Source organism: Hemicordylus capensis, unplaced genomic scaffold (assembly GCF_027244095.1).
Source record: "Hemicordylus capensis ecotype Gifberg unplaced genomic scaffold, rHemCap1.1.pri scaffold_27, whole genome shotgun sequence".
In the NCBI taxonomy this organism is placed as follows: domain Eukaryota; kingdom Metazoa; phylum Chordata; class Lepidosauria; order Squamata; family Cordylidae; genus Hemicordylus; species Hemicordylus capensis.
This window is the reverse complement of record NW_026513637.1, coordinates 84,055-228,233: the sequence shown is the minus strand read 5'-3', so window position 1 is coordinate 228,233 and position 144,179 is coordinate 84,055. Positions and strand designations below refer to the sequence as shown.

Genomic DNA, 144,179 nt, shown 5'->3' with positions numbered 1-144,179 from the left:
AAATTGTCACTTTTCTCCAGTATTTCCCTTAAAGGCATCATCTCATACTGTGTGGGGAGGAGGCAATGGTAAACCCCTCTGCCCTCCTGTATTCTTCCATAGACAACCACAGGGCTCTGTGGTCTACCTTTACTTTACAAGCCTCCGATCTCTCCAGCAGCCACACTGTGGAGGTGATCGTGATTTCAGCTCCTATAATGGAGCCCATTAATGCTGAGCTGCCTGTTCCCATGCTGGAACCTCCTTCGAAGGTGACTTGAGCAGCGCGAAGCTGAGCAGAGAGCCTAAAGCGTCCAGAAGGCGCTTTAGAGGCTTGCGGCCTGCCTTCACTCAGGGGAGGGGCTGCGTCAAGAAAGGCCGGCTTGAAGGGAAGGGAATGTGGCAGCCCCCCCTCCACCCAAGCAATGAACTTTGCTTCCCAACTGTAGGTGGCCAAGGCATGTAAGCGGAGCGAAAAGGCATTTCCTCACCCACGCTGTTCTGCAAGTTGGGGTGTAAAAGCAGACATAGCAGCTTTGGAAGAGAAAAAGAAAGTCGTACGGCACTTCCTAACCAATCCAGGATAAAGGCAGGGATTTAAGCTTTGCAAATTCAGAGCACACCTCTGGCACGCCTTAATCTGGCACACCTCTGGCATGCATGTTTCAATATCGGGCCCTACCCACATGGCGGGACACACTCTGGATCTGGTTTTTGCCGACTGGGAAATAAATGATCTGGAGGTGGGGGAATTTGAGACCACTCCCTTGTCATGGACAGATCATTATCTGGTGGGGTTTAGTTTGACTGCTCCATCTGCCCTCTGCAGGGGTGGTGGGCCGATTAAGATGGTCCACCCCTGGAGGCTTATGGATCCGCTTGGATTCCGGACGGCCCTCCGGGAGTTTCCAGTGTCCAGAGCTGGTGACCCTGTCGAGGACCTGGTTGATCTCTGGAATGGAGAGATGTCCCGGGCTGTTGACATGGTTGCTCCTAAACGCCCTCTCCGAGCCCGAACTGCTCCTTGGTTTTCCTCTGAGCTTAGGGGATGAAGCAACTCGGGAGACAGCTGGAATGACGCTGGAGGAAGAGTCGTCATGAATCTGACCGAATACGGGCTAGAGCCCATTTTAGGGACTACTCCGTGGCGGTGGGGGTGGCGAAGAAATGCTTTTTCTCCGCCTCCATTGCATCTGCTCAGTGCAGACAAACAGAGCTGTTTCGTGTGGTAAAAACCTTGCTCCACACATCCCCCCAGACAATGGGGGAGGAGTAATCTACAGCCCATTGTGATCAGTTTGCTTATCACTTTGCAGATAAAGTCTCTCGCATCCATGCCGATTTGGACTCCAGAGTTTTGGCAGTTCTGGCAGACGTGCCTCTGGTACAATCTGTTCCCGTTGTGTTGGAATCTTTTCGGTTGGTGCGGCCTGAGGATGTGGACAAGATCCTGGGCAGTGTGTGGGCGACTTCGTGTGCTCTTGACCCTTGCCCTTCATGGCTAATAAAAGCTGCCAGGGAGGGGATGGGCAGATGGATGGAGGCGATCATTAATGCTTCATTAAGGGAGGGCAGGATGCCATCGTGCCTCAAGGAGGCAGTGGTAAGACCACTATTAAAAAAGCCCTCCCTTGATCACTCCAACCTGGATAACTATAGACCTGTGTCTAACCTTCCCTTTTTGGGCAAGGTGATGGAGCGTGTGGTGGCGTCCCAGCTGCAGAGGGTCTTGGATGATACGGATTATCTGGACCCTTTTCAATCTGGCTTCCGCCCCGGGTATGGGACTGAGACTGCCTTGGTCGCTCTAGTGGATGACCTACGCCGGGAACTAGACAGGGGGAGTGCGTCCCTGTTGGTTCTGCTGGACCTCTCGGCGGCGTTCAATACCATCAACCATGGTATCCTTCTGGGCCGCCTCTCGAGTATGGGAATCAGAGGCACTGCGTTGCAGTGGTTCCGGTCATTTCTTGAGGGGAGGGTCCAGAAGGTGGTGCTGGGGGACTACTGCTCGGCCCCGTGGCCGTTGGCCTGTGGTGTCCTGCAGGGATCTGTCTTGTCCCCCATGCTATTTAACATCTACATGAAGCCTCTGGGAGAGGTCATCCGGGGATTTGGACTGAGTTGTCAGCAATATGCGGATGACACTCAGCTCTATCGCTCCTTGTCATCTGATCCTAGGGAGGCGGTGGATGTCCTGAATCAGGGGCTGGAGGCCGTGATGGGTTGGATGTGGGCTAACAAACTGAAATTGAATCCGGATAAGATGGAGGTACTGTTGGTCAGTAGGAGAGCCAATCGGGATGAGGAGATTTTACCGGTTCTGGATGGGGTTGCACTCCCCTTGAAGGAGCAAGTACGCAGCTTTGGGGTATTGCTGGACCCGGCACTGCTTTTGAAAGCTCAAGTGGAGGTGGTGGCCAGGGGTGCCTTTGCATGGCTTCGGATAGTGTGCCAGCTGCCTCCCTTTCTTGAGAAGGCAGATCTGGCCACAGTTACCCATGCCTTAGTCACGTCGCGGCTGGATTACTGTAACGTGCTCTACGTGGGCCTGCCCTTGAAGAATATCCAGACACTGCAGCTAGTGCAAAACGTGGCAGCGAGGGTTTTATCTGGAGCTGCCCTTTGGGAACATATCACCCCCATTTTGAAAGAGTTGCACTGGCTGCCAGTTCGTTTCCGGGTCCAATTCAAGGTGCTGGTTTTGACCTTTAAAGCCCTAAATGGTTTGGGCCCGGGGTATTTGAGGGACCGCCTGCTCCCAAGGGTTGCTGCCTGCTTGACGAGGACATCTGAGGGGGCCCTGCTCCAGGTGCCGACAATGGAGAGGCCCGGCTGTCGTGTACTCGGGACAGGGCCTTCTCTGTCGCTGCTCCTAGACTCTGGAATGCTCTCCCAGTGGCCATTCATTCCTTGGACTCCATCACGGCTTTTAGAAAGCTTGTAAAGACTTGGCTTTTTACCCAGGCTTTTACATAATCGTTTTTACTGCTGCTTCTGTGTGTTTTTACCTGTTGTATTGTTTTTATGCCTGTTTTTATATGTGTTTATATTTTTTAGCTTGATGTTTTTATTGCCTTTATATTGTATGTTTTAATTTTTGTAAACCGCCTTGGGGTTGTCTTTTAACGAAAGCCAGTATATAAATGTAAAAATAAATAAATAAATAAATAAATAAAACCCCAGACATGCTTACTTGGGAGTAAACAACCCACAGGTCAGGGAGCACGGCTTGCGAGGAAATGGGCACAGCTGAGGGACTAGGTTTGCTATGCTGCATGTGAATGATGACATGGGAGTAAGCCCACCTCAGAGAGAGGGGGGCTCATTTTGGAGGAAAAGAGATCAGGGGAGTGGAAGAAGGAAAAAATAGGAAGAAAAGGAGGGGGACGAGGAGCCGAAAGGAACAGGCTACGCAGGGCGAAGGTGGAAACCGTGGCAGCTGAGAGCAATTTATGCTGAAGGAAATGCCACTAAAGTTCCATCAGGTTTACTCCCAAGTAACACGTGCATCGGAAACATTTTCCAGCCCAAGAGGCAGATACTTCTACAACACACACACACACACACACACACACACACACACACACGTTGTACGCACTGGAAGATGCAGCCTTTAATACCACTTTCCACAAGCGCTCAAATTGCCTCAATACATATGTATTTAAAGAGACAAAAATAGATAAAGAACTGAAGCTTGAACCCCCAAAGTTAGTGCTTTGCATGTGTTTTCTTTTTTAAAGAGGAGAGTCTAATTTTAAAGGCCAGATCCTAATATTGTTTATCAGTATTAATAAAGAATCAAGCTCCATTAAGTTCAAGGGTGCTACTCCCACACAGCTCTGCTTAGCAAATTCTAGCAATGCCCGCTTCCTGAGAGCAGTTCTCATTCAAATGCTATTACTACTTGTGGCCCGCTTTGGATGGTGCTGGGAGGGACCCCTGGAAAGTGGCCCCGGGCCCACGAGTTGGTGGAGGGATGATCTCCTGCACAATCCTGTGAGTTCACCCGAGTAACTGCTACTCAAGATTTCATGCTCCCATGTTCCCCAAGCCCCTTCCCAGCAATGTCTCAAGAGGCTCGAAAAAGAGCTCCTTAAATGGATTTAGAGGCTGCACCCGCTTGCATAGGGCAATGGAGAGAAGGAGAAATGAGACTCTTCTTTCCCCAAGTGCCTACTTGCCCCCTGCCCTACCCGAATGCGGTCCTGCAAGGGATCGCCCTCTGCTTGGCTGTGTAGACCATCCTCTTTCGGTGCTTGGCAAAAGAAAGGTCTAGTTTCTCCTTTGTTTTTTTCCTGGTTTTTCCCCCCTTCGGTTTTTTCAGGGGGTGCTGGCTTCACGGGCAACAGGGAGGTCATCAGGAGGCTTTGCAGTGTAGGCAGGGCCGCTGGAGATGCAGAAGACTGAGGAGGAGAAACTGAAGGGCAAGGCACTTAGCCTGCAGCGGAGGAGGAAATCAGAGTGGAGCAGGAAGGCTGAGGGAGGACATGATGATACTTTATGGGATCACAAGATAAGCGTGCAGTTGAAGCATGTTCTCACAGCGCAGGTCTTTCGCAATGTGGCTGTAACCAAGATGTAAACAAGGCCTCGTGCTTCAGCCATTAGAGGGTGAGGGGGCGCTCTCTGCCCGAGAACGAGGTCCGTCCAGCCATGGCTCAGCAGCGCAGGGCACCCAGAGGCACAGCAGTAAGCAGTGTGGTGCACTCGGCTGAGCCCCGGAGGCAGCAGTGGTAAGCAGCACGGGGCACCCGGAGGCAGCAGTGAGCAGCACCCACTGCCCATGGGCAGTGGTGACGGAACCGGCAGCACCAAAGCAGTGGCACTGGCATGGTGAGCCCCCCTCAAGTGGCACCCAGGGTACATGCCCTGGCTGCCGCACCCTCATTACGCCTCTGATTGGCACCCTATTGATTTAGTGAAGCTGTGGTCACAGAGACTGCAGTCATAGCTTGATTGGCAAGTGATGGTACAGGAATAGAAACTGCAGCCTGATAGTGTGGACGCTAACTGCCAATTTTGTGAAGATGCAACTGCCTAATAATTTCTGATACCTCACTGGTGGGAGCGTGTTGCTGCCATCTAGCAACACTTTGGTGAAACTACCTTTTCAGCCAGATAGAATAAAAAGGGCTCTGGCTACCCCGAGCTCCCTAAAGTGTGCCCTTCAATGAGAGAACCCCCTTTGTTTGTAAAATTAGGACTTCAACTAAATATTATGGGTGTGGGTGAGATCCACACATGTGAACTCTGCTAGGATGACTCCTAGTGGTAGCAAGGGTAGCAGGTGCTTCTCCAAGAATATTTCCCACTCCCCCATCCACCTAACTGGCACTTTATAGCAAAGGTCATATAATATGGTCATAGGATATTATGCTGTCTGTAGCTTGAATTTATTATTTTAAAAGGCCTCCATGGTTTAAAGAAGCCTCATTCACTCACTCTACCCCAGAACAAGCAACAGAAGCCAGTGCAGCCAGGTAGATAGATGGGAGCCTCCTCCAGCTACTCAGCAATCAGACCAAACCAATCCCTTAGCTGCCCTCCTGGCTAGGAAGTGAGCGAAGGTACAAATTGGAATCTGGGGAGGGAAACAGTGAGTACATTTTCCTCCCACAAAACTCCAGTTGCCTGCATTCGGACGTACCATTTCCAAAACCGGAGGTGAAGCGAAAGGTGATTTGTATTACATAGAAATGTAACAACTTCAGCTTGATAGAAACCTAGGCCTGTTGGATCCTTCATCACTCAGCTCTTGCATTCTGTTCCTTGCTTCCTTGCAGCTTTTATCCATGTGGCTTTACCTGGCCACCCTGGTGGGGCTTAACTTTCTTCGCCGATGGTACCAGGAGAGAGAGATGGTGGACAACCTGACAGAGAAATATGTCTTCATCACCGGCTGTGACTCTAGTTTTGGGAACCTGCTTGCCAGGCAGCAGGATGCCCAAGGCCTGAGAGTGTTGGCAGCCTGTTTTATTTTTATTTATTTATTAGAAACATTTACTATACCGCCCACTCCAAAGAATCTGGGCAGTGCACAAAAACATGCAAACAAGGCAACATTAAAAATTACATTGTAAATTAAAAACCAAAGTAACTAACAAAAAACAAACGAAGTAAACTACAGGGCAAAAGCCTGGCAAAAAAGAAGTCTTCAATAAAGATTTGAAGATCAGTAAGGAAGGGGAATCTGAAGGGGAAGAGAGTTCCAAAGAAGTGGGGCAGCAACCGAAAAGGCCCTTTCATGAGTCCTGGAGCCCCAAACCATTTGGAAATCAGGGACCGACAAAAGGGCCGTCTGAGATGATCTAACAGGATGGGATGAAACTGGGTGGGAGAGATGGGTCTGTAGGTAGACAGGCGCCAAGCCCCGCAAGGCTTTGACGGTCAGAACCAGGACCTTAAATTGAACTCGGAAATGAATGGGCAACCAGTGCAGCAACCGCAGGAGAGGTGTTAGCCTGTCATATTTTCTGGCACCCATGAGTAGGTGAGCCACTGCATTCTGGACCCATTGTAGCTTCCCAATTGTCTTCAAAGGTAACCCTAGACAGAACAATAATCTAAGCAAGAGATAACAAGGGCATGGGTCATTGTCATTAATGCCTGCTGATCAAGGTAAGGGCATAATTGGCGAACCAGATTAAGCCGGGCAAAAGCGCTTCTGGCAGCAGCCTCCACCTGCTGTTCAAGCAGGAGGTGAGAGTCCAAAAGGACCCGCAAATCACAAACAAGCTCTTTTGGGGGCAGCGCCACCCCATCTAAAAAAAGGTTCACATCCAACTGTTGGCCAGTACGAGGGCTGAATAAAAGTAGTTCAGTCTTAGTGGAATTTAGTCTGAGCTTGTTTTGAGTCATCCAGACCTTAACAGCTTCCAGGCATCGAGTAAGCACAGAAACAGCATCTCCAAAATGGTCTGGGATGGAAATATACAGCTGAGTATCATCAGTGTATTGATGAAATCTCACCCCAAACTGGGAAATGACCTGACCCAGCAGCTTTATATAGATGTTAAAAAGGACAAGGGCAAGAACTGAACCCTGGGGAACTCCATAAAGGAGTGGCCATAGGTCAGAGCACCTGCCCTCAATGCATACCGACTGGACATGCCCGCTAAGGTAAGAATGGAACCACTGTAAGACAGTGCCCCCGATACCCAACCCACGCAGGCGGTCGAGAAGGAAAGCATGATCAATAGTGCCAAAAGCCACTGAGAGATCTAAAAGGTCCAGGAGAGGGACACTACCCTCATCAAGGTCCCGAAGAAGGTCATCTACCAGAGTGACCAGTGCTGTCTCTGTGCTATGCAGAGGCCTGAAATCCAATTGATAAGAATTAAGGTAGCTAGTTTCTTCCAAGACCCTCTCGAGCTGGGCACATACAACCCTCTCTAACACCTTTGCTAAAAAAGAGAGGTTGGAGATCAGCCTATAGTTGTCAAGGACCTCAGGGTCCAGGGAGGGTTTCTTCAAGTGAGGGCAAACTATCGCCTCTTTAAGGGCTGCTGGCATGAAACCCTCACGGAACGAGGAGTTAACCAACTCCCGTAACCAAGAATTAACATTCCCACCCGCTGTTCTAACCAGCCAGGAGGAGCAAGGGTCCAAGCAACATGTTGCCACATCCATACACGAAAGAATTGTGTCCATAACCATGACAAACTCAAAGGTGTCCCATGCAACATCACAAGGTGGAATCTACTCAATCTGATTGGATCCTATAGAAGTAGAGTCCAACTCTATTCGAAAGCGGGTGACTTTATAAGCAAAGAATCAAGCAAATTGATCACATCTACCGGATCCACTCTCCTAAGAAAGGAAAAGATAATCCGGAATAAGGCTCCTGGATGAGAGTAAGCTGATGTGATAAGAGTGGAGAAATAGTGAGATTTTGCCGCTTTTATCATCCTAGAATATTCCCGAATATGAGAAAGTAATCACATTCGGTCATCTTTGGCACCAGTTTTCCTCCAACCTGCATTAATGGATTAAAATCCATTCCCAGGCTGGTAGCCACGCTAGTAGCCACTAGCCAGCAGGGGCAGACTGGCAGGCTGGGCTCAGGCTGACAAGGCAGAAGGCAGTAGGCAACATAGGGGCAATGGCATGGTGGCAAGCAAAGCAAAAGTTCTCTCTCTCTCTCTCTCTCTCTCTCTCTCTCTCTCTCTCTCTCTCCTAGAACAAGACAGAATGGTGGCTGGCAGGCTGCTGCCTCTTTAAATCTGAATGAATGGCAAAATGCATGAATGAATCCCTCAAACTATCCCACCCACCCACCCTTGCTCCTTCTTCTTCCCTTCCCCTGGCCATTGTGGGGTCACTCAGAAGTGGCAAGAGCCAAAGGAGCCAATGGTGAACAAGCAGGAAATCATCAGGAGATCAGCCCATGCTTTTGTTCACTGGCGGGAAATTCAAATAGATGACAAAGACAAAATGGAGACTGACTCAGAAATTATGACAAAATTGAGGTCTGAAACAGGGAAGATTTGTTTTGTTGCCAAAACCTTCGGATGTTGACATCGGGCGATTTGGTGATGCAGGCTGTGCTTAGTGATGGCTGTGATGGCTGTGCTTAGTGATGGTTTCGGCTGCAGCACGGTCGATCCACGCCTCTACTCTTCAGTTCTTTTCAGGATCTGCATGAGGAAGGAGCTCTTTACTTGGGCTCCTTCCACTTAGGCCTGGGGAGGGTTCGCCCAGGAGCGGGCGTGGCAGTTTTCCAGAAGGTTCCTTCAGGTCCCGCTGTGCAGGGCATTAGGTAGACAAGTCTCCTGGCTTTGCAGAATACCAGCGGGGCTCTGTGGCCTGTGGGCCCGATCGCAGCCTTCTCCAGCATCCCGTTCCGGCATCTGCATCACGACAGGGCTTTGGCCCTTTGGTTTGTTGCAGGCCCGGGAGGGCCGTGGGGTGGGGCATTTTGCAAGTTTTTCTACAGCTTTCTTTGCTCTCCTGATCTTTGGAAGGGGTTTCTGGCTGCTTTTGGGGGCAGGTGATGCAGGCGGGGAGAATCCCCATGGGATAGTGACCGGTGGTACCAGAAATTGCTGGAACTGGGCTAGAGATCACACCTGCAGGTGGGGCAACCAGAGTACCCGGGGGCACAGTGCCCGTCCATACCCGCTCAGCCGCCCCTTTAGTGGCCTCGTGGTCCTTAAAGGATTCCCCTTCTTTATGTTTTACTCCTGGCTCGCGAAAAAGGAGACTAAAAATGTCAATATACTCTCCCTTCAAAATCTTTTCCTTGGTAGCAGGCAGTAGGTGATCACCAAGCAGCCGGTCACTATCCCATGGGGATTCTCCCCGCCAGTTATCATGCCCCATACGGTGGCATGGGGCTGCTCCTTGGTGAGAATGACCCTTCCTTGGCAAACTGATGATGATGAGCACAGCCAGCCTATAGGAACTTTCACTGACACAAAACCCCAATTGTACTTCACTTTTACAGAGAGAGAGAGCCCACCCACGCACTCTGTCTGCCGCCCAAGGCAAGCAAGCAGGCATCAAACACTTGGCAGCATGAACATCATCATAGATATCTTCCAAACATAATGACCTGGGGACGGTGTGGTGGTGTGTTGGGTAACCTGTTAAAAAGCCACCTCACCTGCATGCAATGCAACAACACACAGCAGCAATATCTTCATCAAGCAAGTCACAACAGTACATCTCCAAGGGTCCCTCCCCCCACACAACCCAAATGCATTTCAAAATAGGGTGTCCCTATTTAAAACCGCCAACTAGGGAGAGAAAGGGGGCAACAAAAGGTGCCCAATTGCACACGCATTAACCCCTCTTCTTCCCGTCCTTCTCCTGCTGCTCACTGCTGGTCACAGATGCGCCGCCGCCAGCCATCCACCCCTGGGCTGGGACACAGATAGGGCAGCCGCATGAGGCACAGGCAACTGGGGTAGGTCAACGATGGAGGGGCAGAAGTAAGGAGACAACACTATTTGTGTCGCTCAACTCACCCCCAAGCAGAGTCAAATGAAATCAACAAAAAACTTTCAAAAGAAAAAAAACCGATGGCAGCCTCCAGGTGAGGTCGGAGGTAGGCTACTGTGTGGCTGCAGCTGTGGGAGGAAGTGGAAGAAGTGAAGGGGAGGAGACAGTGGGGGGAGAGACAAAGAGAAAGAGAGAAGAGAGAGAGAGAGAGAAGGAAGAGAGGAGGAGCGCAGCAGGGAGGGGGGATTCAGGTGTGGGGGGAGGACAGCGGCAGCAGCAGTCCCAAGAGGTGGGACCAGAGGGTGTGTTGGTTAGGGGGTGGAGTGTTTGGCAAGGGGTCTCTGGGGTATGTAGAGGGAGTCAGGGGCAAGAAGAGGTGGTGGGACCAGAGGGTGTGTGGCTTGGGTTAGGGTTAGTGTGTGGCGAGGGGTCTCTGGGGTATGTAGAGGGAGTCAGGGGCAAGAAGAGGTGGTGGGACCAGAGGGTGTGTGGGTTGGGTTAGGGTTAGTGTGTGGCGAGGGGTCTCTGGGGTATGTAGAGGGAGTCAGGGGCAAGAAGAGGTGGTGGGACCAGAGGATGTGTGGGTTGGGTTAGGGTTAGTGTGTTGTGAGGTGTCTCTGGGGTATGTAGAGGGAGTCAGGGGCAAAAAGAGGTGGTGGGACCAGAGGGTGTGTGGCTTGGGTTAGGGTTAGTGTGTGGCGAGGGGTCTCTGGGGTATGTAGAGGGAGTCAGGGGCAAAAAGAGGTGGTGGGACCAGAGGGTGTGTGGCTTGGGTTAGGGTTAGTGTGTTGAGAGGTGTCTCTGGGGTATGTAGAGGGAGTCAGGGGCAAAAAGAGGTGGTGGGACCAGAGGGTGTGTGGCTTGGGTTAGGGTTAGTGTGTGGCAAGGGGGTGTTGGGGGGAAGGGGAGGGGGCAACAAACAGCAAATGAGAAAGTAGAACAACTCGGGCAGGCAGCAGGAATGGGGAGAAGGCTGGATTGGGCTGGGTGTAGAGTCTGGGAGGGGAGAGGGTGGGGGGAGCAGGCAGGGAGGAGGAGGGGGCAAATCAATCAATATATCAATCAGGGGGGAGTAGGAACAAACACAAGCCAAAAAGTTTAAAACCGAATTCTAAACCAATGAATGATAATAAACCAGCAGAATCTCGGGGGGGGGGGGGCAAGCAAAAAGGCCTACTAAGAAGCAGCAAACAGAGACAATGTAATAATATGGACTGCAAAGCAAGTCTGCACAAACAAAACTGAACTCGGGCGGGCAGCAGCGATGGGGAAAAGTCTGGATGTGAGGGGGGAGAAACTGGGCTGGGTGTGAAGTCTGGGAGGGGGGAGGGTGGGGGAGCAGGCAGGGAGGAGGAGGGGGGCAAATCAATCAATATATCAATCAGGGGGGAGTAGGGACAAACACAAGCCAAAAAGTTTAAAACCCAATTCTAAACCAATGAATGATAAACAGCAGAATCTCAGGGGGGGAGGGGGAACCAAGCAAAAGGCCCACTAAGAAGCAGCAAACAGAGACAATGAAACAATTGCTGAAATAATAATATGGACTGCAAAGCAAGTCTGCACAAACAAAACTGAACTCGGGCGGGCAGCAGCGATGGGGAGAAGGCTGGATGGGAGGGGGGAGAAACTGGGCTGGGTGGGGTGGGGTGGGCTGGGTTTGGTTGGGTCTCTGGATGGGATGGGCAAGTTAGGAGCAGGAGGGCCACACAGAACAAGGAACAATAATAATTTCAATTCAAATCAATCAACAAATGCAAAACTTGTTAAACACAGAATGAAAACCAATCTGAAAGAATCAAGCAAAAGCAAATTAGGCAAGTCTCAGGGGGGGAAGAGCACACAACCAACCACCAAAAGAGAACCAAAAAAGACTATATGGGACTATCACAACAAAAATTGGCTATTATAACAACAGAATCCTCTCGGGGGGTGGGGGGGGGAGACCAACTCAGGCAGACAGCAGTAACAAAATGCAAAGTACAAGTTAACAATTAAAGCAAAGCAGCAGCAATATATAAATGAAACCAATGGAATGCAATGAAAATCAAAAAGTTGAACAAAAACAAGGCAGAAGGCACAAAGAGCAATAATAAATTGAACTTTTAAAACAATGAATGCAGTGGGTGGGAGTGGGGGAGGGTAGGCCCAAGGAGGAGGGATGAGAAGGGAAAGGGGGGGAGGGGGAGGAAAGCAGGACAGACAAAGAAAAACAACAGGAAAATTTGGGGAAACTTAAGAAAAAAATAAAGTAAGTATAGAGAAGAGACAGACACACACAGAGAGTCACAGAGGCCAGGTAGACAAAAGATTAAAGAAGGTGGCACACAACAACAACCCGCTTATGGCTGGTCACATGGCATGATCTGCTATTACAAGTCTAGTTCAAGTAGAAGAGGTTATTTAAAAAGAATGTACCAAATTTGGAAAGAGAAGCATCCAGATACAGAAATAACAGAACAAAGGCTAGCAGACCAGAGAAGATTCATAATAAGAAATACAGTATTCACAGGAGTTGAGCTGGAAGAACTGCAAAGAGCAACACAGGCTCAAGATATGGAAGAAGAATTACCACCAATTGAAGAAGTTGCTCAGGCGCAGGTGGAGGAGGTGTTGGAAACAGAGGATGCCACTGTTGCTGAACTATTTCAAAATCAAAACCAGGCAACAGCCCCTTTGCCTTCACCTCAAAATCCTGAATGCCATTTAACAGAAAAGCAACAAGAACTAAAGCAAAAAATAACTGAGCACATGAACCAAACAACCACCAGGGTTAGACTTCAAGCTCTAAAAACAGCTGCCAAGAAACAACTTGCTCAGGCATTAAAAGATGTCAATGCTGCACTTGCAGAAATAACAACCAATAATTTGCAAGAAACAAACCAACTAATGTACAGTGCAGCAACAATAACAACACAAGAGCTCGGATATAAGATCAGTGGACCTGTAAAAAAAGAAAGTAGTACATCACCTAAATGGAAGATTAGATTAGAAAATAAAATCTCCAGGCTTAGATAGGATGCTAGTAAATTGAAAGATATGAAAAACAAGAAGCTGAAGAATGGATACAGCAAACAGTATCTGACCCAAAAATACCACCTAGATTCAAGGAAAATTAGAGAAGTCCTGGAAATAATAAAGCAGCAAATAACAGCAGTGTCAAAGAAGATTAGCAGATATGAAGCTAGAATTACACAACACAGGCAGAATCTCCAATTCCAGTCGAATCAGAGACGTTTCTACCAAAGCATAGAAGGAGAAACTGCGAGAAACCTAGAAACACCAAATAAAGAAGAAACAGTGCAATTCTGGGGGGAAATTATGGGACAACCCAATAGATTATAATAAAAAGCAGGCTGGATGAAAGAGGTCAAAAAATGTAACCAACAAATGCAAGATCTAATAATAACACCAGAATTAATAAGTGAAAGAGCAAAGAAAATTAAAAATTGGACTGCACCAGGCGACGATGAACTGCATGGCTTTTGGCTTAAACACCTAACAAGCCTTCATAAACAACTATCAAAACAGTTCAATCACATTTTGCAAGGAGGTGATATTGAACAATGGCTAACAACTGGGAAAACTCATCTCATAATGAAAGACCCAGCAGAAAGTGCAGTTCCAAGTAATTATAGACCGATAACCTGCCTGCCAACCATGTTCAAATTATTAACTGTAATAATAGCAGATGAAGTAATGCAACACATATTAACTAACAACAAACAGCATCCAGTTGAACAGAAAGGAAATTGCTCGAACACCAGAGGCACAAAAGACCAGCTGCTGACTGACAAAATGATTTTAGAAAACTGCAAGAGAAGAAAAACAAATCTAAGTGTTGCATGGATTGACTACAAGAAAGCCTTCGATTCATTGCCTCACACATGGATACTAAAATGCTTAGAAACAACTGGTGTCAGCAAAAACATTCAGATATTTATTTTTAAAAAAAGCAATGAGCATGTGGAGTACACAGTTAACAATCAATGGCACTTGGACAACACAGAGAGAGACACAGGACACAGTCAGGGACTCACAGTCAGACACCAGCAGCAAAGGAGCAAGCAAGGGTCTCACAACTGCAGCCAAAGGATCCCACAACTGCAGCCAAAGAGAACTTTCTAGGCAAGAGGCTTGGGTTTATATAGGTTTGAAATTCCCTCCTTTGGGAGCCCCCACCTTTGCACTCCCCCCACGGCCAACAGGGTGCCAGCTCTCAACAGTACAACAACCAAGCAAACTACCAGAGCAAAGGACTCATTCTGGCCAATCAAAGGATCAATAGCGCAGCCAATGCAATGCCTGAAAATAGCCTCACAAAATGGATGCCAGGAGCAAAAGTTTCAGGAAGGAGCCACAAAATGGAGGACACACTTGAAACTTAAAAATAACACTAAAGACAATCAATTGAAGCCAATGGGACATCCGAACCGGTTTGGATTTTCCAAACCGGCCTGAATTCGGTTCGGACCGGGCCCGAAACGGGCCCGATTCGGTTCGGACCCGAACCTCCGAAACCGAACCAGTTCGGATCCAAACCGAACCGCACATCCCTAACTCCAACCCTTTTGCAGAGCACACATGCACAGTATATATGAACCCTTGCTAACTGTGCAAATAGGCACCTTTTACCATTGTGATTCTCTTTATTTAGCAGGTGGTGAGTAACTGACCCTATCGACCCCCCGCACAGTACTTCCAGTGACTGTTGCTGGTGTCTCTTCTAATGCTAACCTTTCCAAGTGTCTCGCCATTGATTGTTAACTCTGTACTCCACATGCTCATTGCTTTTTTTATGGTTATCTGGATGTTTTTGCTGACACCAGTTGTTTCTAAGCATTTTAGTATCCATGTGTGAGGCAATCAATCGAAGGCTTTCTTGTAGTGAATCCATGCAACACTTAGATTGGTTTTTCTTCTCTTTCAATTTTCTAAAATCATTTTGTCAATCAGCAGCTGGTCTTTTATTTATTTATTATTATTATTATTATTATTATTATTATTATTATTATTATTATTTCTTGTTTACACAGTCAGACAGGTGTTATTATGTCTGCTCACTTATGGCTGGTCACATGGCATGAAAAGAAAATCTGCACATTGCTGCAGATCAAACTGATAAAGAATAGCTAAAGTTCAGGAGTCTGAATCGTTTGCAGTGTGCACACCAATTCCCTGTTTTCCCTATGTCTCCATTGGGATTGAAGAAATTGCAATTGTTAGTACTAACAGGCTACATATTGGTTTTGAGAGTAAGTGGCAATGTTAAGAGATGAAGGACGTAGAGAGGGATACAAGACTGAGGCAGGTGGAAAGTGGGGCAAGTATTTTTATGATCACTAAGGGGCACAAATTGGTAACAAAAAGGAGGAACTGACCAATTCTAACTGACCGAGAGAGACATATCAACTCATCATGCTTCTAGTGGCCAAAAGGGGTTACTGCAGTGCAACAAGTCAATGCTGTTAAGTTCTCACTTCTTACATCAGAAGGTGAACTCTGTTTAAGATGAATAAGCCCAATATTTAGAATGTTTCGAACAGAGCAAACAGGTTGGCAAGTCTTGTGTTCTGCATAATATGTGAATACTTGCTCTTCTGATTTTAGAGGTGAAAATCTATAAAATCTATAAAAATGAATATTTGCAAGAGAATGGTGAACAGAATAAAAAGCTGAGCATCTAACTACATTTCCCTGTTAATTAGGATACCACCACCTCAGCTATATAGTCATCTTCAACATGCAAAAGATAAGGAAATTGTGAGTGCATGTGATTGATTGGTTAAGTGCCATCAAGTTGGTGTTGACTGTTAGTGACCACATAGATAGATTGTCTCCAGGATGATCTGTCTTCAATTTGGACTTTAATGTCTCTTAGTGGTAGGGTTGTGCGTTTTGTATTTTTTCTGTTTTGATTTGTACCAAATCCGAATCAACCCCATTTTGTATTTAGTCAAAAATTAAGCCTTCCACATCACCCCAGTTTTGTTTTTTATCCGAATTAATCTGAATCCAAATCCGAATTAATTTGGATTAAAAAATGGGTTACATGGCCAAAAGAATGGGTGAGGATTGTAGTGCCCAATGAGTGGAAGCTACCACAAAAATTTCAAAGGAATTGGGCAAACAGCTGATTTTTGGTGATTTTTTGCAGTTTGCGCATCTTTCAGGTTTTCCTCATTGGGTATAATGGAGATTTCAGGGAAAGTATAGCTTCACGCAGGTTGGGGGTGAGGGGTGGACCATAGTGGAGTGTGGTTGGTAGTAGTGCCCAGTTGGTGCAAGGAAGCTACCACAATTTTTTTCAGAGGAATTTGGCAAAGGGCTGATTTTTAAAGAATTAATGAAATTACATGTCTTTCAGATTTTCCTCATAGGGTATAATGGAGGTTTCAGCAGTCCTGTAACTCCACTTGGGGGGAACTGGGGTGGCCCAGAGCAAGGGGCTGTGTAGTGCACATAGGGTGCCAACCACCCACATGGGTTGCTAACCTATGAAGTACAGGGTTTTGTTGTTCTAGAGGTGTTCTGAGTGTAGATTCTCTGGTAGCATATGAGAGTGGATTCATGGTTTTTCATTTAAAAAATCTCATTTGCTACCAGAGAATCTAAACTCAACACCTCAGAAACAACAAAGCCCAGTACCCCAATTGGTTAGCAATCCAGCGGGGTGGTTGGCACTCTCTGTGCACTACACCAACACTCTCTCAGCACGACACCAGTGCCCCCCAAGTGCAGTTATGGGGCTGCTGAAACCATCATTATTCCCTCTGCGGGAAAAGCTTAAAGACACTCAAACTTCCCCAAATCACAAAAAATCAGCCCTTTGCCCTATTCCTTTGGAATCTGGGTTGTGGCAGGCACCCCTTGGGGCACTTCCACCCAACCCACTGTTCTGCCCCAGCAGACCCTTTTCTGCCCCAAAGACACTCCAACATTGACAATTCCTAAGAAAGTAGCCCTTAGGCCAATTCCATGGGAGTCTGGGTTGTGGCAGGCACCCATTGGGGCACTTCCACCCAACCCACTGTTCAGCCCCAGCAGACCCCTTTCTGCACCAAATCTGCCCCAAAGACACTCCAACATTGACAATTCCTAAGAAAGTAGCCCTTAGGCCAATTCCATGGGAGTCTGGGTTGTGGCAGGCACCCCTTGGGGCACTTCCACCCAACCCACTGGTCTGCCCCAGCAGACCCCTTTCTGCCCCAAAGGCACTCCAACTTTCACAATTCCTAAGAAAGCAGCCAATTCCATGGGAGTCTGGGTTGTGGCAGGCACTCCTTGGGGCACTTCCACCCAACCCACTGTTCTGCCCCAGCAGACCCTTTTCTGCCCCAAATCTGCAAAGGATGATGGAACAGGCAATGAATGGAGCTTTCTCTTCATCCACACATGCAGCAGTAAGGATAAAATGGTGCCCTACACCAGCATATATATCCTTGGAGCAAACCCAGTTCTCTCTTTCTGGAAACGGGAAATAGAGCCATCAATTCAATAAAGGCAGCTGTGTCTATACTCCAACTAGTTTCCTTTCCAATGCAAATCTGAAGTTTAAAAATCTGTCAGTCGGGATGTTTTCCTGTATCATGTTACCTCTCAAAGCCTCCCCCTCCCCATATTCCACTTATATACTTCCCAGTGTGTTAATAGCAAGTGTATGCTTTTTGCTTTAACCAAGCATAATAGCTTATGCCTCCCATATACCTTGAAAGAGACTTGCAGTGTCCTTGCTGGCATTTTGTTTTGTTTTCTGCAAGGGCTTAAATATTTTAAATGCAAACAGGACAGGGCATGTGGAATCTTAATCATTACACACAATATAATGAAGAGGGAGAAAAGGGGGGACAAAGCTGTCAGAAGTCTCTCCTCCAGGCGCTCCCAGCAGCCCCCCAGACAGAGTGGGAAGCTCTGGATATTGTTACTTAGAGTTGACAATGAATTGGCTGCTCTCAGCTTAATCATTTCATTCTCAGCACACAATTGCATCACAATACAGCTCATTTCTCTTAACTAAATGTCTTCAGAAGCTGTGTCCCTTTTTGCATATCTTATCTTCTGCTATGCTAATCCTTCTGACAAACACTCAGTCAGTTGCTGCTGGAGTCTGTGTGGAGAGACAAAAAGGACAATTTGCAATGCAATGCTGGTGGAGCACCAAAGCGTTTTCCGAAGTTAACAAAACTCGGAACCGAGAGGAGGTCATTTCAGTTTGTAAACGAAAATTATCGGAGGTCTAATTCTGGTTTCGATTTGTAGACAGATCATCCGAAACTGCCATTTTCGGGCACAAATCTATTTGTGCCCGAATCAAAATGCACAAGCCTACTTAGTGGTGCATTCATTGCTGAGTCCATCCACCTTGCTGCTGGTGGTCCTCTTCTTCTCTTTCCTTCAACTTTCTCCTGCATTGTGGAATTCACAAGGGAGCTGGGTTTTCACATAATGTGTCCAAAGTATAATAGTTTGAGCCTCGTCATTTGCACCTCGAGTGAAAATTCTGGACTGATTTGTTCTGTGGTCCATTTGTTTGTTTTCCATGGTATCATCAACAGTCCATGGTATCCTCAAAAGTCTTCTTCAGCACCAAAGTTCAGAAGTATCAATACTTTTTCTAGCTTGCCTCTCCGAAGTGCAGCATTCTTATCCATAGAGTGTCACAGGGAAAACCATTGTCCAAACGATTCTAATCTTTGTAAGTATAGACATGTCATAGCATCTAAATATCTTTTCCAAGGCCTTTTCCGAGGCTGGTTGCTGTACCCATTGTCATTAGTTTAGTCTTTTTTAGGTAGTCCCATTTTTTCACTGTGCTCCTTGCCTTTCATTACTAGAGCTTGCAGATCATCCATATTCTCAGCTATCAACGAAGTGTCATCAGCATAGCATGGGTTATTGATGTTTCTTCCTCCAACTTTAAAACCATGCTCATCTTCTTCTAGTCCAGCTTATCTCAGTATATTTTCAGCAAATAAATTGAATAAAGAAGGAGAAAGTATACAGCCTTGTCTTACTCCTTTGCCGATCCGGCATCTCCCTTTCTACGTAGGACTCTAATCTGTGTTGGATAATCCCGAGCATTATTTTGCTAGCATGTGAAGTTAAGGTAATTAAGGTAATTAAGAAGTGGGTGCATTAGGTGAGAACAATATATGAGAATGTGGAGGAACATGTTTACTGCTTACACAGTATACAGTAGATGTTAAGGTTGGGTGCCTTACAATCGCCATTATTTCTGGTACATCAGTGAATGTGTGACTCAACTTTGCACTAAATACAAAGCTTTTTATATTCTAGAAGATGTATCAACATTTTTATATAGTACAACAGCTACATAAAAGCTACAATAGATGTATATATTCCATTTTTTAAGATAGTTAAAGAGTTTGAATGATATGGATAGTTTTAAATGTGTACATTCTCTCCTCATACAGGGCTCTGGGGCTTGGTAAACAATGCAGGTATACTTGATCCATGGGCCCCCACTGAATGGTTGACTAAGGATGACTTTGCAAAGTAATAAATGTCGACCTGCTTGGGACGATCAATGTGACGCTGCACATGCTGGCCCTGGTGAGAAGAGCCAGAGGGAGGATAGTCAACATCATCAATGTGTTGGGAAGAGTTTCAGTCTTTGCTGGAGGTTATTCTCCATCCAAATATGGCATAGAATCCTTCTCAGACAGTCTGAGGTACAATAGCAGCTCTGCAGCTTTCCTCTTTTGCTCGATTAAGTGGCATGAGAGTGGTTCTCCAGCTAAAGACAGAGTAACCGGGCTGAATAACAGGTAGTGGAAAGGTGACTGCTGTCAAGGACAGAATTAGAAACTTACAGGACTGTTTTCTCGCCTTCATTATTTACAGGAGTAACTCCAATGGTTCTTTTTTTAGACTTCCTAGTATGCATCAATTCTGGTTTCCACAAACCAGATTCCAGAACCCATGAAATTAGAAGGGCACAAGAGTGCACCTTCAGTTAAGGCAAACAGCAAAAAAAAAAAAAAAAATGTTCTGCCATTATAAGCCTCAAAGTTTGTATTGCTTATAAATATAACAAAGTTGTTAGTAACGTGAAACTTGGCATGCCTGATCAACCAGATAAAGGTCTACACGTGATGATTTAAAAGTGATTCACTGACAATTGCCACAGGTACAGAAAGTTTTAAAGTGCTAAAAATTGACAAATTCATCTGTTTTTGCTCAAACTTTATCCAGTGTTTTTTGTTATCTCTTTCTCCCAATGTGGTGAAAATGACTGATGTACAAGGTTCAGGCTTGGATAACACAACATGCATGCAACACACACAAACACAGGGGTGTAACTACAATATGACAAGGGGAGATAGTTGTCTGGGGTCCCACTGCCTTGGGGGGACCCCAGAGGCAAGTCATATGACTGACTCCCCCAGCTGCATACCTGCCCGGGCTTCCTTCAGTTGTATTCATCCTCTGAAATTGATGTGAGTGTTAAGACCTGGAGCTACCAAAACAGCATGTCTTTCTCTAATATCATTAAATGACTTGCATCATCCACAATTTACAAAACCTTTAAAAAAATAATTTAGGATGATGTTCTATTTTGGCATATATCTATATCTATATCTATATCTATATCTATATCTATATCTATATCTATATCTATATCTATATCTATATCTATAGATATAGATATAGATATAGATATATAGATATATAGATATAAAAGCATATGTGTATACACACACACACACACACACACAGTATGCACGCACACACACACACACACACACCTATATGTGTGTGTGTGTGTATATCTCCATATGCAAAAAGCATGTGTGTGTGTGCTTTTTGTTACCACTATTCAGCCTCATTTAAGATTTATTTACTTCATGAGTTGAGCTTCGGGGGGGGCATTTTAAAATCTTGTCTCTGGGCCCACTCCAACCTTGCTACACCTCTGCACAATCAGAAACACAGATGAACCACAAACATCACAGAAACACGCACACACCAAGACACATATATAACACAACTGCATGAACAGACACATACCTGTACAATCTAGGGGAAAGAGTTGTGGTATGTAAGGACAAGACAGTGAAGTAGAATCAGGGATCTTAATGGTTTAATGAAACAGATACTATTTACTAGGGGTGTGTCCGAACAGGTCTGGAGGCCATTCTAAAGGCCTCCGAACTTCCAGACCGGTTCGGACTTGGCCGGTCCGGGTCCGGGTGGGGGGTCCCCCTTTAAGGGCGGGGAGGGCTTGCTTACCCCTGCCGCCTCTTTGCCTCCACCAGAGGCCATATTGTATCTAATAAATGGGGCACTGGAAACCAGTCGCCCCGCCCCCCCGCGAGCGGATTAGGGGCAAAAATTGGTAAGGTACTGCCGCTGTCCCTGCCTGGGGACAAAATTTGGAAATGTGCCACCACCACCCCACCCCACTCCTGCTCTGCCCTGCCTTCCTCTCCTTCTCCTCCCCTTCATGTCTTTGCTGCAAAACAGTCATGACATGTCCAAAGCCCATACAGCCACAAAACTTGCTGGGTGACTCTGGGGCAGTCATTTATCTCTCAGCCTAACCTACCTCACAGGCTTGTTGTGACAATAAATGTAACTAGGTACACTGCTTTGGGCTCCCTGGAGGAAGATATAAATGCAAAAATAAAATAAATGCCTTCCAAAGTTAGCATGGAAAAGAATAGGGATGTGCATAAGAACGGTTCACCCAGTTCGGTTCGGATCTGAACCGGGTCCGAACTGGGAGGGGGTGGTTTGGTTTTGGTTTTGTCCATACCACCCCATGGTCTGGTTCAGATCCGAACCGGTTCAGATCTGAACCGAACTGGTTCGGATCTCAAAAAGTAGCTGGCATCTTAGCTGACCTTCTGTTCCACCTACCACCCAAACCTCAAGTCGATTGGACCTTCCTCTGATGTTTTACAATTTTTAAAAAATAAAATAAAATTTTGCCCATAACTCCCTATCTAGAGCACTTAGGGGCAAGAATCTGGGGTGGGTGGTAGGCACCCATGGGTGTCCCCCACCCCAAGAATCCCAAGGCAATTGGTTGCTCCTAGTATTATTGGTGAATTTTTGAATATAAAAATTTTCCCATTGGCTAGAATGGGGATTTGGGGCAGCCCCAGACCTGCCTCTGTGGGGTGGCTGCACCCCCGAAAGTGGGTCCGGGGCCATGGCAAAAATGGCCGCAGTCCCTCCCGGCTATCCCCGGAGAGATAGGAGTAACGGGTTTTTTTATTAAGATTTTCTAAGGCATTAAATAATATCTAATTGTAAGAATAGAATGTGTGTCAGTGGGTGAAAGGTAAAGCCAGCATAGCTCTGAGAGAGACAGTTATTTAATGCCTTAGGAAATCCTAATAATTAAAAAAAAACCATCACTCCTATCTATCCGGGGATTGCCGCTGGGAGGGACTGAGGCCATTTTTGCCATGGCCCTGGACCCACTTTGGGGATACTGCCACCCCACAGAGGCGGTTACGGGGCTGCCCCAAATCCCCATTCTAGCCAATGGGATTTTTTTTTCTCTTCAAGAAACCCACCAACAATGCTAGGGGCACCCATCAATTGCCAGCCCAGCTTCTTTGCCCCCCTCTCTCTGGGCGTCCGATACATAACACCCAGTCAGTCCACCTTAATACCTACCTACCACCTACCCAAGCAACTAAGATGACATTCAGAAAAACAACACCATTCTCTGTAGGGGTGTGCATTCTGGAATTTTCTTGTTCCGATTTGTATCCGAATCAAAACACCCCCGTTTTGTTTTGTACCCAAATTTTCTGAATCCGAATCAGCCCTGTTTTGTTTTGTAGCCGAATTTTCCGAATCTGAATCCGAATCAATTTGGATTTTTAAAAAGGGTCTCAGGGCAAAAAGAGTGGGTGGTGGTGGTAATGTCCAATGGGTGGAAGCTACCACCCAAATTTCAAAGGAATTAGGCAAAGGGCTGATTTTTTGTGAATTTTTTAAGTTTACACATCTTTAAGAATTTTCCCATAGGGAATAATGGGGATTCCAGCAAATGTATCGCTTCAAATCAAGGGGAAAGGGATGACCCAGAGCGAAGTGTGGTGGGTGGTAGTGCCCAATGGGGGCAAGAAAACTTCCAGAATTATCTCAAAAGAATTAGGAACATAGGAAACTGCCATATACTGAGTCAGACCATTGGTCTATCTAGCTCAGTATTTTCTTCACAGACTGGCAGCGGCTTCTCCAAGGTTGCAGGCAGGAATCTCTCTCAGCCCTATCTTGGAGAAGCCAGAGAGGGAACTTGATACCTTCTGCTCTTTCCAGAGCGGCTTCATCCCCTGAGGGGAATATCTTGCAGTGCTCACACATCAAGTCTCCCATTCAAATGCAACCAAGGCAGATCCTGCTTAGCTATGGAGACAAGTCATGCTCAACCACAAGACCAGTTCTCCTCTCCATTGGGCAAAGGGCTGATCTTTTGTGAATTGTTGAAGTTTACGTGTCTTTTAAGATTTCTCCCATAGGGAATAATGGAGGTTTCAGCAGCCCCATAATTCCACTTGGGGGGCACTGGGGTTTCCCAGAGCAAGGGGTTGTGTAGTGCACATAGGGTGCCAACCACCTCCATACCCACAAGCCCTTGGGGTACTGGGTTTTGTGTTTCTGAGGTGTTCATTGTAGATTCTCTGGTAGCATATGAGATTTTCAGTGAAAAACAAGAATCCACTCTCATATGCTACCAGAGAATCTACACTCAGAACACCACAGAAACAACAGAACCCAGCACTCCATGGGTTAGCAACCCTTCCCCTGGCCAATGTGGGGTCAGTAAAGAGTGGCAAGAAGCAAAAGAGCCAATGGGGAATAAGGAGGGAATTGTCAGCCGGTCAGCCCATGATTTAGGTCACCGATCAGAAGGCTGGAAAGGTGGTAAATCCAAAGAGATGTCAAACACAAAATGGAGACTGACTCAGAGATCACCACAAAATGGAGGTCCGAAACAACAAAACGTTTTGTAGCCGAAACAGAGACGTTTTGTTTTGTATACAAAACTTTTGGATCTGGAAAATGGGTGTTTTGTTTTGTCTACAAAACACCCGAAGCAGGCTGTTTTGGGTACAAAACGTTTTGTATCAGAAACTTTTCGCACATCCCTAATTCTCTGATCTAACAAAAAGGCCACTGCTGCTGCTGCCTGACAGCAGCAGCAGTGGAGCAGCACAGCAGCACAAGAAGCAGGAGGCGGAGCTGCAGAGCAGCAGACCTGCTGCTCTGCATGATGGGTGATGTGATGCCCCAAAAAGCCACCAACTGAGCCTCACTCAGTGCCTGCCACTTGAGGCCACCACAGACAGACAGAAGCCAGCCAACCTGCTCTGCTCTTCTGCTTCTCCTCCTCCCCATGGATGATGCACACACACCCAACATCCGCATCCAGGCAGGCCAGGGGGACCGAGCCAAACCAGACCAAGTGCGCAGAGTCAGCACAGGCCAGCCCAGCCAGCAACAACAACAACTACTACTACTACTACTACCACCACCACCACAACCAGTGTTGCTATGCCAACATTGCCAGTCACATGCATGCACCACAGCCTGAGCATAGCACACAGCCAACAGCTGCTGCCAGCCAGTGCCTAGCAAGCCAACCAAGCCAACAAGAGGAGAGCTAGTAGACGGCGCCCGCACACCAACCCGTCACGACGCGCAACTGCAAGGGGAGAGGGCACAATTACAGGCAGGCAGGAGGAGGCGAGGCAATCCTAGCACAGATTTGAAAGTTAGAATCCACTCCAGGACATCTTCTACCACCAGCTGTAGTGTCTAGTAGTGAGTGCATTGAGTGCAGCTGAGCTGAGCTGAGCTGCTTGTGAGGATGATAGTTAGTTTAGTTTCAGCAGACTGAGCATGGAGCATGACAATGGCATTGGCAAGCAACAACACAACACAACACTCACCTGCTGCTGCTGGTTCTAGTAGTTGTCGTCTCACCTCTCCTTTGTGTGTGCGTGCGCAGTGAGAGTGCATGCCTTTTGCCTTACTTGAAAGAAATGGTTCTCTGGTCCACCACATATTTGCTCAAGGACACAGAGAGGCCCAAGGCACAGTGGTGGCACCAGTGTGAGTGCATGTGTGCTGGTGTTTGCCACCAGGTGTTGTGTGTGTGTGTGTGTGTGTGCTGCTATCTAGGAGGGGGGAGGGAGGGAGGGAGGGAGGGAATTGGGGAGGAAAGGGGGGAGTGGGAGGGGGAGAGGGATGTAGCAACAGAGGGGATTGAAGGGGGAGGAGGGTCCGGCTCAGAGTTGGTCAGCCACATATTCTACACACACGTGATCACGTGTGTGCTTCGGTGGGAGAGAATCAGACCACATTCTCATCATTGCCAGACCGGGGTGGGGGCAGGTGAGGTGGGCGTGGAAGGGAGGATGGAGGGTGATGAAAAGGAAGGGGGGAGGGTGAGGGGAGGGATGGAGGGAGGCATGGGGGGAGGGAGTCTTGGAGGGGGGGAAGGAAAAGAATGTAGACACTACAGACTACACACACAGCACAGACAAAAGACAGCGCACAAACTACACAGCAAGCATCATCCACACACACAGACAGTGCTAGGCATCCATTCACACAGACAGACAGACACACAACAGGAAGAGACAGAGCCTGCACCACACACACACACCCAATTCCCCCTGCATAGTTATCAATCAATATGTTGTGTTGGCAGCCAGTTCATTGCTATTATGATGGTTTTTGTTTTTTCGCCATCAGCCAACATCAACAATGACCACAATCAAGATGAACATAAGATGATAATTCATTCGTTTCATTAAAAAAAATCATTAAATTATTTTTTCCATGTAAACCAAGCCCCCCACACATGATTTTGGGTAACATTTTCAATAAAATCAATTCATTTAGCATTCATTTTGTTCTCCCTTTGTTACCAATTTTTTTCCTTTTGCATAATTTTGAGGGTTGATTTTGACAAGGGATTTTAAAGAAAAAATTATTTACATGTTTATTTACATACTGGTATTTACATATTTACACTATTAGAACGTATACCCGCCGCTGCGTCTAGTACTATTAGGGCCGCGTGCTACTTTGGGGTGTGTGCCGTGCCCACGCCAGGTCCCCAAATGCTGACAGGTGGAGAGATAAGGGCCTGTGCTGCTGCTGGTCAGCACTGGGTTTCTTTTTAGGTGGGCATGGGCGTTGTAAAAGTTTGGCCAGTCGCAGCACTACAACTACTACTACCAACCACTGCATCTCTGTGTGGGCACACTACACGCTGCGACTGGCTGGCACGGCTCAGCATCTGGCATGTCAGCTCAGCTAGAGGTGGAAGGGGGAAGGGTAGGGATAAGCACAGAGGTCGAGCCAGGCAGGTGACCAACCATGGGGCAACCCACGGTAATCACTCACCCGGCTCAAACTCTAGCTTGGGGTAGCCCAGCAGGGGGAGATTCACTTTAAGGAAGACCAGCTGCTCCACCAGCCCAGAGTCCAAGTGGGAGCAAGAGGGTGTCACCATGTCCCCGGCACGTGAGAACACCCGCTCGCTCTGGACACGGGTTGGGGGGCAGGAGAGGAGGTGCACAGCAACCACTTCCAGGTCCGGCCAGACTTGGTGGCGGGGCGCCCAGAACTGTGTGCAGTCCACGCCGTCTTCCTCTACAGGCTCCTCCAAGTACTGCACAATTCATTGCTCAGCACTGGAGGGGGCCTGGCAGGTTGAGCCTCCCGCATACCAGGCAAGGCGCCATAGCAGAACCTCTGAAACCACTGGGCGGATTTCGAGTTGGGAGCAAATGGCTGCTGCGATGGCGCTGCCAGGGATGCCATGCTGCTGGACTGGGAAGAGGGAGGGGAAGGGGAAGCTGATGCCGGCTGGCCGCCCACGCTGCTGCTGGGTGCGGGATGGGCGGTGGGGGCTGCTCCCGCACCACTACCAACATCCTGGTCTCTGCGGGCCCTAGCGGCCTCCTCCTCCCTGACCTTCTGTACCAGGATGTCCCTCCACCCGGGCAAGTCGCCGGCACTAACGGCATTGCCCTTGATGGCTGGGTTACAGAGACAAGCGAGGAGATACTCCTCCCTGTCTCCCAGCGCACCAACGAGCCGCTTGTCAACCCCAGACCTCAGCCTCCCAGCCAGAGCACGACCCTCTGGCATGGTCAGTGAAATCTGGAGTTCACCCATCAGCTTATCCAGACCCATAGCTGTGGGCAACGCCTGGCTCAAGGGAGTGGTGTCGCCACACAAGCCCTTCGTGGCAAACTGGAAGGGCTCGAGTGCCGACACCGCCTCGGACATCTGCTTCCACTCTGCGTTCGAGAAGTCGCAGACGTCCAAGGACCCGTGCCTCGCCAGGGCGACAAGGGCTCTCTCCTGCTCCAACAGGTGCTGGAACAGGAGGAAGGTGGTGTTCCACCGCGTCTCTACATCCGTAGGGATGAGATGGCGAGGAAGCCCAAGGTCATCCTGCTTCTGGCGAAGCAGTCTCCTGGACTTCTTGCTGAGGTGGAAGTGGGTGGCAGCTTGCGAGACTTCTCCACAAGCGTGGCCGTGGCAGCAAAAGCACCTGCGAGGGGGCGGCCCTTCTCCTGGGACTCCTTCAGCTCCTTAAGCCCAAGGGCGTCCCTGACTTTCAGATGGAGCGTATGTGCCATACAACGTATGTTCACACAGCCCATGACCGTCTCAACAGCAGCGGTAACGTTGTATCCATTGTCGGTGACAATGAATCCCCTAGAGAGGTGTGGACACCCGCCAATCCACTCCTCTATCTGGCAGTCGGGTACGGCCGCCACTTCCTCCCTGGTGTGCCTGGTGTCCATCGTCTCCACGTGCAGGATGGCCCACCTGTGCCGTAGTGTAGCGGGAGCCGTGCAGGACCCGGAAGCATCACCCAAGGAGGTCCCCACACTCTCCGGTCCACACCAGTGGGCAGTGAGGGCCAGGAAAGCAGCGTGCATCCCACTGACACTGGTCCAGAGGTCCGGTGTGAAATGCACGCTGGTGCCCGCCGGTGCTGCACGCAGCTCGGCCGACACGAGCTCCCTGCACTGGCGGTACAGGGAGGGGACCACGTTCCGGATGAACGTGGTCCTTGAGGGGATGACATATTCGGGCACCAGGTACTGGAGAATCCGGCGGAAGCCGGTGTTCTCGCCCACCTGAAAAGGCTGGTCATCGGTGGAAATAATCTCCCCTATGAGGCAGGTGAGGTGATGATGGTGCACGCGAACAATACGCTGGCTGCCCGACAACTGCGCCCACCGCTGGACTGGCAGTGCAGCCTGCCTTTTGGCTGGCACACTGCCACTGTCCGCCCTAGTGGCAGATGCACAAGGATCTGAACCGAACCACACATCCCTAGAAAAGAAGCTATCTGTGTTGCACAGCACATACTCAGAACACAGAAGACTGGACTTTACAAGTAGCCCTTAAAATGTAATGTGCAGGGGAAAAACCTCACCAGAACTATAAACTTCCATGCACGTACACATAGGACCAGGGACACCTTCTATTGACTAGCCACTTCAATGAAAGTGGGTCGTCGGCTCCACTGTGGCCACTGCCACAAGCTCCTCCATTTTGGATATCTGATTCGAAAAAGTCTGATATTGGCCATTTAGGAGAATATCAGAGATAATTCTGATCTAAAATATGGAATCCTATATCAGTTCAGAATTTTCTGATGTGGTTTTGGAGATTTCATGGAAATTTGGAGCAATTTTCTAGGAACATTTCAGGATTGTGGAGTGCAAATTGGTGGTGGGAATACAAAATGGAGTCCACTTTTTATTTCCCCGGGGCAAAAATGGCTGTGGCAGTGGGGAAGCCATCTTCTGCCATGTATCTGCTTGCCTGCCTGCATCCCTGTGCTTCTATTTCTTTATTTAGGTGATTACTTGCAAATTCAAAAATACTTTGGTAGCTTCTCGGATGTTACATCACTTCCCTTGTGATTCTCAGATGTTACATCACTTGTTGCCATTATTCGAGTACAGTTTCTGGTTTACTTAAAAAAATTAAAAATTAATGGATGGGCTGGCTGTTGACTTTATTAATCTCCCCGCAGCTTCTAGGATTGTATCCAGAGGGTGATAGCACATACCCAGTAGCACATTCCCTTTCAGGCCTTGTATTGTCACCCACAGGGTTTCTGAGGAGGACTCCAGTCCTCTTAGGTTTTCAACCTTGTTAGATTCTACTACCCCTTCTTTATACAGTGCTACTCCACCTCAAAGGCACCCCTCCCTGTCCTTTCTGTGGAGTTTATATCCAGGGATAACACTGTCCCACTGGTTCTCAATGTTCCATCATGTTTCTGTTATGCCCACTATATCTATTTCTGTGTTAGCAACCAAGCCCTTGAGCCTGCCAATCTTGGCTCGGAGGCTTCTGACATTGGCATATAAGCACCTATACGCTGAATCTCCTAGTGTATGCTGTCTTTCTTTGGGATCTTTGACCTGCTGACACAGCCTTCTGTCTGCTCTTTGTGTGATTCTGCTCTGCCCCCTTCTGTTTCATCTGAATCCTTTACACCCTCGCACTTTAAAGGATGGCATTTGCCGAACCAGATACTGCCCGGCTCCTGACAGCTATTCCGCAGGTGTCATTTTAAAAGCTGCTTTGCAACATTTATGATTTTAAGCACCAGCAGTCAGGTTCCATGTTAGTTCAAGTGCAGCCCGTTGTACTGGCCTTGCTTGCCCCAAAATGTATCCCAGTGCCTAACAAATCTAAACCCCTCCTCCCGGCACCAACATCTCATCCATGCATTGAAACCCCTAAGCTCTGTCTCTCACTGTACTTGTGTGTGGAACAGGTAGCATTTCTGAGAATGGTACCCTGGGGGTCCTGGACTTCAATAAGCTACCTATCCGTCTAAATTTGGCTTCCAGGACCTCCCAACTATATTTCCCCACATCATTGGTACCAATGTGCACCACAACAGCTGTCTCCTCCCCAGCACTGCCTAACAGTCTGTCTAGATGCTTAAGCCCAGCTACTTATTTGTTTATGATTACTCAATGTAATCATAGATGGGCTTTCTCCAGAGTGAGATTTAATGCCTTCCCATCAGCACTTTTATACGGGAAGTATAACAAACTGCCCTACGAAAAGCACATATGTCCTTGCGGCCGGGAGATTGAGTCAATGGCCCATATTCTATTAAAGTGCCCACTTTACCAGGATGTAAGACAGCACTTAATTAATCCCCTGCTAAATAATTTGAAGGGGAAAACTGGGGATTCCCTTGTAAAGTATTTATTAGCCGTTGAAGATTTAGTTATTTCCAGAATAGTTGCTAAGTACTGTTATGTGGTTTTTAAAATAAGAGTCTCAAACTTATGAGTGTATTTTAAAATTGCCATTTTTAGGTATATGTATATGTTTATTTTAAGGATTTTATGCTATTTTATGTCATTTACTACTGTATATCTCTCTTTTGGCCATTGACCATAAAGAAAGTAATAGTAATAATAATAGTCTGTCTAGATGATTTGTGATGTCTGCAACCTTCGCACCAGGCAGGCAAGTCACCATGCAGTCAACATGCAGGTCACAAACCCATCTCTCTATACCTCTAATGATCAAATCAGCCACTACAAGGAGGCCCTCGCCCTCCGGAGGACCATCCCCTATGCGAGAGGATATGGGCTCATCATCCAAGGAAGAGGTTCTTACAGTCCAGGCCTGGTTTATATACTATATATGCTCATTAGCTAGTATACAAAATTAGGTCTGGCTCATAGTGTCACCAAATGACCAAGTTCTTTTATATTAGTGACCATGTATGATCTGGGTGCATGGAAGAAAGGAGATCAAACCATTCCTCAAAGATTCAATGGGCTTTATTGAGTATAAAAGACTAACAACATAATCTAGCAAAGCAGAAAGCAGAATACTCTATCAATATCAGCAACAGTATTTCCTAGCCAGCACCAATATTCCACATGTTCCTAACTACCATATGTGTGTGCATTAAATCTTCCTAAAGCCTAATACAATTCAAATACAGATGGAAAAGGGGAAAAAGAAAGCTGAGGGCTGGCATGGTTTGGGGAGATTAGTAGAGGAAAAGGGGGGGGGGAGAAGGAGGCAGGAGAAGGGGAAGGGATGAGGGGATGAGGGGATTCCAGGCTTTTAGGAGCAGCATATTTACCAGGATCAGAGAGATTTGAGAGTGCAGAATCTTTCAGCTGAAGGAGGCCTCTGGCTGGAGACAGTAGTTGTTGCAGTGCTCAAATCACGGCTGAGAGTCAGAGCACCATGGCTGGGGGAAAGTCTTGACTTCTCACTGCGCAGTAGAAGTCACAGACAGCTCCTGTCCATGAACAGAGTTCCTGCTTTGCCCCGCGGCTTAGCAGAAAACTCTGGGATCCTCGTGAGCAGCTTTTGCTGTAGGCAAAAGATTGCTTGTAGGAGACAGTTCCTGTCCATGGACAGAGTTCCTGCTTAGCCCCGCGGCTTGGCAGCAAACTCTGGCATTGCTGTGAGCAAATCTTGCTGTAGGCACAAGATTGGCTAAACTGCCATGTCCAGAGACTCCTTCTTATAGTGGTTCCATCCTTTGATGTCCACTTGAGTCTTCTGGATCACAAAAGGCGTTTATTCCTGCTATCCTCTGAATATTGTCTTTTAATTACCAAAATTAGCTCAGGATATTTGGTCAGTTCAGAGAGATCTCAATCTCATCTTCTGTTAGCTGCTATCTTGAGGAGGGGACATAGCCCAAAGCAAATCTGCATCCCAGGTGTGCTAGCCTGGTCACAAAAGGTGTTAGGAGTTACTCTGAGACAGCAATTACATTATTTCTTGTGTACCTCTACCTAGTGTGTATTTCTAACAAAAGAATATTCAAAGTAACATCAAAAGGGGCACATGTGTGAGGCGAATTAATCAACACATTTGGACATGGCAGGAGCATCATGTTAGTGAAGTAAGGGGATTACTGGATAGCAGGTTAATTTCAGCAGTGTGAGACTGGTAATTAAGCCTGACCCATTGTCTCAGTGAGTTTCCACAGACGCTGATAACCAATGCTAGATTACCCCGCCTCTACAAATCATTTACCAGGCAGTCATGAGATCTGGGCATCATGTTCACCTCAAGTTCAGGCATTTAATTGAAAATATAAAATGAAATCAGACACAGGCCTATATTCCATATACTTCTGGCGTCCATAACAGGGTCCCTTCCACAGAAGGGGTCCCTCTTCCTCAGACTGATGTCCTCCTTTCCCGAGACCTTCATTCTCTCTGACAACAGAGGCGCTCTCAGCCTTGAAGTGGGATGCCTTTACTATGTCCCTGAAAGTTTCATCCGCATGCCTCTCTGACTATTTGAGCTTCTCCAGGTCTGCTACCTTGGTCGCAAGGGAACAAACTTGTTCCATGAGAGTGAGGAGCTCCTTGCACCGAGCACACACCCATGACTTCTGCCCATGGAGAAAATAGTCATAAATGTGACACTCTGATAGGGCTCAGCTGTATTGGTCAGCTATTTAATTGTCCAAACTGCCTTTCTCAAGAATATGAGGGAGGGATTAGTACTTACCTTCTCATCTCCACTGGGCTCCTTGTGATCACGGGGACAGATTTCAGGATCCCCCACACACTTCCTGCAAAACTCCTGCAAAACTCCAGTGCCCTCTTTGCTATCCCTGTTCGCTATTCTCCAGAGCCATCATCTCTTATGTAGAGAGTAGGCTTCAAACTGAGACACAGGAATGTGTCTCACAGAAATGTGGATCCTCCCACAGCCCTAGCTGACTCCACCCCCTCCAGGCAGCGAGAAGCAAGAACTGGATGTCACAGGACCCCCAATGCTAACCCTGGCAGATGCTAGCCCTAGCAAATAACAAACACACAGACTAGGATTTCTCCCTTAAAGAGAAACCAGCCCCTCAAGATCTTCCCTCCTCATCCTGTTAGTTAGTTTGAAGGGGGGAAATGCTTGATGATGTTCTGTTCAGAAAAGCTTGCTCACCTCCTGAATCTGCTTCTGCTCTTCCCAGATTAGGCTTCAAACTGAGACACAGGAATGTGGCTCACAGGAATGAGCATACTGTGTTTGTCTTATGTACTGGGGGGCATGGTAATTTGGAGTGCTTCCTTCCCATTGAGACAACCTTTGATCGAGGGTTATATTGTTCTGGGAGTAGGCAATGCCATATGTGTGTTGGCTATGTCAAAGTTATCACACTTCCCAGTCCTTTTTTCATCTAAGGCAGAGTTTCTCAACGTGTGGGTCCCCAGATGCTATTGGACTTCAACTCCCATAATCTCCAGCCCCAGTGGCCTTTGGTTAGGAATTATGGGAGTTGAAGTCCAATTACATCTGGGGACCCACACGTTGAGAATCCCTGATCTAAGGAGACCCAGTAGCAATCTTGGCAGTCCATTCTGTGGGGCTATTGAACTCCAGATAAAGAAATGTAAACATTATAGCTATTCAGGATGTCATGCCAGATGAGCATGCTGACTTGGCTTGAATTACGGAAACCTGGTTGGAAGAAGAAGGTGGTGTAAATCTCTCCAAATTATGACTGCCAGGTATTTGGATGCAGCATCAGCCAAGGCAGAGTAGGTAGGGATATGGAGCTGCCCTGGTCCATCGGGAGAGTCTTTTCCTCCACAGATGCACTATCCACTGTTCTGACCACTTTGAGTGTCTGCATGTGGTGGTGGGGCCCACACCACTGCCTAACAGTCTCCCTGCCTGAGCTGCTTGAGATGGTCTTCGATGTGGTGCTGAGAACCCCAAGGCTATTAATCTTGGGAAGTTTTAGCATTCCCATTGAGGTCAACTTCTCCAATTCAGCTCGGTATGTCATGTCCTCCACTGGGACCATGAGAATCTTAATTGATTTATGGATGCACATGTGCAGGTCTTCTACTCAATTTGTTCTGTTTGGTCATCAGTGGCAGGTAGAAGAAAGCCAGTATGAAGTGATTAATGTGCTTCGCTTAATATTTTTGGTAAATTTATTGCATAGATTTGGACACTTATTCTATCCAGCTTATGTTCTACTCTGATGGAATTATGAAAATTACATACCTGTTTTAGAGCTTTTACAAACAGCATTGAATTTATGAATTTCTCCATCTGCTACTTACAGCATTGCGATAGGTGTACGTGAATTTATAGCTTTTTACTGGAGAATTCTGTAACAGAAGCTTTTCAATATCCTTGTCCTTTCAGAATAAGGATTTCTAGTGATATTGAATATCTTTGGCTTTTTTCTAGACTTTCGAATTCTTTTTTGACTACTTAAGATTCTGTTCGTCCATCAGCCTAATGAACAACATAATTAAAGGAACTTATATTCACTGCATAAATCATTCATTACTCTGTATGGAACCTTTTTGTTTGCTGTTCAGAGAGAAGCTGGGACAAAAAAGATCTTTGACTTTTTAATATCTTTCTTTTTATTTAGAAAATTATTCGGTATAGTAAAACTTTTAAAATTTACCCTTTTATCATCAGATTCATTAGATTTAGGATTTTGAAAGTTTCTGGATAGCTTTTAGATTTTTTTTCCTTCCTCATCTTTTTTTCTTGTCTTTCCATTCACATAGGACTTAAATCAGATGAAGGACGAATTGGTAGTTGGGAAATGTATATTCTCTCTAAAGAATAAAGACTATAGTTTAATGTTTGGGAAGGGTATTTTTACTGCGGAATACAACGGGTGTTTGAATTACCTATGTGGAAGGGTTGGTTCTCCTCTCTTTGTCCAGCTGGTTCTTTGAGAGGTTCAAATTCTATATGGATGCCTAGATTTAGACTTTGTGTGACTAGTTAATTAAATATCTTTTACTCCTTATATGAACTATTACGACTTTTGTATCTTTCTTATGAATGGGTTTTTTTCTTGGATGGATAAGATCTTGTTTGTAAACATGTATTTTTGTTGGAATCTCAGAGATGTAACATTTTCTGTTTTTACTATAATAGGGATGTGTGAACCGGTTCGAGTTTAAATTGGTTCGGTTTGAAGGTTCGAACTCAGACCAAACAGGGCTATGGTTTTGCCCTTCTGGTCCGAGTTCGAACCGAATCTGGACCGGTTCAGTTTGAACCGGTTTGAACTAGTTCGGATGTGCTATGGAGTGCCTAGGGTCTGTTTTTGCTATTGTGTGTGTCTGTCCTCCATTTTGGGGATCATTGTTTACTTTTGCTCCTGGCCTCCATTTTGTGAGCCTATTTTTCAGACTTTGCATTGGCTGGGCTATTGATCGTTTGATTGGCCTGAATGAGTCTTGTGTTCTGGTAGGCTGTTGACTGTGCCACTGTTTGAGAGCTGGCACCCTGTTGGCTGGGGCGGGGGGGGGAGTACAAAGGTGGGGGCTCCCAAAGGTGGGAATTTCAAACCTATTTAAGCCAGGCCTCTGGCCTGGAAAATCCTCTTTGGCTCCAGTTGTGGGATTATCTGGACCGTGCTGTGCTCCTCCTTACTAGCTGGTGTCTGTGTGAGTCCTTGACTGTGTCTGTCTTCCTGCTCTTTCTTTTGTCCATTGCCTTATCTCTGCCCTGTGTCTGTGTTACTTTACAGCTTCTTTTCCCATCTATTATTGTTGTCTTGTCTCTCTCTCTCTCATTCATTCATTCCTTTATTATTTGGCCAGGCCCCTAGGCCTTGGCCCTTCCCCCACGCCCGTCACCCCATCCATCTGCATTGATTTCATTAATTTTACCCTGCCTCTCTTCATCTCTTTTCCTACTGATTTATTTTTGCTTTGATTTTGTTCTTTGTTTAGTGTGCTCTTTTTAAATACTTGTTGTTCCTGCCTCCCTCCCTGCCATCCCATACCCTGCCTGGATCCCATCCCAGTCCAGTCCCTGGCTGACCCAGGGCCTAGGCCCTGCAGCCCGGCCTCGTCTCCCCTGACCTCTTCCTGTGCCATCTGCCCCTCTAGAACCCGCTCCCTCTCTGTTTGTGCTTTGCATTTGATTGATTTCTCTTCTGCTGGGTTTATTTTTGTTGATTATTGTTGATTCCTGATTATTGCTTTATTGCTGTGTGGATGTAAATATTGATTTTTGTGTGTCCCTTCTGGGCCTGCTGCCCCCTTCCTCCTGCCATCCCACATCCCATCCAGATTTCCCCCCCCACTGCCCCCCCCCTCCTCTGTACCTGCCTGCCTGGGCTTGCTTTGGAATAATTTTGGTGTGTTGTTTTTTTTAAAAAAAAAATTCTGCTGTGTGTGCTCTGTTTTCTTATTAATATTATTGAAGAGTTTGTTTGCTCTGTTGATGTTCATTCCTGGTTTTTGCACTTTGCTGTTGTTCATTCCTGGTTTTTGTTGTTGTTGATTCTGTGCCTTTGGGGCATGGTGCCCCCCTCCTGCTCCTGCTCTGCCATCTCCCCCTCCCATCCAGATTATCCCCCACTCACCCCCCTCTGTGGCCCTTGGGCCTGCTGACCCCTTCCTCCCAGAACCCCCCTCCCAGGTACATTCTCCCCCACTCACTCCCCCTGCTAGATTCCCCCCACTCACCCCACCTCTCTCTGCCCCCTTGGGCCTGCTACCCCCTTCCTTCTGCCATTTCCCCTCCCATCCAGAGTCTCCCCCCCATCCAAATTTTTCCCCCACTGCCCCCTCCCTCCTCTGTGCCTGCCTGCCTGGGCTTGCTTTGGAATAATTTTGATTTTTAAAAAAATATTAATTTCTGCTGTGTGCATGCTCTGATTTGATATCTTATTAATATTATTGAAGAGTTTGTTTGCTCTGTTGTTCAGTTGTTCATTCCTGGGTTTTTGCACTTTGCTGTTGTTGTCCATTCCTGGGTTTTGTTGTTGGACTTTGTGCCCCTTGGGGCGTGGTTCCACCCCCCGTTCCTGCTCTGCCATCTCCCCCTCCCATCCAGATTCTCCCCCACCCACCCCCCTCCAAGCTAGATCCCCCCCACTCACCCCACCTCTCTCTGCCCTCTTGGGCCTGCTGCCTCTTTCCTCCTAACACCCCCTCCCAGCTACATTACCCCCACTCATCCCCCCTCTCTCTGTGCTGCTCTCCCTCTCTCTTACTCCTGCTATCTCCTCCTTCACTCTCTGACTCTGTCTGCTCTAGTCTCTCTCTTCCTGTCTCCTCTCCTTCTTTCATTCCCACAGCTGCAGCCCACAGCACCTGCCATCAGTTCTTATATATTTTTTTAAGTATTTCATTTTATTTGTTGCTGCTTGGGGGTGGGTGAGTCACAAGTAGTGGCTCCTCATTCTGCCCCTCATCCTTGACCACCCCGCCACCCCGGCTGCCTGTGCTGCCCTTTCTGTGTACCAGCCCAGGGGTGGCTGGTTTGTATTGGAAAGTTAAAGGACTTTGCGTTGTCTTTTTGCCTCAGACAGTGGAGGACAGACTAGTAAGTCAGAGGGCTAGAGGGTCAAGACATTTGACATCACTTCTCCACTGCTCTGATTCTATCCCTTTGAAATGTAGATTGCTAATCTTAGGGGATTCAACTTCCTTCCTCCTCTCTCTCTTGCTACCTGCCCGCCTACCTTGCAACATGGCAAGCCTCTCTCCCTGTACCATATGTGCAGAGAGGATGCAGAATCCATCTGCATCCAGCTAGATATATAGATTAGAGATCCTAAATCCTCACTTTCCTATCTAGAATGGAGTTCCTTAATAAATGCCTTTTATATTGATTTGAAACTATGAATTGGCTCCAAGTTACTTTACTCTCAGCACATACGCATGCCTAACTAAATCCGCTGTGTGTTGTCCCTCTGTGCACTCTGCTATAATGAGAAAGGGATTCTCTCACCACAGAGAATTTCCAACAGTTTGCACGTCTGACCAGCAGTGTGCAGTAGAAGAAGGACCGGGGAAAATGGGGTGAGTGTATGCATTTATATGTGTGCACCTTTTGTTGTCCCTTTCCCTAGTTGATGGTTTTAAATAGGGCCTCCTTTATTTTGCAATGCTTTTGGGTGTGGGGAGGGATATTTTGTGATGTATTGCTGTGTTGTTTGCTTGAAGAAATTGTTGCTTATTTTGCGGTTGTTTCTTTTATCACAGCCCCCCCCCCCCAAGGCTGTTGTTATTATTATGTTTGTTGATGATTGCTATTGTATGTGTTGCTTGCTTGCTTTGGGTGGAGTGGGTGGGTTTTGTTAAAGAGTTCTTTTAAAATAGGCTAGGTAGGCTTAGCAATTAAATTGTTGCTCCCAGAAATCTTATCTAGACTTTTCACTAAATAAGGGTTTTGTTTGATTTTCAGGTTCCCCAAGCTTTGACTCCATCCCTCCCCGGTAGGTGCTGTGTCCAAATCCTCCCCCCTTCTATTTTCCCCATAATAAAAAAAACTCCCCCCACACACACACACAACTACTCCACCTAACTGCCTGTGCCACCCACCCAGGGGTCCCCCTCTTTTTAAAATTTTAACACCCCCTCCCCAATTGGCTTTTTCAAGCCAAACCAAAAGGTTCCCCTCACCTCGCCTCACTTGGCCTTTCTGTCCCCCTGCTAAAAGTCTTCCCTTCTCCCCAATTGGCTTTTCCCCTAAAAATTCCCTCCCGCCTCCCAATTGAGGCAAGAACTACCGCAAGTAGAAAAGAAGTAACACAAGGTGATACTCCAGGAAGTAATGCACCAAAAAGGCCTAGGCTAGAAGAGGCTCTGCAATCGCATGTGACTTCAACTGAGAAAGAGCTGAGTGGCACTGTAGAACAGCTTGCGCGTGGGTCTCGAGAATCAAAGGTGGGGCCTTTAACAGAGAGTGAGATGGAGGTCTCGATAGCGACTGGAGGAGTGTTCTCTGGAATGACAGACAACTCTCCAGTAGACCTAGAGGAAGCTTTGTTCTTACAAGAATTAGAAGCTTATGCAAGAAAAGGAGCTAGGCCAAAGGCCTCTCAAGGACAAGTGACAAGGGTGCCCTCAGTGAAAGAACTGGCTAAGGGTTCAACGCCCACTGCTGCTTCTGTTACATCTGGATCTGAGGAGTTATCTTCAAGAAAGGAGAAATCAGCTTTAACATCAAGAACGGGAACAACTGAGAGAGCTGATCCACGTGGACTTTCAGACACCTCTAGGGGTATATCTCAGCTTCCTCGTACTTTTGCTTCGGTAGCAGACCCTGATAAGCGACAGAGGGGTGCTGCGAGGAAGCGGGGCAAGACAACAAATGATGGCAATACGGATCCTCAAGCTCAATTTGAGCTCGAAGATGAGTTGATAGCAGCACTTCTAGATTCTCTTAATGAAAATGAAGATCCGAAAAAGCGCTTTGTCATCAGGATGCGCTATGTGGGGACAGATGAACAGAAAGCCGTCAGGGAGTATGTGATTAAGTCGATCTTGATAGATGCCATGGATTTCACACTCCCATGGCTCCGTGCAGTCATCCAGCTTGAAGGCTCAAAGGAGATTGATGTCTGTCTCCAGCATCAAGTAGCGTATCATCAGTTCTGGTCGCAGTGTAGAATAGTGGATAAGCTTATGCCGCATTTGCAAGCAGGCTTTCAGCTAGTCCCTTTATTTAAAGCGGACACGAGAGTTCTGACCATAGCCTTCTGGACAACTACGGTACCGGCTGAAGATGTGGCAATCTGGCTGGAAAGACATGTAAAGGTGCTCATGGGTCCCTATGAACGTAAGGACTCTTATGGGATCTGGACAGGGGAATATCGTTGCATTATAGCACTCCGCACAGATTCGCAGATGGGTGCTCTACAGCATCTCCCGAAATATTTCTTTTTGGGGTCAGACAGGGCCAGCCTGCGTTATAGTGGTCAACCACCGGCCTGCTTTCATTGCTGTGCCTATAATCATATCAGGAGAGACTGTCACGTTTCGCTCTGTTCAAAGTGTGGAGTGCATGGGCACAGTACCATAAGTTGCCATAAAAGTATCAGGTGTAATCTGTGCCTTGGCATTGGACACACATATTTCTGGTGCCCGGAGGCACATTATAATAAGATGGACAGGGAGAGAGCGGAAAAAGTGGCCAAAGTGGCGGAGATGGGGAAAAAGGAAGCGCAACGACAGGAAAAGCGACAGCAACCGGAATCGGGGAGGCAAGAGGTGAATGGGACGGAGATGGATCCGGGTTCATCGACGGGTCCTGGTGAGCGGAGCGGTGGAGAGAGAGAGATGGAAGAACCCTTGCAATCTGTGTGGACGCAAGTTTCCTCACGGAAAGCGGGGGGAAGACACTCGGGGGGAGGGAAGGATTTTCCGCCTCTTTTGGGAAACAGTTTTGATACCTTTGAAGGCTCAGGAACGGTCTCCTTTGGCGCGAGTAGATTTGATGTGCTGAGTGTCGAAGAGGAGGACCTTCCTGGGGAGACTGGAGATGTACCGGAACCCCGCCGGTCTCCTCGTCACGAACGGGATGCCTCCCCTAAGGAACAATGAAAGCAGAAAAAGATGGTGAAGGACATGAATAAGGCAGGTTTTGGGGGTGCTGGGCCTTCCGGACGCCCTTTGGTGGTCCCTGGGAAAGGGAAAAAGAGTGAGCAGGAGCTAGTAAGAGATTTAGAACAACAACTGATAGTGGATAAAGATAGAAGGGAAGAGTTCTGGAGTCTCCGCCAGTACTCTAAGAATAGACTTAAGGATTTGGGAAAAGAAAAAGAGAAGTTGTGTGAGATGATACAAAAGGAAGAACCCTTAGAGAAGGGAGATGGGGACGAGGACGCAGAGGTAGGTCAACTGGATCAGGTTTTGAGTGATATTCAGAAGGAGAGCAAGAACTTTAGATCTCTAGACTCTAGATACTGTCATCATTTAAGTATGGTGACAAAACTGGTGGAGGATATCGGGAACCTGCAACAACAGATGTGGGGTGACTCCTCAGTCTCTAATATGAATGGGGTTGAAGTTGGAGAACGAAAAGTAGCTGGTCAAGCTATTATAATCGATGGACCAGAGGTATCGGATGACCCGTTACCACGGGAGGAAGTCCAAGAAGTGGTTCTTGGTAAAGATTGGGAAGATCAGGTAGACGGGTTTTCCCATTAGAAACTGTTTTGGAAGCTGAGAAAAATGTGTGGCATGGTGATAAACCCCTTTTGATCCCTCAACCCTTCACTGCTTCCCATACTATTGAAGTTTCCGATCCCAATCCCGATCCTGACCCCCCTATGACTCTTCCTTCCCGATTACCTCTCTCCCTTTCCTTTATCCAGGATGCACACATACCTAAAAGTAGGTCTACACTCTCATATGGAATGGATGTGGGAGGGGTAGAAGGTATCTCTCTGACCCGAGAGGGCATTGAGGATGTGGAATGATAGTGATTGGAATGGCTACTGTGTATTATGTCATTGTTTCAACCCTGAAATCGGTGTGTGCATATTTGTGTATATTTAGATTTATGCTGATCTCAAGGTGTTTGCTACTATGGATGGATCTTCCCCTTGACAGTGACCATATAATTTCACTGTTTTAATTTTGCTATATTATTTTCCCCTGGACTGCCATAAGATTTATGTTCCTTTACACTATTATCTTTACTTATGGCCATACCCTTTAATTTGTTAACCTGGAATGTCCGTGGCCTGAAGTCATTGGACAGAAGGTGGGACATTTTTCAATTTATAACATGCTTAAATTATCATATCTATATTCTCCAAGAAATGCATTTTGAACATGAAGGTCAGCGTTTCTCAGCACAGAAGCAGTGGATGTGGGGCCCCTCTTATTGGTCGTATGATGGGAGTGGCCATGCGGGGGTGGCAGTGCTTTTCAAGAATAGCCCCAATTTGAGAATCGATAGCGTGTTGGAGATTGAACAGGGGAGGCTCATGTATATTGATTTTACCATTTTGGGGGGTCAGGCTCCTGGAGCTCAACGGGGCACGTCTAATCGTATTTTCCGTTTATGTGTGGTTTATGCCCTGGTGAAGGTTTCTCTGAGGAAGAAAGTGTGGGCTAAACTAAAATATCACCAATACTAGACATCACCTTCTAGTGGTGGGCGATTTCAATAATAGGGCGCGCCCAGAGGATCGGAGGACCTTTATAGACGGATGTCCCATCTCATCCCCATGCTCCTCTTTAACAGTCGAGGAGAGTAGTTTACAATCTTACTTGTCAAGAACTCTGGGGTTAGAGGACAAGGCTTTGGATGTGCATAATTCTATTGAGTTCCTTCCCATTTCCCATAAATCGGCTTTTGCTCTTAAGTATAAGCAAACATGTGAGTCTGGGAGTAAATTTACCTATTTCCATCCGAGGGTAGCCAGCCGATTGGATAGACTATGGGCGCCTCCCTCCTTTCGGGTGTACGGTTGTAAATTAAGATTGACTCCATGGTCAGACCACGCCATGGTCAGATTTACATGTACCTATGGGGAGGTTTTGCCCAGAGGGAAGCCTTTATGGCGCTTACAACCAAAACATTTGAGTTCTGATTATTTTAAGTCACTTTTGTTATTAGAACTGAACCGACAGACGAGACTGATGTTAAATACCACTGAAGATGTCATGGTGAACTGGGAGATCTTGAAGAGAAGGATCTCTAAGTGTGTAAGATTAGCTGATAGTGAGGTCTATAGGAAGGATATCCAAGAGTACCAGAGAGCCATTTATCAATTGTTGAGAATCACGGATAGGATGAATAAAGGGGAGGCTTTCAAAGAGGAGAGACTTGGGGGATGCAGAGCTACTATCTGTCACTTTCAAAATCAACTCCGTCAGAATCGGCTGATGAGTAAAATGTACCGGACTAGGGGTGCGATAGTCGATAGAGATGAATGGGCCAAAAGGAACACGCCAAAACCGCACTTGGGCTTCCAAGGTCTGAGGACCAAGGAAGGAGTCCTGAAAGTTGACCCTCAAGACATGCTCTGCGTCATGTCTCAATATTACCAAAAGCTGTACGCGGAACAGATTGTCAAGGAAGAGGATGTGTATGTGTATCTGAAGAACTGTCGCACGACGGAGGATGCCAGAGAGGGTCGGTCTCTGACGAAGGAAGAATGCGACTCCATGGTCCGACCGGTGACACCCAAAGAAGTGAAGGGAGTCATTTCGGGAGGCAAGGGAACTTCGGCTCCGGGCCCGGACGGCCTGACGTGGGCTTTTTATAAAGAATTTGTGGACCTCTTGCTGCCAGTATTAGTCAAGCTATTTAACTCCTGCATGGAGGAGGGGGCTCTGGGCCGATCCTTCACGGACGGGCTTCTGATCTTCTTCCCGAAAAAGGGGGATACTTCGCTACCTAAGAACTGGAGACCCATCACACTGACCAATGTTGACTACAGGATCCTGGCGAAGATCTTGAACCAGAGATTGGCAGCGACGGTTGCGAAATTGATTCATAGTCTTCAGACGAGCGCCGTGACGGGCAGGAACATGGTGGATTCTCTGTGCTTAGTGAGGGAAGTCTTTTGATTCATCAAACAGGATCGTTGGAAGGGTCATCTGTTACTCCTCGATCAGATCAAGGCCTTCGACAAGGTCAATCACACCTATCTGTGGGCACTGCTCCGAAGCAAGGGAGTTCCGTCGCGATTCGCGGAGTGGGTACGGATGCTATACACCGATGCAGGAGTGGTCCCGCAAGTTAACAGCTGGAGAGGCGACCGTATCATATTGCATTCAGGGGTGTGCCAGGGCTGCCCCCTGAGTGCACTATTATACGTCTTTGCTCTGGATCCAGTTCTAAGGAGAATCCAATGTGAACCCTGCTTGCCGGGATTCGTTATCCCCCTACCTTCGCCGGGTGAGGTCTTCCTGGGATCTAGTGAGGAAGAGGAACCGGCGATTACGGCGATGGACTCGGAATCGTCACATGACATCAGGAAAGAGACCCCCGGCGATTTCAGAATGAAGTTTATAGTGCACGCCGATGATGTGACCTTGCTGTTAATGGGGGGGGGGGAGGTCCGGGTGGCGCTGGACCTTTTTGCCGAGTACGGAGCGATCTCGGGTTCCAAGGTGAACATGGAGAAAAGCTTTTTCGTCGAAGTGGATCGGGGGAAGGGCCAATTACGGTATCTGCCAGTGAGGGATCGAGCGGAAGGAGGCCCCAAGGAAGGGGGACCCTCGAGAGAATGGAAAGATGCGGTGTGCGTCTTGGGACTCGCTTTTGGAGTCAAAAGTCACGTCTGGAAGGAAGACTGGCTCGCGTGGGAAGAGAAGGTTACTGCTAAGATCACTCAGTGGAAGAACTGGAAGTTATCAATGTATCAGAGGGCGGTCTATGTCAAAACCTACCTAGTGCCCATTGCCCACAATCTGGCGACGGTGTACCCCCCTCTGGCCGATCTGCTGAGGAGGGTAGAGGGACGAGTGTTTGCTTTCGTGTGGAGGATGAGCACCTTCCCGCTGCCCAGGGCGGTGGCCTACCAGACCGTGAAACAGGGAGGCCTGGCTCTCCCGGCGTTGCAGTCTTTTTTCTTGGCCAAATTTGTGTCTTATAATTTTGGAATTTGGATCTTCTGCGTCATTTATGACAGAGGAAATCTGCTACAGAGACTCTGGTGACGTTATTCGCGACCAGCTAGCGAGACTCGCGGTGGGGAGTGGACTGGTGGGAGAAAGGCGCCTTTCTCGGGAACGTGATCCAGAAGGTGAAAGAGGCCATGCCGGTTGGATGAAACGGGGAAAACCAATCTCCTCGGTTGGATGAAACGGGGAAAGATCGTGCCCGCCGTATTGAGGACGCCTCGGACCATCCAACAGATGAACAAGAGCGTATATGACACGGCGCTGACGGAGGGACCCTTCTCGCGGGCACAGAAAAGTAGGTCGTCTTGAGGCAGGAGCTCACGGTCCTTCTATCAGATGGGAGAACCGGTCGCGTTCCTGAAAGAAAAGGAAATTCCCTTTCACCTTTGGGAATTCAGGTGGAGGATATATCATCGAGTGTTACCCCTGAATGGGAGTAAACGGTGGCTCCGGACCGATCAGCAGCTCTGCCCCAGGATAACTTGCCAACAGGAAGCCGCCGTCTCGGAAACGCCTCCGGTGGAGACTCACGCTCACTTCCTCAAAGAATGCATGACGGCGAGGGAAGTGTGGCGAAGGGCGGGGTCCCTTTTCCGATAGCCCGAATTGGGAGCGCAGTCCTGGGAGGCTCTGACCATGGGCACGGTCGGGGATCCTCTCCCGCCAGGTCCTAGTAAGAAAGTGGGTCGGAAGAGGGATAGGTCAGGGGGAGTTCTAGAGAGTAAATGGAAGGTTCCGATCTATGTTTTTTGGTTAACCAGTTTGTATATTATGCATGCTATGTTCCTCCATCGCAATGGGGAAGTGAAAAGAGACTATGAGATCAGAGCGGGGAAGACAGTGCAATTGGCCTGGAAGAGGTTATATGGTTTTGTCCAAAAAGAACGGGGCTCCTTATCAAGGGTGGAATGGGAAAGACACTGGAAATGGACGATCGATGTCCCTCCCCCGATTACGTGAGAGTCCGACGTGTTGTATTTCTTTGCTTGTAAGGACTATTCTGTATTTCTTGGGTTTTGCTTGATGTATCCTGGTCTATATTGCTAACCTGTGGATTTCTGATCTTGTGAATGTATCGTAATGTAAAATTCTAGTAGTTTGTTTATTTAATAAAGAAAACCTCCCTAGAAAACCTCCCAATTAATTGGCCTTTTTTGCCCCTTCCCCTTCTTCCAAACTATTTTTTTTGCCACTTCCTGGCCTTTCTCATACAGTCTCCCACCTTTACAATGTCTGAGCAACATGAGCACCATGTTCAGGCCAGGCCTCACCTAAGTTGCCAGGCAAAGGTGGGAGAGGACAGGGGCAGGCTGTGCCTGCAGCTGAGGGGCAGAGAGGGAGAGGATGTGGGGACGGGCCTGAGGATACCCCAGTCCTCCCCATTGCAGAATTCTTTGCCCCAGCTGAGGGGTTTGTGCTCAGGCGCAGGCTGGGCTTTCCCCAGCCTGCTGCCGGCACCGGCAGAGGCACTAGGGCTGTGGCGGGTCCCTCGGTGCCAGGTGCTGCTGGGGCACCACCAGTGGTGGTAGAGGAGACTGCTGGTGAGGGGAGCAGGCAGAGGGCAGGGAGGATGTTACAGCTGGCAGAAATGCAGCCAAGTTCTTCCTCCCTCTTCTTCCACCTATCATTTTGCTGCTCAGTGGGGCCTCTCCTCATGAAGCCCGGGCAGTCATGGTGGAGACCAGCGGTGGTGGGTCCTACCACTCTGGCTCCGATGAGGAAGGGTCTGCTGAGGTAGTGGAGAGGCCTGCCTCTCCTCTGCCAGTGGAGCTGGGCCCTTCTCTTTCATGCAGGGTGGAAGGAGGTTGGGTGGCAGCAGTGGGCAGGCAGTGGTGGCCTCCCCCCACCCCAGGACTGCAGACACCCAGAAGCAAGAAGCCTAAGACAGTGCCCAAGGCACAGGAGGCCAAGGGCAGTGGTGTCTGGTGGCATTTTGAGGTGCCTGAAAATGCCTCATACCATGCCCGCTGTGTCCACTGCAGGGAGCAGGTCAGTCGAGGCAAGGATCCCAAACAAATGGGTATGACGCCCATGTGGAAACACATGGATCATCATCACCCAACTCTCCTTGGCCCCACTGGCAGCGCTAGTGCACCTGGTGCTACTGCCACTAGGGTGGACAAGGGCAGTGTGCCTGCGCCAGCCAAAAAGCAGGCTACACTGCCTGTCAAACAGTGGGCCCAGGTGTCAGGCAGCAAGCGTAATCTTGGTGTGGACCATCATCACCTCACCCGCCTCATAGGGGAGATGATTTCCACCGATGACCAACTGTTTTAGGTGGTTGAGAAATCTGGCTTCCACCAGATTCCGCCGGAAAAGCATGCATTTCACGACTGACCTCTGGACCAGTGTCAGTGGGATGCACGCTGCTTTGCTGGCCCTCACTGCCCACTGGTGGGGCCCGGAGAGAGATGGGACCTCTATGGGGACTGCCTCTGGGTCCAGCACCTCTCCTGCTGCACTACGGTACAGGTGGGTCATTCTGCATGTGGAGACAATGGACACGAGGCACACCATGAAGGAGGTGGTGGCCGTACTTGGCTTCCAGATCGAGGAGTGGATTGGCGGGTGTCCACACCTCTCCTGCGGCTTCATTGTCACAGACAATGGGGCCAATGTTACCGCCACCATCGAGACAGTCCTGGGCCGTGTGAACATACGGTGTATGGCACACACACTCCATCTGGCTGTCAGGGATGCCCTCTGCCTTAGGGAGCTGAAGGCGTCCAAGCCGGACCCCCCTCCCACTCCACACACACACACAACCCGCAAGTGCTGCTGCTGCTGCCACAGCCATGCTTGTTGAGAAGGCTCACAAGCTGGCCAGCCATTTCCACCGCAGAGAGAAGTCCAGGCGCCTGCTTCGCAAGAAGCAGGCCGACCTCAGGCTTCCGCGCCATCTCATCCCAACGGATGTAGAGACATGGTGGAACTCCACCTTCTTCCTTTTCCTGCGCCTGCTGGAGCAGGAGAGAGCCCTTGGCACCCTGGTGAGGGATGAGTCCTTGGCTGTCTGCTACCTCTCGAATGCAGAGTGGAAGCAGATGTCCGAGGCGGTGTCGGCACTCGAGCCCTTCCAGCTTGCCATGAAGAGCTTGTGTGGCGACACCACTCCCTTGAGCCAGGCGCTGCCCACAGCTCTGGGTCTGGAGAACCTGATGTGTGAGCTCCAGACTTCTCTGCCCATGCCAGAGGGCCGTGCTCTGGCTGGAAGGCTGAAGTCTGGGTTGGCCAAGCAACTTGTTGGTGAGTTGGGTAGCAGGGAGGAGTATGTCCTCACTTGTCTCTGCAACCCGACCATCAAGGGCAATGTTGTGTGTGCCGACAACTTGCCTGGGTAAAGAGGCCTCCTGGTCCAGAAAGTTAGGGAGAAGGAGATCGCTAGGACCAGGAGAGACGAGGAGGGTGGCAGTGGTTCAGGAGCATCTCCCCCCCCCCCGAGCAACCTGCATCCAGAAGCAGTGTGGCTGCATCAGCTTCCCCTTCCCCTTCCTCTTCCCAGTCCAGCAGTGTGGCATCCCAGGCAGCAGTGCCAACACAGCAGGCACTTGCTCCCGCCGTGAAATCCAGCCAGTGGTTTCAGCGGGTGTTCCTTGGTGCCTTGCCTGGTGTGCAGGAGGCTCAACCTGTCAGGCCCTCCAGTGCTGAGCAATGTGTTGCCCAGTACTTGGAGGAGCCTGTGGAGGAAGACAGCTCGATGGACCATGCACAGGTCTGGGCAACCCACCACCAAGTCTGGCCGGACCTGGCAGTGGTTGCTGTGCACCTCCTCTCCTGCCCCCCAACCAGTGTCCAGAGCGAGCTGGTGTTTTCACATGCCGGGGACGTGGTGACACCCTCTCGCTCCCAGTTGGACACTGGTCTGGTGGAGCAGTTGGTCTTCCTTAAGGTCAACCTCCCCCTTCTGGGCTACCTCGAGCTGGAGGTTGAGCTGGGTGGGTGATTACTGTGGTTGCCCCATGGTTGGTCACCTGCCTGGCTCATCTTCTTCTCATCCCTACCTTCCCCCCTTCCACCTCTAGCTGAGCTGGCATGACAGATAATGAGCTGTGCCAGCCAAGTCGCAGCGTGCCTACTACTGGTGCTGCATCTGGCCAAATGTTTATACACACATGCCCACCCACGCCCATGTAAGAAATCCGATGCTGACCACAACAAGCCCTTATCTCCACCTGTCAGCATTTGGGGGCCTGGCATGGGCATGGCACACACACCTAAAAGTAGCACAGCCCCATAATAATACCACCAGACTAGCACAGCCGGCGGCTGGTACACATTCTGTAAATATGTAAATAATAATTTCAAAAAATGTTATGTTAATCAACCCTCCAAACATATTGAAAATCATAGTTGAAAACAAATGATGACTCAAAAAAGTATTGTTTTTAAAAAATATGTTATCAAAGAAATCATGTGTGGAGTTGGTTTTCATTAAAAATGTGTTTAATATATTTTTAATGCTAGCTGAATGAATTCTCATGTTGTTTATTATGGTTACTGTTGATGTTGACTAACAAATTATAATCATAGAACTTTACTTGTCAACACAACATATTGATTGATTGCTTGTCTGGGTTCTTTGTGGGGAGGGCTGGTCTTGTGGTAGGAGAGCTGGTCTCTTGTGGTAGGAGAGCTGGTTGTGGAGAGGAGAGCTGGTCTTGTGGTAGCAAGCATGACTTGTCCCCTTAGCTAAGCAGGGTCTGCCCTGGTTGCATATGAAAGGGAGACTAGAAGTGTGAGCACTGTGAGATATTCCCCTCAGGGGATGAAGCCGCTCTGGGAAGAGCAGAAGGTTTCAAGTTCCCTCCCTGGCTTCTCCAAGATAGGGCTGAGAGAGATTCCTGCCTGCAACCTTGGAGAAGTCTGTGAAGACAATACTGAGCTAGATAGACCAATGGTCTGACTCAGTATATGGCAGCTTCCTAAGTTCCTATGTTGAGGGGAGGGAATTGGGTCCGTTTCTGTGCTGCTTGTACTTGTATTGAGAGAAAGGTAGGGGTGTGTGTGTGTGTGTGTGTGTGTGTGTGTGTGTGTGTGTGTGAGAGAGAGAGAGAGAGAGAGAGAGAGAGAGAGAGAGAGAGAGAGAGAGAGAGAGAAGGCTGTTTATATTGTGTCTGTGTGGATGGATGTTAGTACTGTCTGTGTGTGTGGATGGATGGATGCTTGCTGTAGTGTGGTGTCTGCATGTCTTTCCCCTCCAATCCTCCCTTCCTCCCCTCATCCCTCCCTCCATCCTCTTCATCACCCTTCCATCCTCCCTTCCACACCCACCTGCCCCTGGTCTGGCAAGCTGATGAGAACTGGTCTCCCACCAAAACACACACATCACGAGTGTGCATATATGTGGCATACGACCTACTCTGAGCCGGACCTTCTCCCCCTTCAATCCCCTCTGGAACATCCCCCTCCCTTCTCCTAGCTAGCTAGTGGCACACGCACACACACACACAATACCTGGCCAAACAAACACAAACACGCATACACTCACACTGGTGCCACCACCTGCCTTTGGCCTCTGTGTCCTAGAGCAAAGATGTGGTGGACCAGACAGAGCCATTTCTTTCCCCAAACAAGGCAAATGGCATGCACTGGCAGAGATGAAGACACTGGACAAGAGAACTTGAGAGAACTACTGAACCAGCAGGTGAGTGTTGCAATGCTCAATGCTCTGCTCTGTCATCATCATCACACTCAGCTGCTCTCAGCTGTATTATGTAGACTCACTGGTGGTACTTCCCATAGTTAACTTTCTATCTGTGTTAGAATTGCCTGCCTGTAATTATGCCCTCCCCTGTTTTCCTTGCAGTTGCATCATCACATGGGTTGGCTACTACTGCCCTGCTCCGTCTAGTTAGGTCTTGTTGGCTTGTGTGGGCAGCAGCTGCTGGCTGTGTGCTAAGCTCATGCTGTGGTGTGTGATGTAGGCGTAGCACTTGTAGTAGTAGTAGTTGCAAGTAGTCTGTGCTTGGTTTGGTTTGGATTGGTCCCCTGGCCTGCCTGGACCCTTCTTGGCTTTTTCAGCTGTAGTGTGTGCAACTGTGCATCCATGATGGAGGAGAGCAGCAGAGCAGGTCAGCTTCTGTCTGTGGTGGCCTCAGTGGGCAGGCACTGGGGCTGTGGTTTTTGGGGGCATCATCCATCCTGCACCAGAAGCAGCAGAGCAGGTCTGCTGCTTCTCTGTGTGTGCTGTGCTGGCAGGCCATGGCTTTTTAGATCATTGTCATTGTCAACACTAGTTGGTGGTCTGTGTCATCTTAGTTGCTTGGGTAGGTAAGGTGGACTGACCTGGGTGGTGTTAGGGCACCCGGATAGGGGCAAAAATGCTGGGCTGGCAATTGATGGGTGCCCCTAGTATTAATCACCCTAGTATGGTGATTGGGGGGGAGGGGAAATTTCAATCACCATAGTATGGTGACTGGGGGGGAGGGGAAATTTCCCATAGGATATAATGAAGATTTGAGGCAGCCCCGAACCCCACCTCTGTGGGGTGGCAGCACCACAAAGTGGGTCTGGGGCCATGGCAAAAATGGCCTCAATCCTTCCCAGACATCCCCAGATTGATAGGAACGATTGTTTTTTTAAAAAAGATTTTCTAAGGCATTAAATAATATCTCATAGGGATTGATGGCTTAACCCTTTCCCAGTGACACACATTCCATTCTTTCCAATGAGATGTTATTTAATACCTTAATACCTGGCAATGTATCCATCTCCTCCCATGCAGGAAAGCCTCCTTGGGCAGTGTTGCATGTGGAGGTGATGGACACAGATTCCAAGTTGGATGAGTTTCCGGCGGTCATGGACCGACAGGTGGGGACTTGGTTACCAACCAACAATGCATCCAACATTAGTAGGCAGGCAAGTTCAATTTGTGCACATTGCTTGCATTGCACACACTTTGAAGCTGGTGGTGCAGGATGCGCTTGGACTTAAGGAGTCAATTCTAAGCTCCAGCAGAGGTTAACTTTAGCTCCCACCCCAGATCATGCTGCTTCCATGAACGCTCTTGTGGACCAGTGCTGCAAAATTGTTGGCCATTTCCACTGGAGTGAAAAGTCAAGTTGCCTGCTCAAGGTGAGGCAGGTTGAGCTGGGCCTGCCTGAACACCTGATCCCTCAGGATGTTCCTACCCGGTGGAACTCCATCTTTCTCTCGCTCCAGCACCTGTGGGAGCAAGAGGGAACCATCCACAGCCTGGCACGGCATAGTGGCTTGGATGTGTGCAACCTGTGTGGACTAGAAGTTCAATTCCCACGTGGTCCTAGTACTCGAGCCATTCTATGCTGCCATAAACAGCTTGTGTACTGAGGGAGCAACACTGAGCCGGGCTTTGCCCACCAATCTTCTTCTCGAGAAGACCATGGGTAATATCCAGGCCACTCTGACAACTGGGGACGCAGTCACCCTGGCAGGTCGGCAGAGGACATGGGTACTGGAACGGCTCACGACACCCTTGGGTGCATCTGCATGGCATCTCTCGGCATGCATCTGCAACCCAAGGATGAAGGGCAGAGCTGTCACCCCTGACAAGGTACCCAGATGGAGGGACCTCCTGGTCAAGCATGTTATGCATGCAGAGGAGCAGAGGCTAGGTACAGATGATGACCAGGAGGAGGGGAAGCTGTTGCACAGCCTAGCAGTGCGCTTTCCACCCCCAGTAGCACTGCCACCAGCAACACTTTTTTCAGTGCAGCAACATCATTTATCTGGCAGCAGCACCCACAGAGTGGCCAGTGCCACTTCCAGATTCCACCACGCGGTGGTTCACAGAGGGCTTCCTTGGTGCCTTGCCAGGGGGACAGGACGAGCCTACCCCTCCCTGCTGCCATACTAAGCAGTCTCTTCTGCTGTACTTGCAAGAGCCAGTGGAAGGCCAGGAGAATTAACCATGCCACTTTGGGGCAACGCGTTGCCATGTTTGGCTGGACTTGGCAACCATTGCTGGTCAGTTCCTCTCATGCCCGCCAAACAGTGTCTCGAGAGAGAGGTTGTTCTCCATGGCTAGGGACATGGTGACCCCTCTATGCTCACGTCTGGATGCTGAGCTGGTCGAGCAGCTGGTCTTTTTGAAGGCCAACCTCCCCCTGCTGGGCTACCCCGAGCTGGCCATGGATGGTGTGACTCATCTCACCCCCTATGCAGAGCCTCCCACACCACAGCAGCTCAGCCCAACCAAGATGTGTCACAGTCTCTGCCCCTTACTGCTGCTGACACATCCAGATATGCACACAGGCACTGCCTCACTGCCAGCCCGAGAATGGTGAGATGGGGAACTGCTGCTGTGCTGGCACTCAGGGCTAGGACAAGTGAGTGCTCCTTGCATCAGGGAGGTCTTTCCAGATGTTGCTGAGAGAGACTACAACTTCCATTCCCCGCTGTTGGAATCGCTAGCCACCATCGAGACTAGGAACAATGGGAGTTGTAGTCACTCTCAGCAGCATACATCTGTGGATCTCTCCCTTTTGTAGGAGAACCCGCATGCCCAGACCTGAGGACTGGAAGGTAGTGATGTGCGGTTCGGTCCGGATCCGGCGGTTCGGTCCCGGACCGAATCGGGCCCTTCTGGAACCGATCCGGACCGAATCCGAGCCGGTTCGGGAGTGCAATTGAGTGTCTGGAGTGTCCCTTTAAAGTTTCAAGTGTGTCCTCCATTTTGTGTGTCCTTCCTGAAACTTTTGCTCCTCCTTGCATCCATTTTGTGATGCTATTTCCAGGCATTGTATTGGCTGCGCTATTGATCCTTGATTGGCCAGAATGAGTCCTTTGGTCTGGTAGGCTGCTTGGCTGTTGCACTGTTGAGAGCTGGCACCCTGTTGGCCGTGGGGGGAGTGCAAAGGTGGGGGCTCCCAAAGGAGGGAATTTCAAACCTATATAAACCCAAGCCTCTTCTCTGGAAACTTCTCTTGGCTGCAGTTTTGGGATCATCTCTGAGACCTGCTTGCCCTTTGCTGGCTGCTCTGGTGTCTCTGTGAGTCCTCCCTGACTGTGTCCTGTGTCTCTCTGTGTGTGCTCTAATCCTTTGTCCACCTGCCCTTTGTGACTCTCTGTGTGTCTCCTCTCTCTGTCTGTCTCTTGTCTGTACTGTGTGTTACTTCACTTTACTTTCTTCTTAATTTCCCCCAATTTTCCCTGTTCCTTGTCTGTCTGCTTTTCTCCCCCCCTCCCCCCCTTTCCCTTCTCATCCTTTGGGCCTACCCTCCCCCACTCCCACCCACTGCATCCTCATTGCTTTAAAAGTTCTTCCATTTATCATTGCTCTTTGTCCTGCCTTGTTTTTGTTCAACTTTTTGATTTTCACATTGCATTCCATTGGTTTCATTTATATATTGCTTGCTGGTTTTGCTTAAATTGTACCATTTTGTTTGTTTCTGCTGCTGCCCTGCGAGTTGGTTCCCTGAATCCCTCCCCCCCACCCCCAGAGGATTCTGTTGTTGTTTCTTGTTGTCCCATATAATCAGTTTTGGTTCCCTGCTCCCAACTTGCCCCTCCAAGTCCAAACCACACCCCACCCCAACCCCACCCCATCCAGCCTTCTCCCAAATTTGCTGCTGCCAAACAGAGTCCAGTTTTCTTTGCTTGCAGTTCCACTTATTCATTTGCTATTATTAATTTGCAGCAATTGTGGTTTCATTGTCTCTGTTCACTTAGTGGCCCCCCTCAGAGTCTGTGTGTTTGGTTCCCCCTCCCACCCACGAGTTTCTTCTTCTTGGTGGTTTTTGGTTTAGAACAAAAGAGTCTTTCTTTTCTTTTCTTTTTTTAAACTTCTGGCTTGTGTTCTCTTGATATATATTTTGCTCCCCTCCTCCTCCTCCTCCCCCTGCCTGCCCCCCCACCCTCCCTCCTCCCAGACCCTAGCCCAGGCCCAGCTCCTCCCCCCACCACCCCATCCAGCCTTCGCTGCTGCTACCCAGAGTCCAGTTTTCTTTGCTTGCAGTCCCACTTATTTATTTGCTATTATTAATTTGCACCAATTGTGGTTTCATTGTCTCTGTTCACTTAGTAGCCCCCCTCAGAGTCTGTGTTTGGTTCCCCCTCCCCACACCCCCACCCCCGAGTTTTTTCTGCTGGTTAGAGTCTTTCTTTTCATTGTTTTTTTTTAAACTTCTGGCTTGTGTTCTCTTGATATATATTGCTTTATATATTTTGCTCCCCTCCTCCTCCTCCTCCCCCCTGCCTGCCCCCCCCACCCTCCCTCCCTCCTCCCAGACCCTAGCCCAGGCCCAGCTCCTCCCCAACCACCCCATCCAGCCTAATCGCTGCTGCTGCCCGAGTTGTTCCAGTTTCTCCTTTGCTGTTTGTTGTTGCCCCCTCCCCTTCCCCCCAACACCCCCCTGCCACACACTAGCCCCCAACCACACACACCCTCTCTGCTCCCCCCCACCCCAACCCTTTTTTCTCCTTGCCCCTGACTCTCTCCACTTACCCCAGGCCCCCTGCTACACACTAGCCCCCAACCACACACACCCTCTCTGCTCCCCCCACCCCACCTCTTTTTCTCCTTGCCCCTGACTCTCTCTCCACTTGCCCCAGGCCCCCTGCCACACACTAGCCCCCAACCACACGCACCCTCTCTGCTCCCCCCACCCCACCTTTTTTTCTCCTTGCCCCTGACTCTCTCTCCACTTACCCCAGGCCCCCTGCCACACACTAGCCCCCAACCACACACACCCTCTCTGCTCCCCCCACCCCACCTTTTTTTCTCCTTGCCCCTGACTCTCTCTCCACTTACCCCAGGCCCCCTGCCACACACTAGCCCCCAACCACACACACCCTCTCTGCTCCCCCCACCTCTTTCGACCGCTGCTACTGCTGTCCTCCCCCACACCTGAATCCCCCCTCCCTGCTGCGCTGCGCTCCTCCTCTCTCCTCTTTCTCTTTCTCTCTCTCATCTCTCTTTCTCCTCTCTCTCTCTTTCTTTTCTCTCTCTCTCTCCTCTCTTTCTCTTTGTCCCTGCCCCCCCTCTCTTTTCTCTCTCTCTTAGTCTTTTCTCTCTCTGCTGCCCTTCACTTCCCACCTCCTCTCCCACAGCTGCAGCCACACACAGTAGCCTACCCACCTGGCGGCTGCCATCGGTTTTTTTTTTTTTTCCTTTTGATAGTTTTTGGTTGATTTTGTCTCTGCTTGGGGGTGAGTTGAGCAACACAAATAGTGTTATCTCCTCACTTCTGCCCCTCCATCGTTGTTGAACTACCCCGGTTGCCTGTGTGCCTCGTGCGGCAGCCCTGCTGTGTCCCAGCCCAGGGTGGCTGGCTGGCGGCGGCGCATCTGTGACCAGCAGTGAGCGGCAGGAGAGGGACCGGAAGAAGAGGGGTTAGTGCGTGTGTGATTGTGCACCTTTTGTTGCCCCTTTCTCTCCCTAGCTGGCGGTTTTAAATAGGGACACCCCTATTTTGAAATGCATTTGGGTGTGGGGAGGAGGGAGGGAACCTTGGAGAGGAGATGTACTGTTGTAACTTGTGTCTTCATGCCCAATAAAGAAATTGCTGCTGTGTGTTGTGTTGCATTGCATTGCATGCGTCTTGCAGTTGGTTTTTGAACAGGTGCCTTCCAGAGTGCTTCCTTGCCTCTGGGGAAGTCTGAGTGGGGTCCTGGGTTCTGATGCTGCCACTACATGCTGGGCCCATGCCATGCCAGAGTGCTTCCTTGCCTCTGGGGCAGTCTGAGTGGGGTCCTGGGTTCTGATGCTGCCACTACATGCTGGGCCCATGCCATGCCAGAGTGCTTCCTTGCCTCTGGGGAAGTCTGAGTGGGGTCCTGGGCTCTGATGCTGCCACTACATGCTGGGCCCATGCTATGCCAGAGTGCTTCCTTGCCTCTGGGGCAGTCTGAGTGGGGTCCTGGGTTCTGATGCTGCCACTACATGCTGGGCCCATGCCATGCCAGAGTGCTTCCTTGCCTCTGGGGCAGTCTGAGAGGGGTCCTGGGTTCTGATGCTGCCACTGCATGCTGGGCCCATGCCATGCCAGAGTGCTTCCTTGCCTCTGGGGAAGTCTGAGTGGGGTCCTGGGCTCTGATGCTGCCACTACATGCTGGGCCCATGCCATGCCAGAGTGCTTCCTTGCCTCTGGGGCAGTCTGAGTGGGGTCCTGGGCTCTGATGCTGCCACTACATGCTGGGCCCATGCCATGCCAGAGTGCTTCCTTGCCTCTGGGGCAGTCTGAGTGGGGTCCTGGGCTCTGATGCTGCCACTACATGCTGGGCCAATACACACATATGATGATGATCATGATGTTCAATCCATGAGGCTGCCATCAAGTGTTTGCTGCTGCTTGCTTGCCATGGCATTGGGCGGGCAGAGTCACAGAGTGGGTGGGTTCAACCTCTGTGTAGGTGTGACTGGGTTCTGGTTTTGGTTGTGTGCAATTTAGAGTCACTAAATAGGCTGCATTGAGTTTGATGCTCCCCCCACAGGAGCATTACTTGAGAACCACCCACCAGAACCCACACTTTGTGTTCCAGTTCACTAAATTAGGGTTTCCTCCTTTGATCTGCAGGTTCCCAAGCGTTGACTGCGTCCCTCCCCCACCCCCGGTAGGTGCTGTGCCCTCCCCCCATCCACTCTCCCCCCCAAAAAAGTTAAAAACTTGCCACCCACACCACAACTACTCCACCCAACTGCCCGTGCCACCCTCCGACACCAGGGGTCCACCCTTTAACGCCCTATTTTTTTAAAAAACCCTCCCAGACCCATCTCCCCAATTGGCTTGGTGGTTGACTCCCAAATTCTAAAAGGACACCCTCCCCCTCACTTCAATTGGCTTTCCCCCCCCATATCAAAAAGTCTTCCTTTCCCCCCAATTGGCTTCCTTTTTTTAAAACAAACTTCCCCCCCCACCGTCTCCAAATCAGCTGCCTTTTTTTTGGCCCCTAAGTAAGCCCCTCCAAATTATTTTTTTGACCCTGTCTGGCCTTCCTCCTAAAGTCTCCCTCCTTCTGACCTAGCAGCATGTCTGAGCGCCGTGTGGCGGGCAGGGCTTGCTCAAGGCTGGCAGGCAGAGGTGGGAGAGGCCAGGTGCAGGGTGCGCCTGCGGCACGGGGAGGGAGAGGACGTGGGGAGCCTGAGGACATCCCAGTTCTCCCCATTGGAGAATTCTTCGCTCCGGCCCCATCTTTGGTGCGCAGGATTCAGTTCCCCACGCCTGCTGCCGCCAATCGCGGCAGAGGCAGAGGCACCGTTAGGGCTGTGGCGGGTCCCTCCTCGCCGGCGGCACCAGGTGCTGCTGAGGTACCGCCAGTTGTTGTGGTGGAGGAGACTGTGGAGTTGGAAGAGCAGGTAGAGGGCGGTGAGGACCGTGCGGCTGGCAGCAATGCAGCCAGGTTCTCCCTCCCTCTGGGGCCCCTTCCCCCTATCCTTTCGCCGCTCAGTGGCCCCCCCCCCCCTCGTGAAGCCCGACACTCTGGTGGGGAGCGGTCTGGCGAGGTGGTGGAGGAGAGGCCTGCCTCTCCAATGCCAGTTGAGCTGGGCCCTTTCTCCGCTGTGGAGGGCGGAAGGGGCGGGTTGGGTGGCAGCAGTGGGCAGGCAGCGGCGGCCGCCCCCCCCCCAGGACTGCAGCCACCCCGCGAGAAAGGGCCTAGGATGGCGCCCAGGGCGCAGGAGGCCAAGGGCAGTGGTGCATGGGTGCATTTTGAGGTCCCTCAAGATGCCCCATTCCACGCCCGCTGTGTCCACTGCAGGATGCTTGTCAGCCGTGGAAGGGACCCTGCGCACCTGGGTACGACGCCTATGTGGAGACACCTAGAGCGTCACCACCCAGGTCTCAGGGGACAGGCTGGCAGCGCTAGTGCGCCTTGTGCATCTGCCACTAGGGCGGGCAGCGGCAGTGTGCCAGCCAGCAGGCAGGCTACACTGCCCGTCCAGCGGTGGACGCAGTCCTCTGGCAGCCAGTGTATTGTTTGCGTGGACCATCATCACCTCACCCACCTCATAGGGGAGATGATTTCCACCGATGACCAGCCGTTTCAGGTGGTCGAGAACAACGGCTTCCGCCGGATTCTCCAGTACCTGGCTCCCAAATACGTCATCCCCTCAAGGACCACGTTCAGCTGGAACGTGGTCCCCTCCTTGTACCGCCGGTGCAGGGAGCTCGTGTCGGCCAAGCTGCGTGCAGCTCCGGCCGGGACAAGCGTGCATTTCACGACTGACCTCTGGACCAGTGTCAGTGGGATGCACGCTTCTTTCCTGGCCCTCACTGCCCACTGGTGGGGACCGGAGAGTGAGGGGACCTCCGCGGGCGATGCTTCCGGGTCCGGCGCGGCTCCCGCTGCACTACGGCACAGGTGGGCCGTCCTGCACGTGGAGACGATGGACATGAGGCACACCGCGGAGGAGGTGGGGGCCGTACTCGACCGCCAGATAGAGGAGTGGATTGGCGGGTGTCCACACCTCTCCTGCGGCTTCATTGTCACCGACAATGGAGCCAACGTTACCGCCGCTGTCGAGACAGTCATGGACTGTGTGAACATACGGTGTATGGCACACACGCTCCAGCTGACCGTCAGGGACGCCCTTGGCCTTAAGGAGCTGAAGGCGTCCCAGGAGAAGGGGGCCCGCCCCATCCCAGCTGCTGTTGCTGCCATGGCCACGCTTGTGGATAAGTCTCGCAAGCTGGCCGCCCACTTCCACCGCAGCGAGAAGTCCAGGAGACTGCTTCGCCAGAAGCAGGATGACCTTGGCCTTCCTCGACATCTCATCCCTACGGATGTGGAGACGCGGTGGAACTCCACCTTTCTCCTGTTCCAGCACCTGTTGGAGCAGGAGAGAGCCCTTGTCGCCCTGGCGAGGGATGAGTCCTTGGATGTCTGCGACTTCTCGAACGCAGAGTGGAAGCAGATGTCCGAGGCGGTGTCGGCACTCGAGCCCTTCCAGCTTGCCACGAAGGGCTTGTGTGGCGACACCACTCCCTTGAGCCAGGCGCTGCCCACAGCTGTTGGTCTCGAGAAGCTGATGGGTGGACTCCATATCTCTCTGACCATGCCAGAGGGTCGTGCTCTGGCTGGGAGGCTGAGGTCTGGGGTTGACAAGCGGCTCGTTGATGTGCTGGGAGACAGGGAGGAGTATGTCCTCGCTTGTCTCTGTCACCCAGCCCTCAAGGGCAATGCCGTGAGTGCCGACGAATTGCCCAGGTGGAGGGGCATCCTGGTCGAGAAGGTTAGGGAGGAGGAGGCCGCTAGGGCCCGCAGAGACCAGGGTGTTGGTAGTGGTGCGGGGGCAGCCCTCGCGGCCCAACCCGCACCCAGCAGCAGCATGGGCGGCCAGCCGGCATCAGCTTCCCCTTCCCCTTCCTCTTCCCAGTCCAGCAGCGCGGCATCCCAGGCGGCGCCATCGCAGCAGCCACTTGCTACCGACTCGAGATCCGCCCAGTGGTTTCAGCAGTTCTGCTATGGCGCCATGCCTGGTATGCGGGAGGCTCGACCTGCAAGGCCCCCCTCCAGTGCTGAGCAATGCGTTGCGCAGTACTTGGAGGAGCCTGTGGAGGGAGACGGCGTGGACTGCGCACAGTTCTGGGCGAGCCGCCGCCAAGTCTGGCCGGACCTGGCGGTGGTGGCTGTGCGCCTCCTCTCCTGCCCCCCAACCAGTGTCCAGAGCGAGCGGGTGTTTTCACGTGCCGGGGACGTGGTGACACCCTCTCGCTCCCACTTGGACCCTGGTCTGGTGGAGCAGCTGGTCTTCCTTAAGGTGAACCTCCCCCTGTTGGGCTACCCCAAGCTGGAGTTTGAGCCGGGCGAGTGATTACCGTGGGTTGCCCCATGGTTGGTCACCTGCCTGGCTCGACCTCTCTGCTTATCCCTACCCTCCCCCCTTCCACCTCTAGCTGAGCTGACCTGACAGATGCTGAGCCGTGCCAGCCAGTCGCAGCGTGTAGTGTGCCCACACAGTGATGCAGTTGTAGTAGTAGTTGTAGTGCTGCGAATGGCCAGATGTTTACAATGCCCACGCCCACCTAAAAAGAAACCCAATGCTGACCAGCACAGGCCCTTTATCTATCCACCTGTCAGCATTTGGGGACCTGGCGTGGGCACGGCACACACCCCCAAAGTAGCACAGCCCACAGAGTACTAGACTTAGCGGCAGCGGCAGGTATACGTTCTAAAATGCAGTGTAGATATGTAAATACTGTATGTAAATAAACATGTAAATAAATTTTTCTTTAAAAACCCCATGTTAAAATCAAGCCTCAAAATTATGCAAAAGAAAGAAAAAAAGGTGACAAAGGGAGAACAAAATGATGAATGCCAAATGAATTGATTTTATTGAAAATGTTGCCAGAAATCATGTGTGGGGGGCTTGGTTTACATGGAGAAAATGATTGGATGATTTTTTCTAATGAAACGAATGAATTATTATCATCTTATGTTCATCTTGATTGTGGTCACTGTTGATGTTGGCTGATGGCAAAAAACCCAAAACCATCAGAATAGCAATGAACTGGCTGCCAACACAACATATTGATTAATAACTGTGCAGGGGGGGAATTGGGTCTGTGTGTGTGTGTGTGGTGCAGGCTCAGTCTGTCTCTTCCTGTTGTGTGTCTGTCTGTCTGTCTGTCTGTGTGAATGGATGCCTAGCACTGTCTCTGTGTGTGGATGCTTTCTGTGTGTAGTGTGCTGTGTGTCTGTCTACATGTTTTTTTTCCTCCCCCCAAATCCCTCCCTTACTTAACCCGCTTATGGTCAGGTGCCACAGATGTAGCTGTGTCTGTTGCTTGTTGATGAAATGTTTGGGGGAGGGAGGGCATTTGATGTTGTTGTGCATGGGGCACTTCATTTAGTTTTTGCTTCACATTGTTGTGTAGATCAATTGCATTTCTGTTGAGGATTGTGGGGAAAAGTGGATGTGGTGGGTGACACAGCAGATGTGGTGTGTGTGACCTTTGGAAGCCTTGCTCTTTGCAAAGCTCTGTTGCTGTTGTTGATGAGTGCTGCATCCACCCTATGGGACAATGGGGACAGAGATCATCCATTTTGGCCTGTGGTGGGTGCCTCCTAGGATTGCCACAGTGGTTCGGGTGGTAGTGCCCCAATGGGTGGGAGCTACCAAAAAGATTTCAGAGTGATTAGGCAAAAGGGTGGTTTTTAGCAATTTTTTTTAGTTGGCATGTCTTTGGGGCAGATTCTGGGCAGAAGAGGGGTTCCGGGGGCAGAAGAGTTGGTCGAGTAGTGGTGCCCCAATGGGTGCCAGCTACCACCCAGATTTCAAATAAATTGGTGAAGGGTGAATTAATGTGGATTATTAGGGGATCTCTGCAGCCCAATAACTCCATGTGACTCCAGGGTGGCCCAGAGCAGGTTGTGATGTTGTGCACATAGGGTGCCAACCACCCCCCAAACAACAAGCCCATGGGGCACTGGGTTTTGTTGTTTCTGAGGTGTTCTTCTGGGAGTTGATTCTATGGTAGGAAATGAGAGTGGATTTTTTCAACTGTGTGCGGAATGAATTGTGTTCTGGGCAGCAGTATCAAGGCAGTGTGTGTGCACATACATTCAGAATGGGGCATTCCTGATTCAACCTGAGTGGGATCAAAAAACATGTGAGCGTGCGCATGTGCACACGCCTTAGAGGGAACACTGCTCCAAAGGCCTTTAGGTCCAGGCTCCAAAATTAACTAGTAAGTAGCACCTCTGGGTAAGGGTTGTAAGATTTTATTTTATATTGAATAAGTGCATAGATAGGTTAGCCATATTGGACTGGCTTGATGCTTGACATGAATCTGTTTGCGTGCTACGATTTAGGCCTTGATCTTAGCATGAACCCATGAATGCTTTCATAGAAGGTGGATTCTGAATCCCACACAATGCTCCAATTAAGATATCTTCCTTATGGGCCTGTGTCTAAGCCTCCCACGGTTGGACAGAAATGTGATCAGGCCAAATTCGCGGGCGCCTAGTTTCCTGCTGCTTGCCTTGCTTCGACCACGGTCCCGGAACTTCACCAATCGCCAGCCAGAAAGTCAGAAAGAGGCCCTCTAGTGGCTTGCCATGTCTCTAGTCAGGCACGCACGCACGCGCGACTTGGCTGGTGTGCCGAGTCGCGTTGCGCATGCATGAGTCCCGTCCATACTCCCAGCTCGGCTCGCCTTCTGCACGTGAGTTGCGGGGGCGGGCTGGGGCTGCAGGCGCGCACAGGCAGGAGGACACACGGACACCCAAGAAAGGATTCGGAATCGGCGGCGGCCGGGTGGAGGAACCAGACCTCGAGACTCATAATTAAAGCCGGCGTGGTGTGGTCACAACAAGGTGTGTGTTCTTCTCTGTCGTGTCGTGTCTTCACTTGACTTGCCATGCCTCATCTTATTCATATCAACAATCCAATCCCCGATTCCCCGCCCGCCCGCCCTGCCACTTCTCCTTCCTTCCTGCCTGCATCTCTCAGCCTTGTCTACATGACTACGAGTACAAGCATCAACCCAACCCCTTCGTGCCGCCCCCACCCCATTCCAATCCCGCTGCTTTCCCCCTCCATTTGAAACCTTTTCTGGTGTATAGCGCGTGGTTTTGGAAAAGGGGAGTCTTTCTTTAACAACGGGAGAATAAGGAGTCTTTAGCACTATCACCCTAGTCCCTTCTCCTCAAATTACTCTGGATTCCTTGGGTTTTGTTTTTTTAAAATACATACAGTCACTCACAGGGTTGTTGTGAGGAAAAACCTAAGTGTAATAATGTAGGATGTATCATCATTCATTGCATCATAATTCTGATGTTAGATACAAGCCAACTTCACAGGGTTGTTGTGAGGAAAAACCTAAGTGTAATGTAGGATGTATCATCATTCATTGCATCATAATTCTGATGTTTGAGATACAAGCCAACTTCACAGGGTTGTTGTGAGGAAAAAAGACATGTGTCAGTCAGATGTATGTTGGGGGGGCGGGGGGCGCAATTTCAGTGCTTGCCACGGGCGCAGTTTTCCCTAGTTATGCCTCTGCAGGAAGCTGACTGTCATCTGTACCCCAGGCAAAGTCTGCTAAATCAAAAAGCAACTGTGGAAAGTAAGGGCCAGGCTGGTAGAGTCCTTTGTTTCCAGCCTTCAATTGCCCTGCTGCTACACCCTGGGCCTTAGGCAACATCCCTTCTGGAACATGGTTGCTGATCTTCACAGCAACCAGCACGAGGTGTCTTAGTTCCCCAGAGGCAAGACTCACCAGTCTGTCAGCTGTTCTTCAAACAACATCTCTTTTGCCTCTCAAGCAGCTTTGGAGAGTAGGGAGGAGGCTGCGATAAAGGTCCTGTTACCTTGACTTCATCTGCTACTGTTCTTAGTCATTGGATCCTGCTCTGCTCAGCTTACAAGAAACGGGGACTTGAGGAAATCATAACCACTCCAGATATTCCACTTGGTTCCTTCCTTCTTTGAAGCTTTTAGCCATGTGGCTGTACCTGGCTGCCCTGATGGGGATTTACGTCCTTCACCGATGGTACCGGCAGAGACAGACTGTGGACACCCTGACAGAGAAACACATTTTCATCACTGGTTGTGACTCTGGCTTTGGAAACCTGCTTGCCAGGCAGCTGGATGCGAAGGGCATGAGGGTATTGGCAGCTTGTTTTACTGAGAAGGGAGCAGAGCAGCTGCAGAAGGCCACCTCGGAGCGCCTGAGAACCACCATCCTGGATATCACCAGCACGGAGAGTGTGGCTGCAGCAACCGAGTGGGTGAAAGGATGCGTGGGGAACAAAGGTGACTGACTCTCTCTTCTTCTCTCATCAGGTATCTATGTTGTACCTGGATGAGGCAAGACATGCAGCTTCCAATGTTCTGGGGAGCAGTCAGGATTACCAGCTGACCAGATGATATTACCCTGGTTCTTCTGGTGACCTGAACAACTGCTTGACAGAAGAAACTGGAAACTGGAGCTTCACATGGCATGAAAAGAAAATCTGCATATCGCTGCAGATCAAACTGATAAAGAATAGCTAAAGTGCAGGAGTCTGAATCGTTTGCAGTGTGCACACCAATTCCCTGTTTTCCCTATGTCTCCATTGGGATTGAAGAAATTGCATTTGTTAGTACTAACAGGCTACATATTGGTTTTGAGAGTAAGTGGCAATGTTAAGAGATGACGGATGTAGAGAGGGATACAAGACTGAGGCAGGTGGAAAGGGGGGCAAGTATTTCTATGATCACTATGGGGCACAAATTGGTAACAAAAAGGAGGAAGCAAGCTCCTTACTTATGTTGAGGGGTGTGAAGAGAAACATTTAAGTCCTCACATAGCAGTGTTTAGCCCAAGAGATTATACGAAGACAGTAGTGTTCAAAGGGGGGCGGGGGGTGTGTGCATTATTAAGAAACTAAAACTTCACATACTGAGAGAGAGAGAGAGAGAGAGAGATTGAACAACATAATCAAACAGGCACAAGCCTTCAACAACTGACCAATTCTAACTGACCGAGAGAGACCTATCAAATCATCATGCTTCTAGTGGCCAAAAGGGGTTACTGCGGTGCAACAAGTCAATGCTGTTCAGTTCTCACTTCTTACATCAGGAGGTGAACTCTATTTAAGATGAATAAGCCAAATATTTAGAATGTTTCGAACAGAGCAAACAGGTTGGCAAGTCTTGTGTTCTGCATAATGTGTGAATACTTGCTTTTCTGATTTTAGAGGTAAAAATCTATAAAATCTATAAAAATGAATATTTGCAAGAGAATGGTGAACAGAATAAAAAGCTGAGCATCTAACTATATTTCCCTGTTAATTAGGATACCACCACCTCAGCTATATAGTCATCTGCAACATGCAAAAGATAAGGAAATTGTGAGTGCATGTGATTGATTGGTTAAGTGCCATCAAGTTGGTGTTGACTGTTAGTGACCACATAGATAGATTATCTCCAGGATGATCTGTCTTCAATTTGGCCTTTAATGTCTCTTAGTGGTAGGGTTGTGCATTTTGTATTTTTTCTGTTTTGATTTGTACCAAATCTGAATCAACCCCATTTTGTATTTAGTCCAAAATTAAGCCTTCCAAATCACCCGAGTTTTGTATTTTATCCGAATTAATCCGAATTCAAATCCGAATTAATTTGGATTAAAAATGGGTTATATGGCCAAAAGAATGGGTGGGGATTGTAGTGCCCAATGAGTGGAAGCTACCACAAAAATTTCAAAGGAATTGGGCAAACAGCTGATTTTTGGTGATTTTTTGCAGTTTGCGCATCTTTCAGGTTTTCCTCATTGGGTATAATGGAGATTTCAGGAAAAGTATAGCTTCACATGGGGGTGGGGGTGACCATAGTGGAGTGTGGTTGGTAGTAGTGCCCAGTTGGTGCAAGGAAGCTACCACAATTTTTTCAGAGGAATTTGGCAAAGGGCTGATTTTTAAAGAATTAATGGAATTACACGTCTTTCAGATTTTCCTCATAGGGTATAATGGAGGTTTCAGCAGTCCTGTAACTCCACTTGGGGGGAACTGGGGTGGCCCAGAGCAAGGGGCTGTGTAGTGCACATAGGGTGCCAACCACCCACATGGGTTGCTAACCCATGAAGTACAGGGTTTTGTTGTTCTAGAGGTGTTCTGAGTGTAGATTCTCTGGTAGCATATGAGAGTGGATTCATGGTTTTTCATTTTAAAAATCTCATTTGCTACCAGAGAATCTAAACTCAACACCTCAGAAACAACAAAGCCCAGTACCCCAATTGGTTAGCAATCCAGCGGGGTGATTGACACTCTCTGTGCACTACACCAACACTCACTCAGCATGACACCAGTGCCGCTCAAGTGCAGTTATGGGGCTGCTGAAACCATCATTATTCCCTCTGCGGGAAAAGCTTAAAGACACTCAAACTTCCCCAAATCACAAAAAATCAGCCCTTTGCCCTATTCCTTTGGAATCTGGGTTGTGGCAGGCACCCCTTGGGGCACTTCCACCCAACCCACTGTTCTGCCCCAGCAGACCCTTTTCTGCCCCAAAGACACTCCAACATTGACAATTCCTAAGAAAGTAGCCCTTAGGCCAATTCCATGGGAGTCTGGGTTGTGGCAGGCACCCCTTGGGGCACTTCCACCCAACCCACTGGTCTGCCCCAGCAGACCCCTTTCTGCCCCAAAGGCACTCCAACTTTTACAATTCCTAAGAAAGCAGCCAATTCCATGGGAGTCTGGGTTGTGGCAGGCACTCCTTGGGGCACTTCCACCCAACCCACTGTTCTGCCCCAGCAGACCCTTTTCTGCCCCAAATCTGCAAAGGATGATGGAACAGGCAATGAATGGAGCTCTCTCTTCACCCACACATGCAGCAGTAAGGATAAAATGGTGCCCTACACCAGCATATATATCCCTGGTGCAAACTCAGTTCTCTCTTTCTGGAAATGGGAAATAGAGCCATCAATTCAATAAAGGCAGCTGTGTCTATACTCCAACTAGTTTCCTTTCCAATACAAATCTGAAGTTTAAAAATCTGTCAGTCGGGATGTTTTCCTGTATCATATTACCTCTCAAAGCCTCCCCCTCCCCATATTCCACTTATATACTTCCCAGTGTGTTAATAGCAAGTGTATGCTTTTTGCTTTAACCAAGCATAATAGCTTATGCCTCCCATATACCTTGAAAGAGACTTGCAGTGTCCTTGCTGGCATTTTGTTTTGTTTTCTGCAAGGGCTTAAATATTTTAAATGCAAACAGGACAGGGCATGTGGAATCTTAATCATTACACACAAAATAATGAAGAGGAAGAAAAGGGGGGACAAAGCTGTCAGAAGTCTCTCCTCCAGGTGCTCCCAGCAGCCCCCGAAACAGAGTGGGAAGCTCCGGATATTGTTAGAGTTGACAATGAATTGGCTGCTCTCAGCTTAATCATTTCATTCTCAGCACACAATTGCATCACAATACAGCTCATTTCTCTTAACTAAATGTCTTCAGAAGCTGTGTCCCTTTTTGCATATCTTATCTTCTGCTATGCTAATCCTTCTGACAAACACTCAGTCAGTTGCTGCTGGAGTCTGTGTGGAGAGACAAAAAGGACAATTTGCAACGCAGTGCTGATGGAGCACCAAAGCATTTTCCGAAGTTAACAAAACTCGGATCCGAGAGGAGGTCATTTCAGTTTTTAAACGAAAATTATCGGAGGTCTAATTCTGGTTTCGATTTGTAGATAAATCATCCAAAATTGCCATCAAAATGCACAAGCCTACTTAGTGGTGCATTCATTCACCACTAAGTCCATCCACCTTGCTGCTGGTGGTCCTCTTCTTCTCTTTCCTTCAACTTTCTCCTGCATCATGGAATTCACAAGGTAGCTGGTTTTCACATAATCTGTCCAAAGTATGATAGTTTGAGCCTGATCATTTGCACCTCGAGTGAAAATTCTGGACTGATTTGTTCTATGGTCCATTTGTTTGTTTTCCATGGTATCATTAAAAGTCCATGGTATCCTCAAAAGTCTTCTCCAGCACCAAAGTTCAAAAGTGTCAATACTTTTTCTAGCTTGCCTCTTCAAAGTGCAGCATTCTCATCCATAGAGTGTCACAGAGAAAACCATTGTCCAAACGATTCTAATCTTTGTAAGTATAGACATGTCACAGCATCTAAATATCTTTTCCAAGGCCTTCATTGCAACCCTACCAAGTGCAAGTCTGTGGCATATTTCTTGACTGCTAGATCCTTTACTGTTGATGGTCAATCCTAAAATGCAGAAGCTATCCACCACTTCAGTGACTTCATTGCCAATTCTGAGGCAGGTTGCTGTACCCATTGTCATTAGTTTAGTCTTTTTTAGGTAGTCCCATTTTTTCACTGTGCTCCTTGACTTTCACTACTAGAGCTTGCAGATCATCCATATTCTCAGCTATCAATGAGGTGTCATTGGCGTAGCGCAGGTTATTGATGTTTCTTCCTCCAACTTTAAAACCATGTTCATCTTCTTCCAGTCCAGCTTATCTCAGTATATCTTCAGCAAATAAATTGAATAAAGAAGGAGAAAGTATACAGCCTTATCTTACTCCTTTGCCGATCCGGCATCTCCCTTTCCACGTAGGGCTCTAATCTGTGTTGGATAATCCCGAGCATTATTTTGCTAGCATGTGAAGTTAAGGTAATTAAGGAAATTAAGAAGTGGGTGCATTAGGTGAGAACAATATATGAGAATGTGGAGGAACATGTTTACTGCTTACACAGTATACAGTAGATGTTAAGGTTGGGTGCCTTACAATTGCCATTCTTTCTGGTACATCAGTGAATGTGTGACTCAACTTTGCACTTAATACAGAGTTTTTTATATTCTAGAAGATGTATCAACATTTATATAAAGTACAACAGCTACATAAAAGCTACAATAGATGTATATATTCCATTTTTAAGATAGTTAAAGAGTTGGAATGATAGGGATAGTTTTTAATATGTATATTCTCTCCTCATACAGGGCTCTGGGGCTTGGTAAACAATGCAGGTATACTTGATCTATTGGCTCCCACTGAATGGCTGACGAAGGATGACTTTGCAAAGGTAATAAATGTCAACCTGCTTGGGACGATCGATGTGATGCTGCACATGATGGCCCTGGTGAGAAGAGCCAGAGGGAGGATAGTCAACATCAGCAGTATGGCGGGAAGAGTTTCAATCTACGCTGGAGGTTATTGTCCATCCAAATATGGCATAGAATCCTTCTCAGACAGTCTGAGGTACAATAGCAGCTCTGCAGCTTTCCTCTTTTGCTTGATTAAGTGGCATGAGAGTGGTTCTCCAGCTAAAGACAGAGTAACCGGGCTGAATAACAGGTAGTGGAAAGGTGACTGCTGTCAAGGACAGAATTAGAACTTACAGGACTGTTTTCTCACCTTCATTACTTACAGCACTAACTCCTATGCCTCTTTTCTTAGACTTCCTAGTATGCATCAATTCTGGTTTCCACAAACCAGATTCCAGAACCCATGAAATTAGAAGGGCACAAGAGTGCCCCTTTGGTTAAGGCAAACAGCAAAAAAAAAAAAAAAAAAGGTTCTGCCATTATAAGCCTCAAAGTTTGTATTGCTTATAAATATAACAAAGTTGTTAGTAACTTGAAACTTGCCATGCCTGATCGACTAGATAAGGTCTACACATGTGGTGATTTAAAAGTGATTCACTGAAAATTGCCACAGGTACAGAAAGTTTTAAAGTGCTAAAAATTGACAAGTTCATCTGTTTTTGCTCAAACTTTATCCAGTGTTTTTTGTTATCTCTTTCTCCAAATGTGGTGAAAATGACTGATGTACAAGGTTCAGGCTTGGATAACACAACATGCATGCAGCACACACAAATCTGCGTGCAAACACACACAAACACAGGGGTGTAACTACAATATGACAAGGGGAGACAGTTGTCTGGGGACTCACTGCCTTGGGGGGCCCCCAGAGGCAAGTCACATGACTGACTCCCCCAGCTGCACACCTGCCCGGGCTTCCTTCAGTTGTCTTCATCCTCTGAAATTGATGTGGGTGTTAAGACCTGGAGCTACCAGAACAGCATGTCTTTCTCTAGTATCATTAAATGACTTGCATCATCCACAATTTACAAAACCTTTTAAAACATAATTTAGGATGATGTTCTATTGTGGCACATATGCATATATATACACCTATAAAAGCATATTATACACGCACACGCACACACACACACACACACACACACACACACCCCTATATATACTATATGTATGTATGTATGTATGTATGTATATGTGTGTGTGTGTGTGTATACATATGCAAAAACATATATATATATATATATATATATATATATATATATATATATATATATGCTTTTTGTTACCACTATTCAGCCTCATTTAAGATTTATTTAATTCAAGAATTGAGCTTCAGTGGGGGGGTGCATTTTAAAATCTTGTCTCTGGGCCCACTCCAACCTTGCTACACCTCTGCACAAACAGAAACACAGATGAACCACAAACATCACAGAAACACGCACACACCAAGACACATATATAACACAACTGCATGAACACACACATACCTGTACAATCTAGGGGAAAGAGTTGTGGTATGTAAGGACAAGACAGTGAAGTAGAATCAGGGATCTTAATGGTTTAATGAAACAGATACTATTTACAAAGAGGCAAATGCAATCTGCTTTCAGTCCTCCTGCTGCTGGCTGTTTGTTAGCCCTTCCTTTACTCCAGGACTGGAATAGATAGATAAACCTTACTGCAGTCTTTGACCAGTACAGAAGCAAGCAGAAAAACATAATATCACACACATAGAGCATAGCAACAATATAGCTTTACGAATATACAGTGGCATGATAAATTATTCCACTACAGTGGTCATTAGTTGCTGACGTATATTCATTGCTATTAAACAAAATTTAGCCATGTTGTGAGTAACATGGGTTTGGTGATCTGATAAAAGAAATAAAACATATGCTTCATCTCCTCTGCCCTGTAAATCCTTAATCAGAGGTAAAATTAATGATTTACATGAATCCCTGTAAAAATTACAATATAATAAAACATGACCCACATCCTCTATGGCCTGTGTACTACAAGGGCAGTATCATGCAGAGTTGGGAGTCCCACTATATCTGCCATACAGCACTGCTGAGGGCAACACATCAAAGTGGGCCAGCTCAAATACTCTACGATATTTAGAGACTATTAGGGCATGACGGTTATCAGCTGGCTTAGTGCTAAAGGCATGTCTCCATAATTTAAGTCATGTCTAGGTTAATTTAAGGCATAATTTAAGGCACGTCTCCATAATTTAAGGTGCCTTGCTTACCTCCTGATGCCATTCCATGTCCAAGAGACTTTGTTTAACATCCTGTTTCGCTTGCTCATGGCCCATTGATTGCAGCACTTCAGGAGAAAAGCCACAAGCGACAAGCTTTTCTTTAACAGCTGACTTCCACTGCGTCTGAAAACTGTCTTCGAGCATCAGTGGGGCCAGAACCATTGGTGAGAATACCACCTTCAGCCAATAGTTAAGGGTGGTTATCCACACTGGAGGTTTCCACTTGCGTGACTCCCAATTCCAATCATAATGCTCTATTGGAGATGCATTTTGGGACTTGCATAGTTGATCTTTGAAACTTAGATTGTATCATCTCTATCTGGGCAAGGTTGGAATAAGGGCCCAATTGCGCACCATATAGCACCATATATAGTTTTGCGCCACTACCAAAACCCATGCACATGTACACAACCCAAACATGTGCACCCATGCACAAGCACACTGTACAGGCACACAAACCCAATGTACTCACAAGCAAACACATGAGCTAATATGCAATCCCAAGTGCATACACACAGACACACACACGTGCATATATGCAAATGCTCAAGAGCATGTGTGCATACAAATGCACATGTGCACACAAGCAAATGAACATGCATATGTATGAACTCACAAATGCAGATACTCATGTGTACATAGAAACAACCACATACACACAAATGGAAAACGCACACACCCCCAACTACATATGTACATACACGCAACCCAGACACAAGCATACACACACATAAGCAAACACACACTTGCACAACACAGACAGACATATACTCACATGTGCACACACACACAAATATACAAACCAGAAGCATGCACAATACAAAGACACACACACACACGTCCATCTCTGTTCACAAGGGCTCATTTCTGAGTAAGCCTGCACAGGACTGCAACACCCTTTTCTTCCCCTCCGTGACCCATCCTCTCTCTTCTGTCAGGCAGCGGGTAACAACCTCAGCTCTCAAAATTACCTCAGTGTCCTCTTGCCCATCCCCCATTCTCAGAATGCTGACAGGAAAACTTCACTTGACTTCTGTGATAAGAAGATCCCGTTGACTAAAACTAGCAGGGCCACTTTTCAACTAATTTATATTTTAAAAAACATCCTTAACTAAATTTAGTCTATTTATTCACAAAACCCTATTCAGCCATGAAGTTCACACCACAGTTGTCTGGCAAAATATAGCACATAAATTTAAGGTTGCATTTGGGGAGTTATATAGGACTGTGTTGGTCCATAAGAACCACCCTGCTGAATCAGGCTCAAGACCTATCTAGTCCAGCATCCTTTTTCACACAGTGGCCCAACAGATGCTTCCAAAAAGCCCACAGGCAGGGGGTGAGGGCTTGCCCTCTTTCCTGCTGTTACTCCCCTGCAACTGGTATTTAGCGCCATATTGCCTCTGAGCCTAGAGGTGGTCTAAAGCCACCAGACTAGTGGCCAGTGATAGACCTGTCCTCCATCACTTTGTCTAAGCCCCTTTTGAAGCCATCCAAGCTAGTGGCCATCACCATATCTTGTGGCAGGGAATTCCATAGGTTAATTATGTGCTATGTGAAAAAGTACTTCATGTGGTCTCTCCTAAATTTCCCGACATTCAGTTTCATGGCATGATCCCTAGTTCTAGTGTTGTGAAAGAGGGAGAGATGTTGTCTGTCCTAACTCCTAGTTTAGGCTGGGGAGTCTTTGTTTTTACAGTGGGGAAAACTCTCTAGGTCAGTGATCTTCCATATTTTTCAAGTGGGTGGCACCTTGGCAAGAAATCTCCAGTGTGAGAACCATTTCCCACTGTGCTAAACTCCAGACAGTGTTTTGCTGTCCCCAGTACCAGGAGCAGACAGTTAATAAGGTACAATTATAAATAGGGTAGGAAAATTTTTATTTATTTTATTTATTCAGTTTCTATACCACCCTTCCAAAAATGGCTCAGGGCAGTTTACACACAGAAATAATAAATAAATAAGATGGATGCCTGTCCCCAAAGGGCTCACAATCTAAAAAGAAAAACATAAAGATAAACACCAGCAACAGTCACTGGAGTTATTGTGCTGGGAGAGAAATATAGAGAATTGCCATGTTAAAAAGGTGCCTTGTTGCCAAGTTAGCAGGGGTATACAAGTTTGGGGACTGTGAATGCTCCTGTTTTCCCATTATCTGTGAATAAAAACAAGGTAGGAGGGAAAGGAATGGTAATCTGCTAAGCAGAAGATGGATTGGAGGGTTTTTCATCCTACCTTGCTGAAGAGCTCTTGGATACCACTGCTGGGTAGGATGGAGCCTTCTGGCCCAGTTGCTGCTTTGAGATGAGCACTTCCTCCTAACTTGCTTTTTACTCACAGACAATGAGCACAGCTCATGAGCTTGGGTAGGGTGTGTCTCCTACCCTATTGTGGATTGTGTGAAGCAGCCTAAAATTACACTGAGCCCTGTCAAGCCCCAGCACCATCTTTGAAGGCACAAATGGAGCACTGAGGAGTGAAATCTCCTCAATAAAGCTCGATGGGGAAAATGCTGGGAAGGACTATGCTTCCCAGCATTCAATGTGCACCTTCCAATAGAGTGTTGTACATACCATGTGTAGCAGATTTAACCCAACCTTTGTCTCAAAGCAAGCTCACATGAGGGGGAGAAAAATGCTGAATCCTTCTCTCTCTTGCTTTCACCCACAAAGGCTGTTCCTTTAAACTTAAACTGTTTCTTCAGTAGCTTAATCGCTTCCACCATGCCCTAATTACAGAGCTTAACTCCCCTTGAATTTGGGTGAATGTCCAGGGAGACTCTCTTTCTATAGACTAAAGAGAAAGTATAAAAACCTTCCATGTGTAGCTTATGCATGGTAAGAAAGCCTTGGTAGAGTTGCTGAGCAAACAAAATTGAGACATGTGTGTTGCACCAGAGTAAACACCTTTTCAGCCCTCTTTTCTTCGGTTAAAAATCCACTCAGAGGCTTATCAAAATTGGGGGGGGGGAGGAAAACTTTATTCAGAAATACTAGACAGTTTCCTTCTGAGGCTCTCTCACCTTTTAGGGCAGGTAAAAAGAAATACTCAGTAGTTTTGAAGAATACTTCAAAAAGCACCCCAGTTGCATGGAACAGGGATATAGGAACCTTTAAAAGCCCCTTTAAAGGTTACAGAGACTTCTGCAATGCCCTGGATGGATAGTTGGGCACAGGCTCAGTGTTTCTAACGTTGCAGATAAAACACAATAGAACATTCATAAGGATTTGCAAAGCACACAAAAGGGGAAACGTTCCTGACGCGAACTAACTAGCAAACTGTTCCCTAGACTAAAACCCCTTTTCCTTGGAAACTCACCACTCACATGATGAGCTTCACGTATCCTGCAATCTTGTCTCTTAAGGATCTGCTGTTCCTTTCAGTAGCCACCTCCACGGCTACCCCTCCTGTTGCAAGCACAGCCAACCTCCAACCAACAAAAAAAAAGTCTTCTCTTCTTCCTTCATGGCGCTCAAGGTCCCACCCATTGTGTTATGAGTGGCTGGTCCTTAGAGGTCACTTTATAGACAAGTGACACGATCAGTAGTGGTTCTGTGCCATGTCACAATTGTGTTTGCTTACAACCAGTGTTCCCTCTAATTTTTCCCCCCATCTGTGTGCGCAAATGGTTTTGTTTTGGGCAGCATTGTCAAGGCAGTGTATACATTCAGAATGGGGCATTCCTGGTTCAATCTGAGCTGGATTTAAAATTAACTGAACTGACATTTAAAAAATTGTGAGTGCACGCACATGTGTACATCTTAGAGAGAACACTGTTTATGCCCTCCATGCATCCACATCTCTGTGGGACACATTGCTGCTGTCAAGCACTCCATCCTACTCATCTTGATTTAGGCCTCAAAAACCAAGGGAAATTGTGGCTATTGGGAGGGCGGGTCCACCCAGAAGGGCAGAACAGTCCTGAGCAATGACTCTCAGGAGCACATATAGTGGCTCTGTCAGAAGTGCCATGCCATGATATTTTGGTTATAATTCAGGCGAGAGATCCATCCTTTTGGTGTCAAAGTCAGCATTGTTGAGCCTGGGACTTTCTTTACACCTATTTTTGATGATGCAATAGAAGACTTACGGGATGTGTGGAGCAGGCTCCCTTCTGAAATCAAGGAATCCTATGGAGAGCAATACTTTAAGAGCTGTGAGTAAAAAGGACAAGTCATTTTCTAGTAATTCTGTTGGGGGGTTGTGTGTCTACAAATATGAAGGCCACAAAGTTGACTGAGTCTCAGTTCTCAGGCATTGAGGATTGTTCTAGGTGCCTGCCTCCCCTTTGTTGAGGACTTCCACAAGCAGTAATTATTATATACCTTCAGCTACCAAAAATGTCAGCATATCACCTCTATTGTTGCGGACTTAACTTTTCCTTTGCTTCATATTTCTCACACATAGATTGCAACTTATTACAATTTGCCATAGAAATAGGCAACAAGAACCTCTGCCTGGTCACCGACTGCATCGAACATGCCCTGACATCCAGCCGCCCATGTATTCGCTACATAGCAGGCTGGGATGCAAAGTTCCTCTACATTCCTCTCTCTTATTTGCCAGCTTCAGTCGCGGACTTCATATTGGAATTTATTCTGCCCAAGCCAGCCCAGACAGTGTCGATTGTGATGCAGAAACAGAATTAACTCATCCAAACAAGCCAACAAACTGGAGAGGACATCACTCCTATTGCATCTGTTTGGAGACGGTGTTCCAGTGCATCAACCTTTTGCACCAACTATCCTAATGACCACTAGGGGCACTGGGAGTAAAGATAGTGAGTAAGAGTCTCCCTAACTGTTCTACCTGTCTCTATCTCTATGACCCCTGATATTACTCTTCAGATATTTCCTGTTGAGCCCCACAATCCTTCCTTTCCTCTTAGAGAGCAAATGGAAACATCTCTCTCCCTCTTTACCTATTCAGAATGTAGTCCTTTAGATTAGGATAAGATCTTTCCTATCCAAGTGTACTTAACCAATAAATATTAGTATTTAGTTCTACAAGAAACTCCATGTGTTTTCTCTAAATGCTAACTACTTTGTAACTGGAGTGTGTGCTCTTCCCTAGTGCTATGCTGTTTACCTACTGGGGGTAAAATTAACATCTCCCCAAAGCATCCTCTGATAGCCTAAGCGGATGCAGCCTTCATAATCAAGTAACCTTTTAAAACAGGTGCCCTTCCTTTTCCTTTGATTTCTAAGCTCTTGGCTTATGCAATTTTTTGCCCTTTGCTCCTGTCATGATGGTTGGCATCATGACTAAGGAAGCAAGGACGCATCGAGAGGCTGCATCCTCACAGCCAGAGGTGTCCCACTTCTTCAGCATGCATGAGTTGTGCTGGGGGGCAGCAACTTTCACTGATTTTTCCTACCTCTGTAAGTGCACTCTGCCTTCCAAAAAGGACAGCTGTAGGACTCTCAGGGTCAGGGACATGTTTTTAGACAGTACAGAACACTATAAGCAGCAAGGAAGATCAGCAAAAATCACCTCTCCTGCACAGGTGCATTGAGGGAGTGGGGAAATGTACAGCGGTCTTAAGAGCAGCCTCCTGCTACATCTCCTCCTCCTCCAAATATTTATACCGAATATCACTTTCCAGTAAAATTTATATTGAACAACAATGATGGGTAGGTGGGTGGGGATCCTGATCCCGGTCCCAAAGGGACTAAAAAGAAACATAGGGTAGAAATCAGCAACAACTACCAGAATCAGGGAAATAGAAAGATTGGAGTGGGCCTGGGGACAAGATTTGGAAATGCACCACACACACCCCGCGCAGCCCTGCCTTCCTCTCCTTCTCCTCCCCTTCATGTCTTTGCTGCAGAACAGTCATGACATGTCCAAACCCCATACGGCCACAAAACTTGCTGGGTGACTCTGGGGAAGTCATTTATCTCTCAGCCTAACCTACCTCACAGGCTTGTTATGACAAGAAATGTAACTACAGTAAGTACACTGCTTTGGGCTCCCTGGAGGAAGATATAAATGCAAAAATAAAATAAATGCCTTCCAAAGTTAGCATGGAAAGGAAGTTATCATTGCTGTACAGCACATACTCAGGACAGAGAAGACTGGACTTTACAAGTTGCCCTTAAAATGTAATGTGAAGGAAAAAACCCTCACCAGAACTATAAACTTGCATGCATGTACACATGGGACCAGGGGCACAACTTCTTTTTTTTTAAAATGCTTTGATTAGTATTCCAAGTGGAAACAGAAAGGTTACATCTCTGAGACTTCAACAAGACCATACAAGTTTACATACAATGTCTATCTTTCAAAACCAAAATGAAGAAAAAATGCAGTAGTGTTAGTTGAATCTAAAGGGTCCTAAACTAGGCATCAGACATCAATAGCAATCAGTAAAGAATCTTGAACTCCACTACGGGAAATTAGAAAAGAAAAAGTCTGTCCCAACGTGATTGATCATCCCACCAAATGATTTGAGAAGGAGAGAGCCAACCCAACTATGATATATAAAGTAGATATGATACAATTATTTCAAACTCAGGGCAAAGCATCTCCAGTTCTCTGTGGTTTGAACATCACAGACACAAAAAAATGATATTGGGTATTATTGATAAGATTCTGTATTCTATAGGGAGGGGAATATAAGTCCCCTTGCTCTAATTTTGTCCTACTTCTGAATTAAGGCCTGTATAAATAATCATAAGAAATGAAATTTATTAAAACTTTCAATAAGTGGGATAACTATGTCTTGTAACGTATATATTTAATAAAGTATGTTTTGTAGTATGTTATTCTCCAATACTCAACAAAGGAAGTTTCCTAAACAAATCATGGATCTTCTAGCCTTTTCCATCCCATCAACATTAAATGAGAGATATAATATATTAACTTATATGTTAAGCTGGTGGGCTGAGACAATCTAGAATGATCACAGGTCATCCATGATTCTGGCCAAACTGAAAATGAATTCAAAGAATTTTAAATGCCTTGTTCTATCCAACCGAATAACCAGTTTACAATAGGAACCACAGCAGCAGACTTCACCAGCAAGGTGCTGAACAGTTCTCTTCCAAATGAATTTCAATGTTATGGATAACAAATACAGGAATCTAATTAAAGATTAATCCTACATAAGAGCTCAAAAACAAATGTGTAATTTTAGGTGTACTTCAAATATGTCTCAAATATATCCTAATATACATTATTAAGTTCACTTCAGTACCATTTGTAATATCCACACAATAAAGGGGAAAGAACTCTCAGGCAGGACATATGTTAGTTCTATATGTCACTGTGTTCAAATCACACCCTAAGTTGCTTCAATCCTTCATACTAGCTCTCTCCTCCAAAAATCATTCAGGTACCATCATTTGGGTACTCCTCCAAATCATTTGGGTACTCTTCCAAAAATCATTCGGGGACCGACAGGTGGGGACGTGGGTTAGCCACCGATAATGCAGCCAACATTAATAGGCAGGCAGGCAGGTTCAGTTTGTGCACATTGCTTGTGTTTCACACACTTTGAAGTTGGTGGTGCAGGATGCGCTTGGACTTAAGGAGTCAATTCTAAGCTCCAGCAGAGGTTAGCTTTAGCTCCCACCCCAGATCATACTGCTTCCATGACCACTCTTGTGGACCAGTACTGCAAGATTGCTGGCCATTTCCACTGGAGCGAAAAGTCAAGGTGCCTGCTCAAGGTGAGGCAGGTTGAGCTGGGCCTGCCTGAACACCTGATCCCTCAGGATGTTCCTACCCGGTGGAACTCCACCTTTCTCTCGCTCCAGCACCTGTGGGAGCAAGAGGGAACCATCCACAGCCTGGCAAGGCATAGTGGCTTGGATGTGTGCAACCTGTGTGGACTAGAAGCTCAATTCCCACGTGGTCTTAGTACTCGAGCCATTCTATGCTGCCACAAACAGCTTGTGTACTGAGGCAACTACAATGAGCCGGGCTTTGCCCACCGGTCTTCTCTTCGACAAGATCATGGGTGATCTCCTGGCCACTCTGACAACTGTGGACGCAGTCATCCTGGCAGGTCGGCAGAGGACAGGGGTACTGGAACGGCTCACGACACCCTTGGGTGCATCTGCATGGCATCTCTCAGCATGCATCTGCAACCCAAGGATGAAGGGCAGAGCTGTCACCCCTGACAAGGTACCCAGATGGAGGGACCTCCTGGTCGAGCATGTTATGCATGCAGAGGAGAAGAGGCTAGGTACAGATGATGACCAGGAGGGGGGGGCTGGTGTGCAGCCTAGCAGTGCACACTCCACCCCCAGTGCCACTTTCCCATTCCACCACACGGTGGTTCACAGAGGGCTTCCTTGGTGCCTTGCCAGGGGGACAGGAGTCTACCACATCCTGCAGCTGTGCTGAGCAGTCTCTTCTGCCGCACCTGCAAGAGCCAGTGGAAGGCCGGGAGAATGAGCCATGCCCGTTCTGGGCAACGCATTGCCATGTCTGGCTGGACTTGGCAACCATTGCTGGTCAGTTCCTCTCATGCCCGCCAAACAGTGTCTTGAGTGAAAGGTTGTTCTCCATGGCCTGAGATGTGGTGACCCCTCTACGCTCATGTCTGGATGCTGAGTTGGCCAAGCAGCTGGTCTTTTTGAAGGCCAGCCTCCCCCTGCTGGGCTACCCCGAGCTGGCCATGGATGGTGTGACTCATCTCACCCCCTATGCAGAGCCTCCCACACCACAGCAGCTCAGCCCAACCAAGATGTGTCACAGTCTCTGCCCCTTACTGCTGCTGACACATCCAGATACGCACACAGGCACTGCCTCACTGCCAGCCCGAGAATGGTGAGATGGGGAACTGCTGCTGTGCTGGCACTCAGGGCTAGGACAAGTGAGTGCTCCTTGCATCAGGGAGGTCTTTCCAGATGTTGCTGAGAGAGACTACAACTTCCATTCCCCGCTGTTGCAATCGCTAGCCACCATCGAGACTAGGAACAATGGGAGTTGTAGTTACTCTCAGCAGCATACATCTGTGGATCTCTCCCTTTTGTAGGAGAACCCGCATGCCCAGACCTGAGGACTGGAAGGCAGAAGCGACACACCATCCATCACAGAGGCAGGCTGCTGTGTTTGCAGGCACAGGAACCTTTGGATGTTATATTTCACACATGGCACCACCATGGCTCAGCACCACCACGCATACATCAGAGGCTGTGGTGGGGGCGGGCAGGCAGGAGGGAGGGTTTTGGAAGATGAATGCTGATATGAAAGAATTGATTCCATTGACTAAATTCTGAAATGAAAATGATGGATGTGATATATGATGCTGATGCTGATGAGTTGATTCTTCATGCATCTCCATTTTGTAATGTGGATTGCACTTGTTTCTTTAATGTTTTTATGGCACTTTGCTTTGCTTTCCTACCCATGGAAGGACTGTGACTGAAGCAACACAGATGCACATGCACCTACCCCCAACACCAACCTCAGCCGTGTCCAAGGATGAGCTTGCTGCTGGCAGGGGCGTAATAGTTGGGGGAAAGGGGTGGCCCAGACCAGAGTTGGGTGGGTGGTAGTGCTCAGTGGGGGCAAGGAAGCTGCCAGAATTATTTCAAAGGGATTGGGCAGAGGGCTGATTTTTAAAGATTTAATGGAGTTTATGTGTCTTTAAGGTTATTCCCCATAGGGAATTATGGAGGTTTCAGCAGCTCCATAACTGAACTTGGGGGGGCGCTGGGGTGGCCTAGAGTGAGTGGTGGAGTAGAGCACATAGGGTGCCAACCACTGGATTCTGTTGTTTCTGAGATGTTTTGAGTGTAGATTCTCTGGTAGCATATGAGAGTGAATTCATGGTTTGTCATTGAAAATCTCATATGCTACTGGGGTAGCCTTGAAAAAGCCTTGAAAATCTGTGGGGGAGGGACCAGGTAGCCACTGGCCACAGGGGCTGGGGCAGGTGGCACTGGTGGCTGGCACAGACAGACACATCAGGCACAGGCAGGCAGCTATTCTCTCAAGGGGGTGAAAAAAATCTTCTGGAGCGAAAAGCAATGCAGTAGATAAATCCATTCCTAGGCTGGCATGCAGTAGCTATGGCAGGAAAATAGCCCCCCGAGGAGTTCCCCCCCCAAAAGCCACCCCAAACTGAGATTTATTGCACACCATCAATAAAGTTTTAAAGGGAGGATCAGGTGTCTGTGTGTTTTAAAACTTTTTTTATTACTTTTATTACAATGCTGTGGGCTGCGGACAGAGAGCAGCACGGCCGCTCTCTCTTCCTCCTCTCCTTCTGGTCGAACGACCCCTAAACATTCAGCCGCCGCCGCGGGCCTCCCCTCCCCTCACCTCGCCCCCGTCCCCCTTGCTGCCCTTCACTGCGGTGGGGTGGGTGTTTGGGTGTGAGCTTGAGCCACAGGGGCCAGGGGCAGGGCAGGGTTCCTCGTCTCCTTCCACCTGCCCCAGCAGCGGCGGGCGGCGGCTTCATCCTCCTTCCACCCTCCCCGGCAGCGGCAGCGGCTACATCTGGAGCGACGCTGAGGCATGCCGCCCGGCGTCGCTTCTCAATTGCGCACGCAGGCGCCTGCAGGGCAGGTGGAAGGAGGACTAAGCCCCCGGGACGGGTGGAAGGAGGACGAGGAACCCTGCCCTGGCCCCTGCTCACCCACGGCTGATGTACATGGTGTACATAACATAGGAACCTAAAAAAAATCTTGTCTTCCAGAAGAATTTGTAAACAGCTTTTTAAAAGTGATAAACCTGCTTATTGTGCCTTTTACGCAATCACAGGTGAAAGGATTGCTCCATACTATTTTTCACTTACATGCAGCAAGGTGGAGACTTAGGAATCCAGAGCTAGACCGTAAAACAGTTCTGCTTGTGCAAACTACATACATATTAAAGGGGTCTGAACCAAGGCAATGCTTTGAAGATCAGGATTCAAGTCTTACTAGATTTCAAAGGAGTTTAGTACCTAATCCTAAAATCTGCTTTGCCTGCATGCAAGTGCTGAGAATGGGGAGTAGTATATCAGTAGTCACATCAGAACATTAGTATCCTAGCATGATTGTGTGGTAGCATTGTAAGGACATGCATCATCATTTGGGGGCAGGTATATCAGTACAAATGTTTAGTGTTGGGTACCAGATGTCTTTGTAAATGTTATCCATTAAGTAGAGTAGGTTCACAGTACTAGACAAAAGGACCTTTGCACATGATCATTTGTTTTTGCATTATAAATGTGCAATTGTTTCTGATCCATAGTACATAAGCTACATATCTTCCCTCAATGCTAAAGTTCTGTTGTGTGGGGAGATCACCTTTTCCCAGCACTCAAATGGCACTATTTTGTCACATGAAAAAATTGCTGCTTCTCCAAAATAAGAATACATTGGTTTTGTGATTATAATGTATAATGTTGCTGTGCAAATTTCATGGGTGCCTGTTGGATATTACTTGTATTCTAAAATATTTTTAAAATGTCATATAATAGCCTAGGCATTGGGGAAGCAAGGGGGTCACACAACACAATTCTCATCACAACCTGCATCCCCCTTTGGCTATTATGTGACATTTTAAGAACATGTTAAACCATGTTTTATGTTTCCCTGTTGTACAAATTAGATAATTTAGGGTTGTGTGTTTTTTTTTAAGGACTACTGGCAAGGCTTGGGGGAAATCTAGTCAAATTTCACTGCAGTGTTCTGATCTTGTCTAGTAAAGTCTGCTACCTTATAGGTTTGGGAAGACTACATAACCTATTTCTTCCAGCACTAGAGTATTCATACAGCTATTTTCTAAACTAAAAGGAAGGCGAACAGCAGTTTTACTAATAGGAAGAACTGTGCTATCTTTTACAGCAGTACTCTGGGATTATTCCCTGAAGCATCTACTTGGTGATCTGGGGATAAGATATAGTGCCACTGTCTTTCTAAAGACATCTTAGGAATATTGCACTCACTAAAGCTGAACATGTAGCATGAGTTTACTGCTCATTTTGAATATGTAGGGAAGCCTTAAGGGAAAGGGAAGGTTTCTGCCATGAAGAGTGGCAGTGAAAACCAAGCAGATGGTCTTTCAAGAATTAAGCTGTTGAGAGAGAGAGAGGAAACAGACAACTGACTTTGATGGCATTATAGACCAATTTGCATCTATGAAAGCAAGGAGGGCCAAGTTATGATTTTAGGTTATTTATTTTAGGTTTATTTATTGGATTTTTGGTTATTTGTTGGATTTTTGGTTATTTATCGCATTTTTGGTTATCGCATTTTGAAATTTTTGATAATTTTTGTAATTTTTTAAATTTTGTAAATAAAAGTTTTCTGAAACATGTGTGTCAGTCAGATGTATGCTGGTTGGGGGGGGGCGCAATTTCAGTGCTTGCCCTGGGCGCCGTTTTTCCTAGTTACGCCTCTGGCTGCTGGTGCCCTCACCTATTGTGTCTCAGCCTGTCTGTCTTGCATATAGCATTCTGAGGCAATGTCAAAAATTAACCCTAACCCAACCCCAACCCTTTTACAGAGAACCCACAAACAGGTATATGTTGTTTTCCCACTACACAGTCGCTAGTCTAGGAGTATAGATTATGTTATTCAAATGCCTTGGTTTGATGCTCTGCCTGTATTCTGGTGGCCTCATGGTTGGGCAAAGGACAGGTTCTGTGTATGTGTGTGTGCTGGTGCCACAGGCTACGATCTGTTTGTTTGTTTGTTTGTTTGTTTGTTTGTTTATCAAATTAGTACTCCGCCCCAAACTTTCATCTCTGGGCAGTTTACAATGCCATAAAACCAGTTAAAACCATATACAAAAAACTTAAAACAATGTAACGATTTAAAAATAAACCAGAGATTAAAACCCAAAAAAAATTAGGAAGCTGAGAAAGCTTGGGTGAAAAAATGGGTTTTCAAGTGTTTTTTGAAAATTACCAGAAATGGGGAGGATTGTATCTCAGCAGGGAGCACATTCCACAATCTCGGGACAGTGACTGAAAATGCCTCTCTCTGTGTAGCCACCAAACGAGTTGGCAGTAACGGACCTCAATGTCAGACGACCTCAATGGGTGGTGGGACTCATACTGAAGAAGATGCTCTCTTAGATACCCAGGGCCTAAGCCGTTTAGGGCTTTATAAGTTATAACTAGCACTTTGTATTTTGTCCGGAAGCTTATTGGCAGCCAGTGTAGCTCCATCAGTAAAGGAGTAATATGGTCTCTCCAAGATGACCCAGAGACCAACCTGGCTGCTGGATTCTGGACCAACTGAAGCTTCTGGACTATGTACAAAGGCAGCCCCATGTAGAGCGCATTACAGAAGTCAAGTCTGGAGGTTACCAACAGATGTACCACTGTTTTGAGGTCACTGATCTCAAGAAATGGGAGCAGCTGGCGTATCAGCAGGAGCTGATAAAAAGCACTTCTGGCCACCCCCTCAACCTCAGAAACCAGGGAGAGGTGTGAATTCAGAAGTAATCCCAGACTGCGAACCTGTTCCTTTTGAAGAAGTGTGACTCCATCTAGAACAGGTAGATCAAAATCATCTCTAGAATTCTGACCCCACACAATAAGTGCCTCCATCTTATCCAGATTCAGCTTCAGTTTATTCTCCCTCATCCAGCCCATTACTGCTTCCAGGCAGGCATTTAGGGAGGATATGCCAGCTCCTGAAAAAGTTGACATGGAGAAGTAGATCTGGGTGTCGCCAGCATACTGGTAACACCCAGCTCCAAATCCCCTGATGATCTCTCCCAAAAGATTCATGTAGATGTTAAAAAACTTTGGAGAAAGTACAGAGCCTTGAGGGACACCATACTTGAGCTCATATTTTGAAGAGCAACAGTCTCCAATCTCACCATCTGGAATCTATCCGAGAGGTAGGAACGGAACCACTGTAAAACAGTGCCTCCCACCCCCAACACCCTCAGATGTTCCAGAAGGATACTATGGTCGATAGTATCGAAAGCTGCCTAGAGATCCAAAAGGACCAACAGAGTCACACTTCCTCTGTCAATTCCCAACTGGAGATCATCCATCAGGCCGACCAAGGCAGTCTCCACCCCATAGCCCGCCCCAAAACCAGTTTGAAATGGGTCTAGATAATCAGTTTCCTCCAAGACCGCCTGGAGCTGAGAGGCCACCACAGGGGCGTAACAAGGCTGGAGGGGGCCCATAGACAAAATTTTAAAATGGGCCCCTCGCTCACACACACACACACACTCTCTCTATCTCTCTCTCTCTCTCTCTTCACAATATATAGTCATGTGACTTGCCTCTGGGGGAGCCCTTGAGGCATGGGGGGCCCCAGGCAGCCGCCTCCCCTTGCCTAATAGTAGTTACGCCCCTGGGCCACCACCCTCTCAATTACCTTGCCCAGCCATGGGAGGTTGGAAACAGGCCTTTAATTGCTCTGAGGGCTCTAATGCAGGCTTCTTTAGAAGAGGTCTAATGATTGCCTCCTTAAGACAAGGAGGCATCCTGCCCTCCCTCAGAGAAGGATTTATGATTTCTACCAGGCCACCTACAACAGCCTCCCTGCCAGATTGAATAAGCCATGTTGCACAAGGGTCAAGAGAACAAGTGGTAGGCCTCACTGCTCCAAGCAGCTTGTCCACATCCTGAGGAGTCACAGACTGAAGCCAGTCCAGTCGAATCACATAAAAGTAGTTGGTGGGCACCTCCAGCTCAGACATCAAATTAATTGTGGAGTCTCCATCTAGGTCGGCCCGAATCTGAGAGATTTTATCTGAGAAAAACTCCTTAAACACATCACAGTGGGTAACTGATCATTCCAAATACTGGTTCAAGGGAGGGGGAGCAGATACTAGTCCCCTCACAACCCTGAACAATTCTGCTGGATGTGAACTCACAGAGGCAATATGGGCAGAAAAGAACCGCCTCTTTGCCACACGTATTGCCTGAGCATAGATCTTTAGATGAGCTCTATGTTGCAATCTGTCAGATTTGAGTCGACAGAAATCTTTTGTCAAAAACATGTGTGCCAGTGTTGTCGTCATCACACTTCAACTTGTGTAGGTGGGAGGGAGACCCTGCCTTGGTGTTTCACTGCCAGCCCTGTTCTGCATCATTCTGAACTTACTTAACCCACTTATGGCCAGGTGCCACAAATGTAGCTGTGACTGTTGCTTGTTCATGAAATTCTTGCGGGAGGGAAGGCTTTTGATGTTGCTGGCCCTAGTCTGCATCTGTGATATCACACTCGCTTGTTGCTGGCTGCTGCTGTTATCCTGCATTTGCGGGGCGGAGCGTGAGGCTTTTCATTTTAGCTTCACACTGTTGTGTAGATCAATTGCATTTCTGTTGGTGGAGATTGTGGGGAACAGTGGATGTGGTGGGTGACACAGCGGATGTGGTGTGTGTGACCTTTGGAAACATTGCTCTTTGCAAAGCTCTGTTGCTGTTGTTGATGTGAGCAGTATCCACCCTATGGGACAATGGGGACAGAGAGTGCCCATTTCTGCCTCTGGTGGGTGCCTCCTAGGAGTGCCACAGTGGGTCAGGTGGTATTGCCTGAATGAGTGGCAGCTACCAAAAAGATTTCAGAGTGATTAGGCAAAAGGGTGGTTTTTAGCAAATTTTTAAATAAGTTGGCACGTCTTTGGGGAAGATTCTGGGCAAAACAGGGATTCCGGGGGCAGAAGAGTGGAACGGGTGTGGTGCCCCAATGGGTGCCTGCTACCACCCAGATTTCAAATAAGTTAGTGAAGGGGGAATCATGGGAATAATGGGGATTATTCAGGGGATATCTGCAGCCCTATAACTCCATGTGAGATGCACCAGGGTGGCCCAGAGCGTGTTGTGGTGGTGTGCACATAGGGTGCCAACCACTCCAAAAAAGACAAGCCCATGCGGCACTGGGTTTTGTTGTTTCTGAGGTGTTCTTCTGAGTTTTCTTCTGAGAGTTAATTCTATGGTAGGAAATGAGTGGATTTTTTTTCATCTGTGTACAGAATGAATAGTGTTCTTGGAGGCAGTATCAAGGCAGTGTGTGCACACATGCATTCAGAATGGGCCATTCCTGATTCAACCTGAGCGGGATCGAAAAACGTGTGAGCGTGTGCATGTACGCACGCCATAGAGGGAACACTGCTCCAAAGGCCTTTAGGTCCAGGCTCCAAAATTAACTAGGTGCACCTCTGGATTAGGGTGATCAACATTATTGCACTGCAGCATCCTTGCCTGAACTCCAAACCCCTCCTCCTAGTATACAGGAGAATTGCAAGAGATGAAATAGACAAGTAGGCAGTTTGAGCATTGTTGGCAGAAAACACAGAATGAATAAGACTGAACGCAAGCTATTGGGGTCTACTTTGTGGCAGCGATAGTGGCAAAGAAATCTGACTTCGCCAACACCATTCAGTTCCATTCAATCTTGTCTAGCAGAGCTGTTTAAAATGCTTCTGGAGCTTCAAGGGAGTCTGTTCTTCAGCTGTAACAGCTGCTCCTGCTTCAATACCATGGACCACAGATGACGTCCCATATGTACCCTGTTGACCAAAACAAGCACCAGGTGTCGTAGTGCCCAGGGGCAGGGAGCAGGCTGTCAACTGTACCCCAGGCAAAGTAAACTAACTAATAAAGCAGCTGTGGAAGGTAAGGGCAAGGCTGCTAGCGTCCTCTGTTTCCACCCTTCAATTGCCCTGCTGCTACACCCTGGGCCTTAGGCAACTTCCCTTCTGGAACATGGTTGCTGATCTTCACAGCAACCAGCACGAGGTGTCTTAGTTCCCCAGAGGCAAGACTCACCAGTCTGTCAGCTGTTCTTCAAGCAACATCTCTTTTGCCTCTCAAGCAGCTTTGGAGAGTAGGGAGGAGGCTGCTATAAAGGTCCTGTTGCCCTGACTGCACCTGCTACTGTTCTTAGTCATTGGATCCTGCTCTGCTCATCTTACAAGAAACAGGGACTTGAGGAAATCATAACCACTCCAGATATTCCACTTGGTTCCTTCCTTCTTTGAAGCTTTTAGCCATGTGGCTGTACCTGGCTGCCCTGATGGGGATTTACGTCCTTCACCGATGGTACCGGGAGAGACAGACTGTGGACACCCTGACAGAGAATGCCCCTCCCCTTGGCCTCGTGCTGAGGGGAGGGCGATTTGTGCCAGCCCCCTGCACGAGGCCAAGAAAGCAACCTCATTGGTTGGGCTGAGAAGGGGGTGGGACTTGAGCTGTTTGCTCGTGAAGCCCAACCCAAACTCTCAGTCTTGGCCTGGCTTTCCCCACCGTCCCACTCCCTGGTGCAGAGCGGGTTTACTGACTGGTCGCCCTTTGGGGGCCAAGTAGTAGGGATGTGCATAAAACCGGTTCTCCCAGTTCGGTTCGGATCCGAACCAGGTCCGAACCGGACCGGGGTGGTTCGGTTTTAGTTTTGCCGAACCCCCGGTCCGGTTTGGATCCGAACCGAACTGGTTTGGATCTCAAAAAGTAGCTGGTTTTGAAGGGGACGTTGTGTTCTACCTGCCACCCAAATTTCAAGTCGATTGGACCTTCCTCTGATTTTTTACAATTTTTTTAAATTTTCAATTTTTGCCCATAACTCCCAATGTGGAGCACTTAGGGGCAAAAAGCTGGGGTGGGTGGTAGCCACCCATGGGTGTCCTCCACCCCAAAAATCCCAAGGCAATTGGTTGCTCCTAGTATTATTGGTGAATTTTTGAAAATAAAAAATTTCCCATTGGCTAGAATGGGGGTTTGGGGCTGCCCCAGACCCGCCTCTGTGGGGTGGCAGCACCCCCAAAGTGGGTCCGGGGCCATGGAAAAAATGGCCTCAGTCCTTCCCAGCAATCCCCGGAGAGATAGGAGTGATGTTTTTTTTAATTAAGATTTTCTAAGGCATTAAATAATATCTAATTGGAAAGAATAGAATGTGTGTCACTGGGTGAAAGGTGATAAAAAGCCACATAGAGAGACAGTTATTCATTTAATGCCTTAGGAAATCCTAATAAAAAAACCATCACTCCTATCTCTCCGGGGATTGCTGGGAGGGACTGAGGCCATTTTTGCCATGGCCCCAGACCTACTTTGGGGGTGCTGCCACCCCACAGAGGCGGGTTCAGGGCTGCCCCCAAAAAAACCCAATCTAGCTAGCCAATGGGATTTTTTCTCTTCTTTTCAAGAAATCCTCCAACAATGCTAAGGGCAACCCAACAATTGCCACCCCAGCTTTTTTCATCATCAGTTTTATTACAGCCATTGGCCAGCAAAAATGGTAGCAACAAATATACACAATACGTCAATAAAGCAATGCTAAAACACTATATGACAGATTACAATCAATAATAATAAATTATTTAAAAACAACAATTATTTAAAAACGACAGCTCTCGCAGTTAGGCACTTAATAGGGACCTCAACCTAATGGCAATATAGAAAAATTTAGCCACAACTGCTGTAGTCCCAGGGCTCGAATCCGCGAGGCAGTAATAAGTATAAAAGAGATCACACCTTCCGGGAAATTTAAGTAACAAAGGGGAAATGAGCTCTTCTCTAGTGTCCCGATACAACGAGCAGTACAACAACACATGGGTGACAGTTTCCAGAAGGCCAACGCCACAAGGGCAGAAAACCGCAACAGGATTATCTTTTGCAAACCTCCGATCCAAAAGAGAAGAGGGCAACACACTGAACCGGGCCTGGGCAAATGCAGCCCGAAATTTGGAAAAATGTAGCGTTGTCAAATAACTAGCACCTCTATCTCTCCAGGGTGGCAAAATCCCAAAATGTAAAGGAGAGCAAGTCCTATTGGCCAAAGACCTAAGTTCCTGCCGTTCAATATCGTGCAACCGGAGAAATAATATTTCCTTCACCTTATTATATTCCCAAGTGTGGAGTTCTGAAGGAGAAAGGCCCAGTTGAATAATTTTATTATTTACAAATGTTAGCCAGGGGTTAGGATAAGAATCCACCCATTCTTATGAAAATTCCTGAATCTCAGAACAGAGTTTACTCCATCTAGCGAAAGTAAGCTCCCAGGCTTTACAGACAATAGAGAAAGACCCAGATTCCAAACATAGAGCAGAATAAGGCACACATCTAGGCACTGCAAAAATTGCTCTCAGAAAAATAGACTGTACTCTCTCCAGTTCAGCTGTTACACCCTGGATCCATAGTGAAACTCCAAAAAGTAGTTGGGCCACGATCTTAGCACGAAATACCTGGAGTGCCATGGGAACAAACTGGCCCCCTTTAGAGTAGTAAAATTGCAAAAAGGCACTGAGGGTATTGCAGGCTTTGTGAATTGAAGACAGCCTTTGAGTTTTCCAATTTAGATTATATTGAAATGATATGCCTAAATATTTATAGTTGTAAACCTGCTCAATGTGGTTCTGATTTATTACCCATTTATATAGTTTCCTGGATTTAGAGAAAACCAGGACCTTTGTTTTTTTGTAGTTAACTGTTAGTTTGTTATCATTGCAGTAGCCGGCAAAAGCACACAACAGTCTTTGTAAACCTAATCTGGACTGGGATAGCACGGCTGCGTCATTGGCATAGAGTAAAATGGGCACTCATTTGTTAGCCAGCTTTGGGGCATGGGAGTCCACACTCTCCAGAAATGGAGCCAAATCATTGATAAAGTGATTGAACAGTGTTGGGGCCAAGACGCAGCCCTGTCTAACCCCTCGAGTAGAGGGGATAGAATCAGTTAGGGCCCCATTGATAGCATATCTAACCCGTAATGAGGAATTGGAATAAAGCTGCATCATCAAAAATAGCAATCTCTTATCTATTGTTGTTTTTTCAAGTTTGGACCATAATAAATGTCTGGAGATAGAATCAAATGTGGATTTTAAGTCAATAAAGGCAACAAAAAATTTACATTTGGGGCCGCTAGAGTATTTCTTTGCTAGATGATGCAAGATCATACAATGATCGAGAGTAGAGCGGCCTGCTCTAAAACCTGCTTGTTCAATCCTGAGAATTTGATTTTCTGAGATCCATGCCTCAAGCTTATCCAAAAGGTACAGAGCATATAATTTGCCAACCACTGACAGCAAACTAATGGGTTGATAATTGGATGGGTCTGAATGGGAACCGTTTTTGAATATGGGAACCACTATTGCTGATTTCCATTGCTCTGGAACAACACCTGAACTATTGATCGATGTAAATAAATTAGCTAGAACTAAAGCCCACCATTCTATATTAGATTTTAATAGTTCAGGAAGAATAAGATCAGGACCAGGAGCTTTTCCATTTTTAAGGTGACCTATTAGATCCGTTATTTCAGCGGGCATAACAGGAGGCCAACGGGGCAACTCCCCAATCCGAGGGGGAACAAAGATCTGGCTAGGCTGGGCATCATTATAGACAGCAAAAAAGTGAGGTTCCCACGATCTAGCCGGAATTTTACAAGGGATATTAACCCGGCCGGTTGCCGAAACCAGTCTCCAAAAAGTGTGGCTACCTTTATTAGTAGTGGCCATGATAAGCTTGTTCCAGACATTTCGCAATGCTTGTTGTTTAGCATATTTAAGACTACTTTTGTATGCCTTTTTAATCTGATAGTAGATTGATGGGACTGTTTGTTCTGTACCCTATCTGTATTCTCTATAGATACTCAGCAGTTGTTTACGTAAAGCCCTGCAACGCAGATCAAACCAGTTATTAGCTGCTCTTTTACTATAGGTCTGTGTAGAATGTAGCTTACTACAATGTAGGAATTTTTGCATAAAAGCAGTTTCCAATTTTCCATATGCAACAATTGTTTGAGGTCCCAGGTGAGCTTGCACAATGGAATCAAATAAATCTCTACCTTCGGGAGAATCATAGAACCTGGAGATCTCATTTTCTACCTCCTTGGACCATTTTATCTTGCAGCTAAGATTGGCAGAACTTTCCTCAAAAGCACAGGGGAACAAATTACCCCTCCTTTCTTGAGGAAGATCTAAATAGATGTTCATGGGTAAGTGATCACTAAAAATTTGCTCACCCACTTCAAAGGAAGATACATAGGGAAGGATCGATTTGGAAACCATAACATAGTCCACTACACTATTTCCCTGGGAGGAAAGAAACGTATATTTCCCAGGAATATCTGAGGGTATAGTACCCTTTAGAATGGTCAACTCATGTATCTTAGTTAAATAGGGCAATTGAGCTCCTGATGAGTTGATACATTTGTCTTTAGAATAACGGTTAATGAGAGAAGCACCATCTATGCAATCTCCCCATTTCCAAAAACGTGAGGCCATCAACGTTTTATCATCGGTACCACATCTGGAGTTAAAATCCCCCATAAGAATTACAGAAGCATGGGGGAAATTCAATAATGCTTCGGTTATATAGATATCCAACTGTTCCCAAATGGTAGTAGTGGAATTAAGTGATTGACTGGGAGGCAGATAAACATTGATCAATAACAAGTCTCCACTCCTAGCCTTGATCAAAATTGCCATAGCATAGGGGGGCAGGTCAGTTAATCGGATAGATTCTACATTTAAGGCTAGCGATATACAACATGCTAAGCCAGCCTTCAGCCTTCCCCTATTGGTATCCGAGTGGGCTTTCAGTGAGTAGATGATATAGCCACTGATATTGATCTCATCTTTCGTCCATGTCTCCTGAAACACTAGAATATCCCACTGTTGGATAAAAGTAATAAACTCTACGTCATTTCTCTTCCCGTTCCACCCGGCAATATTCCAGCCGAGAATTTTCCATGTCGACTATTCACCGCTCGCATAACAAGTCATTGAGCGGGCAGGGAAGAGCTGTTTGGTTGAAAACTCCAAAAATGAGGGACCCACACCATTTCCCATCGTGGACTTTGCCACCAGGGTTTCCAACTCTGAGGAACCTCCCACACTCCCTTCTAGCAGTGCATCCACGGATGTAAAGTTCGGATACTTCATCTTGGCCATGATCAACTGAGACTGTCATTGCTGCGAAAGAAGATTGGATGCATTTACAAAACTTCCTGCAGTCTTTTCCAAAGGGAGAAGAAAATTTGTGATTTTAGTCTGTCTCATAAGATGTAGGTCATCAGAAGCCAAGTTGCTCGGGTGATCCTTCGAGCGGGAGAGATTAGGCTTATCAGTCTCCTGTATATAAATAGATGAGATAGTATTACTTGCGCTTTCTTCTGGAGAGATCTTCTTCCTTTGATTCTTGTTGTCAATTAAAATAGCCTCGAGAGATTTTAACTTAGATATGTTAGACCATAAACCATCCTTCAGGAGTGATCCCGCTATTAGTTCAATCTTAGCCATTTCGCCCGACAGCTCTGTTGAGTTGGTAGCGTTGGGAGCTAACAGAGAGTTCTTAGAAATAGAATCATTCAGCGCTTCCAGAGGTTGCAGAATATCAGAATCCAGAGACTTCAATTCTTGCGAATTAGGAACCAGACTAGACTGGATATCTTCCTGCGTCGCCAAAGATAAATTCCCATGTATTTGAACTATATCACTCTCCTCCAAAAAGTATGGGGGTCGCAATCCATCGGATAGTTCGCCCACTTCCGAAACAGTGACAAACAAAGAATTGTTTGATTCACTTGAGCCTAAAAAAGTTGAACTGGGTACAGCAATAGTGTTCTATATGGGATCAGTGCACCAAGTCTGAGTTTGATTATCTTTCTTAACTATAGGGGAACTGCGTGAGGATTTTCTCTTCTGTGGGTTGCCAGTAGTCAGATTTGCTCATGTGATCATACCTTTCCTCATGGACCCCAGATATAGTTCGACGGGGTCCTCGGGAGTGTTTGAGAGCTCCCCAATAACTCTCCTGGGGAATATCTCCTAGTTAGCTAGACAGTCCCGCATTCTGAGCAAAGATTGAGGAATTAGAGCATACTCAAATCTCAGCAACAGTTTGAACATGTAAGATTTAAAAGATTTGAGTTTAGAGAAGGAAATCAGATCAATTGTTTGAAGAGGAAAGCGCAAAATCTGAGCTAATGAAGCTCTAATTTTTCCTTTTGTATTCCAGCGCTGATGATTAGTAGAATTATGACAAATGTCCAAAATAATATGGTTTGGGTGATAAGTAGACTGAGAATTGCCATGTTTGACACGTGAGGGGAGATATCCAGAGGGGGGCAAACAAACCTCCCCCTTGGATAAAATAGAATACTCAGTTAAAGACACATGGTCAAAAACTGGAATCTGCACATTTGTTTGAGAATAAGCATCAGCAAGCTGTTTGCCTTCCTTTACTTGCAATGATTTACTGTCTCCAGATCTACCCAATGGAGCTGAGTTAGATAACTTTTTCAAATCCATGGCTAAAGAGTCCATCTGGGCTGTGATTTTAGAGAGACGCTGAAATAAGTAAATCAAAGTCTCCATTATAAGTTTGGACATTTTAAAAGGTATTTCCTCACTGATTTCCTCACTGATAGCAGGAGTGGGAGATTTCCTTAAATTGCTCGGAGATAAATTAGCTGGGTCATCCATAGAGTGTGAGGAGGGCTCACTCCTCCCACTCAAATTGTGATGAAAGCCGGGTAATTTATTACATACTTGACTCTGCTCACAGCAGACCCCCGCTGGACTAGTCCTTGGGCTCTCAACGATAAAGTCATTCCCAGTGTTTTCAACATGCAAAGAGCCTGCAGACTGAAGTTGCAAAAAGGAGGAGTCACTCTTCTCTTGAGCAGCTGTGTCTACTGCATAGAAAGGCTTAGAGACACAGACAGAGCTCAGAGCGGTTTTCTCAAAAAGTTTAACTTTGTTAGTATGTTTCTTAGCCTGCCTCCTCCTCATTTCTTACTTAGCTGCAGACACTCCTTGCAGACTGCAGACACTCCTTGCAGATGCTTCTCATTCACTCCTGCTGAAAACCGCTGAGTCAGAAGAGACAAATCTTGCAGTAAAATAAACTCAGTCTTCTGATAGTGAAAACATTCCCCAAAATTAACACAACCTCAGAATACAAGCCAAACAGCTCAATTAGGCTATAAGCCAAAAGCAAAAGTCTCAATTAAAAAAGAAAAACAGAAAATAAGATAAAAACAGGAGCTCAGAACTTGCGTGTTGCTTCCTCCTGTTCCTCCTTTATCCCGGAAGTCTCCCAGCTTTTTTGCCCCTCTCTCTGGGCGCCCTAACACGTAACACGCAGTCAGTCCACCTTAATGCCTACCTACGACCACCACACCTATCCAAGCAACTAAGAGGACACTCAGAGAGACAACACCAACTCTCTGAGCTAACAAAAAGGCCACTGCTGTTGCTGGCTGCCAGCACAGCAGCAGCAGTGGAGCAGCACACTAAACACAACAGCACACACACAGAAAAGAAGCAGGAGGCGGAGCAGCAGAGCAGCAGACCTGCCGCTCTGCATGATGGGTGATGTGATGCCCAAAGAAACCATCGCCTCACTCAGTGCCTGCCACTGACTAGGCCCGACAGGCAGAAGCCAGCCAACCTGCTCTGCTCTGCTCTGCTCTGCTCTGGTGCTCCCCATGGATGATGCACACACATACCCTACATCTGCATCCAAACCAGACCAAGTGCGTAGAGTCAGCACAGGCCAGCAGCCACCAGCCCAGCAACAACTACTGCTACCACCACATCCAGTGTTGCTGCTACACTAACATTCCCATTCCAGTCACGCGCGCCACAGCCTGAGCCTAGCACACAGCCAACAGCTGCTGCCAGCCAGTGCCTAGCAAGCCAAGCCAACATGAGGAGGAGACCTAAGTAGACGGCGCACACACACCAACCCATCACGACGCAACTGCAAGGGGAGAGGGCGCAATTACAGGCAGGAGGAGGAGGTGAGGCAATCCTAGCACAGATTTGAAAGTTTAAAATCCACGAGGACAGGACATCTTCTTCTTTTCTACCACCACCAGCTGTAGTGTCTAGTTAGTGAGTGCTGTGCAGCAGCTCAGCTGAGCTGCGTGTGAGGATGATAGTAGCTAGTTTAGTGTCAGCAGACTGAGCATTGAGCATGGGCAGTGGCATTGGGAAGCAACACAATTACACAACACTTACCTGCTGCTGCTGGTTCTAGAAGTTGCCTCTTCTCGTCTTTTCACCTCTTCTTCGTGTGTGTGTGTGTGTGTGCAGTGAGTGCATGCCTTTTGCCTTGCTGGAAAGAAATGCTTCTCTGGTCCACCACCACATATTTGCTCAAGGCCACAGAGAGGCCCAAGGCAGGTGGTGGCACCAGTGTGAGTGCATGTGTGCTGGTGGTGTTTGCCACCACAGGTGTTTTGTGTGTGTGTGCGCGCTGCTAGCTAGGAGGGGGGAGGGAGGGAGGGAGGGGAGGGGGGAGGAAAGGGGGGAAGAAAGGGGAAGGGGAGAGGGAAGTGGCAAAGGGGATTGAAGGGGGAGAAGGGTCCGGCTCAGAGTTGGGTCAGCCACATATTATGCACACATGTGATCACGTATGTGCTTCGGTGGGAGACCAGATTCTCATCATCTGCCAGGCCGGGGTTTGGGGGCAGGTGATGTGGTGGTGGGCTGGAAGGGAGAATGGATAGTGGTGAAGAGGAAGGGGGGAGGATGAGGGGAGGGATGGAGGGAGGCATGGGGGGGAGGAAAAAAAGGTAGACAGACACACAGCACAGACACAGAAGACAGCACACTACACAGAAAGCATCCACACACAGAGACAGTGCTAGGCATCCATTCACACAGACAGACACTGAGACACACAACAGGAAGAGACAGACTGAGCCTGCACCACACACACACACACACACACACACACAGACCCAATTCCGCCCCTGCATAGTTATCAATCAATATGTTGTGTTGGCAGCCAGTTCATTGCTATTCTGATGGTTTTTTGGGGTTTTTTTTTTTCCATCAGCCAACATCAACAGTGACCACAATCAAGATGAACATAAGATAATAATTCATTCGTTTCATTATAAAAAATCATCCAGTTATTTTCTCCATGTAAACCAAGCCCCCCACACACATGATTTCTGGTAACATTTTCAATAAAATCAATTCATTTAGTGTTCATCAATCATTTTCTTCTCCCTTTGTTACCTTCCCCCCCCCTTTTGCATAATTTTGAGGGTTGGTTTTAACATGGGGTTTTACAGAAAAAATTATTTACATGTTTATTTACATACAAGTATTTACAATATTTACACTGCATTAGAACGTATACGCGCCGCTGCCGCTGAGTCTAGTACTATTTGGGCTGTGCTACTTTTGGGGTGTGTGCCGTGCCCACGCCAGGTCCCCAAATGCTGACAGGTGGAGAGATAAGGGCCTGTGCTGGTCAGCATTGGGTTTCTTTTTAGGTGGGCGTGGGCATTGTTAACGTCTGGCCAGTCGCAGCACTACAACTACTACTACCACTGCATCTCTGTGTGGGCACACTACACGCTGCGACTGGCTGGCACGGCTCAGCATCTGGCACATCAGCTCAGCTAGAGGTGGATGTGGGGAGGGTAGGGATAAGCACAGAGGTCGAGCCAGGCAGGTGACCAACCATAGGGCAACCCACGGTAATCACTCACCCAGCTCAAACTCCAGCTTGGGGTAGCCCAGCAGGGGGAGATTCACCTTAAGGAAGACCAGCTGCTCCACCAGACCAGGGTCCAAGTGGGAGCGAGAGGGTGTCACCACGTCCCCGGCACGTGAAAACACCCGCTCGCTCTGGACACTGGTTGGGGGGCAGGAGAGGAGGCACACAGCCACCACCACCAGGTCCGGCCAGACTTGGCGGCGGCTCGCCCAGAACTGTGCGCAGTCCACGCCATCTTCCTCCACAGGCTCCTCCAAGCACTGCGCAACGCATTGCTCAGCACTGGAGGGGGGCCTGGCAGGTCGAGCCTCCCGCATACCAGGCATGGTGCCATAGCAGAACCGCTGAAACCACTGGGCGGATCTCGAGTCGGTAGCAAGTGGCTGCTGCGATGGCGCCGCCTGGGATGCCGCGCTGCTGGACTGGGAAGAGGAAGGGGAAAGGGAAGATGTCGCCGGCTGGCCGCCCATGCTGCTGCTGGGTGCGGGTTGCGTGGCTGCCCCCGCACCACTACCAACATCCTCGTCTCTGCGGGCCCTAGCAGCCTCCTCCTCCCTGAGCTTCTCTACCAGGATGCCCCTCCACCTGGGCAATTTGTCGGCACTCACAGCATTGCCCTTGAGGGCTGGGTGACAGAGACAAGCGAGGACATACTCCTCCCTTTCTCCCAGCACCCCAATGAGCCGCCTGTCAACCCCAGACTTCAGCCTCCCAGCCAGAGCACGACCCTCTGGCATGGTCAGAGAAATCTGGAGTTCACCCATCAGCTTCTCCAGACCCATAGCTGTGGGCAGCGCCTGGCTCAAGGGAGTGGTGTCGCCACACAAGCCCTTCATGGCAAATTGGAAGGGCTGGAGTGCCAACACCGCCTCAGACATCTGCTTCCACTCTGCGTTCGAGAGGTCGCAGACATCCAAGGACTCGTCCCTCACCAGGGCGACAAGGGCTCTCTCCTGCTCCAACAGGCGCTGGAACAAGAGGAAGGTGGAGTTCCACCGCGTCTCAACATCCGAAGGGATGAGATGGCGAGGAAGCCCAAGGTCATCCTGCTTGTGGCGAAGCAGTCTCCTGGACTTCTCGCTGTGGTGGAAGTGGGCGGCCAGCTTGCGGGACTTATCCACAAGCGTGGCCATGGCAGCAACAGCAACTGGGACGGGGCGGCCCCCCCTCTCCTGGGACGCCTTCAGCTCCTTCAGGTCGGGCTACACCGTATGTTCACACAGTCCATGAACGTCTCGACAGCGGCGGTAACGTTGGCTCCATTGTTAGTGACAATGAAGCTGCGGGAGAGGTGTGGACACCCTCCAATCCACTCCTCTATCTGGCGGTCGAGTACAGCCACCACCTCCTCCCCGGTGTGCCTCATGTCCATCGTCTCCACGTGCAGGATGGCCCACCTTTGCCGTAGTGCAGCGGGAGCCACGCCAGACCCAGAAGCATCGCCCGAGGAGGTCCCATCACTCTCCGATCCCCACCAGTGGGCAGTGAGGGCCAGGAAAGCAGCGTGCATCCCACTGTCACTGGTCCAGAGGTCAGTCGTGAAATGCACGCTTGTCCCGGCCGGAGCTGCATGCAGCTCGGCCGACACGAGCTCCCTGCACTTTCGGTACAGGGAGGGGACCACATTCCGGATGAACGTGGTCCTTGAGGGGATGACATATTCGGGCACCAGGTATTGGAGAATCCAGCGGAAGCCGTTGTTCTCGACCACCTGAAACGGCTGGTCATCGGTGGAAATCATCTCCCCTATGAGGCGGGTGAGGTGATGATGGTCCATGCGAACAATACGCTGGCTGCCCGACAACTGCGTCCACTGCTGGACGGGCAGTGTAGCCTGCCTGCTGGTACACTGCTGCTGCCCGCCCTAGTGGCAGATGCACAAGGCGCACTAGCGCTGCCAGCCTGTCCCCTGAGACCTGGGTGGTGACGCTCTATGTGTCTCCACATAGGCGTCGTACCCAGGTGCGCAGGGTCCCTTCCACGGCTGACAAGCATCCTGCTGTGGACACAGCGGGCTTGGAATGGGTCATCTTGAGGGACCTCAAAATGCACCCATACACCACTGCCCTTGGCCTCCTGCGCCCTGGGTGCCGTCCTAGGCCGTTTTTCTCTGGGTGGCTGCAGTCCTGGGGGGGGTGGCTGCCACTGCCTGCCCACTGCTGCCACCCAACCCGCCCCTTCCGCCCTCCACACAAGAGGAAGGGCCCGGCTCAACTGGCATCGGAGAGGCAGGCCTCTCCTCCACCACCTCGCCAGACTGCTCCCCACCAGAGTGCCGAGCTTCACGAGGGGGGCCCCCACTGAGTGGCGAAAGGATAGGGGGAAGGGGCCCCAGAGGGAGGGAGAACCTGGCTACATCCTCCCCGCCCTCTACCTGCTCTTCCACCTCCACAGTCTCCTCCACCACAACAACTGGCGGTACCTCAGCAGCACCTGGTGCTGCCGAGGAGGGACCCTCCACAGCCCTAATGATGCCTCTGCCTCTGCCACGATTGCCGGCAGCAGGCGGGGGAAATTGATCCTGCGGACCAAAGATGGAGCTGGGGCGAAGATTGGCCCAATGGGGAGGAGCGGGGTGTCCTCGGGCTCCCCGCGTCCTCTCCCTCTCCGTGCCGCAGGCAGACCCCGCACCTGGCCTCTCCCACCTCTGCCTGTCAACCTTGAGCGAGCCCTGCCCACCACACGGCGCTCAGACATGCCTAGGTTACAAGGAGGGAGACTTTAAGAGGAAGGCCAGAAAGGGTCAAAAAATAATTTGGAGGGGGTTGTGAGGGGCAAAAAAAAGCGCCAATTGATTTGGAGCTGGCGGGGGGGAGTTTGTTTTTGAAAAAGTAAGCCAATTGGGGGGAAAGGAAGACTTTTTGATATGGAGGAGGAAGCCAATTGAAGTGGGGGGGAGGGTGACCTTTTAAAATTTGGGTGTCAAGCCAATTGGGGAGATGGGGCTGGGTTTTTGGTTTTTTTTAAAAAAAAATTGGGGATTAAAGGGTGGACCCCTGGTGTGGGTGGCACAGGCAGTTGGGTGGAGTGGTTGTGGTGTGGGTGGCAGGTATTTCTATTATTTTTGGGGATGGGGAGAATGGATGGGGGGAGGGCCCAGCACCTACCGGGGGGGAGGGACGCAGTCAAAGCTTGGGAACCTGCAGATCAAAGGAGGAAACCCTTATTTAGTGAACTGAAACACAGTGTGTGGCAGCATCTTGGATTGAACATCATCATCATATGTGTGTATTGGCCCAGCATGTAGTGGCAGCATCAGATCCCATGACCCCACTCAGACTGCCCCAGAGGCAAGGAAACACTATCGCATGGCATTGGCCCAGCATGTAGTGGCAACATCGAAACCCATGACCCCACTCTGCCCCAGAGGCCATGAAACACTCTGGAAGGCACCTGTTCAAAGACCAACTGCAAGACGCATGCAATGCAACGCAGCACACAGCAGCAATTTCTTCATTGAGCAAGAAGACACAAATTACAACAGTACATCTCCTCTCCAAGGGTCCCTCCCTCCTCCCTACACCCAAATGCATTTCAAAATAGGGGTGTCCCTATTTAAAACCGCCAACTAGGGAGGGAAAGGGGGCAACAAAACGTGCACAATTGCACACGCACAAACCCCTCTTCTTCTGGTCCTTCTCCTGCCGCTCACTGCTGGTCACGGATGCGCCGCCGCCAGCCAGCCACCCCTGGGCTGGGACACAACAGGGCGGCCGCACGAGGCACAGGCAGCTGGGGTAGGTCAACGATGGAGGGGCAGAAGTGAGGAGACAGACAACACTATTTGTGTTGCTCAACTCACCCCCAAGCAGAGACAAATGAAATGAACAATTTTCAAAAGAAAAAAAACCGATGGCGGGGACTTCCAGGTGAGGTCAGAGGTAGACTACTGTGTGGCTGCAGCTGTGGGAGGAAGAAGAAGTGAAGGGATGAGGAGAAAGAGAGAGAGAGAGGAAGAAGAGAGGAGGAGCAGCCTGGGGAGCTGTAATGTAGCAGCAGGGAGGGGGGATTTGGGTGTGGGAGGACAGCAGCAGCAGCGGTCCCAAGAGGAGAGACCAGAGGGTGTTTGGGGTGGGTGGGGGTGTTTCAGGGGGTCTGGGGTATGTAGCAGGGAGTCAGGGGGGCAAGAGGGGGAGAGACCAGAGGGTGTTTGGGGGGTGGAGGTGTTTCAGGGGGTCTGGGGTATGTAGCAGGGAGTCAGGGGGGCAAGAGGGGGAGAGACCAGAGGGTGTTTGGTGGGTGGGGTGTGTTTCAGGGGGTCTGGGGTATGTAGCAGGGAGTCGGGGGGGCAAGAGGGGGAGAGACCAGAGGGTGTTTGGTGGGTGGGGTGTGTTTCAGGGGGTCTGGGGTATGTAGCAGGGAATCAGCGGGGCAAGAGGGGGAGAGACTAGAGGGTGTTTGGGGGGGTGGGGTGTGTTTCAGGGGGTCTGGGGTATGTAGCAGGGAGTCAGGGGGGCAAGAGGGGGAGATACCAGAGGGTATTTGGGGGCTGGGTTGTGTTTCAGGGGGTCTGGGGTATGTAGCAGGGAGTCGGGGGCAAGAGGGGGAGAGACCAGAGGGCAGGGTGTGTTTGGGGGGGATTAGTGTGCGTCAAGGGGGCAGAATCTGGGGGGAGGGGTGGGGCAGGAGTGGAGGAGGTGGCGGTGGGGGGAGTGGGTTTCTGGAGGGGAGGGAGGAGGGAAGCTAGGAGCAGGACCACACAGAGGGGAACAATCAAATTTGAATCAAAACAAACCAATCAATATGAAAAAAAGTCCAAAAAAGAAAACCTGGGACCAAACTGGGCAGAAAGTCTGGGGTGGGGGGGGAGGAACCAACAACAACCAGCAGGGAGGAAGGGAGTGGGACACACACAGCAAAACCAGAACCAAAAGAAGCTAATCTCACAACAAAATCCAAAGGAAGACAGGACTCAACAGGCAGCAGCACCAGGGAGGATGGGGAACACTCAGTCTGGGTGGGAGGGGGCAGGGCAGGAGTGGAGGAGGTGGCGGTGGTGGGAGTGGGTTTCTGGAGGGGAGGGAGGAGGGAAGCTAGGAGCAGGACCACACAGAGGGGAACAATCAATGAATCAAACCAAACCAATCAATATGAAAAAAAGTCCAAAAAAGAAAACCTGGGACCAAACTGGGCAGAAAGTCTGGGGCGGGGGAGGAACCAACAACGACCAGCAGGGAGGAAGGGATTCAAGGTTGTGGGACACACACAGCAAAACCAGAACCGAAAGAAGCTAATCTCACAACAAAATCCAAAGGAAGACAGGACTCAACAGGCAGCAGCACCAGGGAGGATGGGGAACACTCAGTCTGGGTGGGAGGGGGCAGGGCAGGAGTGGGGGAGGTGGCGGTGGGGGGAGTGGGTTTCTGGAGGGGAGGGAGGAGGGAAGCTAGGAGCAGGACCACACACAGAGGGGAACAATCAAATTTGAATCAAAACAATCTATATGCAAAGTTTAAAAAAAAGGAAACCTTGGACAAAAGGCAGCCAGAAAGTCGGGGGGGGCAACAACTACCAGGGAGGGACTGGGGAGTGCGTGGGACACACACAGTGAGCAAAACCAAAACCAGAAGAACCTAATTCCACAACAAAATCCAAAGGAATGCAAGACTCAACAGGCAGCAGCACCAGCGAGGAGGAGGGAAACAATCTTATCTGGGTGGGAGGGAGGGAGGGGGGAAGCTAGGAGCAGGGCCAGAGGGGAACAAATTAACAATCAAAATCAGAACCCAAGGAATCAATTGCAGCAATAATATAAACTAAATCCTCAGAAACAGAACTCAAGCAGCCAGCAATAACAATGGCACAAGTTATTAATTAAAAACCAAAAGCAGCAAATATATAAATTTACACAGAAGCAATAAACAATCAAATTGAATGAAAGTCAGTGGAACAAAAGACAGGCAAGAAGGCACAAAAACAGCAAAGCAATGCAGAAGATGGGTGGGGGGAGGGGAGGGCAAGCCAAAACTTTGGGAGGAATGAGTGAGGGAGAGAGAGAAAGGGTAAAGGGAGAAGAGAAAAGAAGAAAACACAACAGGAAAAGTTGGGAAAAGTTGAGGGAAAAGTAAAGAGGTAACTTTGGACAGATGAGACAGACACAGAGGGCAGATGGAGAAAAGGTGGCACACAACAACACAGAGAGAGAGCAGAGAGACAGACACACACTAATATGACACACAGTCAGGGGGACTCACAGCAGACACCAGCAGCAAAAGAGCAAGGTCTCAGAGATGATCCCACAACTGCAGCCAAGAGAAGTTTCTAGGCAAGAGGCTTGGGTTTATATAGGTTTGAAATTCCCTCCTTTGGAAGCCCCCACCTTTGCACTCCCCCCACAGCCAACAGGGTGCCAGCTCTCAACAGTGCAACAGCCAAGCAGCCTACCAGACCAAAGGACTCATTCTGGCCAATCAAAGGATCAATAGCGCAGCCAATACAATGCCTGAAAATAGCATCACAAAATGGATGCCAGGAGCAAAAGTTTCAGGAATGAGCCACAAAATGGAGGACACACTTCTAACTTCACAGAGACACTCAAGACACTCAATTGAAGCCTCTGGCACTCCCAAACCGGTTCGGAAAATCCGAACCGGTTCGGATCTGAACCGACTCGGATTCGGTCCGGATCGGTCTCAAAAGGGCCCGATTCGGTCCGGGATTGAACCGCCAAATCCGAACCAAACCGCACATCCCAACCGAGTAGGAATTTTTTGCCCCCAACGCATTGGCCACTGTTGGGGTTTTTTTCGCCTACTCTGTTCTGCTCCAGGCTTTTAGCTTAGATAGGCAGGTCACAGCTTGGCAGGAACAGTGTGGGCTGGGGGGTAATTTCAGGAATAGAACTTTAGTGAGTACCTTTGAATATTTAATAGGTCAATTGGTCAATCGCTCCCTTGTGATTTGTGCGGCCCAGGGAGATTGATTCGCCATGACACCAGCCTCAGGAATTTGCCAGCCCTTGGCCTGCGTAGTCCGGGGCTGGAGAAGACCTAGAAGTATTCAGGCCCCCTTTTGAAAGGGGGATTGGCATTGAAGGCGGAGGGTAGGTTGTACCTGCCTCTTGCCCGAGCCAAGGTGTGTCGCTCTTAAAGGTCGGGGAAGGAGGATGGAGTCCTAACCCGGCCTTGGTAGACCCGCACTGTTAATTGAGGGTGATTAATCACCTACTTTGCTGTCAGCCTGCTATGCCTTGCATTGGTTAAATAAAGTTTTGGCCCTTTACCCAAAAATTATATTTTGTGTCCGTGTCTTTTGGGGCTGGGGGCTGGGCACAAACACATTTTCATCACCGGTTGTGACTCTGGCTTTGGAAACCTGCTTGCCAGGCAGCTGGATGTGAAGGGCATGAGGGTATTGGCAGCTTGTTTTACTGAGAAGGGGGCGGAGCAGCTGCAGAAGGCCACCTCGGAGCGCCTGAGAACCACCATCCTGGATATCACCAGCATGAAGAGTGTGGCTGCAGCAACCGAGTGGGTGAAAGGATGTGTGGGGAACAAAAGTGACTGACTCGCTCTTCTTCTTTCATTCTGTATTTATGTTGTACCTGGATGAGGCAAGGCATGCAGCTTCCAATGTTCTGGGGAGCAGTCAGGATTACCAGCTGACCAGACGATATTACCCTGGTTCATCTGATGACCTTTAACAACGCTTGAAAGAGGAAATTGGAAACTGGAGCTTCACATGGCATGAAAATAAAATCTGCATATTGTTGCGAATCAAACTGGTAAAGAATAGCTGAAGAATAGTTCTCTATCTAGAGGTACCTTTGAGGATGATCAGGAAGCTACAACAGGTCCAGAATGCAGTGTCTCACCTATTCACGGGTGCCAGAAAATATGACAGGGTAACACCTCTCCAGCAGTCGCTGCACTGGTTGCCTATTTGCTTCCGAGTTCAATTTTGAATTCAATTCAATTGAATTCAATTGAGTTCATTTCAACCAAATCAATGGTTCCAACCTTCAAAGCCTTGTGGCACTTGGCGCCTGTCTACTTACAGACCCGCCTCTCCCATCCAGTTACATCCCGGTTAGTTCATCTCAGATGGCCTTTTTGTCGGTCTCTGATTTCCGAGAGGTTCGGGGCTCTAGGACCCGCGAAAGGGCCTTTTCGGTTGCTGTCCCACTTCTTTGGAACTCTCTTCCCCTTCAGATTAGTCTAGCCCCTTCCTTACTGATCTTCTAATCTCTATTGAAGACTTCTTTTTCTCCAGGCTTTTGCCCTGTAGTTTACTTATTTGTTTTTTTTTAGTTGCTTTAGTTTTTAATTTAGAATTTAATTTTTAAAGTTGCCTTTTTTGCATGTTTTTCTGCACCGCCCGGAGTCTTTGGACTGAGTGGTATTTTATTTATTTATTTATCTATCTATCTGTCTATCTATCAATTTATTTATTTATTTATTTATTTGATTTTTATACCATCCTTTTGAAATGGCTCAAGGTGGTTTACAATTAAAACAGAAACCATTAAAAGTTTCTAATAAATAAATAAATAAAACAGGAGTCTGAATCATTTGCTTTGTGCACACCACATCCCTGTTTTCCCTGTATGTCTATATCCGAATTGAAGAAATTACATTCGTTAGTAGTAACCGGCTACAGTTTGGTTTTGGGAGTAAGTGGCAAAGTTAAGAGATGGAGGAGGTAGTGAGGGATACAAGACAGAGGCAGGTGGGAAGTGGGGCAAGTATTTCTATGATCACTAAGAGGCACAAATTGGTAACAAAAAGGAGGAAGCAAGCCCCGTATTTAGGACTATGTTGAGGGGTGTGAGGATAAACATTTAAATCCTCACACAGCAGAGTTTAGCCCAAGAGATTATCTGAAGACAGTCGGTTGTTTACAAAGTTTTCTGATTTTAGAGGTAAAAATCTATCTATAAAAAAGAATATTTGCAAGAAAATGGTGATCAGAATAAAAAGTTGAGCACCTAACTATATTGCACTGTTAATTAGGATACCACCGCCTCAGCTTTATAGTTGTCTTCAACATGCAAAGAAACAAGGAAATTGTGAGTGCATGTGATTGATTGGTTAAGTGCCATCAAGTCGGTGTTGACTGTTAGTGACCACATAGATAGATTCTCTCCAGGAAGATCTGTCTTCAACTTGGCCTTTAAGGTCCCTTAGTGGTGCATTCATTGCTGAGTCCATCCACCTTGCTGCTGGTGGTCCTCTTCTTCTCTTTCCTTCAACTTTCCCCAGCATCATGGACTTCACAAGGGAGCTGGGTTTTCACATAATGTGTCCAAAGTATGATAGTTTGAGCCTGGTCATTTGTGCCTCAATTGAAAATTCTGGATGGATTTGTTCTATGGTCCATTTGTTTGTTCTCCTAGCTGTCCATGGTATCCTCAAAAGTATTCTTCAGCACCAAAGTTCAAAAGCATCAATACGTTTTCTATCTTACTTCTTCAAAGTGCAGCTTTCGCATCCATAGAGTGTCACGGGGAAAACCATTGTCCGAACAATTCTAATCTTTGTAGGTGTGGACATGTTAAAGCATCTAAATATCTTTTCCAAGGCCTTCATTGAAACCCTACCAACTGCTAGTCTGTGTTGTATCGCTTGATGGCTGGATCTTTTAATGTTGATGGCCGATCCTAAAAGGCTGAAGCTATCCACCACTCCCATGTCTTCATTGTCAATTCTGTGGTTGGTTGCTGTACCCATTGTCATTAGTTTATTCTTCTTGACATTTCGTCGTAGTCCAATTTTTTCACTGTGCTCCTTGATGTTCATTACTAGAGCTTGCAGATCATCCGCATTCTCAGCTATCAAAGTGGGGTCATCAGCGTAACGCAGGTTATTGATGTTTCTTCCTCCAATTTTAAAACCATGTTCATCTTCTTCCATTCCAGCTTCTCTCAGTAAATGTTCAGCATATAAATTGAATAATGGAGAAAGTATACAGGCTTGTCTTACTCCTTTGCCGATTTGGAACCAGTCTGTTTCACCATATTCCATCTGGACTGTGGCTTCCGGTCCTGTGTATAGGTTTCTCATGAGAACAATGAGATGTTCTGGGATGCCCATTTTCCTAAGAATATTCCACAACTTGACATGGTCGATGCAATCAAAGGCTTTTCTGTAGTCAATAGAGCACATATTGACTACTTTCTGGTATTCTTTGGCTTTCTTGAAGATCCATCATGCATCAGCAAGGATATCTCTTGTTCCTCGGCCTTTTCTGAAACCAGCTTGAACATTCGGCGTTTCCCTTTCCACATAAACCTCTAATCAGTGTTAGATGATCCTGAGCATTATTTTGCTAGCATGTGAGATTAAGGTCATTAAGATAATTATAGAAATTAAGGAGTGGGTGCATTAGGTGAGCACAATATATGAGAATGTGAAAGAGCATGTTTACTGCTTACACAGTATAGATGTTAAGGTTGAGTGCCTTACAATCGCCATTCTTTTTGAATGTGTGACTCAGCTTTGCACTAAATACAATTTTTTTTTAATTCTAGAAGATATATCAACATTTATATAAAGTACAACAGCTACATAAAAGCTACGAGAGACGAATATATTCCATTTTTAAGATAGTTAAAGAGTTGGAATGATAGGGATAGTTTTTAATATGTATATTCTCTCCTCACACAGGGCTCTGGGGCTTGGTAAACAATGCCGGTATAGACTTCCCAGTGGCTCCCACTGAATGGCTGACTAAGGATGACTTTGCAAAGGTAATAAATGTCAACCTGCTTGGGACGATTGATGTGACGCTGCACATGCTGGCCCTGGTGAGAAGAGCCAGAGGGAGGATAGTCAACCTCAGCAGTGCGGAGGGAAGAGTGGTGATCTTCGCTGGAGGGTATTCTCCATCCAAATATGGCATAGAATCCTTCTCAGACAGTCTGAGGTACCATAGCAGCTCTGCAGATTTCCTCTTTTGCTTGATTAAGTGGCATGAGGGTGGTCCTCCAGCTAAAGACAGAGTAACCGGGCTGAATAACAGGTGGTGGAAAGGTGACTGCTGTCAAGGACAGAATTATAAACTTACAGGACTGTTTTCTCACCTTCTTTACTTACAGCACTAATTCCTATGCCTCTTTTCTTAGACTTCCTAGTATGCATCAATTCTGGTTTCCACAAACCAGATTCCAGAACCCATGAAATTATGTGGGTACAAGAGTGCCCCCTCAGTTAATGTAAGCAGCCAAAAAAAAAATGTTCTGCCACTATAATCCTCAAAGTTTGTATTGCTTATAAATGCAACAAAGTTGTTAGTAACTTGAAACTTGGCATGCCTGATTTACTAGATAAGGTAGTCTACACATGTGATGATTTAAAAGTGATTCACTGAAAATTGCCAGAGGTACAGAAAGTTTTAAAGTGCTAAAAATTGACAAATTCATCTGTTTTTGCTCAAACTTTATCCGGTGGAGGGTTTATTTGTTTGTTTTTGTTTTTTGTCTCTCTCCAAATTTGGTGAAAATGACTGATGTACAATTTTCAGTCTTGGATAACACAACATGCATGCAGAACACACAAATCTGCATGCAAACACACACATGAAATGCACATGAACCACAAACACCACAGAAACATGCACACACCAACACACATATATAACACAACTTCATGGACACACACATACCTTTACTCCAGGACAGGAATAGATAGATAAACCTTATTGCAGTCTTTGACCAGTACAGAAGGAAGCAGAAAAACATAATATCACACACATACAGCATAGCAACAATATAGCTTTATGAATATACAGTGGCATGATAACTTATTTCACTACAGTGGTCATTAGTTGCCGACGTATATTCATTGCTATAAAACAAAATTTAGCCATGTTGTGAGTAACATGGGTTTGGTGATCTGATAAAAGAAATAAGACATATGCTTCATCTCCTCTGCCCTGTAAATCCTTAATCAGGGGTAAAATTAATGATTCACGTGAATCCCTGTAAAAGTTACAATATAATAAAACATGACCCACATCCTCTATGGCCTGTGTACTACAGGGGCAGTAGCGTTCAGAGTGGGGAGTCCCACTATATCTGCCATATAGCACTGCTGAGGGCAACACATCAGAGTGGGCCAGCTCAAATACTCTACGATATTTAGAGACTATTAGGGCTTGACGGTAATCAGATGGCTTAGTGCTAAAGGCATGTCTCCATAATTTAAGTCATGTCTAGGTTAATTTAAGGCATAATTGAAGGCATGTTTCCATCATTTAAGGGGCCTTGTTTACCTCCTTACCGCAGGTGGAACTTTTTTCTATGAAGGCATTGAACTACTGAGTTCATATAGTAGTTAAATAGTAGTGGGGCAAGCACACATCCTTGTTTGACTCCCCGCCTTGTAGGGATTGGATCAGTTAATTGTCCTTGAATACCACATCTAACTCTCAGCTTAGTATTACTATGCAGCCTATAAATCAGCAATAGGAGTCGTTTATTGATATTGGTAAACAATAATTTCTTCCATAGCCTCTTTCTAGAGATGGAATCAAAAGCAAACTTTAAGTCCACAAAGGCAGCATGGAGTGGAATTTTAAAGACATTAAGCATATTTCTCCATTAAATGCTGGAGAATCACTGCATAATCTATTGTCGATCTTCCTGGTCTGAATCCTGCTTGTTCTTCAGGAAGAATATTATTGTCTTCTATCCAATCATAAAGCTTTATAAATAGATGTTTAGTATAAAGTTTTCCAACCACATTCAAGAGGCTGATCGGGCGGTAATTGGCAGGATCTTTCCTTTGTCCTTTTTTATAGATCGGAATGATGATTGCCATACGCCAGTCTTCTGGGATATGGGTGGATTTATCAATATATGTAAAAAGAGCTGCTAATACTGGTGCCCACCAGTCAATATTAGATTGGAACACCTCTGCAGGAATAGATGAAGGAATGGATTATCCAAAAACACCATAATACCAAAACACATATACACAACCCAAACACATATACCTATGTACAAGCACACACGTACAGGCACACAAACCCAATGTACTCACAAGCAAACACATGATCTAATATGAAATCCCAAGTGCATACACACAAACACACACACGTGCATATATGCCAATGCTCAAGAGCATGTGTGCCCACAAATGCACATGCATATGCATGAACTCACAAATCCAGATATTCATGTGTACATAGAAACAACCACATACACACAAATGGAAAACGCACATACACACACATACATACATGCATCCATGCAACCCGGACGCAAGCATACACACACATAAGCAAACACACACTTGCACAACACAGACATATACTCACATGTGCACGCACACACATAAGAACAGAATTACACAAACCAGAAGCATGCACAATACAAAGACACACACACACACATCCACCTCTGTTCACAAGGGCTTATTTCTGAGTAAGCCTGCACAGGACTGCAGCACCCTCTTCTTCCCCTCCGCCACCCATCCTCTCTCTTCTGTCAGGCAGAGTCTCAAAATTACCTCAGTGTCCTCCTGTCCATCCCCCATTCTCAGAATGCTGACAGGAAAACTTCACTTCTGTGATAAGATCACATTGACTTCATTAGCAGGGCCGCTTTTCAGCTAATGTCTATTTTAAAAACATTCTTAACTAAATTTAGCCTATTTATTCACAAAACCCTATTCAACCATGAAGTTCACACCTCAGTTGTCTGGCAAAATATAGCACATAAATAAATTTAAGGTTGCTTTTGGGGAGGTATATAGGATTGTGTTGCTCCATAAGAACAGCCCTGCTGAATCAGGCTCAAGGCCTATCTAGTCCAGCATCCTTTCTCACACAGTAGCCCAATAGATGCCTCCCAAAGGCCCACAGGCAGGGGGTGAGGGCTTGCCCTCTTTCCTGCTGTTGCTCCCCTGCAACTGGTATTTAGCAGCATATTGCTTCCAAGGCTAGAGGTGGTCTATAGCCACCAGACTAGTAGCCATTGATAGACCTGTCCTCCATGACTTTGTCAAAGCCCCTTTTGAAGCCATCCAAGCTAGTGGCCATCACCATGTCTTGTGGCAGGGAATTCCATAGGATAATTATGTGCTATGTGAAAAAGTACTTCATGTGGTCTCTCCTAAATTTCCCGACATTCAGTTTCATGGGATGACCCCTGGTTCTAGTGTTGTGAGAGAGGGAGAAATGTTATCTTTCCTAACTCCTAGTTTAGGCTCGGGAGTCTTTGTTTTGACATCGAGGAAAACTCTCTAGGTCAGTGATCTTCCGTATTTTTCAAGTGGGTGGCACTTTGGCAAGAAATCCCCAGTGTGAGAACCATTTCCCACTGTGCTAAACTCCAGACAGTGTTTTGCTATTCCCAGTGCCAGGGGCAGACACTTACTGTTGGGAATTCTCTCTGGTAGGAGAAACCCTTTTTCATTATAGCAGAGTGCACAGAGGCACAACACAGCGGAATTTATTTAGGCATGCATGTATGCTGAGAGTAAAGTAACTTGGAGCCAGTTCATAGTTTCAAATCAATATATATGATATTTATTAGAGAACTCCATTCTAGATAGGAAAGTGTGGAGTTAGGATCTCTAATCTATGTAGCTAACTGGATGCAGATGGATTCTGCCTCTCTGCACACATGGTGCAGGGAGAGCAGGAAGCAAGGAAGTTAGTCCCTAAGAGTAGCAATCTACATTCCAAAGGGATAGTGTCAGAGCAGTAGAGAAGGGATGACCAATGTCTTGACTCTCTAGCCCTCTGACTCACTAGTCTGTCCTCCACTGTCTTTGAGACAAGACACAGCGCAAAGTCCTTCACTTCCAACACCCCCTCTCGATGTCTCGTGACTCATTTCACGAGATTCATTTTCTCTCTCAGTTTTTCAAAGCAGGATCTTAGTAGTGGCTTAGTGAATAGATCTGCAAGCATTTCATTTGTTGGGCAGTAGACCAGCTTGATTAGTCCATCCTTTTGCAGACTTCTCACTACATGGTACTCAGAGGTGTATCTAGGGAAAATAGCGCCTAGGGGAAGCACTGAAATTGTGCCCCCCTGTCTAAGCATCTGACACCCATCTTTCAGATAACTTTACCATAATATCAGCTGAAAAATACAAGTCAGGCTCGTTAATCTTTTAATATTTCAAAAACTATTTAGCAGTGGACTTAGCCAGACCAAAAAATGCTGGAAAACTACAAATTTCAGTATGCTGGGGCTCATGAAATACCCAAATACTATGTGGAGGTGTACTTAGAAAACTAAACAGAAGTGTCTGTTTAATTCTCTGCTATGCTTTGTAGCATCACCATTACATAAGTTTTAAAAATCAATGGAGAATTTGACTTTTCCCAGATACTCTGTAAATAATTAAAGATATGCAGAGTAAACTGTGTCACTGCTTGGAATATATTCTAGTCTTTCAGAAAGACAGTTAAAATGAGAGAAAGAGAGCAAGAAACTCCCACTGGGCCTTAATAAGGATTTCACACTGATTCAAAGACAAACTCACCATTAATCGCCATATTAGCAAGACATCACATTTAACTCACTTATCACAAGAAGCAAAGTAAGAGCAAATGAATACAATCCTAGGTCATAAGCGTCAGCTCAGTATTCACAAGCCCTGATTCTCTGTACATAGTGCCAATCTGAATATGTGTACAGTGTCTTATATTATATTATATTTTTTTATTTTTTTTTACCTGTAGTCCCTTTGGGGGGGCTTCCTAAAGGCTGTGGGGGGGGCGGTTGCAAAGGTGGCCATTTTGTTTTTGGCAGCCATTTTTTAATTTTTTAATTTCACAAAATGGCGCCCCCTTCAAGTGGCGCCCGGGGCACGTGCCCTGCCTGCCCTACCCTAGATACACCCATGATGGTACTTCACATCAATATGCTTGGTACACCTCTTTACATCTTCTTGTTTGGAGAGTTGAATGCAGCTTTGGTTGTCTTCATACAGTGGTACGGGCTGTGGTACATCTATACCTAGATCTTTCAGTAGTTGACACAGCCATTGTATCTCGTGGCAGCCTTGTGCAGCTGATACATATACTGCTTCAGTGGTTGATGATGCTGTTATGTCTTGCTTGGTGCTTGACCAGCTTATGGCTCCATCTCCATAGAAAATTATGTGACCGCTGGTAGATTTCCTTACTGTTAGGTCTCCACCCCAGTCTGCATCTATGTATACTTCTAGTTTTGGTTCACTGTTAGCTGACAGCTTGAGTTTAAAGTGTACAGTACCCTTTACATACTTAACAAGTCTCGTAATTGCATTCCAGTCCTTGACTGTTGGTGATGCAGTCTTTCTTCAAAAGTAAGCCAACTGCTGTACTAATATCTGGCCTAGTGAGTGTACTAATGTATAGAAGCTTACCCAATGCTTCACAATATCTATGGTTGTCAGATAGCGGCTCAGTTTGATCTTCTTGCTTTATGTAGTTCACTTCCATTGGAGTTGGTGTAGGATTCGCATCTTCCAGTCTGAGCAGGTTTATCAAGTCTTTAATTTTCTGTTCTTGGTTGATGAGGAAACTTCCATCTTTCTCTCTTTGTACTTGAATGCCCAAGTAGTGTGCAATGTTGCCAAGTTGCTTGACTTCCACATCTCTGTTCAGATGATGCAATATTTTCTTGCTGTCATCTGGATTCTCATAGGCAAGAATCAAATCATCAACATACACCAAAATGTAAGTCTACTTGCCATCTCTGAATTTTGTGTACAGGCAGGGATCAGCTTCACTTTTTTTGAAGTTTGCTTGAAGCAGCATATCATTAAGTTTTGTGTTCCATACTCTGGCAGCCTGTTTTAAACCATAAATGCTCTTTTGCAGTTTGCATACAAGGTCCTCTTTGGCTTTCTCTAAGAAACCTGGTGGTTGTTGCATGTAAATGTCCTCTTCTAGTTCGCCATGCAAGAATGCAGTTTTCACGTCTAGGTGTTCAACATGCATTCCTTTGCTAGCCTTCTCATAAGCAAAAATCAAATCATCAACATACACCAAAATGTAAGTCCATTTGCCATCTCTGAATTTCATGTACAGGCAGGGATCAGCTTGGATGGGAAGAGGGCTCTGCTGAGCAGGACCCTGAGTGCTTGCCTGTGCTCCACCCCTTGTAGATAATAACAACTGACACTTAAGATCCAGCTGAGCCAGGGGCGCGAGCCGAAGGGCAAGAGCACAAGGGCTCTCAGCCAAGTTGAGAACAGCTGGAGGACTGCAGTAGCCAGAGGACTGAAGAATCCCAGCAAGCTTGGTGGACTTCTGAGCAGGAGCACTGATAACAAGATAATAACATTATTGTGGAGGCTCCTTTTTTGTGCTCTTGGAATGGTCTGTAATGTTTTGTCTGAAGGAGTTAGTTTATCAGTCTTGTGGGTTCTCCTAGTTAAGTCATTAGCTATTTTATCTTTTATTTATTTTTAGAAGTTTTCTTTTAATCTTCACTCGGCATCTGGAGTTTAATTTATGGGCATGCTTTGGCTCTGTGTAGCTGAATTCTTGCTGCAGTTGAAGGCAGCTGAAGGCAGCCAGCCAAGCTTTTCATAATGACAAAAAAGAGAGAGAAAAGAAAGAACCAAAGCAGAAACCTTCTGGGTTGTCAAAAGGAGAAGAGGTCCACTAAAATATCCTCGACTCAAACCAAAACTGATTCTTTTGTAATGTCTGTATCAGAAAATCAGCTGGTGGGAATTACTAATGATATAAATGATATTATCAGTAACTTACCTGAATTCAAAGATGGAGAACCACAACAGAATGTCTGCCGTGGAACAGTTTGTGGTGGGAATGCTGACCAGAGGAATGCTGATACAACTGATACAGCATTGAAATTTCCATAGATAATCAGCTGAACGACCCCCTATCTCTATCTTCTGTTTCATGGGACGACTCACTAGCACAGTCAGTGTACCCTGCAAGTTCTGCTAAGGACTCTAAGGTAACGACTACAGCTGCTTCTTATCCATTTACAGTCTCATGCTTAGGTATGTCTGTTTTGATGGCTGAGACTCTAATTTATCTCTTCCAGCGTTTATCATCTATAACAGCCAACCTGGATGAAATTAAGATCATATTGAACAAGTTTACTTCCGCCCAAGGCTGTTTCAAGTCTTCTCTAAACAAGGAGACTGCCTTAAGCATGGAGTCTGTGTCTCAGGGAGTTGCTACTAATCAAGGAGTTGCTATTAATCAGGAGTTTCCTCCCCGTCCTGATATTATAAGAGTGAAAGTCCTGTTGTTCCAGTGGTTGGCACCTCTAAAATTTATCAGAAAACACAAATTTTGCTTACTGTCTACTTAAACTCTGTTAATATGCATCGCTGGAATTCAAAAAATAATATCAGGATAGTTTGGTTGACTTAAAATTGTATATTAAACAGCCAACACGTAACTCCTGTGTTTTAAAGCTGTTGCTCTCCTTTGAAAGTTCACTTGTCCCTATGTCTCTGGTTCGCATGTGTTATTACATAAGTCGATTCAGAATATATCCTGGGAGAGTGTTTACTGATTTCCAGCCTGATGATTTAGATGCAAATTACTATTCTACAGTAAAGAGGCTTGTAAGAGCCCATAGTGGGGTGGACTCTTTTAAAGTTTCTGAGAAACAGACACAAACAGATAAGGAGAAGAATGGATGTGAAACTGAGATGCAAACATCCTTCTGTGAAGTTGCTGAAAGATCTAATCTGTGCTCAAAGGGTTTTGATGATTCCCTTCTTATTAATATCTCTCAGATTGAACAATCTTTTACTTCTATGAGTAATTTAACCTCTTCTTTGTCTGACACTCGAAGAGACACAGAGAGATGTAATAAGATGTCTAACAATAATAAGGCTGGAAGTTTGATCGATTTGGACATTCCAGTAGAAATAAGGGAGGACCATCCACACTCTCCAGCGTCTGCATTAACCAGAGAAAAGAATGCCAAGCCTCAGATTCAGAAGACTAAGGACATTTATACTCAGACTCCTTGTATAGCTATCCCTCAGGGTCCCCTTAAAAGTCTATTTAAATGGTCATTTTGGACAGACCTGCATTTTGACAAGCTGGATGCTTTATTATTGCCTCTTCAGTGTGTGGATTTTTCGATTTCTGAGGTCTTGCCAGCTTATTCTTCACCTTTGCCTACATGCAATATGCCAGAGAATGAGTCACTGGAACTTCTACAGTCCCAGATGGATCAATCCTTTCATGGAATTTCTGTGTTATTTCAAACAACTGCTGGGCTGGATTTGGTAGATTGATGCTGTGCTGACAATCTCATGTCTGACGTGCCGGATCTGGGAGGGCTGGACCCACAGGCCAATTTTATCAATTGACAATTATCTGGTAATAATTGCCAGCAGCAAAAATTATCACTCCTCTCATGGAATGTAAGAGGGTGGTCTGTGAAAATTTTAGATTGTGATTTTCTAAATTTTATTTCTTCTTTTGATATATTTCTTCAGGAGACTTGGATGACTGTTGAATTTCAAATTCCCAATTATTGTTCCTTTATGACATCAGCTGTCTCGAGCCCTAAAGGTGGTAGACCAATAGGGGGACTTGTATTATTTGTCTCTTCTTTTTTGGAGGGGAAGGTTGAGAAATTACCTTTCTCACACAGATGGGTTGTGGCTGTATTGATAACCAACAAGAATTTCCAATTACTCTGTGTTAATTTGTATTTGCCCCCTCGTTATCTTTATGTGGAAATTGAACAACAATGGGAGGAAGTGGAAGCCTATATTTTGCAGTTGGTTTCGGTTTACCCAACCACTTCTTTGATAATCAGAGGGGACTGTAATGCGAGATTGGGGCCCGATGATGCTTCATTGTATGGAAAGTTCTCTTTATGGCCTCCCTCATGAAACACAAACTCTTGTCTCCCCACACGTCTCTTTATCGATCCAATTGGAAATTTTGCAGGGCTATGTTTGGTTCAGATGGCCCAGAATTTAGATCTGATTATCCTGAACAGAGCTGCTCCTGGGGATTGCCCGGGCCAATTTAATTTTTGTTCGGGTGTTAAATTCTCTACTATTGACTATTTTGAGGTTACTTGTGACCTAGTTGTGAAGATAGAGGAGCTTAGGGTTATAGCTAGACCTGAAAGTGACCATTACCCACTTACTCTGACATGCAAATTTACAGACCACTGTCATGGAACTTCTAGCTTTTTATCTTCAAGTTCTTCTGCTTGCTCTGGGCTGATTAGGGTAAAATGGAACAGACAGTCTGAGCAAGCTGTTTGTGGATGGCTTAATTCTAAGGCTGGAATAGAGACACGTGCTAGAATCTTGCATGATCAAGGTGTTCCTTCGATCCTCTCTGCTGATGACGTGCTTGTACAAAGCATGAAACCGTTTTTGACTAGAATATGTCATGTCTATCCTTCTCGCAGACCCAGACATCCCCAAAAATTGTTTGATCAGGATTGCATAGTAGCAAAAAGGGATTTGGTCTCTTTTTCTGTTCAGTTTAAAAATAATCCGACCCTGTTATTGAAACTGGAACTAGCTAAGGAAAAAAAGGCCTATAAGGTGCTCTTGAGGAGCAAGAAAAAAGCCTTCATGCAGGAAAATTGGCTATTGCTTCTTAATACAGTCAAGAATAAGGATTCAGTGGGTTTTTGGAGACTACTTTCTGCCCCTGCCAATTTTCCCAGTGATAACAGGGATTCTTTAATCCCAGCGGAAATTTGGGAGTCGCACTTTGCGTGCCTATATACTGATCAGATTGCACATTTCTGCTTGGATCTACCTTTAGGAGATTTGCCTCAGTGGCCTGCTGTATCTCCTCAAGAGATCAAGCAACTGATTTCCCAACTTAAAGATGGGAAAGCCCCAGGAAATGACTTTATTCCTCCTGATCTTCTGAAGGATCACGTTGACTGGTGGGCTCCTGTGTTGGCTGCTCTATTCACTTATATTGATCAGACGGCCCACATCCCAAAGGACTGGGGTATGGCTATTTGTTATCCCGATTTTCAGGAAAGGAGAAAAGAGAAGATCCATCCAACTACAGACCAATAAGTTTCTTAAATATAATAAGCAAATTATATGCGAAACATCTATTCATAAAATTATGTTCCTGGCTGGACCAGGAAGGCTTATTAGAAGATGAGCAAGCCGGCTTTAGACAGGGCAGATCAGTTATAGATCATTGTTTAATCCTGCAACATCTTATTGAAAAGTACATTTCCTTGGGTAATTGATCACTTTTTGCTGCATTTGTCGACTTTTGTTCAGCCTTTGATTCTATTTCTAGAAATTTAATGTGGGCAAAATTGGCTAATACATCAATTGATATGCGGCTTTTACTGTTACTTTATAAGTTACACGAGAACTCTTCTATCTGTGTTCGTTTGAACTCTGTTGGTCACTTATCTAAAGCAATCCCAACTACAAAAGGTGTGAGACAAGGGTGTATACTTGCACCTTTTTTGTTTAATTTTTATGTAAACGATTTAATTAAGCGTTTACAGAAATTGGATACTTTTGCCCCTATATTAGCAAACAGAAGGCTGCCGCTATTGATGTATGCTGACAACACAGTGATTTTTCCCCAAACTAGATCAGGCCTTAAAAGAGCTCTGGGGGCTTTGGTAACATATTGTCAGGAGGAACATCTGGTCATCATTTATTCCAAAATTAAAATAGTTTGCTTTAACAATAAAGCTAAGAGTTTTAGATGGACTGTTGGGGGACATCAAGAACAAGTAAAGCAAATAAAATATCTTGGTGTGATATTTCAATATAACAGGCAACACGCCCATGCTAGAATGGTTTCTGGTCTGGCTCAACGAAGCGTGGTAGCTATTCTGAGATTTCACCATGCACAGGGTGGAGGATATATTCCTGCCGCCATTAAATTGTTTCTCACTAAAACTGTCCCACAACTTTTGTATGGAGTACAGTTGGGCCCCTTTGATAGTTTTATGCCCCTAGAGTGGATACAGTCGGGCTTTCTAAGAGCGCTTTTGGTACACCTAGATGCACCCCTAATATGGTGCTACGACAGGAGGCTGGGTTGTGGAGGATTGAGACCAGGGCATGGTTGCAGATTATTTTCTACTGGCTGAAGCTTCACCTCCAGCCAGTGGGACTTGTGCCTGGATTCCTTTCGGCTACACCCCGGCCTATTTGGCTGGTAAAGATTACGGATAAACTTTCCAGAATTGGCCTAGATCCTGAATTTTTATTAGAAACTGACCTAGTGAATGCAAAAAAAATAGTTCGTCAATGTCTAAATGATATGGAGTTTCAGAACCATTTGGCTTGTCTGCCGGCATTTTACAGTCAGATTAAGGCCAGGGTGGATTTTTCCCAGGCTTCATATTTGTCTATCATAACTGTCAGAAAGTTCCTCTGGGCTTTTTCAAGAGCACACTTTAATGCCTTTCCTTCAGCTGTATTAATGGGGAGATTTCAACATCTACCCCTGGATGCTTGCTTGTGCCCTTGTGGTTCGGGTGAACTGGAATCAATTGCTCACATTTTATTATGCTGTAGATTCTACAGTGACATTAGATGTCATTTGATTCTGCCACTTCTTTCTAGGTTTCAACATCAGTCAGATGATTTTCTGGTGAAATTTCTACTTGAAGATAATTTACTTTGCATCTCTCATATTGTAGCAAAATTTTGTTACATCGCAATTAGAATTCGTAGTTCATTGATTGATGCTAAAGTTAATGACTGAGTTAATGATGAATGCTAGAATTTATTCTTTGTGTTCTTTTGTTTTGGCCATTGGCCGTAAATAAAGTATCTATCATGCATTCCTTTGCTAGCAGCAATACTTAACAGAGTCCTTACTGTGGTGTGTTTGACTATTGGTGCAAATGTTTCATCATAATCTTCCCCATATTTCTGTGAATATCCCTACGCTTCTAATCTGGCTTTGTAGTGCTGAATCTCACCATCAGCATCATGTTTGAGTTTGAAAACCCATTTGCAGCCTATATGGAGTTTCAGAACCCATTTCCTTCCTTGAGGTAACTTAGTAAGAGTCCAGGTTTTGTTTTTCTGTAGAGCCTCAAGCTCTTCAGTTGCAGCTTGTTTCCACTTCTGGGCTTCTGGTTGTTGTAGCTGGGATATTTCCTCCCATGATGAGGGTTCTGGTTGTTCCACCGTTCTTGCGAGGTAGGACAGTCTCAGGGCTGGAAGACCTCTGGTTGAGCATGTTGATCACCTCACCTCGCCCTCTGTGGTCCCTTCCATTATCTCAGGTGCATCTGGTGGATCGCTGGGGGTCTCTGTGTCGAGCGTAGTTGGATCTGGATCTGCTGTCTCCTCCTCCTCAATTTTGCTGAGATCAGGAAGCATAATCCAGTTGTCAAGGTGTTTGGTCTGGTTGCTTGCTTCGGTGTAGGCCCCCTCTGAAGACATAGCTCTTTCATTCTCATCAAAACACACTGATCTGCTTATGGTTATCTTGTTGGTGTCAGGATCCAGAATTCTGTAGCCTTTGGATCGCACTGAGTAGCCTACAAAAATCCCTTTTGTGGCCCTAGCCCCCAGCTTAGTCCTTTTTTCCTTTGGGATGTATGAGTAAGCCGTGCTTCCAAAGATACACAAATGCATCATGGACGGCTTATGACCATGGCAAAGTTCATATGGTGTTGGTCCTAGAGTTTTTGGGTGCATTCTGTTTTGTATGTATGTAGCAGTCATGATGCCTTCTCCCCAGAGTTTCTGTGAGAGGTGTGTGTCAGCAAGCATGCATCTTACTATATCCAGGAGGCTTCTATTTTTCCTTTCTAAGACTCAATTTTGTGTGATGGATTGTAAGCTACCGTGGTTTGATGCACGATTCCATGTTCTCTCAGAAACTGCTGTGTGGCACTGGACATATACTCGCCTCCATTTTCTGTGCTCAGGATCTTTGGCTTCTGCTCAAATTTGTTGCTTGCCATGGCCACATAGTCCTAGAGTTTCTCAAGCATCTGTGATTTCTCCTTTAGTAGTAATACAACTGAATATTGTGTATAATCGTCAGTGATTGTTAAGAAATATTTGTGATTACCTATGGTCGCTGGTAGTGGTCCAAATATATTGCTGTGGATAAGCTCCAGGGGTCTTCTGGTCTTCCTTTCACTCTGCTTAGGAAATGGCTTGTTAACTGCTTTGGATTCAAGACAACAAACACAGTTAGTCACAATGTCACATGGTACAAAATCAGTGCCATCAGCTAATCCCCTTTCCTTCATGTTCTGGATTGACTCATAACTCCTGTGTCCCAGGCGTCTATGCCACAGTTGCAAGCAGTTTTCATGCAGGCATGACTGAGCAAGGTTCACTTCATTGGGCTGGTATGCTTCAGGTCTGGACTGGGCTGGTCTTTCTCTGACTGTCTTTGATACAGGTTGCTCCTGCACGCTGTACAGGCCTTTGCATTCAGAGCCTACAAGGCAAAGTTCTCCATTCTGAGTAACAACACATTGCCCATTTCTAATATACAGTTCACAGCCTTATTTCTCTAGCTTAGATATTGAAAGTAAGGCGCTTGAGAAGTCAGGGATATACAAAACATCTCTCACCAAAAATGGTTTAACTGATCCATCTAACAACTTGCAATACAAAATTCCTTCGGCTTTCTTCTTTGCTTTAATTGTAGTATTATTGCCCAAATGAACAATCTCTTCAGGAATATCAAACAGTTCAGTATAGAAATCCAAATGATTTGAGATATAACTCAAGTACCCAGAATGTTGGGGGCAATATGCTAAATCATTGTAAACCACTTAGAGAGCTTCGGCTATAAAGCGGTATATAAATGTAAGTGCTATTGCTAACTCGTGGAACCACTATCTAATATGAATTTTCCATCTCCTTGAAACAGGGAAACACTGAAATTCTTATTTGAATCAGCAATCTTAAAGTCCTTTAAATCTCTTTCTGTAAAGTCAGCTTTCTTTGTCTGATTCTTGGGACAGTTCGCCACCTTGTGGCCAAATTGGTTACACAGAAAACATCTAAAGGCATTAGTCCAGACCTTTTTGTATGCAAATGTGGGGCCCCATGCGGTTTCCTCTTGCAGCATTCCCTCCCCACCTTGGGTTTCCTCCTCTGGTATGGCCAATTGTTGCCTTAAGAGCAGTTATTTACCAATTCATCTTCATGTCGAGAATTCAAAACTTCCCTTCTGCTTGCTTCAGAAGATATAGTTTCCACAGCTCTCTCAAAGGTTAGAGCGGTGTGGGTTTCCAGTTGGCTGATTATATTGCTATAGCTGGGAGGCATGCTTAGGAACAGAGCTTCCAGCTTCTGACTCTCTGTAAATTCCTCCTTTGAAGCTTTAAATGCAGCAAAAAGGTGAAATAGCAGTCCAACATGCTTGGCAAAACAGTCTCCATCTTTATACTGGAGATTCTGCATTTTCTTTCTCAAGTTAAAGGTGTATGCCCACCCCTTTTTCATATGTAAGGAATCTAGCTTGCTTAACATTTCCTTTGAGGTCTCAAGATCACATATAGTAGAAAGATAATTTTTACTCACAGAAGGCGCAATCAAAGCTTGAGCTTTTACATCTTTGAGTAGCCACGCCTCTTTAGCAGTTTTCTCAGCAGCTGTGGTTCCATCTGCGGGGGGATGGGGGGTCGGTCTTCTTCAGTGACTTTTTGTAGTCCTTCTGCTCGCAATGCAATCCTCAGTCAGATTTTCCATTCCAAGTAATTGTCTGGGTTCAGGATAGTCAACCTGAGCTTTCCCTCTAGGTAAGTAGCCATCCTCACTGAGCTCCGTAAAAGGTCAGCTGCTGTAGATTAGCAATTCAAAGTGTCCACGGCTAGATCTCACTTGATCTCCTGGAACAAACCTAACTCTTTAGTTGCAGTACACGCAGCTCAAAATACTGGGCTCCCATAACCTGTTGGGAATTCTCTTTGGTAGGAGAATTGCTTTTTCATTATAGCAGAGTGAACAGAGTCACAACACAGTGGAATTTAGTTAGGCGTGCATGTATGCTGAGAGTAAAGTAACGTGGAGCCAGTTCATAGTTTAATATAAATGGTATTTATTAGAGAACTCCATTCTAGATACAAAAGTGAGGAGTTAGGATCTCTAATCTATCTATCTAGCTGGATGCAGATGGATTCTGCCTCTCTGCACACATGGTGCAGGGAGAGGAGCTTGCATGTTGCAAGGTAGAGGGAACAGGAAGAGAAGAGAAGAGGAAGTGTAAAGCAGGAAGGAAGGAAATTAGTCCCTAAGAGTAGCAATCTACATTCCAAAGGGATAGTGTCAGAGCAGTAGAGAAGGGATGACCAATATCTTGACCCGCAAACCCTCTGCCTCACTAGTCTGTCCTCCACTATCTTTGAGACAAGAGACAGTGCAAAGTCCGTCAATTCCAACACTTATTAGGGTACAATTATAAATAGGGTAGGAAAGCTTTTATTTATTTTATTTATTCGATTTCTATACCACCCTTCCAAAAATGGCTCAGGGTGGTTTACACAGAGAAATAATAAATAAATAAGATGGATGCCTGACCCCAAAGGGCTCACAACAAAAAAAGAAACACGAGCAACAGTCACTGGAGGTAGTGCGATGGGAGTGGATAGGGCCAGTAACTCTCCCCCTGCTAAATAAAGAGAATCGCCATGTTTAAAAGTTGCCTCTTTGCCAAGTTAGCAGAGGTATATAAGTTTGGGCCGGTGAATGCTCCTATTTTCCCATTATCTGTGAGTAAAAACAAGGTAGGAGGGAAAGGAATGGTAATCTGCTAAGCATAAACTGGATTGGAGGGCTTTTCATCCTACCTTGCTAAAGAGCTCTTGGATACCACTCCTGGGTAGGATGGAGCCCTCTGGCCTAGTTGCTGCTTTGAGATGAGCACTTCTTCCTAACTTGCTTTTTACTCACAGACAATGAGCACAGCTCATGAGCTTGGGTAGGGTGTACCTCCTACCCTATTGTGGATTGTGTGAAGAAGCCTAAAATGACACTGAGCACTGTCAAGCCCCAGCACCAACTTTGAAGGCGCAAATTGAGCACTGAGGAGTGTAATCTCCTCATCGGAGCTTGATGGGGAAAATGCTGGGAAGCACTACACTTCCCAGCATTCAATATACACCTTCCAATAGAGTGTTGTGCATAACATGTGTAGCAGATTTAACCCAGCCTTTGTCTCAAAGCAAGCGCACGTGAGGGGAAGTAAAATGCTGAATCTTTCTCTCTCTTGCTTTCACCCACAAAGGCTGTTCCTTCAAACTTAAACTGTTTCTTCAGTAGCTTAATCGCTGCCACCATGCCCTAATTACAGAGCTTAAATCCCCTTGAATTTGGGTGAATGTCCAGGGAGAATCTCTTTCTCTAGACTAGTGGGAAAGTACAAAAACCTTCAATGTGTACCTTACTCGTGGTGAGAAAACCTTGGTATAGTTGCTGAGCAAACAAAATTGAGACATGTCTCTCCCACCGCGCCCCGCCCGCTCGCGCTGTCTCTCCCACCGCGCCCCGCCCACTCGCGCTGTCTCTCCCACCGCGCCCCGCCCGCTCGCGCTGTCTCTCCCACCGCGCCCCGCCCGCTCGCGCTGTCTCTCCCACCGCGCCCCGCCCGCTCGCGCTGTCTCTCCCACCCTGCCCCACGCCCCTCTCTGTGGTTGGTTTTCTCCGCCTTTCCTTCCCTTTTCTGTTCCAGAGTCTGCCGATTCCCACCTCCCTCGCTGCTGCTCCCAGTCCCTCCCCAGGCAATGATTCCTCCTTTCCCCTCTGCCTTTTCTCCTTTCTTCTGTCTCCTGTGTCTTCAGATTACGCCTGCTGTCCATAGCTCGCTGCTCCTCCCTTCCCAAGGCATTAGGCAATCATGGTTCAGGTATCTGCACAGCTCCAGACGCCTCTGGATATAGAATTATATATAGAGAGATATATAATGCAATTCACTTTTTCTTTGGAATCTGCAATAAATGATACATTGGGGAGTGTACTGAATTGCCAACACTCTTAATGTACTCTTAATAGTACACAAATCATTTTATGGTTGAAAGCCTGCCAATTTAAGACCAGAGTCAAGGCTATCTTATTTTGGCTCAAGCTCCCCAAAGCCAGGAAATCAGAAGCTGTGGTTGATGACTTTATAGACATGCCACATGATCAGTAGTGGTTTTGTGCCATGTCACTAATTTTGTTTGCTTACAACCAGTGTTCCCTCTTTTTTCCCCCCATCTGTGTGCAGATAAGGTTTTGTTTTGGAAAGCAGTATCAAGGCAGTGTGTGCATTCAGAATGAGGACTTCCTGATTCAATCTGAGTCAGATTTAAAATTAACAGAGTGGACATAAAACAAATTGTGAGTGCACACATATGTATAGATCTTAGAGTGAACACTGCCTACAACTTGCCCTCCATGGATCCACATCCCTGTGGGACACATTGCTGCTGTCAGGCACAATGTACATATTAAACATAAAATTTCTTATAGTGGCTCTATCAGAAGTGCCATGCCATGATATTTTGGTTATAATTCAGGCGAGAGATCCATCCTTTTGGTGTCAAAGTCAGCATTGTTGAGCCCGGGGTTTTCTGTACACCTTTTTTTGATGATGCAATAGAAGACTTACAGGATGTGTGGAGCCAGCTCCCTTCTGAAATCAAGGAATCCTATGGAGAGCAATACTTTGAGAGCTGTGAGTAAAAAGAACAAGTTATTTTCTAGTAATTCTGTTGGGGGGTTGTGTTTTTACAAATATGAAGGCCACAAAGGCTCTGTTGACTGAGTCTCAGTTCTCAGGCATTGAGGGTTGTTCTAAGAGCCTCCCCTTTGTCGAGGACTTCCACAAGCAGTAATTATTATATACCTTCAGCTACCAAAAATGTCAGCATATCCCCTCTATGGTTGCAGACCTAACTTTTCCTTTGCTTCATATTTCCCACACATAGATTGCAACTTATTGCAATTTATCATAGATACAGGCAACAAGAACCTCTGCCTGGTCACCGACTGCATCGAACATGCCCTGACATCCAGCTGCCCGTGTATTCGCTACATAACAGGCTGGGATGCAAAGTTCCTCTACATTCCTCTCTTTTATTTGCCAGCTTCAATCATGGACTTCATATTAGAATTTATTCTGCCCAAGCCAGCCCAGACAGTGTCGATTGTGATGCAGAAACAGAATTAACTCATCCAAACAAGCCAACAAACTGGAGAGGACATCACTCCTATTGCATCTGTTTGGAGATGGTGTTCCAGTGCATCAGCCTTTTGCATCAACTATCCTAATGACCACTAGGGGCATTGAGAATAGTGATAGTGAGTAAGAGTCTACCTGTCTCTATCTCTATGACCCCTGATATTACTCTTCAGGTATTTCCTGTTGAGCCCCATCATCCTTCCTTTCCTTTTAGAGAGCAGATGGAAACATCTCTCTCCCTCTTTACCTATTCATAATGTAGTCCTTTAGATTAGGATAAGATCTTTCCTATCCAAGTGTACTTAACCAATAAATACTTAGTATTTAGTTCTACAAGAATTTCCATGTGTTTTCTTTAAAGAGCTGCAACAACAAAACTCTGTGCTAACTACTCTACAAGTGGAGTGTGTGCTCTTCCCTAGTGCTCTGCTGTTTACCTACTAGGGGTAAAAATAACATCTCCCAAATGAATCCTCTGATAGCCTAAGAGGATGTAGACTTCATCATCAACTAACCTTTTTAAACAGGTGTGTTTCTTTTCCCTTTGATTTCTAAGCTCTTGGCTTATGCATTTTTTGCCCTTTGCTCCTGTCATGATGGTGACTAAGGAAGCAAGGACGCATCAAGAGGCTGCATCCTCACAGCCAGAGATGTCCCCAGTTCGTCAGCATACATGAGTTGCACTGGGGGGCAGAAACTTTCACTGATTTTTCCTACCTCAGTAAGTGCACTCTGCCTTCCAAAAAGGACAGCTGTAGGACTTTCAGGGTCAGGGACATGTTATTAGAAAGTACTGAATATTATAAGCAGCAAGGAAGACCAGCAGAAATCACCTCTCCCGCACATGTGCATTGAAGGAGTGGGGGAACCTACAGCCATATTAAGAGCAGCCTCCTGCTACATTTCCTCTTCCTCCAAATATTTGTACCGAATATCACTTTTCATCAAAATTTCTCAGTTTATATTGAACAACAATGGTGGGTGGGTGGGTGGGTGGGTATCCCTGTCCCAAAAGGACTAAAAAGAAACATAGTGTAGAAATCAGCAACAACTACCAGAAGCAGGAAAATAGAAAGATGGGAGTGGGCCTGGGGACAAAATTTGGAAATGTGGTGCCGCCGCCACCCCCACCCCACTCCTGCTCTGCCCTGCCTTCCTCTCCTTCTCCTCCCCTTCATGTCTTTGCTGCAGAACAGTCATGACATGTCCAAAGCCCATACGGCCACAAAACCTGCTGGGTGACTCTGGGGCAGTCATTTATCTCTCAGCCTAACCTACCTCACAGACTTGTTGTGACAGTAAACGTAACTAGGTACACTGCTTTGGGCTCCCTGGAGGAAGATATAAATGCAAAACTATAATAAATGCCTTCCAAAGATAGCATGGAAAAGAAGCTATCTGTGTTGCACGGCACATACTCAGAAAACAGAAGACTGGACTTTACAAGTAGCCCTTAAAATGTAATGTGAAGGGGAAAAAACCTCACCAGAACTATAAACTTCCATGCACGTACACATGGGACTAGGGGCACCTTCTATTGACTAGCCACTTCAGTGAAAGTGAATCGTTGGCTCCACTGTGGCCACTGCCACAAGCCCCTCCATTTTGGATATCTGATTCGAAAAAGTCTGATATTGGCCATTTAGGAGAATATCAGAGATAATTCTGATATAAAATATGGAATCCTATGTCAGTTCAGAATTATCTGATATGGTTTTGGAGATTTCGGGAAATTTGGGGCAATTTTTATAGCAAATCTCTGTATTTCGGTCAGCAACCAGCATGAGATCAAAACAAATATAGAAGAGATAACAATCAAACTTCTACCACAAACAATAAAACCAAATACATTTTTAAAAGTCCTCCTGAACATTGATCAAGGTACTGAAGTACTACTAAAAATACATAACTAAGAATTTTTATAGGAACATTTCAAGATTTTGGACTGCAAATTGGTGGTGGGAATACACAATGGAGTCCACTTCTTATTTATCCAGGGCAAAAATAGCTGGGCCAGTGGGGAAGCCATCTTCTGCCATGTATCTGCTTGCTTGCCTGCATACCTGTGCATTTATTTCTTTATTTAGGAGATTATTTACTTAAAAATTAAAAAATATTGTGGTAGCTTCTCGGATGTTACATCACTTCTCCACAGATTCTCAGATGTTAATCACTTTTTGCCATGATTCTCAGATGGGAGTACAATTTCTGGGTTGCTTTAAAAAAAGTTACAAATTAATGAATGGGCTGCCTGTTGACTTTATTAATCTCTCCACAGCTTCTAGGATTGTATCCTAATAAGCATCATTTTACTCCTGTTTTATCTTATTTTATTATGTTTAGAGTTGTTTTTTACTAATCCTAATTTTATAGTCTAATTATAGCTATGGATTCCCAGCATTTTAGTTGTATCTTTCTGGGTTATAATAATTTTAATCTGTACTATATCTTGTGCTGGTCTTTGACCATAATAAAGATGACTGATTGGATGGTCTGATTCAATTGAAATTAAATATACAGAGCCCTACAATCCTTCACTATGTGCACGCCAAATTTCAGTTCTCCCTGCCCAGCCATGTCTTTGGCCAAATTTTTTCATTTCCCCATAGACACCTTTTTACTGTCTATTATGCAGATAGAAGGAAGTGCCAGTTTTCCAGCGACAGATGGCAGCACTGAGACAAAGAGGAAATGTCCATTCAGAATCCCACATGTGCTAAGGTTGAGTACCTGCTTACTCGAACTCCATTCATGACTCCTCATCTTGGCACCAGCTAGGCTCCTAGTCCCCAATTCTGTCCAACCAGATATTGCCAGTGTTTGTCCCCATCCAAGCACCAGCTCAGCAACAAGTCCTGAGTCTCTCTGTGAGATGCTAACTGGGCTGGAGTGCACGCTGTGCGGGCAAACAAGAAGTAAGCCTGGGCCCAGATTCATTTGTTTTCTACTTCTTCTTCATCATTATTATTGTTGTTGTTGTTTACACAGTCAAACAGGTGTTATTGTCTGGTTTGTTTTATCCAGACCTGGAGTCCTTCCCAAGGACCTGGGATGGCTAAATTTTATCATCAGTGCTGTTGCCGTTGTTATTATAGATATCATCACAGAATATAGGCTGTTCCCAGTAAAGTTGTTTTTTGTAATTGGCTGGTAGAGATTTCTGTGGCCCCTATGGTGTTGAGGTGCTCTTCAAGGTGTTTTGGAATTGCACCTAGGGTGCCAATTACTACTGGGATTATTTTGGTCTTTTTCTGCCACAGCCTTTCAATTTCAATTTGTAGATCTATGTATTTTGTTGTTTTTTCTATTTCTTTTTCTTCGATTCGGCTATCACCTGGTATTGCTATGTCGATTATTTTAACTTGTTTTTCTTTCTTCTCGACTACAGTTATATCTGGTGTATTGTGTGGCAGATGTTTGTCTTTTTGTAGAATTTTTGCATCTTCATTTTCTACAACCTTTTCAATTTTATGGTCCCACCAATGTTTGGCTACAGGTAGCTTGTATTTTTTGCAGATGTTCCAGTGTATCATCCCTGCTACCTTGTCATGCCTTTGTTTGTAGTCAGTCTGTGCGATCTTTTGACAACAGCTGATTAGGTGGTCGTGGTTTCATCTGCTTCTTTACAAAGGCAGCACTTGCTGTTTGTTGTTGATTTTTCTACTTTTGCTCTTTTTGAATTCGTTCTTAGTGCCTGTTCTTGTGCAGCCAGTATTAAACCCTCTGTTTCTTTCTTCAAGTTGCCATTCTTAAGCCATTGCCAGGTCTTGGTGATAATTGATTTTCCAGTTATATTGTGCAAATATTAACCATGCGGTCGCTTATTTTTCCATTTTTCAACTTGGTTCTTTACTCCTTTCTTGTAGGCCTGCTTTGTTTCATTGGTGTTGAATAGTTTCTCATTATTGACCATTTGAAGTGCATCTTCTTCTTAATTGTCCTTTATATATTGTTCAAGGCCTCTTCTCCTCCTCTACTGTTTGATGGACTTGCAACATTCCTCTTCCACCTGAGCTGCGAGGGACGTATAGGCTATCTACATCACTGTGGGGGTGCAGAGCATGATCGATGGTCATTATTTTCCTGGTCTTACAATCTAGTGTCTCTAGCTCTGCCAGGGTCCAGTCTATTATTCCTGCAGTGTATCTGATTATAGATATAGCTCAGGCTTTTATGGCTTGTATGGTGTTCCCGCCATTGAGTTTGGGCTTTAAGGTTTTTCTAACTCTCCTGATGTATTCACTTCCAATTTTTCTTTTAACTTCAGTGTGTGCGATGTTGTTGTTATGCTATTTACATACAGTCTACCAGATGTTATTTTTTCCAGAATTTATAATGCATTTATTATTAATATAAGTAGAAACAGAAAATGTTACATCTCTGAGAGTCATATATGATTACAAACAAAAGCATATCCATCATAAAAGCTCCTCTATATGCATGATACAAATAGTAATTATATATATTTGTGTGTGTGTGTGTGTAATTATAGAGTAAGAAAGCCAGTGTGGTATAGTGGCTAGAGTGCTGGACTCGGACCGGGGAGACCCAAGTTCAAATCCCCATTCAGCCATGAGACTTGCTGGGTGACTCTGGGCCAGTCACTTCTCTCTCAGCCTAACCTACTTCACAGGGTTGTTGTGAGGAGAAATTCAAGTATGTAGTACACCGCTCTGGGCTCCTTGGAGGAAGAGCGGGATACAAAATTTAATAATAATAATAATTAATAATAGCAACATGGGCCTCAGTCTTACCATTAGTAAAATTTCAGAACCAATTGAAAATCTAACAGACAATATAAAGAAGGGAGAGCCATGACAAACAACAACAAAAAACAACCCAAACATATCCATGAGTATTATAAGTGATTCAGGCACAGAGCAAAACATCCATAGCAATGGTCCCTTCTCATACCCACAAGCTCAAAGGTATTAATAAACATAATATTAATTAATAATATGTCAATAAAAACTTATGATTAACTAGGGTGAAAATTCCTACCCCACAAAAAGTAAAACCTTCATAAATGTAACTCACTGAAATCCATAAAATCAATGAATATAATTTCCCTGCATAGATTTCATCCTTCTTTTGATCCAAAACCTGTATAAAAATTGTCCAGAAGCTTTCTCAAAATAAGGTCCCAAATGCTCAAGTCTCTTTCTAATCTTTTCCATGCCAGTTCCTCTGACCGACACGTAAAAATATTGATAAAATGATTCCTAACAGAATACCGAATAATACCATTTGTTTTGCTGCTACAAGGATAAAGTCTAAGAAAATCTAGGGGGGGGGGGGGCGGGGAATTTAATATCTTTTAACAACCCTACTAGTACAAAAACAAAAGACAGCTTCTCTTGTAAAGAACTATAAATTCAGTAGGCCTATTGTGACAGTTAAAAAGGTATGGAAAAAAATTCCTGGTCCGGGTTTCAATATTAAGTTGTATAAACAAGAAATGAAGGTTCCATTGGTTGTTACCTGACTTATAATAGCTATTAGTTTCATACAGATACATAAATGCCATACGTTCTAGACAGGAACTCCAAAATAAAATTATATTTATTGTATTACCAGCAAAGGATGTAGAGGGGTCTCTCAAAATGGAACAATAGCCAGCCAAAATATAAATCTCAGTGCCAAATCATGCAGCGAAATCTTCAGCATATATCCATTATCACTTTGTATTGGCTCTCCTCCCTACAAAACACTACATCATGACAGCACACAGAAAGTACAAAAATGCAAGAAAACATTTGCGCTCTCAACTGTAAAAATCTTATTAAGGCCAAAAGATCAAAATAAGTCTAGAGCCTAATATATAAGAGGATTGAAATAATAATTTTTGAACCTCTCCTCTGACTCCCCAAAATATCATAAAATTAGAACGATTTTAAAAAAAGATTGCTCATAGAGAGAGAGGATGCCGAACTGACAAAAACATGAAATTTAAATGTAAATTTTTCTTCTTAATAACACAGAGCCACGATGAAATTCCCAACCCTTACACACTGATTACATGACAATTTAACATATTTAACAGGGATAAAGTAACAGATAGAGTAAAATAACTAACTGGAACTCTTATCATTTTAAAGACCAACTGAAATTTTCATGATCACAATCTTCTACAATACCATCAAGTCATATTTCAAATTTTACACATGATATAAAGAATTGAGCTTTTAGTTTAAAGATTTCCCTCATCACAAATTTTTTGATAAAAGCAGTTAAATAACAGGGAATATAAAAGCAATTTTTCAATTAGCAGAAGCTAGTTACATATACAGGACAACATTACAACAGCAGTAGTATAGGGGCATACCTACTGTCAAAAACCATGTGCTTTTGTTTACAAACAAAAGCACGTGGCTAGAGGATGACGTCACAGTGAGGTCACAGGGGGCGGGGGCTTGCAGCTGTCAAATGCGCTTACATCACTGGAAATACATCATCGGAAAGGCCTGAGGAGACCCCCACACGACCGGGGTCAGAAGTGGGGGACGCCCTTACCCTCGGAAGTCTGGAACCCACCCTACCACGCCTACCCCAGAACATGTCCAGACATGTCCGAAGGGGGGCATGTGACCCCTCTACGAACACGCCTAGCCACCCTGGACCAATCGGAACAGGTTTAAGGCTCTGGAAAGGTCCATGTGAACAGGTGTGATAATGGTCGGGTGGCCATTTTGTGTAACATTATTGTGTGAAATGGCCCAGAGGAGACCCCACGTGGTTGGGAAGGGTCAGAAGTAGGGGTACGCCCTCACCCCGGAAGTCTGGCACCCACCCTACCACCCCTACCCCAGAATATGTCCAGACATGTCAGAAGGTGGACATGTGACCCCTCTACGAACACGCCTAGCCACCCTGGACCAATAGGAACAGGTTTCAGGCTCCGGAAAGGTCCAAGTGAGCAGGTGTGATAATGGTCGCGTGGCCATTTTGTGTAACATTATTGGGTAAAATGGCCCAGAGGAGACCCCACGGGGCCGGGAAGGGTCAGAAGTAGGGGTACACCCTCACCCTGGAAGTCTGGCACCCACTCTACCACCCCTACCCCAGAATATCTCCAGACATGTCCTAAGGTGGACATGTGACCCCTCTATGAACACGCCTAGTCAACCTGGACCAATAGGAACAGGTTTCAGGGTCCGGAAAGGCCCGAGTGCGCAGGCGTGATAATGGTCGGGCGGCCATTTTGTGTAACTTTATTGGGTGAAACGGGGTCATGTGAGCCCTCTACGAACACGCCTGGCCATCCTGACTCTGTAGGAATAGTCCTTGTCTCTCTGAGCCACTTTGCTTTTGCAGACCCAAGGTCTGAGTGATCATGGGTTCCCCAGAGAGATCCTTGGAGGATATTGTACAAGAAACAATTGTAAACCCTAGCCTGAGAAAGCATTCTATTAGTACAAGTTCTGATGATCAGAAGTTTCCACCAAAGTCCCCTAATTTCCTTTCTTCTCACAAATACGCACATGCACACATTTTTTAAAAGCAAGACTTTTCTTTCTTTCTCTCTCTCTCTCACACACACACACACACACACACACACTCTCTCTCTCTCTCTCTCTCTCTCTCTCTCTAAATATTTCTGGGATATATCTCCTTTGGTTGCAAAGCTAAGCACACAAGGGTTACCTGGGAGTAAGCCCTCATGGCTTCATTAAGGCTTTGAGTTAGAAACTGTATAGAATGGTTGCAATCTGGGCTGCTATGATTTAAATCACTTCACAGAACTTAGTTTTAATGATTTAAATCTCAATTTAAAGCACCATTTCCTAGTAAAAGTAAATTCTTGTTGTCTAATATAACCTTAGTACGTATTCAGAGATGTAATACGTATTCAGAGATCATAATGCTGTTTCATTCGGGCAACCAGACCTTGCATTTCTTTGTTGCACTCTTTGCATTTTTGCACACATGCTTGACTTACCCACATGTACAGAAACTTGATTAAAATACTCCCAAGTGAGGTCTCTTTTAAGCATGCAACCCTGTTAGGTGTTTCCCTTCTAAAATGGAGGATACACTTGGAAAAGGTTTCCTCCATGTTCCTGTTGCTTGCCCTGATCTATTCTAACCTCCCCAGATCTCCTAGGCCTTCTTTATCCCAATTCAGACACTGTTCTGTGGAGGTGTACACAGGTTGGTGTGAATTACTGTACCTGGGTTCATTTTAAAATTCAAACAGGGATACATGCCCTTCAAGTGCACGGTACAGATAGGAAGTATAATGCTGTACCTGTGTAACATATGAATGACTGTATGTGTGCACAGATTTGTACCTGTGCATACACTCATTGTACAATTGTTGAACATAATGTTTGAATGGACCAACACATTCACAGAATATAATTAGGAGTTATTATTAATACTCTTGTTCATGATATCTTGTTCATGATATCTTTGACCTATGTTCTTTAAATAAATAAATAGGTTTAAGGAAAAAAATCCAATTTAAATTTTAAAATCTGATTTTCTTTTTTAAAAAAAATCATTGTTTTCTATCAACCCCAGCTGCAATTCTATGCAACATTTACTTTATCAGTTTTGAAAAATTAAGGCATATAGATCACAGCCCTGAGAGAGAATTTATGCTGAAGATCTCTCCTTTCAATACTACTACAGTCACCAAAGTTTTAAAAAACAAAATAACCAGCCAACAGCAAACAAAAAAACTTGGTATAATTAAGGACTATAGAGAGAGAGGTACAGCTATTTAAATATTTTGGCCTTGCCTGGTTTCTAAGCTATACCTGTTAGGTTGGCTCATAAACAGAAGGCAAGAATTTCTTAAAAATTAAAAACAAGTATTTCTGTTTGAAAGACCCATTTCAGACAGGGTAGGTTTGAAATTATACAAGGTGTAATTTCAGTTAAAATATCATTATTATTTTTTAAGCCACCCTCTCGAGAGGAGAGCTGAGGAAGCTCGCAACAGGCTTTTCTAGATTTCTGAGTGTTACTAAGATTTGCTAGTGAAATTTTAGAAGATGGGGAAAAGGAAAGGAAAAGAGAAAAGCTCCCAGCAAGAGCTGGAGCCCCATCATAGCCACACAAACTGCAGATCCTGGGGCAGTAAAGTTGAGAGACAGAGGAGTGCATAAGTTACTGAATTCAAAATGATGCCTGCAACTTATAATTAGGTGGGTAACAGGCCATCTGCAGGTGGACGGTCCCCACTTTGCCCCCCTGCATCCCTGGAACCGTTATAAAAGGGTGACAGGCAACTTTACATTACCCTCGCTTGTAATGCTAGCAAGAACACTGGTGTGGCCTTTACTACCCAATTAGCGAGGCCCTGGAATCTTCCTGGGGAATGGGTCTGGTTGAGATACAGTGCCCACACAGTGTGTGTGTGGGGGTACTGTTAAAACAGTTTACCCCCCCCCTTCAAATATGGGTGGGGGTTCTTCAGGAATGACTGCTGATTGTTCAGAAGAGAACTGTTGGGAACTCGCTGCAGGTCCAACATTGAACGCCAAGCCTCCTCGAGAAGCTCCGCTGTGGGTAGCCCGCTCTTTGGGGGTGGCATTCGGGCCAACATCAGAAGCCTCACATCGAGAGGACCCATTCTGGGTTACACACTGTTCAGTAAAAGCATTCTGAGGACCAGGGCCACTAGCTGACTCCTCGGATGGTTCAAATTCATCTGAAGAATCAGAAGCATTCCTATGCCCTCCGTGCTGGTTGCTAAATGTGTGCCCTCTGCTTTTGGGCCCCTACAAGTGTGCATGTCCCCCCTCCCCCTCCCCTCCCCCCCAATGTGTGGTGGTACAGGAATACATGTACTCGTTTTTTTGTTAATTTCTGAAACTTGAAGGCCTCAGACAGATCATTATAGAGTTTCAGGACTGTCTTCTGGTGATCTTCTGTCTTCTGGCTTGTTCAAAAATCTGCACGGCAACATTGTTAAGGACATAAAGAAAACTAGCCATCACCCACAGCCATTCATCAAGGTCTTTCCCACACACCATCAGCTTTGGTGAAGCGTCAGCATTGCCTGACTCCTCATCAGCCAGTTCTAAAAAACAAGAACATGATAAAGTTAGAAAACCATACGACAGCCCGCCCCACAAGGTGGTTGTAATTTATTTATTAAGCTATGTATACCCCCCACCCCTGCACTACTCCCCCGACAAGGTGGTTGTAATTTATTTTATTAAGATATGTATACCCCCACCCCTGCAGTACTCTGCTGCTCGGGGTGTATCAGAGGCTCTAATTTCAACAGGGAGCATATTCCAGGGACTGCATCGGAGAAGTCCCAAACAGCCGCCAGAAGAGTTGGCGGAAGCCGCAGGCGAACAAGAACATTAATAAAACAGCTACAATGTAAAATAAGACTCATAAAGTTAAACAAATTAAACTAAACAAGTTAAAATACCAGACTAAAACCACAATTTTTAAAGTTTCGAATTGAAAGTCATTTAAAACTATCAAAACTACATCCTCTTTAAAAGTATGCATTTTTAAATGGTTGCTAAAAACACCACTTTAAAAAAAAAAAAATTCTGAAAGCTTTAAAACTAGTGCCCCCAGGTGAGACACGAACACACAACCATGGGGTTGTGTTTTTGTACAAATACCCTATGCTATCCGTAGCGTGTGTGGAAAAATTCTATTTATTAATAACTTTCTAAAAGGCATCTTAAAAACCTTGGGTTTTCAAACGTTGATGGAACACACATTTTAGAAATCTATGTTCTACACACTGCTTTTAAAACTAGAAACTGTTCACTTGGATGCAGAGCTAGAGGTCTTGTAAAAATACTTAAGAACCAGGCAAAAGAACAAGCTAGCTCTTGAACACAGGGCAGCGAGAGTTATTATATGCCTTTTCTGACACCACACTCACTGGAGAAAGTAATGAATGAGTAACACAAAGGGCAAAGTTTCATGTAAAGTTACACATACAACATAAAGAAACACGAATGAATACAGAGTTGTAAAGTATAAAGAATATGATATTCTACATGGCGTGTCAGACACAGTAGTGTATGTACTTGAGAAGGAACATTTCCATATCATAGTTTAGGGTTGTCCAAGACCATGGGTAGATTGTGCCCACATCTGAAAATAACAAAGCAACAATTTCAATGTGGTTGCTAAATGCTCAGTGTAAAGTAATAATTTTCCATTAAAATAAACCTATTATTTCCTCAAGGTGCAGATAACTACCACTTAACACCCACCCCCCCAAAAGGAAGCGCTGTGCAGGTACGGCTTAGCATACTTAATAGTCACAGCACATCTCCCTAAAACTCTGCTCCTCCAGAATAGGAAGCTATAGTACAGCCATGTGGCAGGCAGACCAACACATGGCTTTTTTCTACAAATGGCTGTTTCTACAGAGAAACAATATGTAGCACGCTACTCTGCTCTACTCTGTGGAGTTCTCTCTTTTGCCCTAAAGAATTAGTCACTCCTTCAAACCAACATATTCATCATAAAACTTTTGTGGACCAGAATCTGCAGCATCACAGGCATCTGATGTATGGGATTGCTGATCCGCAACAGCTCATGCTGAAACTAGAAGATAAAACATGGCCCCTCAGCAGTTTGGGGAAAACATTTGAAACCCACATGCCTAAAATTTAAACTAGCAAAATGAAAAATTATTTATTTATTAAATTTCTATACCACCTTTCATTAAAATAATCTCAAGACATCTCACCCAAAAAGTTAAAACAAGACTACAAAAATTACACAATTAAAACATTAACTAGAATATAACCATAAAAGATACAGAGCATCAGCAATGGAAACAATCATATAAAAGCCAGGGTAAATAAAAACTGCAGGCCTGAAATTGACACGGGGGGGGGGGCGGAATAAATCCAACACAGGGTTGGGGAAGCTCTCTTTACCTGAGACCCAGGCTTTATATCCCCAACACTTTCAAATATACAGGTTCAGTTTTTAACCTTGTCTAATTAGCTGTGTGTAGTGCAGCCACGGAATCCACATCAACTGCAGACTACCGCCCCACCCAACTCCCCCAAAACCTGAATATGCTATTTATTGGTAAAGGTGAAGATACCCAGAATAAAAGCTCATGCTGAGGAGGAGTGCATGAACCTACAAAACTGGAGGCACTAGCGATTCATGCTTTCATGGTCACCATTTACATTCTGAGATAAGCACATAAAAATGCAACACCCCCCAAATGACTCCTTTTGATTTAGCATATTAAAACTGCCTGGAAAAGGGCAGGTGTGGGGGCAAAGAGAATTCATGGTGGATTAAAGCAAAATTAAACACACACACACAACAATATCTATAGAAAATAGATGAAGACTACACTAGGTTTGAGATATTAAAAGCAGCAATAAGACAAAAAAAATGCACTGAGCTTTACAGTTAAGGGTGCAATCCTATACGGACTTACTAGGGAGAAAATCTAATTGATACTGATGGTACTTACTTCTAAGTAGGCATGCATAGAATGATTTTGCATTATAAAGCCAAATAAATAAATAAATCCTTAAGGATGCAGACTGCAAAAGTGACAATTTTAAATTAATACAGGGGCTTATTATTATTGTTTTTACTGAGAATAGGAGATTTGCTACTTACTGCATGCTGGAATTTCAGGAGAGAGAAAGAGGAAATCTTTCTGTGTCTGAGGGTCACATTGCTTTCAGTTGCCTGGCCCACACCTATGCAATTTGATAGAATGGCCCTTGATGGAACAATTTGATGGGATTATCGGGTGTGGTGTTTCAAGAGAGAGAAAGAGGAAATCTTTCTGTGCCTGAGGGCCACATGCTTTCAGCTTAAAGAGCCTTGAATTTGAATTTATTCGTTCAAATAAATTTCCTTGAATTTTAAAAGTCTCCATTTTGCACTTTGAGAGCGGTGAAAGGGGAGATGTTAAACTGAGGGGCGAGGGGAGAGACCATGTGTGAATCATTTGCTGTAGTGTATGGAATTTTTCTAACTGAAATAACCTTTGCTGCAAATTGGGGTGCATTTTTATAAATGTTGATTTTTAAAAAGGAGGGGGTGGGGGTAGATCATCCAAAATTAGTACAATGGGATAACTTGTGCAGTTCCTATAAAACCCATAATGATGGGATTTCTAATCTAGGATCCTCTAGTCTTTATGAAATTTGTTGCCATGGTCTGCATACAATACCTCCTTCTGAGCTGCTACCACAGAACACAGGTCTTAAAATTATGATTTTTTTTCACATAAGGCAAGGGTGGGGGGAGAATTAGACCTTTTCTCCTTTCCCCCAACAGAACTTTTGTACTTATTATATGATCAGAAAAATTCCATACACTACAGCAAATGATTCACACATGGTCTCTCCCCTCGCCCCTCAGTTTAACATCTCCCCATTCACCGCTCTCAAAGTGCAAAATGGTCCTGGAATATACCATGTTTCTTTTTATACTTGCACGCTTAAAAGAGACCTCACTTGGGAGTATTTTAATCACGTTTCTGTACATGTGGGTAAGTCAAGCATGTGTGCAAAAATGCAAAGAGTGCAACAAAGAAATGCAAGGCCTGGTTGCCCGAATGAAACAGCATTATGATCTCTGAATACGTATTACATCTCTGAATATGTACTAAGGTTATATTAGACAACAAGAATTTACTTTTACTAGGAAATGGTGCTTTAAATTGAGATTTAAATCATTAAAACTAAGTTCTGTGAAGTGATTTAAATCATAGCAGCCCAGATTGCAACCATTCTATACAGTTTCTAACTCAAAGCATTAATGAACCCATGAGGGCTTACTCCCAGGTAACCCTTGTGTGCTTAGCTTTGCAACCAAAGAAGGCCTAGGAGATCTGGGGAGGTTGGAATAGATCTGGGCGAGCAACAAGAACATGGAGGAAACCTTTTCCAAGTGTATCCTCCATTTTAGAAGGGAAACACCTATCAGGGTTGCACGCTTAAAAGAGACCTCACTTGGGAGTATTTTAATCAAGTTTCTGTACATGTGGGTAAGTCAGGCATGTGTGCAAAAATGCAAAGAGTGCAACAAAGAAATGCAATGCCTGGTTGCCCGAATGAAACAGCATTATGATCTCTGAATACGTATTACATCTCTGAATACGTACTAAGGTTATATTAGACAACAAGATCTTCCCGGGGAGTGGGAGGTGGGGCTCTCAGAGATACAGTACCCGTGCACATGGGACACCATCACGACAGACACCCCCTTTCAATATAGCAAGGGGTTAAAGAAATGGACCTTCTACTTACGAAAGGGATATTACTCCAGCATAAACGTTTTGCTGCACGATATGAATGAAATCACCAGCACCCACTCCCCGGGAAGATCCAGTGGCCTGGCTAGTTGGATGGTGAAATCTGAGCTAGCGTTCTGTGGAAAAGCCTTCTTGCTGGCATTACTAGGGAGTGTGATGTAAAAACCCCTATCACCCATTGCAGAGGACTGAAGCAGGCACCCAGCTGTTGAACTTGTCAGGCCACCCCACCCACTTCACTAAATGTCGTTTTACTTTGCCACGGCCTTTTGTAGCTAGAATTTTTTCAATCCTGTACAATTTGTCCTCTCCTGCTTCAACTTTCTGTAATTCTTCATGATAGAAGCTCCCAATAAATGGCTCACCCATGTAGTCTTTTAGTAGATAAACCGGGCGTTCAGCTTTTCTGATGACTCGGTCCACTATAAACAATTCTGTGGTGTAGTTCTGTTCATTACCTTTCTCAAAAACCCCTTTAATTTTTGAAATCCTGACGTGATCTCCTTTTCTTAACACTGGAGACTTTGCTTTTTTATGGCTACAGCTTCCATAGACTCTTCTCCAAACAGACAGGTCGTTGCTGGTTGTGACATCTACTGGCCTGCATTGTATGGTTCTGTGAAAGCTGTGGTTATAGCTCTTTAGGAGTTGAGGCAGGATATCAATATACCTGAATGTGTTGTGAGCGGTAAAATACCTCCACATACGTGTTTTCAAGGTTCGGTTCAGTCTCTCCACAAGAGCAGCTTTGACATCATTGTTGGTGACAAAGTGGTGAATACCTTGCTCCTTTAACAGGGTCCCTACAGGTTTATTTAAAAATTCCCTCCCTCTATCGGTCTGGAGCTTGCCAGGCTCTCGGCCTTCTTTGAAAATAGCTTTAAAAGCACCGGCCACTTCCCTCCCTGTTTTATCTTTTAGAGGTACAGCCCAGGCATATCTAGATAGAATGTCCACAACCATCAAAATGTACTTGTACCCATTGTTGTATTTACAATATTGTTGCATGTCCACTAAATCGGCCTGCCATTGTGCATCCACCCCTGAAACAACAGTCTTGTTTCTTTTAAAATGAATCCTTGCAAGCCTGTGCAGAGTGTAAGCATCCTGCTCTGAAAGCCATGTCTCAACATGCCTTTTACACAGATCTTTACTCTGTTGTCTGGCCTCTTGAAATAACGGGTTTACACCTCCAAAACTCCCCACTCTCCCAGGAGTGTAATATATTTTCTTTAGAATTTCTTTGGACCCTGCCATTGTTCTGTTTAACACAAGTATGAACACACATATTTAAAACAAAATTCTTTTATTGGTCCTCATCCGTACACACACAAGATATGCAGGACACGGTGACATCCCTGAGTTGCATGTTCTCAATCCCCCGTACCTGCACAAAAGAGGGGAATATTTTAATACCACCAGGTAAAACACAGACATACAAAGCAAGGCATATTAAAACCCTCCAACTCACCAGCTTGCCGGTTTCTGCAACGGGGACCTTTTCTTCAGACACGGGGACTGTTTCTTCATGCTTTGTAACCACAAGGCCATCCATGGTTTCCTCCTCCTCACCGCTTTCAGATGATGAAGTAAAGCACACAGCCCTACAGTAATCGGCCCATGGGTCGGTGGGGTCTGGGGTCAGGCAGTCACAAGATGACCAGTCTTCGCTCGATATGCAGCACTTACGCTCGCAATAGACGACCCTTGGCCGGGATGACAAGTAAGATTCGCACCCGCACTCATCTGAATAAGTATACTCTCCACATGAGCTATCACAACACCTCTCGTTGCACCAATCAAATTGGGGTCTGCTCTTCACCCATTTTCTCTTCTTCCTAAGCCGCTTTTGTTTCACAGGCTCTTCTGTTTCAGAATCTGAGGAACACACGTTTCCCACTTTGGAGATAGTAGCTGGAGGCTCTTCATCTTCAGTTTCCAGGGTGGTTAGAAGGCTGGTGTCACAGCACCTGCAATCACATTCTAGTCTACCACCCTCATCCGAGGGCCCTGCTGCAAAGTTAGTCTCTGGAACCTCACCAGCAATAAGATCAGCCCTGTGAGGGGTTTTCATACCCATAGGAGGGAAGGACAGACTCCGTGCTTGCATAGGCTTAATCTTCGTGGGTGCCTGTGGTGATGATAGGTCTGTGGCACGCGGTGGAGTTCTAGCGTCAGCCATCATCTCTGTACAGCTGTAAAATGGCTTTCCCTCTAAACGCACCACCCCTAACCCTGTTCGTAGAGGGGTCACTTGACCCCGTTTCACCCAATAAAGTTACACAAAATGGCCGCCCAACCATTATCACGCCTGCGCACTTGGGCCTTTCCGGAGCCTGAAACCTGTTCCTATTGGTCCAGGCTGACTAGGCGTGTTCGTAGAGGGGTCACATGTCCACCTTCGGACATGTCTGGATGTATTCTGGGGTAGGGGTGGTAGGGTGGGTGCCAGACTTCCGGGGTGAGGGCATACCCCTACTTCTGACCCTTCCCGGCCACATGGGGTCTCCTCTGGGCCATTTCACACAATAAAGTTACACAAAATGGCCGCCCGACCATTATCACACCTGTGCACATGGACCTTTCCAGAGCCTGAAACCTGTTCCTATTGGTCCAGGGTGGCTAGGCGTGTTCGTAGAGGGGTCACATGCCCCCCTTCGGACATGTCTGGACATATTCTGGGGTAGGCATGTTAGGGTAGGTGCCAGACTTCCAGGGGTAAGGGCGTCCCCCACTTCTGACCCTTTCCGGTCATGTGGGGGTCTCCTCAGGCCCTTCCAATGACACATTTCCGGTGACATAAGCGGATTTTGACAGCTGCACGCCCCCGCCCCCTGTGACCTCACTGTGACGTCATCCTCCAGCCACGTGCTTTTGTTTGTAAGCAAAAGCACGTGGTTTTTGACAGCAGGTATGCCCCTATACTACTAACAGCACATTATAATATATATGAATGTTTACATGTAAAAATGTTTAAACTAGTTTCCCTAACCTCTATTATGTTTTTGAAAATAACATCACAGGGAATACAGTGAGAAGAGAGAAAGAATAAGTCCTTATAGTTTTCAACCTAATAACTTCAATACATTTCAATACGTTCCGGTTCCGGTCTCTGAAGGGAGGGCAGCGTCCTTCTTACCTCCTCTCAGCTCAGTTTTTTAATTCCATTACTTTCCTTGTTTTAATCTTCTGAGGTTTGGGTTTTCTTTTGCCTCCCTGCCCTTCGTCCTTTTTACTGCCAACACCGAGCTTGTCAGCAAAAGTATTTCAAGGTTAGCACTCGGAACAGAAGATATGAGCCCGCAGCCCCCACCTGCTTTCCGTGTTTGTTGACTCAGCTTGAGTCAGATCTCAGCTGGCTACAATGGGAAGAAAGTGGTCAAGAATCAGTCCATGTAATTCGACCACAGAGCCCAACAAGCGTGCAAAGCAAGCTTCAAAGCAAGTAAGCAAACAAGCTTCAATTCGTCACTT

General features: G+C 46.5%; 2 protein-coding genes across 2 annotated transcripts; both read left to right on the top strand.

Annotated features, from left to right (window-relative positions):
• Positions 1–63,692: 63,692 nt before the first annotated feature.
• On the top strand, positions 63,693–75,699 carry LOC128339160 (17-beta-hydroxysteroid dehydrogenase type 6-like). Its single transcript, XM_053282719.1, has 4 exons — positions 63,693–64,005; positions 68,686–68,944; positions 75,049–75,206; positions 75,458–75,699. Exons 1-4 carry the CDS (start codon positions 63,693–63,695, stop codon positions 75,697–75,699), a joined length of 972 nt encoding a protein of 323 aa, XP_053138694.1.
• A 12,261-nt stretch (positions 75,700–87,960) lies between these two features.
• LOC128339161 (17-beta-hydroxysteroid dehydrogenase type 6-like) lies at positions 87,961–126,000 on the top strand. The gene is made up of 4 exons (XM_053282720.1): positions 87,961–88,045; positions 104,695–104,922; positions 108,029–108,287; positions 125,808–126,000. The coding sequence occupies exons 1-4, from the start codon at positions 87,961–87,963 to the stop codon at positions 125,971–125,973; spliced, it is 738 nt and encodes a 245-aa protein (XP_053138695.1). The 3' UTR covers positions 125,974–126,000.
• The last annotated feature ends 18,179 nt before the right edge of the window (positions 126,001–144,179 follow it).

Excerpts from the sequence above, each read along its gene's own strand:
- LOC128339161 (XM_053282720.1), top strand. The coding sequence starts at position 87,961 with ATGTGGCTGTACCTGGCTGCCCTGATGGGGATTTACGTCCTTCACCGA. Across the intron at positions 104,923-108,028 it reads AGGATGTGTGGGGAACAAAA|GGCTCTGGGGCTTGGTAAAC; the intron begins GTGACTGACTCG and ends CTCCTCACACAG. Across the intron at positions 108,288-125,807 it reads TCCTTCTCAGACAGTCTGAG|GCGAGAGATCCATCCTTTTG; the intron begins GTACCATAGCAG and ends GTTATAATTCAG.
- LOC128339160 (XM_053282719.1), top strand. The coding sequence starts at position 63,693 with ATGTGGCTGTACCTGGCTGCCCTGATGGGGATTTACGTCCTTCACCGA. Across the intron at positions 68,945-75,048 it reads TCCTTCTCAGACAGTCTGAG|GCGAGAGATCCATCCTTTTG; the intron begins GTACAATAGCAG and ends GTTATAATTCAG. Across the intron at positions 75,207-75,457 it reads AGAGCAATACTTTAAGAGCT|ATTGCAACTTATTACAATTT; the intron begins GTGAGTAAAAAG and ends TCTCACACATAG.